We start from the raw sequence: 144,179 nt of genomic DNA on the forward strand, positions 1-144,179 counted from the left end.
GAATTTTGCAATTATTATTTTTCTCTTTTTGTCTCCAATATCAAAAAGCTTGGAGATCATTTAATTGTCAATTGCAGTAACTATATTAATTTAGGTGGTTTATTTCCTTCTTTCTGTTTCTGAATGGCTTTTGATTTTCTATTTCCAATTATCATATGTGTGTTTTCACTTATATACCACCTCAGATTGGGAATAAATTATTGATAAAAATAAATATAAAATATACTGTTTTATCTAGGAATTGTGGTTACCATTTTTCTTTACTTTTTTTATTCCAAAAAACTAAAAACAACAAAAACAGAATGGCTTATCCTTTTTTCATGTTAATTAAATGCAAAAAACCAACATGTCCACTAGATGGAGGCAAAACCCAAGACTAAATTTTTCTTGTAAAAAGTTAAAAATTATATTTAATGTAAAAACATGAAGTCTTTATCAAAGAAATAAAAACTTAGGGGCCAGCCGGGTGGCATAGTGGTTAAGTTCGTGCACTCCACTTCCGCGGCCCAGGGTTCACAGGTTCGGATCTCTGGCATGGACCTTATCAAGCCATGCTGTGGCAGGCATCCCACATATAAAGTAGAGGAAGATGAGCACAGATGTTAGCCCAGGGACAATCTTCCTCAGCAAAAAAGAGGAGGATTGGCAACAGATGTTAGCTCAGGGCTAATCTTCACCAAAAAAATAAAAATAAAAAAATAAAAACATAATATATTACCAGAGTTAATATATTAATTTGTATTACTTAATGGTATATTAGTAAAATCTTGGTAGATTAAGTTTTACATTCTGTGTTTAATTCTATAGATTTCACACACATCTCCAGAAGTCATCTCAGTCTTTCTTCTGCTTAGTAACTGGGCAATTGAATAAGCAATGGATGTTTAATGCTATTGTTTTTTCTTCAGAGAAGTAGATGCTATAATCACTTTGGTATCCTGTTCTAGATTCTAACACTGCCAATCTAATTATTTTAAAAGCTAACAAAATCTTTCATATAGTAACTAAGTCATCTTTTCAAATTTGTTGAATGCTGTCAAATGGACTAATTATTTTAGGACAATAATTTTGTTTCCTACTGTATCATTTAATGGAGAAACTGCACCTTCCAATTACAAAACGCTTTTTGCTTGGGACTTTAAAATTCCAGTGATTGGTGAAATCTATTTGTTTTGGGTAACTCACAGGACTCTGCAGCCTCCAGGAAGATATACCTCTAGAATTTAGTGAAGAGGTCCTCATATGTCCCTGCTGTATGGAAAATAACAAAAGGATGTAATTAGTCATCTCTGGATACCTACTTTTAAAAATCAACTTTATTGAAGTATAACTTATGTACAAAAAACTGCATTCCACTTAAGCATGGAATTTAATGACTTGGGCAGTTGTATATACTCGCAAAACTACCACCACAATCAAGATAACAGAACATTTCCATCACTTCTAAAAGATTCTTCCTGCCCTTTGGCAGTCCAACTTCTGTCCCTGTCTCCAGGCAACCACTGCTCTGCTGTCTGTAAATAAGTTAATTTTTTCCCCAAATGGATATTCAGTTGTTCCAGCACTATTTCTTTAAGAGCATTTCCCATTGAAATCCTTGGCACCTTTGTCAAAAATCAATTGATCATTTATATCTGCATCTGTTTCTAGACTCCATTTTGTTATATTGATCTACATGTCTATCTATCAACGCCACACTGTCTTGATACTACAGTTTCATAGTTAGTTTTGAAATCAGGTTGTATAAATCCCCCAACGTTGTTTTTCTTTTTAAAAATTGCTTTGGCTTTTATGATTTAATGGAATTTTTGCTTACGTTTTATGCCATAAAATGCAATTTGCTCCTAATAATGGTAATTTTTATGTCCTCAAACACTACCATAAATAAAATACATAATAAGTATTAAAGAAAATGGAATTTTTGTTGTTATGATTATTTGATAGACTAACTGGTGTTACATGAACACCACAAGTGAAAAGCTATAATATTCGAACGCGAGCTTTCTGGAAACTTAGTTGATGACAATGAATGATAACCTCCCTAAGCCCAATTTCCTCATTATACATGGCATCTGCCTCACAGGGTTATTGTGAGGCTCACATGAGATAACATATGTGAGCACCTACAGCACAGCTGGCACACAGGAAGCTCAATTGTTAGCTGCTAATATTATCACAGTGGTTGGTGTGTCACATCTTGGATATATAAGAACTGTCATAAACAAAATCAGATGTGACTATTTCATTCTTGCATTACAGAAAGGATAATTGGGGAAGGCTGATAAACAGATGTAGACTGTTCTTTTACATTTTGATTTTGATATATTTCATGTTGGAATTAATTTTTATAGTTAAAGTAATTGCCAAAATAAATTATACCATATTATTTTTATATTTAAATAACAAACTAAAAGAATTCTAGATCTGTAATGACATTAAGAGAATATCTTCTATTTTCCCAGTTGTTTCCACCTGGAACCTGCTAGCTCCCTCCCCATTTCATTCTTCTCTGACAGAGGTTGTTGACTACTCTTATCCCTTTTCTTCCAGAAGTAAAAAGCCTGTTTCAACTTAATGCAGTAGTCCCCCCTTATCCCCGGGGGATATCTTCCAAACCCCTAGTGGATGCCTGAAACTGTGGATATATTATATCCCTGAACCCTATATATCCTATGTTTTTTCCTATACATATATACCTATGATAAAGTTTAATTTATAAATTAGGCACGGTAAGAGATTAACAACAATAACTAATGATAAAATAGAACAACTATAACAATATACTGTAGTAAAAGTTATCATAGATCTTAGCTAACTTGGCATACAATTTTTTTCTTTCCTTATTAAGTCAAGAACTTCTACCTTTTCAATTAAAGGAAGCACTTGAAGGCTTTTCTTTGGCATATCCGAATTGCCAGCATCACTACTCTTTTGCTTTGGGGTCATTATTAAGTAAACTAAGGGTTACTTGAACACAAGTACTGCCATACTGGGACAGTCATCCAAAACCCAGATGGCTACTAAGTGACAAACGGGTGGTTAGTGTAGACAACTTGGACATGCTGGACAAAAGGATGTTTCGCATCCAGGCAGGACTGAGTGGAACTGCCCGAGATTTCATCAAGCTACTCAGAACAGTGTCAATTTAAAATTTATGAATTGCCTATTTCTAAAATTTCCCATTTAATGTTTTCTGACCGGGGTTGACTGCAAGTAAGTGCAACCTCGGAAAGTGAAACTGCAGATACGGGCGGACTACTGTAGCATTTTATTCAGCAATGCAATAAAAAAATTACATTTGTAATGGTGCAACCTATTAAAAATCAGGATTTGATTATCATCTCCATTAATATCAATTATTAAAATAAACTCATCTGACCTAAAGGGTAAATTTCCTAGAGGTCAAACCTTGGAGTAGGAAGTGAATTTTTCTGACAAATGACACTCAGTATTGAAGAGTTGTATTCTAATTGTATGTTTTCTACACACAATTGTTTGTTTCTAATTGTACGTTTTAGCCCAATTTTTTAATACATTTAAATGATCCCATTAATAAAATACTAAAATTTAAAATAGAATCAATGATTATTCAATTTTCGAATGTACGCTGATGAATATTTGGAATCTAAGGAAAGCATGCACTTTCAATAAAATTTAATTGTATGCTAATTAACCAACTTTGAGGCTAGCCAAATTATGAAATTTCCTGTCTTAGAGATTTTTGATGATAGATAGCAGGAAACATTTGACAATGTCTAGAGACATTTTCAGTTGTCGCAACTTGGGAAGGGGAGGTGGAGGTGCCCGCGGGCATCTAGTAAGTAAAGGCCAAAAGCACTGCTCAGGATTGTACACTGCACAGGATGCCCCCACAACAAAGAACTAGTTGGCTCCAATATCAATAGTGTGAGAAACCCTGACATACAATTACCTTTCTAGATGGACTCCAAAACCTCCTCTTTTTCTAAGGGTGAAGACTAAAATCAGAAGAATGGATGAAAGGACCCTAATCTCTTTCTTCCTTTTGAGTCTTTTTATAAGCTTTGTGTATCTTCAAATAAGAAATATACAAAAACACATGAAAGAGAATGTGAACTCGAGTGCTTTTTTCTGCTATGTATCCTGAAGGACCTGATTCTGTATCAGGTCTTAACGTGATTCTCACAGCAGAGCTATGTCTTGGTTCTAGAGTTGGTCCGTTCAATCAGGACATGTTTTCTTCATGAGTTATTAAATTGCAGTTTGGAAAAACCTGATAGGCACCTGATTTGTTTTATTGATGGCCGGCTCACTTTCTCATCTTTTTGGTTGCTAAAAATCGCCTCTGTTTGTGGCAGCTGTTATCTGAAAACGGAACTCTAATGACTGCTCAGGAGACAGTGCTCCTTATGAACTCATATTAATTCTCCAATGATGTTTTTCTAATTTTCAAGTACTGTACATCTAGTAGAGGGGAAATGCTGAATATACTATAATAGCTAAGGAAGAAAACAAACTAGGTAGCAGTTTGCTTTTAGATTTATATAAGCTATTTATTTCATAGAGCAGATTTTCTGGCCTATAAATCCTGCTACTCTGAGATCCTCTGGTGGACGTGGCAATGTCATTAAATCTGTAGTCAGAACTATTAGATGTACCTGAGTTTCGATCAGATAATTAAAGTGATAAACCAAAAATGAATGTTTTGTGTTTTTATTCCACTTGCTCAGTGCTAACAAGACCCATCCTGAAAAGGAAAAAATTAGGTATGAATTTAAAGAACTCATTTGATAGGCATCAGGAAGCTGCATGTAGAATGAGTGATAAGGTATTCTTATTTTCAAGGCCCTGGATCCACTCTGGAAAACACATTTTCTTTCAGAATCTCATTTCCTTCAAGTCCTTGTAATTATTTGCTGAAATTCTTTTGCTTTATTTCGCTTATTCCATGAGTTTTTTCTTCTGTTAGAGACCTTTGACACCTGACAGGGAACTTGGAAGATGGGATAGCCATTTTTTCTAAGGGTGGAGGTGTTCGGATTCTTGAAAGAAGCTCTATGCTGCATATTTTACTGGAAAGTCATGACAGAGAACTATAGGAATATAAAGGGAGAGCTTTGGGATCTTCAAGGATACAAAACCTAAAACAAGAAGAGCATTTCTGAACTTAGTAAACATAGATCTTAAATTCCCTTTAGAGAAAGCACTTCATATTGCACAAGTTGAATTGTCATCTGGTAATCCTATAGAGGGACTAGAACATCCCATGATAAACTAATTAGAGTAAGGGCATAATCAATGATTTTGTGATCATATTTTGCAACTTCCTGACCCAAAGCAGTTCTATAAATTCCTAGAGCCATTTCAGGTAGGGTGAAGATGGTATATGTGTTGATTAGGCATCAAGAATTGATCCAGAGGTTTCATTTTGGCACAGGGCATATGTCTCAGAGCAAGTGTCACTTCTCCGGGCCTCTTCTGATCATGATCTTCTAGCACAGTGGTGGATGCAACAATAGATGCCAAAGAAAAGAAAGAAATGGATGCTTTCACATCCATAGTATAAAGACTCTAAATCCCATCACTGTGGTAGGTTATGGGCCAGAAAGCTCCTTGGAGAAGTATTTAAGATTTCTAAAAGCAAAGCCAACCAATTTCACTGTAGGCCTATGACATATGATGTGTCCTTTGGATAATGACAAAAAGTTAGTTCTTCTCAAGCATATAAGTTAATTACAATTAAGCCTTTACTTATGAAAAACATAGATTTTAAAATAAATCTTTGGATAAACTCTATAACATTAGAGAAAATTTTGCTTGCAAACTGAGGTATTTAGCCTTTTAAAGCAAACTGGGAAGTACAGGTAAGTAATATAGTCAAAAGCACAATTAGTGAGTGCCTTCTGTGCACAGAGGCTAGTAAATACTAAGGAAAGTATAAAGGAAGCAAACAATACAAATTCTGCCCTCAGGGATGAGAGATTTTTCTTATATGTAAAGTTTGCTCCCTAGCACTGGTTGAGTGTTGAGGCCTGAAAACAAGGGAGTAGTCCCATCTCAGCGCCTTATCAGAAATAAGTTTTGGCCCCATACTTACGTGGGAAGCTTCTTAAAATCACGGATGCAACTCATTCCCAAGTAAGACAGGAGCCACAGGCTCTGTGACTTTCAGATAACTAGTAGTCTACTGGGATAGATGGGGTCCTATCCTACCCCCACTGTCTATCAGCTGTACCTGTCATTTCGTATCACTAAACTGTGCCAGATTAAACAGAAAGCAATCCCTCACTTTCTGCCAAAACCCTTGTGTCAGATATTGATACTCTGAAACTGAGATATCTTCTAGCCAGAGATCACAAAATAATTGAAGCTCTCCTAACTCTTGAGAGCTTGTTTGTCACAATGATTCAGTTCATATATTATCTTTCAACTTTTCTGAGATGATCCAATTTTGTTCTAACCTAAAAACCACCACACATTTGATTAAATAACATTATTACTTAGTCTAGGGTGATTGGGTCACATAGGCTGGATCAAGAGATAAAGCTTGGTGGACATTTAAAAAATAAAACTGAAGAAAAGGGCCATTGGTTTAGTTCCCTTTCTCTAGTGTGTTAGCTCTGGTGATGAGAAGAGAAAACCCTTGGGGAGTAGTCATAGGGGCTAGGTAGTCTATAGGAAAGTGCTGCTGGAGAGACTGGAAGAGAGATACTAAATAAATATATGTTGGATGAATAAACATATTAGGGATCCAAGGAAGATATACACAGGTAAAAAAAGAATTCATGCTTTTTTTTGTTGTTCAAAACTTTTATTTTTTTTGAATATTTATATTTATGCTTTTGTCACTACCCACACTGTGGCTTTTTAAAAAAGCCTGAGCCACTTTGTGAATCTAACCCCAATATAATAATCATCCCCTCACTCTTAGAATTCTGTTTCTCTTGTCATTTTGCCTTTGTATGGTTTGTATAAAATGAAGACCCTGGGAAACCAACATTTCCTGTGAACTTGAGAGACTACATGAAAAGTGCCCAAATCAGCAGGATTAGGCAGGTAAAACTAGCTGGATAGCAGACATATTATGATCTCTTGGATCAAGGAATAGTTGTGCACATGTCTAAAAGGTCATGTTGACTCCTCAGTAGAATAAGGACTGTGTAGGTTGACCAGGGTGAGGTAGGACGGTCCACAGGATTGTGTGAATTGTGGCAGGGGAGGTATATAACATTCATGGCTTGAACACCTAGCTAACTACCTTCCGAAAATGGTCTAGGTTCTAAACGACAAAGATCTAGGTTTCTTGATGTTTCTTTAATTTATGAAGATTCAAGTCACTAACGTGTTAGTTATTATGGTTTAAAATGAAAGCAAATGGCTATGGTAATACAGAGAAGACAGCTGAATTGCACCAGTATAAATAAGACTTTTCAATTAAATTCTGAGTTACCTTACCTTACAAAAATACATATCAATATACTCAATACTCAACAAAGATCCAAGATGGGGGATATTTAAAAATACATTTCTCTTGGATCAGCACCAAAAATACCGTTAGTTTTCTGTACAACCCGTGATAAGTTTTTAAGTATAGGTAAGTTAAAATTATTTCTGATAAAAATCACAAACTCTACAGAAATCATTAAAGATATATCGAAATAATTTGCAAATATATTTTGACATCAAGGTCAAGCAATTCACTTGGAAGGATATTATAATGAATTTCCACTGATTTTCTGTAGTAAGACGTTTGATGTCAGCTTTGTATTATGGGGATTATTTCACATCTCACACAAAGGAGGCACTGGTAATCAGAAACTTAAGAAAATTATTAGAAGCATTAAGACTGAGGTGAAGAATTTGTGCAGCCTTCTACAATTTCAAAGAGGTAGTGATAGATACTCGTCCTCCTGGCGATATCAAATGCAGTTTCTTCCAAGTTGTTTTTCAGACCTGGTTTGATGTAGCGGTTCATGAGGAGGAGTTCTAGGGTATCTTTGCTGTCTCTGTTCCCAGCAGCAAGATGTAAGGGGGTCAAGAGGCCTTTTGTCTGGGCATTGATATCTGCATCATGCTGAAGTAAGAAAGAAGCCACTCTGGTATTATTCCACTTACAAGCACTATGCAGGGGTGTCCAGCCATCCACGGTCACCGCATGAACGTCTGCCCCTTGTGCAACCAGCTCGCGGACAACATCTAAGTGTCCACCATAGGCTGCTCGATGAAGAGGGGTATACTCATCTTCATCTCTAGTGTTCACATGAGTGGCCTTTTCAGAAAGTAGTCTCTGCACTGTAGCAAGCTGAAAGAAAAAAAAGCCAACTCAAAATTAAACAGTAAACAAAGAAAATTAAACTGTCTAGTGGTGTTAGATTTAATTAAGTTAAATAAAAACTTGTTAGCAGATGACTTTAAAATGAAAATTATTTAAGATTTCTTTTTGTGGGGGCAGAGGGCAACTGATTTAAAAATGAAGAAGTTAGTGTTAACCATAAACTGTTGATTCTAAGAATGTGATTCTCTGAATATCAAACCATACATTTACTCCTAGTCCAAGTAAGGCTTATTGCACAAAAGCTGTAGCCCTAGATGAATAATACACGCTGTAATTGTATTTAATATATTTCATCTGTGAAGAAAACATAATAGATTGATTTTTCTGTAGTAGGATTATCACACCAATATAGTGTATAAAACTGTAAAAAATAAACTTCTTTATCAGAAGAATACAATGGTAACAAGGAAATCTGGAGATTAAAGAACTCAATTCCTCTAACTAAAACAACCTCAGACACACATTTTCAGGAAGTGATTTTCAGTTTGGTCTATGGACCTCTGGTAGGATGAAGTATGCTTTTGTGTTAAAAAGTTATCCAAAACTGTAAGACCTTTTTAGTTATTAGTTTACCAACACAGAGATGGGGGAACTTAGTTAAATGATATTAAGTAGGACCATCCTACTTGGATGATCCTGGAAAAAATAAATATTCCTGAACCTCAATTTCTTAATCTGTAAAAGGGAAGAATATTACCTATTTCACAGGCATATACAAGGATTAAATCAAATAATGTAGAAAGGCACACAGTATAGTTGGTATTCAATAAACGTTAATTCCCATCCTCCCTTCCCTAAATGATACTTGTCTCTAGGACGATCCTAATGACTTAATACAAACGCTTTAAAAATATAGATGATTGCTTGCTATCTTTATAGTTAATTATCCTTAAAGCCCCCCCCAAAATACCTAATATGACACTTTGTAGCTTACTATATACGTTCATGTACATTGCCTCATTTGATCTCCAAAACCCTGTATAAAATAGGCAGGTATTATGGTGGCCATTTTTACAGATAAGAAAATAGAGGTTCAGACATGGTAGGATTTGCCCAAAGTTATAGACCAAATAGAGGTTCAGGGACGGGTCTTTTGGCTCCGAATCTAATACTCTTCCTATTATACGATGGTTTCCTCTTTAATTTTTTTTTTTTTTTACCCGATTCTTTTCAGCAGCCCAAAGAAGCAATTTGCTTGGATCTTTTCCCATTTTTTTTTCTTGCAATTGATACCACTCTTCAGTTTTTTCATCTTGTTCATCTTCATCAGAATTCTCTTCCCAGAGACTTTGGGTACCAGTGGGAATAAGGTGTCTATGTGTTTCCAACAATTCAAGTTGGTTAAAGTGTTCAGAAAAGTCCAAGGAATCCTCTGGGTCTGGTTTCGCATCATCATTTACTTTCTCTTTTTCCATTTTTACTACTATTCTAAATACAAAGCATTTCAAATGCCAGCATATAAATAATCTTTCAAGAGATGAATTATGTCTGCTTTATTTTATTCATCAAGATCTGAAAACACAAAGACAAATTATTAGCAAAACAGTAATTGAGGCTCTATCAACAGCATAGATAAGTTTGGCAAACATACACAAACTCTGTCTAACCTCTTTGGTGTTTATTGACACCTTTTACATTCACTAAATATTGGAGCTGATAGATTTCAGTTACCTATATCTTTAATGGTCTAATACGCCTTACTTTTTTGTTTTTTCTTCTACTAAGTCAATAGTTCAAACTGTATTTATTTTGAATCTACTGGTTCAGATACTATTGTATTATGCTAATTGTGATAAGTGCTTGAAGCTTTTAAATTACAACTAATACAATAAAGACAGGCACATTCATGATTTTTATAAACTAGACACACAGATGCTATAGAGCAGAAACAAAAATTTCTAGTTCCTAAAAAACTACTTGAAAGAATCAGGGATTCTTAGAGATGGAATAGCCCCCAAAGGACATCTGTCCCAATCTCTCATCAATGCAGATATCTTTATCATGACATCTGTAATAATTATCCTATTTCTACTTTAATAACTTCAGGCTTAGGAAAATTCACTGCTTTAAAAAGTAGTCCTATTCATCGATAGACAACTATAGTTCTTAGTTGGCCTCTTGTTTTGAAACTGAATTTTTTGGCTGTCATTCACTCCTTCATTCAACAAATATCAATAGAATGCCTCGTATGTGCAGTCTCTGGGTACTGGGATTCAATAATGAACAAGATCCCTGTCTTAACCTCAGTAAGCTTACTGTCTAGTTGGGGTGACTGGCAAAGACAGCCTGGTAAGTGCTATGATAGGTATGTTCAGATACAATGAGTGTACGGGAGGGTCATAATTAACTCAGTCCTAAGGGATGAGAGAAGGCTTCCTGAAGGAAGTGATGTTTATTCTGCTAGACTGCCATATTAATTTATTAACCATTATCAGCTTAAAGAGTTACACAGCATATTAAACTTTAAACCATTAAAGAAAATGAGAATAATAGATATTTAAAAAATACCATTTCTCAGCGTTCCAACTATATTTGTTAAAATCTTATTATTCTTTCAAGGCTCTTCTCAGATGTTACCTCTTTCATTAAGTCTTTCTTGATCCTCCAAATTAGATCTCTCTCTAGTTTCTACTGTTTTTGTGCTACATATTATCTTACTTCACTACTAATTTTGTTCTTGTTTTAGCCTCTTAAGAGATTATAAGCTTAAAGATAGAGACTATATTTAACTTACACTATGTCCTACTTACATACAGTAGATATTAAGATGTATTTGTAGAATTAAATTTAATTAAAGTCCTATCACTTGATTTTGCCTGGTATGCATTCTGAAAAGTTCAAGAGTTAGTCATACCCCTAAGATACTGATTTCATGAGTTTAATAGTATACAATCCTAAGGCAGCTATTAGTTGGCTATTAGTACCAAGAGCATTAAACTCAAGTTTAAATCTATCACTCATGACTATTACCTTCTCTGGGCCTGTTACTTCATGGTAAAATGTAAGTTTTGTACAAAAGGATTTCCGAGGCCTGTCCAGCTTTTCAGAGTCTATCGAGAGACCCTATCAGGATTGCTTTATCTCACGTTTTTCTTTATTCTCAAACTATTCCCTGAACCTTTCAACACAAAAGTGATCATACATCAATTCATTAAACACTTAATATTGGTAAATAACGTTAAGTTCACTTGTTAATTATACCAAATACAGTAACATTACAGCACAGATCTTATGCCCCCCCTTTTTATAAATTTTGAATTTACTGCACCAGATACAATAAATAACATATAAAATTTTCATGGTGGATTTAATTTAAAAAGTCAAACCCACGGCCAGCCCCGTGGCTTAGGGGTTAAGTGCGTGTGCTCCGCTACTGGCGGCCCGGGGGTTCCGATCCCAGACGCGCACCGAGCACTGCTTCTCCGGCCATGCTGAGACTGCGTCCCACATACAGCAACTAGAAGGACATGCAACTATGACATACAACTATCTGCTGGGGCTTTGGGGGGAAAAAAGGAGGAGGACTGGCAATAGATGTTAGCGCAGAGCTGGTCTTCCTCAGCAAAAAAAAGAGGAGGATTAGCAGGGATGTTAGCTCAGGGCTGATCTTCCTCACAAAAAAAAAAAGGAAAAAAATAAATAAAAAGTCAAACCCAGGCTCATGGCCCTCATTGAGGATTTAAAAAGTCTATCAACATTCTTACTTGATGATATTTCACTAGGAATAAATAGGGTATGTTTCTTAACTTAAAGGACACATTCCATTTTGAGAGGTATCTTAACTATGTCAACTCCTCACAAACAACTCAGTGACAGGTGAGGCCATAAACCCCATTTTACAGGTGAAGGCCCTGAGCTTCCAATAGACTAAAACAACTTACTCTAGATCTAGGACCCTTCAATGCAACTGAAAGCCCAGATTGCTAATTCAAAAGTTTCACATTATTTTTTTACTGCACTATATTTTACTGCTATCAGCACAAAGCAATACAGATGTGCTGAACCTGGGAGCCAGGGCGACAATAAGGGAAAGCAGGAAAAGGCTTGTAAACTAGAGGATGAGAATGCTCCATCACAGGGGAACGGGAATGAGAAAGAAGGTCCCCCGTCCCGGCCCTCCGGCACCCGCCGGTCACTGCACAGGCCCCGGAGTCACGCCTCCGGCCTTCCAAACAGCCAAGAGCTGAGAAGCCGCTCCAGCCCTACCTAGGACCCACGACGTGGCCCGACCTGCAGGGTTCGGCCAGGGCCGACAGATGACCCGTTCCTATGGGCCCAGGAGTTCTTAAGTGACACGAGGAGACCAGAAAGCATGCTCCGGGACAAGGTAGAGCCACCCACCTATAGAGAGGAAAATCGCCGCCGCGACCCTCGCTCCCGGGGTTCGTCCTCTCGGCGGCTCAGGAGTGGCTCCGGTATGAGGGCGGGGCCTCACCACTACTTTCCCAGCGCCCTCACTGCATTCGGCAGCCAATGAGAGCCAAAGTGGACTTGAGGCGCCTACGTCCGCAATGAGGTATCGCGAGAGGAAGAGCTGCTTTTTCTCTCCCGGCTAATTCATGTTTACGGTCAAGCGGTTTCTGCCAGGCAATCTCAGGCCGTGCTGTTGCTGTTCTTCTCACGAGTGTCGCTCCTCCATCCTGGGTAAAAGACAGACTCAGGTCCCCAGGGTGGGCTTTGGAGAGTCCAGGTGGGGGGTAATTTATGAATCGCACCGGCCTCCTTTATCTGCAGGATCCCGGGCGGGAAGCCCAGAGTGGAATTGACCCTTTGGGAAAAATGGGCCGAGTGGGCCGGGGAGGAGTCCTGGAGGGTCCAGCGTTCCGGCTGCAAAGAGTCGGGTGGTGAGGGCTTGTTGAGGCTTGGGATCTCCACGAAACCAGGAATCTGGACGTGGGAGGGGTCATTTCGCGGTGCCTGCCGTTTCTCCCCAAATATTCTGACCATTATCGCTGGTTCTGCTGGCGCCTGAAGGTTTCTCCGCAGACCACGTGTTTCTGTTTTTTTCATTAGCTTTAACGTGGGACCCTTCCTTTTCCAAAACAAGCCCTCCCATTCCTTAAAGACATCTTGTGTTGGAGCAGGAAGTACGGGGTCGCCTCCACGCTCTAGAGTAGCCTATGCGTGCAATTTAAACATTTCTGCATATCCAGACTTGTTCGTATGCTAAACCAGAACTACTGTATGTGACCCTTTTTGCCCATTCATTTTACAAACATTAGTTTCCCATAGGACATGGAAAACGGAAATAGGAGATGAACTTAATTATAGTGGTGAAACTGGAAGGCACTAGAGATATGCTATTTTCTATTCTTAGTTCCTAAAAAATAAAAGTATAGTAGGTGCTTAGATGAAATGAGACTCTTTTCCAAAATTGTCAGTCTGCTTTTTAAAAATGTGTTTTATAATAATGTAATTTTGTTTCTAGAATTTGGAATTGAGTGAGTTTTCTGACACATTTGAGCACAGGACCCAGGGGTACTTGGAGAGAAAACTGGTACTGGAGGAGCTGGACAGACCGTAGAAATGAGTACTGCAGATGCCCTGTAAGCACCTGTCTTCTGGAATCTTCTTTGTTGCTTTGAGTTACTACAGCCCATTAACTATGATCACCATAAAAAAACTTATTTAATAAATTCGCAGTAAATTAAGAGCTTGCCTATGAACAGAAGTGTTAGTCATCAAAAAGAATATTAGGAATGTTTAAAAATTCATACGGTATGTTTATTAACTAAAAGATAATATGCAGCTATAGATTGGGGTCTTGCGGTGATTTGGTATATTGCTATAGTACATAAGTTTATGTTCTTAGGTTTTGTCTTAAAATGTTGAAGCTATAAAGATTCTTGAACTTTCATGACTAAGTCTTACAAACTAACGCGTCTGTTTAAGCAGATTTTTAGAGGAGTATATTGCTTTAGTATTCGAATAAATTGGAAATCAATTTCACTGACATGAAAATAAATAAAAGGACTAGAAAAAGTTATGTGGAAAAAGGTTTAAACTTGGAGTCCTTCGCCCTGGTTTCAATTCCTTGATTAATACTCTGTGGCTTGGGCAAGTTAGCAATTCTCTGAAACTTGCCTCAATTTCTTCATTTGTAATTGAATTAAAAATTACTTTCTCAGGTTAGTTTTCATGTTTAAATGAGCGAATTCATGTGAAAATACTTTACAAATTGCTATGGAAGCATAGAGTAGTAATGTGATCTGAAAGTATTCTGACCTACCTATGTGTTTTTAGCAATCAGAACTGTGTGCATATCATTTTTGAAGTTTCTGAAGAGAAATCTTTGCTGGAAAATTCTCTTGTGTATAAAGTGGTATATATACACAACGGAATACTACTCAGCCATAAGAAACGATGAAATACAGCCATTTGTGACAACATGGATGGACACTGAGGGTATTATGCAAAGTGAAATAAGTCAGAGGGAGAAGGTCAAATACCGTATGATTTCCTTCATTAAGTGGTAGATAATAACAACAATAAACAAACACATAGAGACAGAGATTGGATTGGTGGTTACCAGAGGGGAAGGGGGGAGGGAGGAGGGTGAAAGGGATAATTCGGCACATGTGTGTGGTGATGGGTTGTAATTAGTATTTGGATGGTGAACATGATGTAATCTATGCAGAAATAGAAGTATAATGATGTACACCTAAAATTTATACAATGTTATAAACCAATATTACTGCAATAAACAAAAAATTAAAAAAAAAATTTGAATTTTGGAGATACATATAAAAGTTTTTTTGTGTAAGTTGATTATGGGTTAGTGAAAACAGCCTGAGTTTTAATCCTGGGTTTTAGTCCTGTTTCTACTACTTTGTTGTGTGATAAATCAGTTCTCTGTGTTGAGCCTTCTCATTTTCCAGAGGTAATGATACTTACCTGTTCACATATGGGAGTTGAGATGAAATCAGATACCAAAATATTTTAAAGAAAGTTAAAAGTTACATTAAGTTTAAGAGAGTATTAATAACTATTACATTGCTGCTTTACATGAAATTGCTTTTGAATACTACCAAATTTAAATGGAGTTGTAAATCTGTTTTGGTACTTGCCCAAATTTGTTAATGAAAAACTAACTTTGTATGGAGAGTAAAGTCAAGCAAGAGTCTTCATTAGGCCTGAAGGTAAGTTACTAGTGTATTAGGATAAAATCTACTTATAAAGTAAGAAGAAGGGCTTTTAAAATTAGCCAGTTAACTCTGATTTTTCTGGAAAAGTATAAAATAGATAAATAGCAAGTTTAGGTATTGGGGTTAAATCCTCTTGGATTTTTGCTGTGGAGCAGAATAGGAAAACAACCAAGCTTTCAGATCTAGGTTACATATAAGTGTATAAAACTGGTTGTAATAAGGTTATAAATTTTTTAAGCAGTTACAGAAACTTTTAAAAATGTATGTACATTTTTTTCTGTGTTGAATTAGTGGTAGGAAAACTGGGATGTTAATGATCTGTTGAATACTTCAAATTTTCGGACCTAGTTTAAGGCTAGAAAAATGATTTTACTCCATAACTGCTATTATTTATTTTATAGATTTAGGTTTTGCTTGAAAATCCTTTGAATGAATTATATTGAAATGTTTCTTCTTTTTTAATACAGTGATGATGAAAATACGTTTAAAATCTTAGTTGCAACAGATATTCATCTGGGATTTATGGAGAAAGATGCAGTCAGAGGAAATGATACATTTGTAACACTTGATGAAATTTTAAGACTTGCCCAGGAACATGAAGTGAGTTTGGTTTACGTTTTTGCAGTTTCTACTATGTTCCCTTACTCAACAGGCTCTTTTCCCTTTTTAAAGTTAGAGATTTGTTTTATAGACCCATGTACTCATATTGCCTTTTATTAATATTAGATATTAATATAATAAAAGCCCAAAGCAGATTTTGTGTGCTTTATACCCTTAAGTTAAATAGGAGCTGCTTTTGTAAATATTCTGTAAAGATTTACAAATATTTATGGAGTGTTTACTGAATGCAGGATCCTGTGGCAATTTCTATTTGAAATGTAAAATGACCGTCACAGTTTCTACTTTCAAAGAACATGCAGCAAACCAGTATGTGAGATAAGACTAATGTCCAAAATGCTCAGGTGCAAGGTCATATGTGATAAGAGCCATAAGAAAGTTATAAACTGCATTTCCTGGGAGTTGAGAGGTAGAAGAGATCACATTTAGATGAGGATAGCAAGATAGTTTAATGAGGGAGATGGGCTTTAACTTGACTTTGAAGGGTGGGTCGGCTTTTGAGGAGTGAAGAGCACAGAGAATGTACATCTCACATGAAGCAGGACAAAGGGCATGGAGGTGAGACAATATGAAGTATGTTAGGGGTACAGCAGGTCACTTTGGCTCCACTGGTAGGTCATATGTTAGTATGCTGAAAGACTAGAAATGTAGTTTGAGCTGCACTGAGAACTTCAAATGCCATTGACGAGTTTGTACCGAATTTAATAGAAAGCCATCTGGCAACAGAGTATAGCATGAATTAGAGATCAGTTTGAGTTTTTAAAGTGGTAGCATGGAATGGAAAAGATGAAGTGACTCCAAGACATTACAAAGATAGGATCTGTGTATTTTGGGTAGTTGTAGGGGATGAGGATGAGGGAAAAGGGGATGACCATGACTCTGAAGTGTGTGCAAGTTTGGGTGAATGGTGGTACCAATAATAGAAATAGGTTTTGAATAAGGAATATTTCTTCCTTATTTCATACTTATAACGTACTTCTTTGTGTGGGAAGGTGATAAATTCTGATTTAGACCATTTGAGTTGGAGATTCCAATAGGATGTTCAGGGGAACATTCCAGCAGGCAGTTGAAATGTCGGTCTAGAGCCCAAGAGAGAGCTGGGGAATAAACATAAATGCTGGTGACTTGCAAATTAATATCTTCAACCTTGATATTTCCTCAGAGTTTACCTATAAAGCATACTAATTTTAACACTTTTTTTGTGGATTAGGTGGATTTTATTTTGTTAGGTGGTGATCTTTTTCATGAAAATAAACCTTCAAGAAAAACATTACATAGCTGCCTCGAGTTATTCAGAAAATATTGCATGGGTGATCGTCCTGTACAGTTTGAAATTATCAGCGATCAGTCAGTCAACTTTGGATTTAGTAAGTAAGTATATTTAAATGCTTACGTGAATGTTTCCTTGTGTATAATATTTTCTGTATAAGACAAACACATTAACAATTAGCCATTTCACCTTCACTAAGGTGATTTTCATAGTAAATGTAGTTCTTTGAATTTTCTGTACATCATTGTATTAATTTGTGTTTCCCTAATTAATAGTGGGACTGAGTATCTTCTTGATTTTTATTGTACATTTTGGTATCCTCTTGTTCATATCCTTTGCCCATTTTAAAAATTGGGATTTTTGTCTTTTCCTACTGAATTTGCAGAAGTTATTCATATATTCTAGATACTAAGCCTTTGTTAGGCATATATTTTTTTCCCCAATCAGTGGATTGTCTTTTGACTTTGTTTATGAGGCCTCTTATTGACAGAAATATTTCATTTTGTTGTAGTCAAATATATCATTCTTTTTCTTTAAGATTTGTACTTTTGGGACTTATTTACAATATCCACCTAGAACCCCATGTCATAAAGATACTTGCATGTTTTTTCTTAAACATTGTACAGGATGCCGCATTGCATTTAGTTGAAATGTTCTTTTAGTCTCCTTCAGCCTATGCCAGTTTCTCTGTCTTTCATGACCCTGCTACTTCTGAAGTATGCTGGTCAGATATTTTGTAGAATGTCCTTCAGTTTTGGTTTTTCTCATGATTAGACTAGGATTATGGTTTTCCCGGAAGAATATTCCACAGAGGTGAAGTGCCTTTCTCATAGCATATTGGAAGTATGTGTTATCCACATGGCTTATCACTGGTGAAGTTAACCTTGATCTCTTGGTTAAGGTGGTGTCTGCCAGATTTCTTCAGTCAAGTTACTATTTTTCCCTTTCCGTACACTGTTAGAAGTGAGTCGCTATGTCCAGCCCACACCCAAGAAAGGAAATTAAGTTTCACTTCCTGGAGAGAGGAAGGAGTATCAGAGAATTTGTGGTTAGGTTAAAACCACAAAAGTAATTAGTAAATATTTTGGGGGAGCTATTTTGAGGCTATGCAACTATTCTGTTTCTCCAGGTTTGTCCACTAATTTTAGCATGCATCCGTGGCTCTTGCCTACATCAATTATAACTGTGATGTTCTAATGGTAATTTTCTATTTCCCACTTTCTTTCTACTTTTATAATTGGAATACTTCTGTAAGGAAGATTTGTTCCTTGTCCCCCATTTATTTATTTATTCAATTGTCTCTATCAGTAGGAACTTATTCAATTGTTTATGTCAGTATGAATTCATTTTTTTTCCTCTGGGTTATAATCAGATACTATCATAATCTATTTTATTGCTCAAATAAATTGTTCTAGCTTTAGCCATTGGGTGCTCTTTCAGATTGGCTCCTGTGTCCTTTTGATATATCCCCATCTATTTTCTCACTCTTTGTTACTTTTTGGCATTGTAAGATGCTCTAGGCTAGGTTTGTATTTTTACTTCCCTGGCTTTAGACTCATCCATTTCTTCAAGGAGCCCTGGTTCCTTTTGGAGAATGGTATTTGAAAGCCAAAATCTGGACGCTAGGCATGCACATTACTGTTGTCTTATCCCTGCTTCTAGGCTCTCTCAGTGCACAGAGCTAAGAAATACATGTATGTATAACAACCTATGAAAACACATATTCATATTTTTTTAATCTATTTGTGTGTGTATATATATATAAAATATATATTTTAAAAATGAGTTTATATTGGGAGGTGAAATTTTGAGATTTTTGTATGTAAGAATGTAAGAAAATGGCCGTTTTTAACTTGACTCTGGATTGGTAGTTTGGCTGAATATAGAATTGAATTTTAAAAGATTCCTGTAATTTTTAATATATGTCCTTGTTTTTAGGAATTCTGATCAGTGTCTTTATCCATCTTCTGCTCAAATCTAGAACGTCAGTGTTTTCTTTTTTTTAATCTTATTTTTAAACTGCAAACTATTTTTAAACTGCTCCACCCACTCCTTATAGACATGTTGACCTATTTCTTTGCTCACTGTTGCTGCTTCTTGTATTTCATTCCTTTTGTCTAGATTCAGTTTCCTTCTTTTCTGAAGTACAGTTTTTAGTAGCTTTTTCATTGAGTGCCAGTGAGTGGTAAACTCTGATTTTTTGTTGCTGTTGAGGAGTCTGTTGTTGTTTTAGTTGTTGGAAAAGCAGTATAACATAGCGATCAAAAGCACAGATTCTGATACAAGACTGAGTTCAAATCCCAGGCCCGCTGTGTCTCAGTTTCATCATTATAAAATGGGAAAAGAATAGTGCTAATCCTACAGAGTTGTTGTGAGGAGTAGTTGAGTTAATAAGAAAATTGATTAGAGTAGTAACTGGCATAAAGAAAACACTCAGGTAACTATTAAGTTTTTTTCGTTGTCCTTAGCATTTCACAGGCCTGCTATAACATATTTAGCTGTGGATTTAGTTCTGTTTATCCTATTTATCCTGTTTAGTTCTGTTTGGGCTTCATCATGCATTTCAATCTGAGAATTATTTTTTTCAGCAATTTTGGGAAATTCTTATATATTACATTTTCAAACATTGTTTCATATCCTTTCTCTATCTGAATATTATTCATATCTCTTACCCTCTTTTTTATATTGCTCATAACTTTATCTCTTTGTGCTGCATTCTAGATAATTTCCCCTGCCAGTTTAGTAATTTGTACAGAAAAGTCTAGACAAAAAAAAAATAAGGAAAGTGAAAAAGAAGACTACTAAATAGTAACTAGCCCAACTAGATATTAAAGTATGCTATACCACATTAACAAAGTGAAGGGTAAAAATCACATGATCATCTTAATAGATGCCGAAAAAGCATTTGACAAAATTTAACATCCTTTCATGATAAAAACTTTCAAAAAACAGGGTATAGAGGAAATGTACCTCAACATAATAAAGGCCATATGAGACAAGCCCACAGCTAACATCATTGTCAGTGGTGAAAAGCTGAAACCTTTTCTTCTAAGATCAGAAACAAGACAAGGAACAAGTGGCCCACTTCAGCCACTTTTATTCAACATACTACTGGAAGTTCTAGCCAGAGCAATTAGTCAAGAAAAAGAAATAAAAGTTATCCAAATCAGAAAGGAAGAAGAAAAATTGGCTCTATTTGCAGATGACGTGATATTATATAGAGAAAACTCTAAAGACCCCACCAAAAAACTGTTATAACTAATAAACAAATTCAGTAAAGTTGCAGGATACAAAATCAACATACAAAAATCAGTTGCGTTTCTATACACTAACAACAAACTATCAGAAAGAGAAATTAAGAAAACAATCCCATTTACAAATAGCATTGGAAAGAATAAAATCCGTAGGAATGAATTTAACCAAGGAGGTGAAACATCTGTACACTGAAAACTAATAAGACATTGATGAAAGAAATTGAAGGAGACACAAATAAATGAAAAGATGTTCTGTGCTCGTGGATTGGAAGAATTAGTATTGTTAAGAGGTCCATACTACCCAAAGCAATCTACAGGTTCAATGCAATGGCTATCAAAATTCCAATGATATTTTTCACAGAAATAGAACAAACAGTCCTAAAATTTGTATAGAACAACAAAAGACCCCAAATAGCCAAAGCAATCTTAAAGAAGAAAGACAAAGCTAGAGGCTGATTCCAAACTATATCACAAAGGTATAATATTCAAAACAGTATAGTATTAGCATAAAAATAGACACAGATCAATGGAACAGAATAGAGAGCCCAGAAATAAACCCATGCATATTTGATCAATTAATTTATGACAGAGGAATCAAGAATATACAATGAGGGAAGAATAGTCTCTGGGAAAACTGAACAGCCATATGAAAAGAATGAAGCTGGACTCAGCTTCTACCATTACAAAAATCATCTCAAAATGGATTAAAAACTTGAATGTAAGACCTGAAACCATAGAACTCCTAGAAGAAAACATAGGGAGTGAACTCCTTGACATTAGTTTTGGCAATGATTTTTTTCAGTTTGAGACGAAAAGCAAAAATATAAAGTGGGACTACATCAAATCCAGTTAAAAAGCTTCTGCACAGCAAAGGAAACCATCAGCGAAATGAAGGGGCAACCTACAGAATGGGAGAAAATATTTGCAAATTATGTATCTGATAAGAGTTTAATATCCAAAACATAAAGGACTCATACAACTCAATAGCAAAAAAAAAAAAAAAAAAAAATCCAGTTAAAAATGGGCAAAGGAACTGAATAGACATTTTTCCAGAAAGACATACAGATGGCCAACAGGTACATGAAAAGGTGCTCAACGTCACTAATCAGCAGGGAAATGCAAATCAAAACCACAGTGGGATATCACCTCACACCTGTTAGAATGGCTATCATCAAAAAGATAAGAGAGAACAAGTGTTGGGGAGGATGTGGAGAAAAAGGAACTCTTTGCGCTGTTGGTGGGAATGTAAATTGATTCAGCCACTATAGAAAACAGTATAGAGGTTCCACAAAAAATTAAACAGAACTACCATATGATCCAGCAGTCCTACTTTTGAGTATATATCCAGAGGAAATGAAAACAGAATCTCAAAGAGATAATCTGCACTCCCCTGTTCATTGCAGCATTATTCACAGTAGCCAAGATACAGAAACAGCTGAAGTGAGAATGGATAAAGATGATGTGGGGTGTGTATGTGTGTATGTATATGTATACATAATGGAATATTATTCAGCCGTGAGAAAGGACGACATCCTGCCATTTGTGACCACATGGATGGACCCTGAAGGCATTGTGTTAAGTGAAATATGTCAGACAAAGAGAGACATATACTGTATGATATTACTTATATATGGAGTCTAAAAAAGCTGAACTCATAGAAGTGCAGACCTGAATGTTGGTAACCAGGGGCAGGAGGTTGGGGGAAAAGGGGAGATGTTGGTCAGAGTATAAACTTTCACTTATAAAATGAGTAAGTTCTGAGGTTCTAATGTATAGCATAGTGATTATAGTTAATATTTTATTTATACTTGGAAGTTGCTAGGAGAGTAGATCTTAAATGTTCTCACTACAAAAAAGAAATGGTAATTATATGACATGATGCAGATGTTAGCTAAGTTATAGTGGTTATTATTTTGAAATACAAAAGTATATCAGATCAACACATTGTACACCTTAAAGTTATACAGGACTATATGTCAGTCGTATCACAATAAAGCTGGAAAAAATAAAGTATGTTATAATACTGCTATAATTAAAAATGTGGTATGACTCTATGAATTGATAGGCAAAGTGAAAGAGTATAGAAGTTCCAGAAATAGCCTTAATACATGTAGGAATTTAGTATTAGATGAAGGTGGTGTCTCATAACTCCAGGAAAAATATGGATTATTCAATAAAAGTACGAGAAGAAACTGTTAGACATTTAAAAAAAAATCTAGATATGGAAAAGGCTTTTCTAAGTGTGACACAAACCCAGAAGCTATAAAAAAAAAAGAGGGATATGTTTGTGTTTGTAAAAGTAATTTTCTGCATGGCAGAAACTGCCCAAAGCAAAGTCAAAAGTCCGAGTTCAACCAGGATGAATATCCGCAGGTCATTGCAAATTAAGGTCTGATTTTCTCAAGAGAAAAAAAGTTCTTTCAAGTCAATAAAAAAATCCATCAGTTAATAAAAAGATAGATAAAGAATATGGACAGTTCACAGAAAAGGAAATAAAGTGGCATTTAAACGTATTAAAAGAATATGAAAGATACAAAATGAAGCTCATTCGTAAGAAAGATACAAAATGAAGCTCATTCGTAAGAAAGAAGCAAAATGAAGTATTCTGAGATATTTTTCTCATATCAAATTGGCATAGGTCAATGATTCTCGGTCCTTGGTGCACATAATGGTTACCTAGGAATTTTAATAAGTACTGATACCCAATCTCTAGGCCAGTGAATCTCTCTGAGTGTGTCATGGACATTGGTATATCTTAAAAGACTCCTAAATAATTCTAACATGCAGCTAGGATTTAGAACTACTGGCATAGATTTAAAAGCATGATAACATATTATGTTGGTGGAGTAAGCGGAAATGGTCTATTTCTTGCATTGCCATTGTATTATGTGTGAATTTGTACAACCTCTGTGGAGGGAAATTGGCAGTAGTTATCAAATTTACAAATGCGTGCATACCCTTTGACCCAATAATTCCCTTCTAGATGTCTTCCTTTACTTTCACCAAGGGCAACTTGGTGCAAGATTACTCACTGTAGCATTGTTTGTAAAACAAGACTGGAAATAGTCTAAATGTCCATTGGTTAGGTAACTACTTAAACACATTATAATAATCCATACAATGGAGTACTGTCCAGCCAAAAAAAAAGCACAAGAAAGCTCTTTGTGTACTGATGTGGAATGATTTCTAAAATATGTTAGGTGATAAAAGCAGGGTGCAGAAATCTATATTGTGATACCATTTGTGTGAGAAGGAAGAAGATGTATTTATTTGCTTGTACAGGTATATTTTTGCAAAGATACGCTAGAAATTGCTAACATCATTTGCGTCTGAGAAGAGGAGCTGAATGACTAGGGGCAGAAGTGGGTGGGAGACTAAGTTGCACAAGTAGTAAGTGATAGAGCTGGAATTTTTTTTTTTTTTTTTTTGTGAGGAGGACCAGCCCTGAGCTAACATCCAATGCCAATCCTCCTCTTTTTTTGCTGAGGAAGACTGGCCCTGGGCTAACATCTATGCCCATCTTCCTCCACTTTATATGGGACGCCGCCACAGCATGGCTTAACAAGCGGTGCGTCGGTGCACACCCGGGATCCGAACCGGCAAACCCCGGGCCGCCACAGCGGAACGTGTGCACTTAACCGCTTGCGCCACCGGGCCGGCCCCAGAGCTGGAATTTTTAATCTAGGTCTTTTGGATTCCAAATTGGGTGTGCTTCTTCCCCTCCCCCTCCTACAAATAAAAAAAACCTTATACAAGGGCTTTTAAAATGTTGAAAGCTTAGTAACTTTCCATCAATCAGATACAACACTCTTTCTTATAATTCAGAAGCATCATTTATTGTAGAGTTTTCTTTAAAGTGTAGTACTTTGAGATATTTTCAGACTTGAATTGAAATGAATTGTTGCCTATGATTTTTTTTTTTAATTTTTAAATTTTTTTCCCTGAGGAAAATTCGCCCTGAGCTAACATCTGTTGCGAATCTTCCTCTATTTTGTATGTGGGCTGCCACTGCAGCATGGCCACTGACCAACGGTGTATGTCTGTGCCCGGGAACCGAACCGGGGCTGCCGAAGCGGAGCATGCCGAACTTAACCACTGAGCCACCGGGGCTGGCCCTGATTTTATTTTTTCAAAGCTCCAGACTAGTGGTCATTTGCCAACTTAGTTCATCCAGTTTGCCTATAATTGCATTAATTTTAGTGGGGAGGATATTGGGGGGAACAGCTTTTATCTCTTATAGAAACTTTGACTTTTTTTTTTTTTTTAAGGTTTCCGTGGGTGAACTTCCAGGATGGCAATCTCAACATTTCGGTTCCAGTGTTTAGTATTCATGGCAATCATGATGATCCCACGGGGGTAATTATTGGGTTCTTACAGTTGGTGGAAATTTTAGAAGTGATCACTTGAGTTTTTCTGTGGAAAGCATTCTTCCCCTTATTCCCAGTGGTTTTTAGTCAAGTTGAGTCAGAAAGTCAAATTGACTTTTTGTCATTCATATAAGCTTTATATTGCTTTTGTGATGATTTTTTAAAATCTGAAATAATAATTGTTATGTGAGGTATGCTTGTATTTCATTAGCACTGGGGAACAGTAAGTACCTAGGAGTAGGAATAAACACTCAACATTTGTATAATGCTTTACAATTTACCAAGTGCTTCTGTATCTTTTATCTCATAAAATCTTACCTGTAGGAAATGATTGTTTCATGAAAAGTTTTAAATCTAAATTAGGTCATCTTATTACCTGTTTGGTGTGGAAGTAGTAATAGAGGTCCTAAACTCAAAATATCTTTTTGTCTTATCTGGTCATTAATATTATAAATCACTAGTTATCTAGTTTTTTTCCCCCATGTCTTAAGAGGTCTGCTTAATATCACAAAGCACTTACTTCATGGCTAGTTTTTATTTAGCAGTGGCCAAGACATCATGATAAGTTTTGATGAAATATTAACTTTCCATATAGCATGTGATTCCAGGTGCACTAGGTCATTTGTAATAGAAAAAAGGTAGCAAATAGTTTTACTATTGTAATTTTGTTTTCAGAAGACATTATCCTAATCTGTGTTTTTGTAACTAGTATATAGAGTATACTTTTAATAGGTAATAATATGATGTACAGATTACTTATTTTTAGATATACATTAATATTCTTTGAAAATATTTCACATAGGCAGACGCACTCTGTGCCCTGGATATTTTAAATTGTGCTGGATTCGTAAATCACTTTGGACGTTCAATGTCTGTGGAGAAGATAGACATTAGTCCAGTTTTGCTTCAAAAAGGAACCACAAAAATTGCTCTATATGGCTTAGGTAAGGTTTTATTTTATTATTTGTGTAAATAAATATTTAATTGTTTAAGGAACTGGGAAATCAAATTCTGGAGTTAACCATGTGGTTGTTTGGAAAAAAGTGAGGCAAATCTCATTATTCCTTATAGGTGACTAAAAAAATGATAGGAGGTTTTGGTAGAAATTTTTTAGTATTTAATAAGGACCAATTGCCCTTGATACTTGTTTTTAATAACAGTTTTGGGGAAAAAATATTTTCCTTTTAGTATATAGTTGTTTATTTTTTCTTTCTTTTAGACTCAGATATAGAATCCTGAACTCTATAATTCTATAGAATTAGGAAAACTGCATTTTGATATCTTAGAAGTCTTTGAAAGGGCTAAAGCTTCACTGTCCAATATGGTAACCACTAGCCTCATGTAGATATTGAGCACTTGAAATGTGGCTAGTCTGAGTTGAGATATACCATAAGTATAAGATACATATCAGATTTCAAAGAATTAGAAAAAAATGTAAAATACCTTATTAATGTATTAGGTTAAATAAAATATATTAAAATTAATTTCACCTGTTTCTTTTTACTTGTTTTAATGTGGGGCTACTAGAAAATTTAAAATTATGTATTTGGCCTGCAGTAGTGGCTCACATTATATTGTTATTAGACAGTGTTTGTCTAGAGCTGTCATCCATAGTGCTCAGAAAATTTACTTTATCAACTTACTCTCTTCAATTTATTTAGTGTCTACTAGGTAAAAGCTTATTTGCTAGGCTTTATTCCATATGAATGAAAGCTCAAAGACAGTTTTAGAGTCCATTCAAAGTCTGTTTATTGTGTCTTCCTTGGATTAAGTTCAGCTTGATATTTTGTTTTATGAATGTAATAGCTTTGTTGTTTTTTTTCGTATGTAGAATGTTATGAAAATTATATATCGTGTTAAATCAACCTTAAAGTACTCTGAGAGAAATTGGGAAAAAATTTCACACTGTAGCCTCAACATAGTTTTTATTATTTTTTGAGTGATTTCAGTATAATGGAAGCCTTAGAAGATCTTATTTACTTCAGTTCTCTTTGTGTATGTTTTTAAAAGAATAATTATGATGGATGGTACTTATAGTCTTTGTCCTGTTTTCATAATTTCTCTAACAAATAGAAAAGCATCATGGTTATCTACATTATAGAGATATGAAAAATGAGATCAAGGTGTTATGTCTGATTTTGCAAGTGAGAGATCAGGAAGTGAAAATCACTTTTTAAAAAAGCCAATAACAGGTATTTTAATCACTACAATGTTAGGAACCGATCATATCTGCAGAAAATGGTTGATCCCACTTTCAGACTAAGGACAAATCCCATTACCCGTGAGTCACTGCCAGAAGCACACCTCTTCAGTCATCCATTTTCTCCCAACCTCTGATCTCATCCTGTTCTGTTTTCCTTAACTGGACTCAGTCTCCACCCTCCACCCCCTACTCTCGCCCCAAGCCTCCTCTATACACTCTAGAGCTCTTTTTATAGTTAGCAGATTCCCTCATATCATCAGTCTCTTCTCTGAATGTTGCCTCTACTCTCCGACCTTTGGTGAAACTGTCTGGCCTCTGAGGTTACCATGTTCCACAGTTTTCTCATGGCCTCTGATGGGCGTTAGGGCAGAAGGGAGGTGTGGATCACTGTTCTTGCTCCCTGCTGCCACTTCCTTTCCTGCCTGCAAACACGCTGCTCCCTTGAAGCTAATTGCCAACTGGCTAATCTACCCTTTCCTTTCCCTCAAATTTTTTACCTACATACCTTCAGATTTTGTCAGTGTTCTCAGTGCTTCAGCACCTAAGTGTGTCAACCTTCTAATGCCCTGGGCTGTGTATGCCCTGACTTTTTTGTCTCCAGTTATATATTCTACATTCCACCATCTATTCCATTGGCCACGCCTTAGGAATTCTCTTCAGAAGCTAGACCTCTTCTAGCTCTTACACTTCTGGGTTGTTGGCTTTTCTTCCAAGGCCTTCCCTAATCACTACATAAAATAGCAACCTTGTCCCACCACTGATATCCCCCATCTTAGCATCCTGACTCTTTCCCCTTTTATAATATTCAAAATTGTAATTTGTTTTCATTTACTTGTTTTTGTTGGCCTCCTCTACTAGAATAAGGTGATCCTTTGGGGCACAGGAAGAATTATTTAAAAGTTGTTAAATTATTAAAAAGCACAGTATTTTTATTTAAAAACACAGTATATATAAGACTATTATTTTTAAATACATTTTTTATCTCATCCCTTTTAATATCTGTGTCTTTTATAATATGTATGGTAGATCAGAAGTTCATATATACTTATAATCAATAAAGGAATAGTGAACAACAATATTATTAGAAATTTTCATAAAAATTTAAGCATAGAGAACTCAAATTTTTATTTCACATTTTCCAGACTTTGAAGGTATATGTGCTTGACATGGAAAACATTCTTTGACTGCAACTAACTGCTTAGCAGCTGTCATGCAAGAACCTGGAACATATTCATTTGTAAATGATGATTCCAGATTTCAATATATCTCTAATAGGAAGATGAAATACTTAGAGAAGCATGTACTTTAGAAGCAAAGCTAGTTTTAAAAATAATGTAATGTCCATTTCAGGATCCATTCCAGATGAAAGGCTCTACAGGATGTTCGTCAATAAAAAAGTAATAATGTTCAGACCAAAAGAAGATGAGAACTCTTGGTTTAACTTATTTGTGATTCATCAGAACAGGTAAAAGTATTCTCTGAAAACTTTGAGTCAAGTATTTGAGGTTCCCCAAATCTGTTTCCAGGCTTACCTATTTCAGTAAAATGCTTCTTATTCTTTGGAATTCAATGCAGGATCAGGCAGAACTTAGTTATGCTTTGTGTGACTGCATTTTGAAATTGTTTTCAATATATATTTATACCTATAAAAGATTATTTATAGCATATAGATAAAGTATAAGAATAACCATAAAATGAATGCTCCTAAATTCAGCAAAGAAATGGAACATTACTAGTATGTTGTCCCATGTCCTTCCTTTCTCAACCCCATCTCTTTCCACATATCCCAGAAGGAAACACTGTCTTCAATTTTTGTTAATCAGTCCATTGCTTTTCTTTATTGTTTAATAACATATGTACCCATAATGAGTGTTTTATTTAGTTTTGGGATAACTGAAACCATGTTACCATGCTATATATTTTGCAGCTGGCTTATTATGTTCAGCATTACTAAGAGTCATCCATTTTGATGCTGCAAAGTGTAATTCATTTTCACTGATGTGAACAGTTATACTTTTTCTTCTGTTAGTGAATGTTTTATGTTCCCAGATTTTTGCTTTTTTAAGACCTTTTTGTTATGAACATTCTGATACACATCTCCTGGTGCATATATGCAGGTGTTTTTCTAGAATATAAGTATAGCTAGATCAGCTTTCATTTGTTGGGTAATTTTAAGTTTAGTCTATTGGTAGGGTGTGGGATTGATTGAAAAGAATAGAGACTTGAAGAAGCAAAATTTATTATGCGATCATTACAGTAAAAAAAAAGTCTGAAATGGTAACAGTGAGGGCAGTGAGAATGATATGTAGGGGACAAAGCTGAGAAGTTATTAAGGAAGAATCCAAAGGGATTTGGGCCTAATTGTATAATTTATTATCTATTGAACAGATATTTGTTGACTGCAGAGGACTCTGGTACTTACCATTACTTACTCTGGCACTAAGTACTCAGTGAAAGATAGGCTTTAGGGAATAGCCTTGTGTTGCCCTATATACATTCTTTTTTTTTTTTTTTTTCTTTTTTCTCCCCAAAGCCCCAGTACATAGTTGTATATCCTAGTTGTAGGTCCTTCTAGTTCTTTATGGGATGCCGCCTCAGCATGGCTTGATGAGCGGTGAGTAGGTCCGCGCCCAGGATCCGAACCAGCGAACCCCAGGCCGCCAAAGTGGAACTCGAGAACTTAACTGCTATACCACCAGGCTGGTCCCTATATACATTCTTGAATAAACGTTGTGAGTTTCAAAGGAGGAGCAGGCCAGAGTTTTGATGTGTGTGGTCGCCATATAACTTTACACTACTGGGAGTTTGTTCCTTTCTTGCTTAGGGCTTCCCAGTTCTGCTACACTTTTTACTTTCCCAAAGTAGGGGTAAGTTGGAAGGAAAGGTCATAAGTGATTCCAAGAACTTAAACCAGAATGAAAGGTGGAATGGCAGCATTGGTAAGGAGAATGGGTAGTATGATGTTGGTATAGCTTGTTATTGGTGACGTTATCCTTGATCATTTGATTTTATTAAGGTGGTGTATACTAGGTTTCTCCACTGTAAAGTTTCCATTTTCCACTTTGTATTAATAAATATTTTAGCAAAAATACTTTGAGACTATGCAGCTATCCTGTTTCACTTTAAGCTTTTGCCCACTAATTTTAGCATCTGTTGGTTGATCTTGTTTCCAGCAATTAATATTGTGGTGGTATAATTGTGATTTTTAAAAAAAATTTTTCTCATTCTATCTCCATCTATTGAATTTTTTCTGTAAGGAAAATTTGTCCCTTCTCTCATTTATTTATTTATTCAGTTATTTATTTGTGTTGTAATGGACTCAAAGGATATTTATTTTATCCTCTGAGTTATAATCCAATACTATCAGTTTTGTTGTTGTTGCTCAAATTGTTCCAGCTTTGACCATTGGGATCTCTTTTTCTGTGTCATTTCAACATACCCTCTTCCTTTTTTTTTTTTTTGAGCACGTCCTGAACTTTCTAATACCACAAGATGCTCCAAGCTCATCTTTCTTTTCTGCCCTAGCCCTGGAATCAATCACTTCTCCGAGGATCCCTGATTGCTTCTACTGGAGAGTAGTATTTAGAAACCCAGATATGGCCATTAGGTGTGCTTATTGCTGCCGGGGCTCTCTCAGCCCTCCCAGTGAACAGAGTTTAGGGAAATATATATATGAATACTACCCCATACATACACATCTGCATTTCTCTATCTATATATATGTTAAAGAAAACCAAGCATGAGTTCATACTGATTCTAATCCAGCCCTACGGGGTTCATTTTTGTCTTTTCCTTTTCCTTATCTGTGACTTCTTTCTCTAGCAGTTAGAAACCTGGATCGTGTTGCCTACAATGTATTTACTTATTTGTTCAATCGTGATTTACACAAAAAGTAATTTTAAAATTGCTGACCTATAAGGATAACCCTGTGGGAAACAAATTTGCCTACTGGGGTTCAGGATTTGCGTAAATTTTTTTAGTCTTTATTCTAAAATTTGTCTAGAAGTTTATTTCCAGTCAAAACACCACTTTGCAAAGTTACTTAGGTCAGCTCTTTTTTTTTTCCCCATCCCCTTCATTGTGGTTATGATTCTTTTGTAATACTGTTTGGTTTATTTGTCACCCTCTGTGTTCTTAGATACTTCTTTTGTTATTGCTTTCGTGGACTTATTAAAAAACAGGTTTTCTCGTATTAAATGAGAATTATTGAGCCTTTTACATTTTACTTTATTGTCCATTTGTTTCTATATATGGACTGTTTTCTGAAATTTCTCTTCCTGCAAAAGAAGGTAGACTCTGAAGTAGAGGAGGACTTACTTTGTCATGCAAAATATTTCCACAAGGATGTTTTGATCAATTTCTAAGTCACAAACCGAGTCAACCTACCTGCATAATCTTCACTCTTCCGTGAAAGAGTCAGTGATCCGTGAAGGCACACTTGCAGCGTGTTGTATTGGAGTTACTCTGCTTTTCTTCAGTGATTGTGATGATACCGTACCCTAGATAGATGTTTTCTAGATGAAAACATTCCTAGATGCCTGAGCCTGCTGCTTCTCTGATTTTACTTCTTGCTCTTCCCTGTATTCATTCTGCTCAGCCACATGGATTTTGCTGTTCTTGAACTCACTGAACACATTCCCACCTCTCCACCTTTGCCATCTGCTCGTCCCTCTGCCTAGGACTTTCTTCCCTTGTATTCTGATCCCTCATCACAGTTCTATTCTTATTTGTCACCTGTCAGAGGGGCCTTTCCTGACCACCCTATGTATAGTAGCATCTCCCTTCCATGTTACTTTCCCTTTTGTTTTTCTTTAGAGCATTTATCACTACCTGACAAATTATATATACGCACGTGTACATATACATTTTGTGTTATTGCTGGTTTCCACCACCAGAGCAAGGACTTTGTTCACTGCTGTGTCTTCAGTATCTAGAAGAGGCCTGGGATACCTGGCACGGAGATTTGACCAGATACCTGGTCGAATGAATGAATATCAGTTTGCGTTAAGTGAATGTTGAGTTGAAGTATTTGAACAGTTTTACTTAAATTCCCAATGGTATAAATCAATGTTAGGGAAAACTTTTCCTTCTTGTCTTTCCTCACCTTGGGTTTTCACATACCTTTTAGTAATAACTAATCTAGGTAGAAAACCAGAGTTTGCAAATCACATATTCGTATGGTATTTTATTTAATATGGAAAACTCTTATCTCTTATGTAAGATTGACATTCTTACTCCTATTATTTTTGTAATCAGTAAAAGACACAGATAGTGTTAAAAAATGACTGGACATGTTTAGAGATTTATTTTTATTCTAGAGTCTAGACTTAACTCACTTTCATTTTCTGTGTTCTTTTTTTTTGGTGTATAATCAGACCAATTTATAGACTTTTACTGTTGATAGAGTACGTGCTTTTCTGACTAGCCCAAAGCGGGAGTTATTCCTCTGTAAAGCCTTTTGTGATCTGCCTCTAAATGTAGAATTGACTGCTTTCTCTTTTAGGCTCCTGCTTGTCTGTGTCCTGCAAGTTTGTTACCCCTTTGAGGGCAAGAATTAGATATTATCTCTGTATTCCCAGTCCTTTGCACAGTTTTGGCACGTAGAAGGGATGTAATAAATCTTTAATAAGAGGAGAAAGAAAGCTATGTATAAATTTACTTAATATGAAAATTTTCAATATCTCTGGACATTTATATTATTTATTTTTTAAAATCTTGGTATAGGAGTAAACACGGACGTACTAACTTCATTCCAGAACAGTTTTTGGATGACTTCATTGATCTTGTTATCTGGGGCCATGAACATGAGTGTAAAATAGCTCCAACCAGAAATGAACAACAACTCTTTTATATATCACAGCCTGGAAGTTCAGTGGTTACTTCTCTTTCCCCAGGAGAAGCTGCAAAGAAGTGAGTAATTGTATTTTCTATATCAAGTTTTAAGAAAATACTTGCTTTAATTGTCTGAACGTCTCATAGGTTCAAGGTACTGATGATATTGTTATTTATATGATAGATTTATTTATGAAGGTTGATCATTTGAGGTAGTCTTGCTATTTTCCCAAATTTTAAGCCATTATCAACATGACAGCATCCCAGTGGCATTAGTGATTTTGCTGCTCATTAGGCATATTCAAGACTAACATTTTTGTTTATTAAATTTTCAATGAGTACTATAAATGATCATTACTAATTTCACAAAGTCCATTTATAAACAAATTCACCTGAAACCATTTATGAGAAATTTCTGGTTATAAATTCAATATTATAGTATATCTCATTTCTTTTAATTCTTTGGGGGAATTATGTGGTAAAGTCGTTAATAGTGATTTTATTTTTTAATTTTTTTATTGTTTTTGATGAGGAAGATTAGCCCTGAGATAACCTCCGTTGCCAATCCTCCCCTTCCCTGAGGAAGATTGCCCTGGGCTAACATCCGTGCTATTCTTCCTCTATTTTATATGTGGGATGCCTGCCGCAGCATGGCTTGATAAGTGGTGTGTAGGGCTGTGCCTAGGATCCAAACCCACAAACCCCAGGCTGCTGAAGCAAAGTGCATGAACTTAACCACTAGGCCACTGGGCCAGCCCCAGTAGTGATATGTTTTTAGAATGGTTACTCAATTTTTAGAATGGATTTTACTCTTTGAATCCACTTAAGTTCTGCTTGTTATGATGGTAATAATAGGTTTAAAGAATATGGTAGTAGGGTGCAAGTTTGCTGGTTTTTTCTTCATAGTTCTGCTGCTAATTTAATTTAAGTATGTGTGTGTACGTATATACATATACACACACAAAATACATGTGTGTAATATTACATACTATATATACTACTGTCAGAGTCCTGATAACATTTTATTATACATATTTTTACGTCTGTCTTTCCTCACTAAACTGTGTTATTTGTTCAGACAGGCAAAATGATGGATGAGTGCATTTTATTCTGAGGAAGAAGAATGTTTAATATTTTTTCCTGTGATATAACATTAAGATTAAATTCCAACAAGCATTTTTTAAGGATATGATTTTATAAAGAAATATTTTGTAAAAACTTAGAGATATGATAGTTTTGACGTGTACATTTTCCTGAGGAGATTTACCATGTGACTAGGCCTTCACTTCCCTCCTCTTTTCAGACACGTTGGTTTGCTGCGTGTTAAAGGAAGGAAGATGAATATGCAGAAAATTCCTCTTCGCACAGTGCGGCAGTTTTTTATGGAGGATATTGTCCTGGCTGATCATCCAGACATTTTTAACCCAGATAATCCTAAAGTAACCCAAGCCATACAAAGCTTCTGTTTGGAGAAGGTAATTTTTCTAGATAAAGATCAATGAGATGTACTTTAGTAGAGAGATTATTTAGATTGACTTAATTACTTCATTAGAGTAGAGGGAAGTCATTATATTTGTTACATTCTCATGAAGCCTGTAAGGAACCACTGTTGTTCGATAAATGAGTTTAGTTGTATTGAAGATCTTTTTTTTTAAGTCTTCTAGATGGAGGAGTGTTATATATAAAAGAAACTTTAATTAAGCCCCCCCTCCTAGTTCCTTTCCTTCATCTTAAAAACATGTACATAATCTTTTCTTTTTGTCCTGATTTGATAATTTGTTCATTTTATTTATGGAAGCAGGTAGTGGCTTTAACTGGGGAATAGGAGGATATTATGGTAGGTGAGGAGGGCCTTAGCCTCTCTAATAATCTCCATTAGGCATCCTTTTCACCCTGAAAGCTAACCCAAATAAAATCTTAAAATATGTTTGCTATGCATCTTGTAGCTTCAGCATAAGTCCCATACCTCCCTTCCCATGCAGATTGCCACCCCTAAACGTTTAGCTCTGCAGAAATTCTAGAGCCACTACTGAAGCTGGGTGAATGCATTTAGTAGTATGTAAGTTGACAGCTTAATAACATTAATTGGTGACACTTACTCAGTTTGTACTCTGTGCTAGCTCTTCTGCTTTGCATTTTCTCAAAAAATCATATGAGGCAGTAATAATGATGATAATAATAATTACCACTGATATTCATTGACTGCTTATATATTCTGGGCACCATTGACAGCACTTTGCATTTAATCCACTCAGCAATGTTATAGGTAGGTAGATTCTACCATCCACATTTTATAGGAAGAGGAACTGAACCTTAGATAAAGTAGCTTGCCCAGTGTCACAGTTTTACTAACAACATGTAGCTCACATAACTAAAAAGTTTTAGAGTATGCTGGTTTCAAGATGACTAGATCCAGAAACTGAAATTAAGATTTTGAATTTCTCTGTCTCTGTTTTTTGTGTCTAGCCCCTGCCACCTGCTGTGATGGTTTCTCTATCAAGCTTTACTATAAGGAAGGCATTTTCACATGGTGGCTCACAGACTTAAATTATCGTTACAGCTGAAGGAATCATTTTTCCCAGTAATCCAAATAAACCCCTAGCATTGAGTTTCATTGGACTGAGATCATGTACTTGTCCCTAAACCCAATCTCTGAAGCCAGGGAGATGGAAAATGAATTGATTGGCCAGGCCTGTGTCAGGAAGCCCAGGGTCTCTCAACCTTGGTGCATTGACATGTTAGACTGGATAATTCTCTGTTGTGGGAGGTTGTCCTGTGCATTGTAGGACTTGAACGATATCTCTCTGACCTCTACCCAGTAGATGCCAGTAGTACCCCTTCCTCAATCATGAAAATATTTTTATTTTGAGATTAATGAAATGCTTGACAATGCTGAACGGGAGCGTCTGGGAAATCCTGGACAGCCAGAGAAGCCTCTTATACGACTGCGAGTAAGTTCTATTTAGATACGTTAAACTTTATTGATTTTCAGAAGATGGTATTGTATAGTTTACATGAATTTTTTTGCAAAGTAGTAAGGAGAGTACATTTAGTAATAAGAGCAGTCACCATTGGGTGGCAAAGATAATAAAGCTGTCAAAATTTGACTTGATAGTTTAAATCTGATAGGTTTGATATTTTTTTCTTATTTTTCTCATTTTCTGGATAGTTGTTGTATTTAATAAGTTGGCCGAGATCTCTGACTTCATCTTTTACTACTCCCCCTCCTCTCACTCCATTTCAGGCACCTTGGTCTTCTTGAAGTTCCTCAAACATAGCAGACACATTCTCACCTCTTTCAGCTCTGCCTGAATGTCACCTCAGTGAGGCCCAACCCTGATTAAGATTGCGACCCCATACCTTCTCTCCAACACTCCTGATTTCACTTACCTTCCTCTACTTTTTCTTTTCCTTATTTCCACAACACATCCTCCTGACCTACTATATATAGCTTATTTATTTTAGTTATTGTTCATCCTCAACTACAAAACTATAAGCTCCATGAAAGCATGGAACTTTGTGAATTTCGTTAACTGTTGTATCCAAAGATCCCAGAACAGTTCCTGGCATATAACAAGTGCTTGACAAGTATGTTGAAAGGATTAATAAGTATTTAAGAGCGTTAACAAATTTTAAGAAATTGAAGTGTTTCCTATGCCTATAAGCCTGCTTGTCTTTTCCACCGTGGTATAAACAAGCAGACAACAACAGACCTCTTCTTTTGCCCCGTGCCGTTCCTGTCTCCTCGCTCCTACCCTGTCTTTCTTATTTTCTTCCAAATCCCTCAAAATACATAGCCTATACTGCTCATCTAATATTCTGTTCCTCAATCCACTGTAATCAAGGCTCTGACCCCATCAGCTCAGGTGGAAAAGGTGACCTTCAGTTGTCAAATCCAGTGGGCCTTTTTCATCTTACTGAATCACTCTTTGGCATTCTCTTCTTTGAGTAATATTTGTCCCTGTCTATCTCTTAGTTAGCCCTCTTCAGTCTAGGCATCTGGCTTTCATGACCACCTATAGAGTGATGACTCCTAGAACTTTACCTCCAGCTTAGACCTCCGGGTTGAGGTCTAGGAGTCCCCCTAAAGCCTGGTGTTCAAAGAGTATGGTCTTCACACCAGCAGTATTGTCATTACCTGGGAAATTCTTAAAATTGCAGACTCTCAGGCCCCACATCAGACCCACTGAAGTGCGTTTTAGCAAGATCCCTGAGAGATTTGTGTGCACATTAAGATTTGAGAAGCCCTGGGGTATAGAGTGTGAATGTAAAGGCTCTAGTGGTAGAGCCAGACTGCCTGGGCTTGATTCTGGCTCTACCACTAGTGATATGACCTTGAGCAACTGGATCTCTTGTCCCTTGGTTTGTACTTCATAGATTTACAAGAACTACATGAAGTAAGTAGTGCCCAGTGCAGAGTAGGTAATCTGGTCCCTTCTCTGTATCCCATTGTCACTGCTGTAGTTGAGCCCTGGTCATTTCTTACCTGGCCTGTAGCTGCAGCTTCCTACTTGACTTTGCCTCCACTTTCCCCTCTCCCCACCTCTAGCCTCTCCACAGTGATGCCAAAATAATCTTTGTAAAACATGATCTTGTATGCCTTTCCTGCTGAAAGTGACTTCATGATCCCCTAGCACCAACAGGAACAAGTCTAAATTTTTAGATGGCATTCAAGGGTCTACATGACCTGGTGTAAACTGACCTCTTTGGCTTCTGCCTCCTTTTCCTGCCATCAATCCTAAGCTCCAGTTATATTGGACTAAAAGTTACTGTTCCCTGAGCCCAGTTGAGTTTATTTCACTCTTTCGCACCGTTGCTCATGCTGATTGTGCTGCATGGAATGTGCTTCTCTCCTTCTTCCATAGTGTCTCCTTCAACAGCCACTAAAGCCTCCGCTCTTCAAAGAAGCCTTTCTTGACCTCCCTTCAGAGTCGATGCTTCTTCCTTTGTGTCCTCATTCTACTTGGTGCATACTTCTTAACAGCACCGTTCACATTCTACTTCCAATTATTGATTTACATGTTTGTCTTCCCAGTCAACTTGTGAATTTCTTCACAGCCAAGACTGTGTTTATTTATAGTTGTATTCCTGGCCCTTAGCAGAGTGCCTAGTACATTGTGGACACTAATAAAGTTTGCTTAATGAACAAGTTTTGTGACTCTTAGGAGCAGAAAATTACAAATAAAGCTAGGTTGGAGTATAATTATAGAATGTCTAAAGAATTTTGGGGAGACCCAGTAGCTTGAGCATTTAGCGTTTTCTGTTTTATAACATGGCAGCTGTAGAGATGGTTTGGGTAACACAGACATAGTTGCTTTGGAGGAAACACATAGTCCTCTTTATGAGGGCAGAAGATCGCATGTTTCTCATCTATGTCTGCCTGACACCATTAGAACCCACCAGACTTAAATAGAAAATTGGCATTCCTTTTCCTCAACACAGTAAATTATTCATTCATTCATGAAACAAAAGAACAGATATTTTCATGCAAGTAGTATTGCAAAAGTACTTTGTATCAACTAGAGGACCCTCATTAATTCATTAATTCAGTGAACGAATATTTATTGAGTACCTTCTGTTCTGCATGCTGGGGGACACAGCGATGATATAACAGACCAGGTTTTAAACTTGTGGAGTTTATGGGAGATGGAGATGTGAGGAGAGACATAATAAACAGCAAATAAATGAAGAAAATGTCAGCCGGGTCTAAGTGTGATGAAGAGTGTAAGTGTGGTGGAGGTTAAGGAGTAGCCTGGATAGGCTGTGCTGTGGTACAATGCTGACTCCCAGAGCATACTTTGAGAACAGCTGGTTTAGGAAAATAATTACATCTCTTAGAAAGAAATGTAGTATTTTTCTTTGTAAAGGTCTATGTACCACTATAGACTTCTTTAGAAAGAGCCTGCCTTGAGAGCAATTGTTAGTTCTAAATAGATACTGTGTTTGAAGGTAATCATTTCTCAGAGCGCACAGATTTGATTCTTTTCCTCCATGAGTTTTTCCTAGCACATATCCTCGTCTAGGATGAGAGCATATCCCTAAGATGATAGACCAATTAACTAATGTATATAGGGCAGGCATTTTATTTGGGTGGAGAATTTTCTTTCTGTTTTGAAAGTTTAAAAGTTTGTTTATAAATTCCACCTCCTTGTCAGATGGTACTGCTGGTGCCTAGACTATTAGTGTTGTCATGGGGAGATGTAGTCATTCCGACATTGTGGGAATCCTCGCTGTAGCTTGATGCCACTGAACAAAGTGTTTTGCGTAAGCTTATAAACCTTCAAAGCTGTACTTCCTCTCCTCAGTAGAATAAGTGGTGTTAACACCATCGTGATCTTTAAAATGAATCATAGAAAATTAATTTATTAACTTAAAAGTATTGAGCATAAACATAGATACTGAAATTGACAAATTGTTTCCTAGCCTTCATAGCTTATTCTGTATTTCCAGGTGGACTACAGCGGAGGTTTTGAACCTTTCAGTGTTCTTCGCTTTAGCCAGAAATTTGTGGATCGGGTAGCTAATCCAAAAGATGTTATCCATTTTTTCAGGCATAGAGAACAAAAGGAAAAAACAGGTAAGCTAGTTATTTTTAAACATTAAAAAATGCTCTTACAAGGTTTATGTAAATCAATCTTTAGTAAAAGAAGTATAAAAGAGTCATGGAAAATGTTTTAGTATGATTCTTTTTAATATCTTAGACAAATAAACTGATAGTTGGAATAATTAAATCTCTTGTTTTCTGAAAATTAGATAGCAATCATTTTTAAGCCTGTGGATATCGATAAGAAATGGAAGACTTTCTCTGCAAATGTAGTTTTTCTAAACAGTGCTGCTGAGTAACAATACACAGACTTAGAGATTTATTGCTCAAAATAAATATCTGTTATTTGCTATACATTATTAATATTCAGAGAATATACTCTCAAATTTCGCATTATTAAGTATTTCAACTTTTGAGTGTACAGTGGTGGAGGAAGACTCCAGTCTTTTGAAATAAGAGATGTCCCATAGTTTGATGTTTCTGATGATCAGGTAATTAGTAATTAATTTCCGATTAAATTTCATAAAAACGAATTGCCTTTATTTTAGCACTTATAAAAACAGATCATCTGACTGAAATAGTGCTTCTGCATAAGAAGTAGTGATCATGTTCAGTAGGGAGGCTCCTCCCCTTGGAGCTATTGAGTCAGAGAATTTTCATAGGACACTATGGCCCTTGTTTACAAGTAAGCTACTGAGGTTTTTATTAACCCGAATTTAATGGGCTTCTATTTTCAGTGTCAAATTGTGATCAAAATTGTGTATGCTGTTAATTCAACCTGAAACAGTTGTTCAGATATTTAAATGGAGCTCATAGAATGCTGTTTTAGGGGGGAAAAAATCCATATCAGAGAATAATATTTTTATGCTGTGAATTTTAATTAGTTGCTTATTGATAGTGGTTTACTTTAATTGTCCATCCTTATCAATTCCTTGAAATTTATGGGTAGCATTCATAAGAATACAGAATATAGAACTAGTATTGAGTTTCATCCATAGTTTAATTTCTTTTTTGTTTAAACATAAATTGCTCAATGGAAACAGTGACTCTTTCATATGTTTTATTGAAAGCATTTTCTGTTGTTTTGCCCAGCTCTGCTACTTAACTGCATATGTGATGTTGTGCAAATTACTTAACCTCTCTGATGTCTATAAAATCAGGATCATAACCATGCCTGCCTCATAGGATTGTTGTGAGGTTTAGATGACACACTGTATGTAAGTGATCTTAACATAGTGTCTGGTATGATAAAATGTAGCAGTCATTTTTGAAGTAATATTAATTCTCCTGTCTTGAAATTTAAAGAAGATTTCTGTTCAGTTGTCTTTAGCACTTTACAAGAGGCACACTGAACTTTGTGCCTCTGTACCTTCTGGGACTTTGCATATACTTTTTCCTCTGCCTCAATTTTCTTTTTTCTTTTTTGCATAGTGAATCATATCCATTCTGCAAGACTTGGTTCAAATGACAGGTGCATTTGATATCTGCATATTATTTTCAACCTTCTTTGAGAAGAATTAATTTCTTTCTTCTCTGTGTGTCATATTCTCTATTCTTACCTCTGTTGTAGCACTTACCACCTGGGATTGTATCATTTGTTCTTATGGGCGGATATCCTATCTTTTATCATTGTATTCAACACCGGGTCCAATACCTGCCAGGCACTTAATGTTCGTTTCCCTGACAAAGGTTATCAGCAGAGCAGATACTGGACCTGATGCTTCTTGACTTCGTGCCCACTATTCTTTTTATTTTTCACCTACTGTTTTTTGAGACAACCATCCTGCTTAGGAATGCAGCAAAAGTGCTTTGAGCCTATGTCCCATTTGTCTCACAGAATATTAAAAAGATATGTACGTAAGGGCTGAGATATAATTAAGATAAGAATTTTTACTGTTTCATCAAGGACATTCTTAAGTGAAACTGGTTTGTTTTGTTTGGTTTTGAACTGTGAGTACGAGGTGGTGACTATTAGAGTTCCCAGCTACTGCCTTGACTCATCCCAAGGCACCGGCAGTTTGTTTATGATTGCTTTTGTATCATCAGGGCAAATATCAACACAGTGGAAAAGGTAAATAATGTCTTAGTATTGTTGTGAAAGTAGTTTTGACCTTGAGTGCCTCCTGAAAGGGTCTTGGGGACCCTCAGAGGTCTGTGGACCACGCTGTGAGAAGAGCTGCAAGCGATGTACTACTTGGAGATATGGAAAGGAAATACAGACTTTGGAGACAAGACTGTAGCTATTAGCAAAAATGCCATGTTTTTGCCTCAAAATTTACCATGTTGAGCAAGCTGACAGTTGATAAAGTTTGGCTGTTCCTCCTTGACTAACAGCAACCTGTGATGAGTTTGGGCACTTTCAGAGTATAATAGAAGCTGCTATTATTTCATGGACTTCTTTTTTCTAGGAGAAGAGATCAATTTTGGGAAGCTCATCACAAGACCTTCAGAAGGAACAACTCTAAGGGTAGAAGACCTTGTAAAACAGTATTTCCAAACCGCAGAGAAGGTAATTTCTTAATTACAGTTCACATTTTGAGTAATGGCTATCTTATAATAATACATTTTAATTTAGGGTATGTATAATTGATTAAACAAAATGAATCCTCAAAATATTCCCATGAAGTAAGTAGGGTGACAATTAATTACATTCATTTATAGTTATTACAAAGAAAAATAAGTGCTTAATTAATGTTAATTATTAATATTATTATTGTGGCTATTATCAGTATTATTTTCTTTCTTTTTATTTCTACTCCATAAGTCTGAATCCAGGATTTAATTTTCTTGCATCTGGATATAATTTCAGAATTATTTTATTAATTTAGCCACAGAATGGTGAAGCTATTCTTATTGTCATGAGTGTATGCCACTTTAAGATCCTCTGGTTGTATTATTAGTTTCCTATTGCTACTGAAACAAATTTCCACAAACTTACTAGTTTACAACAAGACAAATTTGTTACCTTATAGTTCCATAGGTCAGAAATCTGACACTGGTCTCACTGGACTAAAATTGATATGTCAGCAGGGCTGTGTTCATTTCTGGAGGCTCTAGGGGAGAACCCATTTCCTTATCTTTTCCAGCTTCTAGAGGTGGCCACGTTTCTTGGCTCATGGCCCCATTCTTTTATCTTCAAAGCCAGCAATGTTGTATCTCTCTGGCCCTCTTTCCCCAGTTATGTCTCTCTCTGACTCCCTTCTTCTGCCTCTCTCTTCCACTTTTAAGGATGCTAGTGATTATACCTGGATAGTCCCTGATAATCTCCCAATTTTACAGCCAGCTGATTATCAACCTTAATTCTCCTTTGCCATGTAACGTATTCACAGGTCCCAGAGATCAGGATGTGGACATCTGTAGGGGGCCGTTATTCTGCCTACCACACTGGTTAACCTAATCTCTCTCAATCATCAGCTGCCATTTCTGGACTTTCTATCCCAGCCACTCAGGCCTCTGCATTTTCACCTGTCCTATACTTCCTCCCTGTTCTTGTTTTTACTTTGTTTTTTCTGGCCCTTAATATTTATCACTGGGCTTAATAACTGTCCATTGTTTTGTTTTTCCCTTCAATAACTAGGTAACTTGTCTTTTTCACTGGTAACATTGTGCTGTAAATTTTCCTTGCTCATTTACCATTATTTTGAAAAGGATACTATTTTCTGCATCCAGTGATTTGAATCTCTCTTATAGAAGGTGCAGCTCTCACTTCTGACAGAAAGGGGAATGGGTGAAGCAGTACAAGAATTTGTGGACAAGGAAGAGAAAGATGCCATAGAGGAATTAGTGAAATACCAGTTGGAAAAAACACAACGCTTTCTTAAAGAACGTCATATTGATGCTGTAGAAGATAAAATTGATGAAGAGGTGAGTAACTGATTTGGGGTGGATAAGTCTATTTAGACAGTCTCTCCTTAAGAGTAGCTCTGACTTTCTTTCTATAAACCACTATTTAACCTCTCTAATTTGTTTAGTTTTCTCATCTTTAAAATTGAGATAATAAAATGAGGATTAAATTAGAAAATGTCTAGTAAGTGTCTAGAACCGAGTTTTACATATTATTAGTAGCCAATAAATGTTAGTTTTCTTCCCCATAGACAGTATCGTCTCTTGAAGATCATGAAAGTGCTTTTAAATGAACCTTGTAGGATGAAAATTTTTGCTCACTTCGATTTTTTAGTAAGTTTTGATTGAGATTTTTGAATTTCTTCTAGAAGATACATCCTCTCTAAACATAAAAGCAATGGAAGAATCACAGAGGAAAAGCTCTTTAGATTTGACTACATAAAAACTTTGAATGTTTGCATGTCAAATTGTCAAAAAAACAAAATTAGAATGTATTGACATGGAGAAAATACTTGTGAACAGAAAAAAGGTTATGTTCTTAATATAATAGAGCGCTTTTATAAATCTTGAGAAAAATACTTAACGTTTCAATATAATAATGAATAAAAGACGTAAATAGATGGTTCACAAAAGAAATAGAAATGGCTAATAAGCATATGAAAATGGTGTGTAGCCTAGGATAATAAAAGAACCTCAAATTAAATGCATTTTTTATTTGTCAAAGTGGCAACAATTTGAGAAGAATATTTAGTATGCTGCTGGTAGGACTATTAAGTTTGAACAGCTGCACTGAGGCAGTTTAGCTGTGTAGATCAGGAAGCTTAAGAGCATTGCCCTTAACTCAGCCCTGGGAAATTTTCCTAAGACAGTAGTGAGATAGAGGTTTGTGTATGGAGTAAATCATCTTAGTGTTACCCACATTGGGGAAAAATTGGAAATGTTTTGGTAAAATAAATGTTGGCACATACACACTGTAGAATACTATACAATCATTAACAATTACACTTTTGAAGCATATGGAAAAATAGGACATGGAAAAATATTTCCAATATTAAGTGAGAAAAGAATTCCAAAGATGTAAGACTATATACAATATGACCCCAATTATATTTATTTTATATGTGAGTGTGTGTGCATGCCAAGAATGGAAGAAAATATTTCAAACATTGTCAGTGGTTATGTTCAGATAGTGGGATTATAGGAGATCAGTTTCTGTATTTTCCAGATTCCCTCTAAGAATCTCTAAGCAGAAGAACAGAACAACATTGTTTTAAAAACTTACTCCCTTTGACTTTGGTTTTACTTCTTTTAGTTAGTTAACATAGTTCTTGTAAAGCCTTATGATGTCACTGTACAAGTAGTGATATTCAATGCCAAGTACTTTCACAGTTAGGGCAGATAATCCACACTCTGAAACCACTCACTCTGTGACTCTGAATGTATTGGGTTCATAAATTTTTAGCAGGGATGGATTTCTCTGAAATAAAACATGAGCATCCCACCTAAGTATAAAATGCAAAACTATATAACTCCTAGGAGATAACATAGGCGAAAACCTTAGATGACCTTGGGTATGGCAATGACTTTTTAGATATAACACCAAAGGCATGATCCATGAAACAAATAATTGATAAGGTGGACTTTATTAAAAATGGAAAACTGCTTAGCAAAAGACAATGTCAAGAAAATGAGAGGACAAGCCATGGACTAGGAGAAAATATTTGCCAAAGCCACATCTGGTAAGGGACTGTTATCCAAAATATACAAAGAACTCTTAAATCTCAGCAATAAGAGAACAAACAACCTGATTTAAAAATGTGCCACAAGATGGTAACAGACCTCACCAAAGAGGATGTACAGATGGCAAATAAGCATATGAAAAGATGTTCCATATCATATGTCAATAGAAATGCAAATTAGAACGAGATATACTGCTACACACCTGTTAGAATGGCCAAAATTCGGAACATTGACAACACCAAATGCTAGTGAGGATGTGGACAACAGGAACTCTCATTTATTGCTGGTAAGAATGCAAAATGGTACAGCCACAGTGGAAGACAGTTTGACAGTTTCTCATAAAACTAAACATACTCTTACCATACGATCCAGCAGTCATGTTCCTTGGTATCTACCCAAAGGGGTTGAAAATTTATGTCCACCCAGAAACCTGCACATGATGTTTATAGCAGCTTTATTCAAAATCGCCAAACTTGGAAGCAAACAAGATGTCCTTCAGTAGGTAAATGAATAAGTAAACTTTAAACATCCAGACAAAGGAATATTATTCAGTACTAAAAAGAAGTGTGCTATCAAGCCATGAAAAGACATGGAGGAACCTTAAATGCATATTACTAAGTAAAAGAGGCCAATCTAAAACAGCAACGTAATGTGCGGTTCCAACTATATCACAGTCTGGAAAAGGCAAAACTCTGGGGACAGTAAAAAGATCACTGGTTGTCAGGGGTTTGTCGTGGCTGAGGTAGGGGGAAGAATAGATGGAGCACAGAGGATTTTTATGGCAGTGAAACTATTCTGTATGATACTATAATGGTGGATACATGTCATTATACATTTGTCCAAACCCATAGAATGTACAACACCAAGAGTGACCCCTAAGGTAAACTATGCGTTTTGGATGATAATGATGTATCAGTGTAGGTTCATCAATTGTAAAAAATATACCAATTCTGGTGGGAGATGTTGATAATAGCGGAGGCTATGCTTGTGTGGGGCAAGGGATATAGGGAAAATCTCTGTACTTTCCTCTCAAATTTGCTGTGAACCAAAAACTGCCCTAAAAAAAATTAAAACTCTACAAGACATAACCATCCCCCCTGGGAGCGACATCATGACTCCTAAGAGGCTGTGTGTGTGTGTGTGTGTGTGTGTGTGCATGTGTGCGAGTAGCATGGTGTCTAAGAACATGGATGCTGGACCAGACTACTTGTGTTCAAAATCGAAACCCTTACTAGCTGTATAACCATCAGTGAGTTATTTAACCTTTCTGCACCTCAGTTTCCTCATCTGAAATGGAGTAATAATGGTAATAATAAAGGTCGTTGTAAGGATTAAAAGAATTAATACATGTAGAGTCCTCAGAACGCTGTTGGCATGTAGTGCCTGCTCAGTACTTTGCCGCACATCTCTTCTTCTGTGAATGACTCAGCACTTTCGGTATGTCACATACCACCTATAGCACTATTATATACTGTGTCATCTTTTAAAACAACTATTCCTGTATTTTCCCCCATCTGCTGTTATGCTGCGTCATATCAAACATGCTGTTATTTCTTTCAACAAACAAAACTCTGGATCCTATTTCCCTTTAGCTCTACTACTCTGTTTCTTTGTTCCTCTTTTATAGCAGAATTGCTTCAAAGAGTTTTGTATATTTGCTGCCCTGATTCTTCTCCTTCCTTTTTTCCTTAAACCCATCCATAACCCCATCATTCCAGTGAAACTGCTCTTGTCAAGTCACCAGTGACCTCCATTGGTAAATCCATTGTTAGTTCTCCATCTTAAATTTCGTTTGACCTCTTCTTGAAACATTTTTTTCATTGGCTTCCAATACTGCACACTCTTCTGGTTTTCTTCCTATCTTATTGTGTGTATTCTCAGTCTCTGTTGTTGATTCCTCTCATCTCTCCAGCCTCTTAAGTTGGAGTCCCCAGAACTCAGTCCTTGGACCCCTTCTTCATCTACGCATTCCCTTTGTAGTCTCCTAGCTTCCTGGCTTTAAATACCGTGTGTTTGGTGGTGACTTTCAAAAGTCTAGACCAAACTTCTCCTCTCAACTCCAGACTTCTATAGCCTACAGCCTGCTAGACATTTTGACTTGTATGTTTAGTAGACATCTCAAACTTTTAACATTCCCCATCTGAATTGCTAATTCTCAGTCCCTGTTCTACCTGTAGTGTTCTAGTGGAAGCGCCATTCTTTCATTTGCTCAGGCCAAAAACCTTGAAATCATCTTTCACTCCTCTCTTTCTGTCACCTATATATCCTGGCTGTCTATAAATCCTTTTGGCTCTGCCTTCAGAGCCAAAATGTACAGAATGTGGCTACTACTCACCACCTTTGTCACTACCAATGGTCCAAGGCATCGCTGTTTCTCACCTAGATTATTCCAATAGCCTCCAAACTGGTCTCTGTTTCTACCCGTGCCCTCCCTTCTCCCACTATTCTGTTCTCAGTTCAGCTATCAGTGATCCTAACGTATTTCAGATGAAGTCACTCCTGCCTAAAAAAAAAAGTCCTTACAGTTACTTACAAGGCCTTATTCAATCTGGCTTTCTGTTACTTCTTTGCCTTCATATCTGCTCCAGATGCAGAGACCTCTGTGCTATTTCTTAGACGTACTGGGCAGGCTTCTGCCCCAATGCCTTTGCACATATTCTTTCCTTTGATTGGAATGATTTTTGCCAGTTGTTTGCAAGATTCATTCTCTTCCTTTTAAATCTTTGCTTTTATATTACGTTCTCAGTGAGGCTCTTCATGATCTTTCTGTTCAGATGGAACCTCTCTGCAGCATTCCCGTCCCTCTTCCTACTTTATTTTTCTCTGAGCACTTACCACCTTTTGCAAAGATTTCACAGGTCCAGATATTTAAAAGGACTCACAAAACTCCATTGAGATACTCACTTAAGATTTTTATTTAAAGACAAAGAATAAAGTGCAGAAGAAAAAGGGGATAGGCAGGCATTAGGGATCTGAGAGACTCCAGGCATAAGCTTCTCACGTCCTTATTTGTACACAGTGTACCCTGGATTGAACACTAAGGTCTGTGCAGGAGTTCTCAGGGAGTCTTTTATGCCCCTCTGGTCACATAATCAAGCCATGCTGTCTAACTGGTTATGCAGGTTGAAAACCGTCAGTAAATAAACTGGCCCTGGGAATGCCAGAGGCTTCTCAGAGATGATGGAGCTTTCCTATCTGAAATTAACTATCTGTAAATTAGCTTTCCCAACTGTGAATTTCCTAGCTGTGAATTAAGTTGATCCTATATGCCTTGTAAAACACAATATAACTTCTTATTTTGTTTATTCACTACCCTCCCTTACACACACACACACACACACACACACACACACAGATGTAAGCTCCATAAGGGCAGAATTGTTGACTATTTTGTTCATTGTTGTGTTTGCAATTCTTACAGTAGTGCTTGGCGCATAGTAGGTGCTCAGTAAATATGTAGGGGGTAAATTATTAAGTAAATGGAGCTTATCTCTAACTACATAACTTCATTATAAGAGCCTTGTGAGCAGGAACCAGTAATAAAAGAATCTCTAGTATTCTTTATCAACCATCAGGACCATGGTCGGCAAACAGCAAACATTCAAGTAGTTGACTGTTGATAAAATGGATCTTCCGGGGGGGTCCACCCACTCAGATACCATTTCAGAGAGCCTGTTGGACGTCCTGCAGCGAGGTGCATAGAATGATGTGAGCAATGTAATAAATAATTCAAACCTCTTCAAAGAGAGATTTTTGTTTTTAACTATTTTACTGAAGTGTAACACCCATGGGATGTTAGAATTTTTTCCTCTGTAGTCTGACAGACTATTTTTCAGTGACATGGAACATTTTGGCAGCAGGTAATGTAATTTTGCTTAGGGCCATTTTTTTTTTTTTTGAGTACATTTTTGAAATTTTAATGTAAGTCACTGGGAAAATGTGGTTTCTTTAATCGGTCTTCTGTGAGAAAACTACACTTAAATTTCCAAGTTTTATGTTATGGAAAGCATCTGTTAATCAATTGTAGCCTGTTGTTTTATATTTACGTAATAGGAATAAGCAGCATGTTTGTGATTTACTCTGTTATAATCCAGGTACGTCGTTTCAGAGAAAGCAGACAAAAAAATACTAATGAAGAAGATGATGAAGTTCGAGAGGTAATTTTTCTGCTGTAAATTTCTATGCTTATATGTCAGTGTGTTAAATTAGAATAACTGGTAAGTTTATTTAGAATAGTCAGTCCACAGGACCTAGGTTTGGTGGATAGGGCTGAGTAGGAGTTGGCTAAGGATGGCTGCCTTTGACTTATTCCAGCTCAGCCTACAAATATTCTACTTTCTGATATTCTCTTTTTCCCTTTTGCTCTTGTCTAAAACTTATTTAATTGTGTGTGTGTTGCAGGAGGCGGGGCGGGGGGCCTAGCATATACAACAAGAGCCCTTATTAATCAAAATAATACCTAATTGCTATCAGAGCATCTTACCAGTATAAGATAAAATCTTATCCTACTAAGTTGATATTATTTTGGGCAAAAAAGAAGAAACTTAGTCTTTTGTTTAGCAATGTTATCATAGGTAAAATGTACAGTGTCCACTGGCCTTTCTAAAATGTTGAAGTCAGCTTGATCACCATCATCACTGTCTTCTTAGTCTCTTTGCAGTTTAGGAACTTGACGTTAGCAACCAGTTACTTAAATTTTGGGCCTCTCTGGTACTTGCTGAATTCATGATTGAAATATATATTCCTATTTTCTAATTGTCCTTAATGTTTTATGATTGCTATCTAGTACTTAAAAGTTATTTTATAAATTATTTACTATAAGGATTTTGTCTTGATTGCTTTCATTCAGCATTTTGTATAGTACCTGTTATGGGTAGCCATTCTGCTTTATTAGGAATACAAATATGAAAAAGGTATAGTTTGTGTCCACCAGAGATTCTGAATTTAGTAGGTGAGACAGACATATGTAGAAAGAAAATATTGAAGAGTATGACCTGAAGTTTCATCCTCATTGAATTGGTACAACTGTCCTACTAGTCTATTTTCATTTCCTAAATATTTTGTAGCTGACAGGTGGTGAATTGGAAAGAGTCGAAGCACTCGACACGTCTCTCAAGTTAGCTTTTACAAGTCCCACTATTTTCTCTGCAACAATAAAAAAGGAATTAATAGGAGCCCACTCCTCCCCTTTTAAATAATATTTTTTGCCTTATTTTAAGCATACTCCTTAGTAAAAGTCAATACTTGAGACACTAAGAAGGAAAAGGAGAAGGACCCTGCTTAAGGAGATGGAGACTCTCAGTTTAATTCCTTTCACCTGCTGAACCCTTGCAAAGGAATCCCTGTTTAGTACTTGATCTACCGATGACTACTAGGTAACACCACAGCCTTTAATTGGCATAGGAAAAATCAATATCAAATAATTCTTCTTTACCATCTCTGGAGGCCATGAGACAGACGCTATGGCTTTTTTTTTTTCTTTCTTTCTTTTTTAAATAAAACTTCCAAGTCTAAATCTGATTTACTTGATCATCTGACATTCCATACTTGGTGTTTAAGATTTTAGACTGATCCAATAATACCACTTACCTGGAATTTTAAGGAATAGGAACATGACATGTTTGGTATTTATTTTCTTACCTCTGTCTTACTACAAAAGTTTGATGTTCTTTGACTCCCTCCCTGCCTCCAAATTGTGTCCCAGTTCATTAGAATATGTAGAAATATGATTAGTATAGTAACTCAGTTAATAACCTTTTTCTAAAAAGAATATGCTAGGAAATCTAAATGTCTAGTTGTAAGTTTCACAGATATGTTTTCCTTGCACTACTTACACTATCTCCATGGAGTAAGATAGGAAATTTTGCAATGTAAACTAACATTAATAGCAATAGCCAGTATTGACTACAGTTTTTTCCCCACACTGTGCCTTTCATTAGTAGCTTTTAGTAATTGATTATAGAACTAAAAGCTACCACCATCCACTAAATTTCTAACACAACATTCCCAATATCAAAGTCATTCTCCTAAATAAATGTATTGGAAAAAACAGAACTGATTACCTACTTAGCTTTATTCATTACTATTTTCAAGGGGAAAGGGGAAATGGTATTTATTGAACTTTTGCTATGTGCATTACTTACACTATCTCAGTTTCCATTTTATGAATGAGGAGACTGAGACCAGACTGAAGGTCACATAGCAGGCTGGAATTTGAACCTGACTGTTTCTGCCTCCAAGTTCAGACTTTTCCACTGCACTGTGTCCTATCAGAACTTTATATTACAATAACATTAATACAATGCATGGCCAATGAATGGCTAAAAATCTAAAACTTCTAAAACTATCGTGCAGCACATCAAAATCACTGTTCATAGTAAGCATAGATGCAACTGCTATACCATTTACACGATGATTTTTTGGAAGCCAAGAGGAGGAAACTATAGATTAGGGATCCCTTACCACATTTATTGTATTTGTATTCACCTTACAGAGTGCCCTTAAAGTAGAAAAGCGAGTTTGCCAAATGGCAAGAATGAATGCTAGAAAGAAATGATTCCTGGTTCTTGGATTATTTGGCTTAAATTTGATTAACACTTTCAATTTAACAGATTATACTGAAATATTTTTTACAATGGTTCCTTTGTGTTTGAAACCACTAACCTCAGTTTTTCATTACTCCTTTTTTTGTGTGTGAGAAAGATTAGCCCTGAGCTAACATGCGTTGCCAATCCACCTCTTTTTGCTGAGGGAGACTGGCCCTGGGCTAACATCTGTGGCCATTTTCCTTTATATGGGATGCTGCCACAGCATGGCTTGACAAGCAGTGCATCAGTCCGCGCCTGGGATCCGAACCTGTGAACCCCTGGCCGCCGAAGTGGAGCATGCGTACTTAACCACTATGCCACCAGACCACCCCCCATTACTCTTTTAAAGAGTGAAAATTTTTTTCAAGGATGGTAGGAGAGGACACGAGGAATTTCATGTGGGAGTTTTTCAGAGGAAGGAACTTTTGGGTTTAGATTTTCAGCTATATTTTAAAACTGTAGCAGGTAATCAGGGCTTCTCAGGTAATTTTTCAATGTGCTGTAGGGTGTTATAAATTTTTTCATTCTCAGCATACTGTTTAGAACTGGACTAATGGAGTTTGAGACTTTCCCAAGCTGTAATTCTCAGCTTTGCAGAAGCATTTAGCTCAGAATATGAATCCCAGTACCCTATTTGTTATGTAAACAAACAAAAGCAGTAGCCCTTCCATTTAGAGAAAAAATACGCTTTAATGTTTCTTGTTCGTATAGAAACTCCCAAATATTTTCTTTAATTATAAGTTCACATTTAAATAAAAGGCCAAACAGTAAATATTTTAGACTTTACAGGCCGTGTATGGTCTCTGTCACGTATTGTTTTTTTTTTTTTTTTACAATCCTTTAAAGTTTTTTTTGTTTTTTTTGTTTTTTTATTTATTTCTTTTTCCCCCCAAAGCCCCAGTAGATAGTTGTATGTTATAGCTGCACATCCTTCTAGTTGCTGTATGTGGGACGCGGCCTCAGCACGGCCAGAGAAGCGGCGCGTCGGTGCGCACCCGGGATCCGAACCCGGGCCGCCAGCAGCGGAGCGCGCGCACTTAACCGCTAAGCCACGGGGCCGGCCCCTACAATCCTTTAAAAGTGTAAAAACTATTCTTAGTCTGTTCTCACAGTTTGTAGTTTATCTGACTTCTGATTTGTTACGTTCTATCTGAATTTGAGGCAGGGTTGATATCCTATTTCAAACTGTAATACCAAGTACTTTGAACAGAGTGGAAGAAGCACAGGATGGGAAAAAAATATTTGCAAATCATATATGTGATAAAGGATTAACATCCACAATATATAAAGGGCTCCTGAAATTCAACAACAATAAAACAATCCAATTTAAAAAGGGACAAAGGACCAGAATAGACATTTCTCCAAAGAAGATATACAGGTGACCAATGAGCACATGAAAAGATGCTCAACATCACTAATTGTTAGGGAAATGCTAATCAAAACCATGAGATACTACTTCACGCCCCTTAGGATGAGTGTTATCCAAAGACTAGAAAATAACAAGCGTTGGCAAGAATATGGAGAGATTGGAACCCTTGTGCATTGCTGGTGGGAATATAAAAGCTGCTATGGAAAACAGTGTGATGGTTCCTCAAAAAATTAATCATAGAATTACCATATGATCTAGCAATTCCACTTCTATGTATTTACCCAAAAGAAGTGAAAGCAGGGACTCAAACAGATATTCGTACAACAATGTTCATAGCGTTGTTCACAATAGCCAATAGGAGTAACAGTCCAAATGTCCATCAGAAGATGAATGGATAAATAAAATGTGGTATATCCTGGGGAATACTATTTAGCCTTAAAAGGAATGAAATTCTGATACATGCTACAGCATGGATGAACCTTGAAAATATTATACTAAGTGATGTAAGTCAGACAAAAAAGGACAAATATTGTATGATTCCGCTTATGTAAGATACCTAGAGTAGTCAAATTCAGACAGAAAGAAGAATAGTGATTACCAGGAGGTTGGGGGGATTAGGGAATGGGTGTTATTGTTTAATGGGCATGGAGTTTCAGTTTGGGATGATGAAAAGCTTGTCGAGATGGATGATAGCAATGGTTGTACAACAATGTGAATGTACTTAATGCCACTGAACTGCACACTTAAAAATGGTTAAAATGGTAAATTTTATGTTGTGTATATTTTACCACAATTAAAAAGAGTGTAATGCTAGAATAGTATGTTTTCAAATCTCACCAAAAATATAAGGAGTGGGCTGGCCTGGTGGCGTAGTGATTAAGTTCGCGTGCTCCGCTTCAGCGGCCTGGGGTTTGTGGGTTCAGATCCTGGGTACAGACCTACGCACCGCTCATCAAGCCATGCTGTGGCAGCATCCCACATACAAAATAGAGGAAGACTGGCAACAGATGTTAGCCCAGGGCCAATCTTCCTCACCAGAAAAAAAAAGTATATGGAAACATCATCTTGCCATTGGCTGTAGACCTATACTCCTGATGGCTCTAGGTTTATACTCATGAGGTAAAACTTAGAACTAGTGTACTTCAAAGATATCGGTAAACTCCAAAGTCTGTATCTCCAAAGAAAAGGTGGAGTTAAAATAATAATTGAATGTAATATTTGAGATGAAAAAATGAAGATATAATATTTAGACAAAGGAAAAGTATAAAACTTGGAAATCATGGTAATTCATTCCAAGAAATAATAATCATAAAAACACATATGCATTTTAAATTTTGCTGGATGCTCTCAGATCGTTCCAAAGGTGTTAGACCAGTTTACAATCCAACCAATAGTATTTGGGAGTGAGTATTTCCCTACGTCCTTATCATCAGGGTATATTATTACATCTTTTGATCTTTACAAATCTAAGGAGTGAGAAATTATTTCTTACTGTTGTTTTTAATTCATACTACTGTTATTACTAGTGCGTCTGAGCAAAACACCTGGTCATGGTCTTTGCCTAGAATTTATTATTATTATTATTTTTGGCTAGGGCGTTGGTCTTTCTCTAATTGATCTGTAAGAGCACTCACGTGAAAGTGCATGCACAGTCGTGTGTGTGTGTGTGTGTGTGTGTGTGTGTGTGTGTGTGTGTGTAGCGTGTTTAGGGTGTTTATCATGTAAAAGAAGTATCCACCTGTTCATGAGGGGTTTTTATTTAAATCCAGAATGGGTTATGAATTAAGTGCCTTTTTGTCATCTATGAAGATAAGCACGCAAGGTTTTTCCTCCTTTGTTCTATGAATATGGTGAATTATATTAATACGTATCCTATTACTGACCCATCCTTGGTGTCGTTTTGTGAACCCCCTGGTAATGGGTATACTGGTCTTTCCATATTCTCCTAGATTTTCTTTGTCTGCTTTAATATTCATAAGTAGGATACTGTAATTTTCTTTTTTGTGCATGCAGTCTTTGCCAGTTTTCAGTACTGTGTTATGCTGGTTTTATAAAGAGAGTTTGGAAGGTTTCTTTTTTATGCTCTGGTACTGTTAGAATAGCAGTGGAATTATCTGTTCTTTGAAGATTTGATAGAATTTACCTGTGAAACTTTCTGATTGTGGTCCTTTTCAGGAGTGTAGTTCTTTTAATAATTTTCTCAAAATTTTCTTTGATAATTAGTCTATTGAGACTGTCTATCTTTTGTTGGCCCGGTTTAGGTCATTTTCTTCCCAAATTACTTAGAATTGAGCCATTTTGTGATGATTCTTTTAATTTTCCTTGGATCTTTTATTCTCTCCATTCTCATTTCTTTGCTTTAATAATTTAATTCATTGCTTTGTTTCATATATTTTGATATGCAGTATTTTTGTTATTATTTTCTAGATATTCTGTAATTTTAGTTTTGTTTGCAATTTAGAGTTAGGGTTTTTATTTCATTGTTATTAATTTCTAATTTTATTGCATGCTGATTAGATAGTATGGTGATACTGTTTTTACTATTAAGAATTTATTGATATTTTTCTTAGCATCCCGTTATGTATGAGTTAAAACATTTCATGGGGTCTTGAAAAGAAGTATATTATTTATTTTCAGAGTATAGAGTTCAACATTGTATCAATTAGATCTATCTTATTAATTATGTAATGTAAGCCTCCTTTTTTCTTTTAAATCTACTTTTTAAAAAAACAAAAAGTAAGGCTAGTTCTTGTTATTCATGGTAGTTATGTTCTATAAAGTCACTGCAAACACTAAATTAGTGAATACTGAACCATCACTCCTAGGGGAAATACAGGATTAGGTTCTTGCCAGACACTGGTTACAACATTTTTGTCAACTGATCAATACGTAACCTTTTTCATGTGTGTTTTGTTTAAAGACACCTTATGTAACATACATTGTTGATTCATTAACCTTGAACTCATGGCCACCAGCCCTGTAACTCATGCCTGAATAAAGCTTATCTAACACGGGTATTTCCTCTAAAAGGCACGGCACAGCCGTCTTGCACTTCAGCAGTACACTGGGGGGCCATTTTAAAAGTAAAATCATCAACCAAAAGCACAAAATTGTGAAAAACGTGACACTAACTATACTATGAAAAGGACACTTGTTTAAAGTATAAGAGCTGAAACAAGAAGGCTGAGTGTTGCTCCGTTCAGCCTCATCTGGGAACGTGTGTGTCAGGCAACTCAGTTTTCACCACTCTGCACATGTCCATGAATGACCGCGAAAGTATCAGGGGTATTGTTTTGGGGGTTACACATAAATTTTGCCAAGTCAGTGAATCTGCAAATACGGAATTGGAGAGTAATGAGGATTGACCTTACTTTATCTGGGACAAGAAAGAGGAATTGAAATCTTTTTCTACTATTTTTTCTTTATATTTTTTGTTGTATTCCCTAGAGTTTTTTCTTTTTGTGTTGTAATGCCATGTTGAGCCCTTCGTGTAGTGATTTAGCTGTTACTTCATTTCAGCTAAGATCGTCAGCGTGAGGCTGGATTACCCCCCACCTCCCATCACCCATTTCACTCCTACTTCTACTCTGTCTGCTTTGTTCTCATCTCCTCATTTAGCCCTGTCTCTCCTTATTTCATGGCATCACAGAGAGCTTAGAAATGTTCTAGCTGCCTATTCGTATACCCGGAACTTGTCATTACAAGCAAGAGAGACTGTTGTCATGCCCTCTTGGGATCTATAGATCACTTCTGGAGAGCTCTCCACTGTCTGACGCTCTTCTCAACCTTCTTCCTTAGCCAGGTCAAATATTCACTCTATCCATTAACTCTTCTTCATAGATTTTGTGTTTTGGGGTTAGAGCTATTTTCTAATTTTATTGAAAATGTATTGAGTTTTATTTTTGTTTTCCTCGTTACATTTTGATTGGTTTAAGGGAAGAGACTAGGGCAGCATTGCTTTTGTTCTAATTTTAATTAGAAAATCTATATTTATTTCAGAGTTAGAACATTTCACTAAGTTTCAAAATTGTCTTTTCTAGACAGTTTCTTATCAAATTAAAATTTGTGGCATATTCTTGGTCCTAAGGTTTTTATTGTTTTCCAGGCCTTCAATTGATATATTCTTGTTAATTCTTTTTATCATGTATTTGTAAGAGATTATTGCTCATGTTTTTATGATTATAGAAGTGATGTTTTAGAAAAATTGTATTGTAGAATAAAGAAGAAAACAAAAGCACTTGAAAATTTTGTCACCCAGAGACAACAGCTATTTTTGTAAGTTTTTTCTTGTGATTTATTAAGAGCTCAGTGTACAAAGTAGCTCAAATGATCACAGTCTCTTACAAATGGTGGTGTTGAATTAGGGGTACTTGCCAATATTCCTGCCATTTCTGAAAGTTTTGATTCTGTGAAATTTTATCTTTTCTTGGTAAACCTTTTCAAAAGGTCTCATTTTACAGGTAGTATTTTAAATTGATCTGACAAATCATAGGTATTGAATTTGATTGCTGGGGAAGGAGGGTTTTCCTGTTTTACATTTTTATAACATGATTAGTGAAAAATAATAGTATAGACAATTTGATGGCATTAAATGTTCATCTGAATGACCGGATTAATAACTTTTAGGATGCTGCATTATCTACTAATGTGTACTTTCTCCTTGTTTTCCCCGTCAGGCCATGACTAGGGCCAGAGCCCTCAGATCTCAGGGAGAGGACCTTGCTTCTGCCTTTAGTTCTGATGACCTTATGAGTATAGATTTGGCAGAACAGATGGCTGTTGACTCCGATGATAGCATCGCAGCAGCAGCCAACAAAGGAAGAGGCCGAGGAAGAGGCCAAAGAGGAGGAAGAGGGCAGAATTCAGCATCGAGAAGAGGGTCTCAGAGAGGAAGAGGTTAGCACTGAGTACAGTCTTGTGCACACATTCAGATGTGGTAGTTGAGTGGGAAATATAGAATTGTATTGCTGTTGTTGGAATCAAATTACACAGTTCTTTACATTTTTATGTTTATAATGCAGAAATTCAGTCTTTAATGTAGTTCTGACATGTACATTTTACTGAAATAAATTTTGAATGGCCACTTGCACATAGGGTTTTAGTTGCTTTTAACACGTATTTTTTTAAGAACTTCCTATGTTTCTCATACAGTATCTTTTGGGTACATTTAATGTTGTATTTGCTCTCACATGTACACACACAGTAACAGTGAGGCGAATATGAGCTATTAGGGAAGATGGCTAGCTAATGGCCATTGGCAGTAGGAAGGAAACTAGATTATTGTTAATAATAATAATTAATAAAAAATTATTATTTTTGTTGCTTTCATAAGATACAAATGCTCTTATAAAGTGGCTTCATAAAATTTGTTTGAAAAGAAAAATTACCCCAAAACAGTTTGATTTCTTAAAAAAATCGTTAATAGTAATTGCCTTCATTGTATTTAATGTGATACTATTTTCATTGAATAGTTCAAACAACAGAAAATGGTCACCCAGTGACTTCCTGGTGCATTATATAAACGCATTCATAGGAATATTTTTAAATTGTTTTTATTAAAGATTTATCCATAGGAATTTTAAGCTGGTAAAATCTCCAGGGAGAGAAATTCTCATCTTCTAGTGGTAATTATTTTCATTATCCTTACATTTACAAAATTTTTCCTTAAATTTTAATTGGAAAATGTGAACCAAATATGGCCTAAGTATAGTCCCTGAAAATTGGTTGATTAAACTCTAGATGTTTCTTCTTATGTATCTTTTTGGCTTTTTATAGGTAAACTGTGTTTTGACATAACTTTATTTAAATTTCATTTTGGTATTGTTTTTAAAAAAAAACACCTTAGCTACTGATGAGATTGTATATTGACTGCTGCTTATTCTAATATCAGGTACCAGTCTAGAGACTTCTACTGGAAACAGAAGTTCAAAGGCCTCTATGTCAACATCTAGAAACATGTCTATTATAGATGGTGAGTATAGACTGCACATGATTACCTAGTAGTTATTTATAAATTGCAACATAGGAAGACCTAGGAAAACCCGTTAGTAAACCTCACTGGTTTGTGTTGCCATTATTGGGGAGTTAAAAGGGTTATTAGGACCAAAGGATAAATTATTCTTTAAAAAATCTTTGCCATTCATTGGAGCTACTGAAGAGGGTGAGCCTTAAAAATTATTTTTTATAATTCCTTACTTTTAGACAAATTTGATTATTTCTCTTTTGTAAAGGGATCACTAAGACATAGAAAAGTGAGACAGTTGGTGAGTATAATCACCAATGATCAAGAGAGAAGGAACTACTTCTTAATGTACTGTTTACTTTCTTTCCTCATGCTGCTGTTGTCTGCCTCTGCTGTTAGTACAGAGAAGTCACGTGAGCCGTATCTAAGAGAAATTATGTTTAGGATTCTTTGAATTAATTTTGTGTATGTGTTGTAGTATAAAAATTGGCCTTAAACTAAGGGGACCTATTTTTATAAACTATTTTTAATAATAATTTAATATAAAAGTTTAGTAAAATATTTTAAAATATTAAAAGTTTGTGAGATCAGGCCAAGTTGTGAGTCAGATTTTTGAGAATATATGTTAAAATAGGTGGATATTTTTTCTACCCAACATTCAAAGTATATCCGTATGTATTTTATTTACATTATTTTGTTATTTGAGCTTAATTATTGACTCACTTTTATAGCTAGGATTAATTTTTGACAGATTCAAGAGTTAGACTAGATCTTACAAGATGAAATTTATCAAGAGTAAATATAAACTGCATTTATGTCTAAAAGGACAGCTGCACAAAAAGAGCTGTGAGAGGTATGTGACATTAGCAGCAACCCAAGTAAAACAGACGTAGGTCACTAAGAGTTGTGCAGGTTGACGTAGCTGTCCAAATCTAATGGTGTCTTAAGCAATATTAATAGCAGTGATGCCAGGAATTGCTCCCTCTCAACTGAATTAGATGCATGACACCAGGAATACCGTGCTCATCTTTGGAACTGTATTTCAAAAAGGATATCTACTATGTATGATCATTCAGAAGAGAAACCACATAATATAAAAAATAGTAGAAAGAACTTGAAATGTCTAACTTGAGAAAAATTCAAGTCTTTACATAAGTTTTATCATGTGAAAGGTTGAATAGATTTGATCTGTATAGTCCCAAAGGCAGTGGTTTTAAATCTGTTTAGAGTTATGGATTCTTAAGAATTTGATGAAAGCTATGTCTCCTCTCTTTAAATAAGTTCTCATATGCAATTGTGCTCAATTTCAGAGTTAGGGACCTCTATGAAGCCCATCCATGGGCTTCTGATTAAAAACTACTAGTCCAGTGAGGATAGATGAGAAAAGCTAGCAGCATAAGATTTAAGTTTATTATCTGATAGAATGGACCTGAAAGACTTAAGAACAACTTTGCCTACTCCTTCATTTTTCAGATGAGGAACTGAGCTAAGCAATTTGCCCTAGGTGGAGAAAACCACTAATAGTACTAATAATAGCTAATATTTATGAGACAGTTACTGCATGCCTCTCAACAGCTCTGTAGCATAGATACTTAAATTATCCTTGTTTTACAGAAAAGGAAACTGAGGCTTTGAAAACACAGGCAACTTATCTAAGGTCTCACAACGAGTAAATTCTAGAGCTTGGGTCAATCCCACATTCTCTGGATTCCAGAACCAGTAGTTAATTAGTGTGCTAGTTTCCAGAGCAAGGTAAGATTGGAGACCTAGCTACTGGTTCTCAGTAGAGGGGTCTTTGCATTATACAGAATAACCTATCTAAGTAGTATAAAGATGGAGTAAGCTGCCTTAAAAGGAAGTGAGTTGTGACTCTATCAAAGGAAGTTTTCAACATTTATTGGATGACAACTGACATTGGAGAAAGGATAAAAAAATGTCAGATCCATTAAATGACTCTTTTTTTTTTGCGGGGGGGGGGGGGGGGGGAAGATCAGCCCTGAGCTAACATCCATGCCAATCCTCCTGTTTTTGCTGAGGAAGACCGGCCCTGAGCTAACATCTATTGCCAATCCTCCTTCTTTTTTTCCCTTTTTCTCCCCAAAGCCCCAGTAGATAGTTGTATGTCATAGTTGCACATCCTGCTAGTTGCTCTATGTGGGATGCCACCTCAGCATGGCCGGACAAGCGGTGCATTGGTGTGCGACCGGGATTCGAACCTGGACCACCAGTAGTGGAGCACGTGCACCTAACCGCTAAGCCATGGGGCCAGCCCCCCCCCCCCCCCCCCCCCCCGTTAAATGACTCTTAAGGAGTCTTCTTATCAAAAATTCTGTTGCTATATTTTCACTCAAGGATTATTCAGTACTTGAGGAGAGCCAGCTGAGATCCTTATCTTTTAACTTCAGAAGCATGTTGTCTTTGTTGCCATTTAGGAAATGGCATGCAGAAAGATGCTATTCCATTCTTGGCAGGTCTAAGATAAAAGCAGAGAAGGAGAGAGAAAGAGAGAAAAGGCAGTATGGTAAAGGATCTAGGCTGAGGTCAACACGTAAAAGCTTTGTGACTTTGGACAAGTCACTCTCCTAGTTTGTTTACATGTACATTGGGAATAATAATTCCTGCCATATTGGGTTATTCTGAAGATTAAAAGCAAAAAGCCTGGCACATAGTAGGCATTTAGGAGTATTGCTATTATTAAAAAAAGGAGAGAAAACAGGGAGTTAGAAAAGGAGAGCGAATAAAATATGAACACTTCCATGTTAAACCACCAAAAGTTGGTTAGCGTGCAACACAGAGGCACAGATGTTATAAATTACCCACCTTTGCCTTAGCTCAAACTGCCTTTTTTCATCATGGCTTAATTGTTTTATGTGAAGCTTTCCTTGACACCAGTGGGCAGAATTAATTACCTAAAGTGAGTCTTCAGATTTCCATTGTTGTTAAGAAATAAGTTATTAGCTAAGCTTGTTACTTTTTTTTTCTAAGTAGTCTGTTTTTCCTCGAGCTGTCTGTTTTTGGTGTTCTGCAGTTTCACTATGATGAATGTAGATATGGGATTCTTTTTTGTCCTGGTTAGGATTTATTGGGCTTCATAAAACTATAAATTGCTGTCTTTCATCATTTCTAGAAAATCCTTAGCTGTTATCCCTTCAGACATTACCTCTACATTATTGTTTTTCTCCTCCTTTCTGGGTCTTCAATTAAATAAATGTATGACCTTTTCAATCTGTCCTTCCATAACTCTTCACCTCTCTTGTATTGTCTGTTGTTTTATCTTACTGTGCCCCATTCTGAATAATTATTTTTGATCAGTCTTCCAATTCACTCATCTGTTCTTAAAACTGTAGATTGAATTTTTTTTTTTTTTTTTGGAGGAAGATCAGCCCTGAGCTAACATCCATGCCAATCCTCCTCTTTTTGCTGAGGAAGACTGGCCCTGAGTCCAATCTTCCTCCTTTTTTTTTTTTTTTTCCCCTTTTCTCCCCAAAGCCCCAGTAGATAGTTGATGTTATAGTTGCACATCCTGCTAGTTGCTGTATGTGGGATGCCGCCTCAGCGTGGCCCGACAAGCGGTATGTTGGTGCGCGCCCGGCATCCGAACCCGGGCCGCCAGTAGCAGAGTGCACGCACCAAACTGCTAAGCCATGGGGCCGGCCCCTGTCTTCTGTGTCTTAATAACCCAGTGTCTGAATGTCTGTGACCTCTTTCTGTTATCTGTTTCTGATGGTTCTCATTTATGGCGACTTGTTTCCTTGCATGTTTTGTTATCTGTTGTCTCCCCAAAATTATCAGTAGGAATAATTTGAGATCTTGGATGAAGATGTCTTCCTCCAGAGAAGATTTGTATTTATTTCTCCAGGGTTCTCGGGCACCACAAGTCTTCGACTACTTTAGATTAAATTTAAATTTATGACTTGAGGACCAGCCAGGTGACGTGTAATTGTAAAATGTTTATGCCTGCTTCTCTCCTTCACCATTGGGGTCCCAGCTTAAGGCAGGGAGGAAATGCTTTAGGGTCTCTGCCTTGGGCAGGACTTGAGCTATAGCAGCTCTCTCCCTCCCTCTACAGAACTGTCACAACCAGGGTTAACATTTGCCCAGATCAGCAGGTGTCCTCAGGGAAAAAGACTGCTATACTAGCCTCTCTGAGTTCTAGCTTTTCTTCAGTTTTGGCCTGCTAATTCCTTACTATATGATCAGCTCTTCGGTTCCCTTAAGATTTTTTTTTTTCAATTTTTGATATAGCAATTTGGGTTGTTTTCAGCAGAAGTGTTTTTCTGAATAATCTAGCCTACAATGAACAGATACAGAGTTTTGATCCTCATTTTCTTTATTTAAAACTCATATGTGACTGCCTGCTTTGCAGCTAGAACTCTGTCTCATAGAAGCCTTGTGAGCATTTTTTCACTTTCTAATGTCAGTTCATTTCAGAACCACTGTGCCAATGAGACTTTCAAAGACATTCTTTGATGACTCCTGCTCTATTGCTTATTGATATTGTGGAATAAAGCTTCTAATTGTGTAGAGAAGACGAGAGATCAGTTATAGTGCTTTAAAATGTTCACAAATTGGCATGACTAACCTTTTTTTTTTTAAGTAATAGTATTCATTTGTAAGAAGAAGCTATGTAAGTAAACCAAATTAATATGAAACTCAAGATTTCCTAAATTATTTTCTAGGCAAAAATCTTATTGTGCCTTTTGCTGCAATGGTTGTGACTAAGAGCTCAGGCTCTAGAGTCAGACCTGTATGGTCAGCCAGCTCTTCACCTGCCAGCTTGGTGCCCTTGCACTAAAAGCACCAGGGAGCAGGAGTTGCATTGTTTTGTTCATCATTGTATCCGCAGTGCCTGGCATATAGCAGGTGCTCATTAAATACTTGAGAATGATTGAACAAAAATTACTTAGAGATTCTATGGCATAAAGATTAACAGCATGGTTCTAAAGTCAGAAAGACCTTGATTTGAATTCTAACTCCTTCATTTACTAGCTGTGTGTCCTCCAGCAGATTAGTTGAGCTTTCTATCTCTAAGCTGCAGTGTCCTCACCTGTAAGATGGGGTGATGATTGCATCCACCTCATTGGGTTATTTTGAGGATTAGTGAGAAACTGCATGTGAAATACCTGACACAGTATCTATATGTATGAAGCCCCCAGTAAGTGTAGACTGTTATTATTTTCTAAGCTTCAGATCCCTGAAATTGGCAGTGTAGTACTGACTTCACAGAGCAATTATAAGTATTAAATGAATTTATACATGTACATTACTGAGTACAGCATTTAGGAAGAATCTAATAAATGATTGCTGCTGTTAGTATTTGTGGCAATATTTACAATAAACTTATGAAAATGGATGTTTTATAAATTAGTCTAAATTTATCTTTTATAGAATTGATCTGGTTTAATGGTTTTACAATTTAACTGATTACCTCCAACACTGAGCCTTTTTCTAAAAAATGAAATTGACTTTTTAATGCATATGAGTAAAATATTTTTGTCAGGTTAGATTTGGTGTTTTTTACATCTCTGACAAAATAACCATGGGGTATTAACTATAGCTACCATAACTTTGGGACAAAAGCAACTTAGGAATAACTTCTAGATTCCTATGATAAATGAAAGAATGAAGAGATAAATAAAGGTCAAATTCTATTATAACAAGCTCCATGGAGTACAGAGATTTGGTGTCATACCGGAATTTTATTGAGAAAGGTAGATATTACACTTAAAGCCAGCAGCGGTTGTAAATAAGAGTTGACAGCATAGATTTCTCCGTTGAAGTTTGTCTGTAGAGGATGGTGATAAAGTGCATAAAAGACACCTCTGAAGCCACTGCCTTGCATTTAATTTACCACCGTGGCTACCACTGCCGCTACTACGTTTATTACTGCTACTGGCTACATTATCTGAATACCTGCTGCTTCTAGGCACTTGCCAAAGCAATTTAGAGTACCTCTTTTTATCCTTTCAATGAATTTCTGCGAGAAATATTATTAACACTATATTACAGGTGAGGAAACTGAGACTTAAGCCAAGGAACTTGGCCATAGTCACCCAGCTAGTAAGTCAAAATGAGTCGAAAACTAGAGCTCTTAACCACCGTACTGTACTGCCTTCCTAACAAAACCCAGTCCTTGTTTTTCTGATAACATTATCTCACAAACATTTACTCCTCTTTTGTTATCCACTGGGGATAAAAAGAAAGGAAGGCTCTTGTTTTCAAGGATCTGAGAGTTTGAGGAGTCAATTAGTGAATGACTATTGAACAGAAATATTCTTTGAAAGAGTCATGATCACTGGTTTTTTATTCACTTGCCCTGTCTAGCCTTTTGAGTAGAGTAGGATGTGAGGCCAATAATTGAGTAGGGCGGATAAGAACTCTGCCTCTGCCCTTTATCTCTCCTCTCAGGTAGACATCACAAGATTGGGGATAGGAAAATGAGCAAATCATAAATTTAGGCTAGGTAGAAAGATGCCTGAGTTTTCTGACCAGGAGAATTTTGGACTTTGTGGGATTCTTTGAGCATTTGACTTTTTCAAGTCCTGTCTTTTTTTCTCCTCTTGCCCTGTGGTTCGGTTTGGGGATTGTCTTGAGGGAGACATTTTTTATATTAGGAAACTGGTAAGGCTTAGGAGAAAATAAACCTCTAATTGACTGTTTGAAATTTATTCTAGGTTTTTAACATTCTGCATCCAATTCCAATGTGTGTGTGTGCCGGGTGGTTTCCCCACACCACCAGAATTCTGACTGTATCTACTCAGAGGTAGTGTCAGATTGCACAGGTAAAGGGCTCGGTTCCACAAGACTGGCCTCTCCACTTCAGATGTCAGTAGCAAACCCAGGTTGTTACCTGTGCTTCTGACCTACTGGCCGTAAATCAGAGGTTCCTACAACCCCCTCCTTGGGTTAGATTAATCTGCTAGGGCAGCTCATGAAACTCAGGAAACTGGTTTACTTACTAGATTACTGGTTTATTACAAAGGATATTAAAGGATATGAATCAACAGCTAGATAAAGAGATACATAGGGTGAAGAGGTCTTGAACAAAGGAGTTTCTGTCCTCATGGAATTTGGAGCCCAACACGGTGGCACGTGGAAGCGTTCTGGTTCACCACCTGGAAGCTCTCCAAACCCCTGCCTCCTTTTGGGTTTTTATGAAAGCTTCATTACATAGGCATGATAGATTAAATCATTGACCGTTGGTAACTGATTCAACCTCCAGTTCCTCCCCGCTCCCCAGAAATCAGGGGATGGGACTGAAAGTTTCAACCCCCTATTCATGGTTGGTTCTCCTGGCAACCAGCCCCCTGACTTTGGATGCAGTCCAAAGTCACCTCATTAACATAACAAAAGACACCTTTATGGCTCTCATCACTTAGGAAATTTTTAGGAGCTCTGTGGCACTAATGGGAACAAAGACCAAATATATACTTCTTCTTATAAAATCATAATAATGTAGTTTCAGTCTTGGGAAAAATAAAGAGTTAACTAAACTTCATGTTTCTAACCAAGTTTATAAAGCTAAAAAAGTAAGAATTCAAAGGAAAGTTTTATAGAATAAAAGATAAGCTGTTTTCTAGAATTTCCCTCTGGACTATTTCTTAGGTACTGAATGTGGTTAACAAAGTAGAGGAGAATAAGAAAGCTCTTACTGGAGCCCTATGGCTCCTAAGATAGCAACAGGGAAGGTATTGCCAACTATAAGAGAAGGGGGACATTAGGAGGGTTACCTTCAATCTATTTGGAGTTCAGTCCATTAGGTGATCAAATTTTATCCTTCAGGTATTTTTCTATAAAATATTTTCAGAGTAGGTATATTTATGAACACTGCTTGTTACTATATTTGAATAAGCCAGGAAATCATATGAGACTGGCAGGTAGGCCTTGATTTATTTGAACATATAATTCCACCTCCATTCAGATTTTAAAAAATATATAAATGGTTTTATAATTAGTCATCATGGGTTTTTACATATAGACTTAGAAAATCTTTAGCTAAAGAAATGTGCAAATTTTTCTAAGTTATTTTAAGAATAACATAATGGATGTTTCATCTTTTTCATTATAGCATTTAAGTCTACAAGACAGCAGCCCTCCCAAAATGTTGCTACTAAGAATTATTCAGAGGTAAGAAAAAAGATTTATAGTTGTGTTTAATAATTTATATTTTTTGGATTATGAATTGTCAGTTCTTTGATCTACAAAGTAAATAGAAGAAAAAGTGTGGAACATTAAAGCTGGAGAGAACTTATTATCTAGACTAAGGGCTTTTAGGATTTATTTTTCTTTTTTTGACTGTGGATCACATGATTAGAAATCCTTAAATGTACGTATCCAGTAATCTTTTTAAGGATAACGGTGTTAAACCAAAGGGTCCATGCATGGAAGACTAATATGGAAGATGGGAGGTTGGTGCATATAGAGGTTTTATTTATCCCTGGCTTCCTTTTGTTTCTTACACTCTCATAACACTCTGGCTTGTGCCTTAATGGCTGAAGCTAGACTCAGGACAAACTGAGAGGTTGGAGTCTAAGGATCTCTGTGTTCAGCTCTAGATATAACATAGCTCTAGATATAACAAAGGAAGAGCCTTCTGCTCATCCTTTGGATTCCAAGAAGAGTCTTCCTTTGACTCTCCTATTACCTCACTTTCAAAACCCATGTGTCTTAACTCCCAAGCCAGTACTCTTCCCTCTATATCAGGGTTTCTCAGTGGCAGGTCCAACATGTTGGACCAGATAAGTCTTTGTTGTGAGGGGCTGTCCTGTGCAATATAATGGCCTCTACCCACTAGATGCCAGTAATATGCCCCTACTTATGACAATCAAAAATGTCTTCAGACATTTCCAAATGTTTCCAGGATGGGAGTGAGGGTTAAAAATCACCCCCAGTTGAGAACTGTTGCTCTATATCTTTTCTCAAATTTTATTCTTCTTGATCTCTCGAGTACGTGACACAATTGACCCACCCCCTTTCCAGAAAACTTCTCTTCTTCTCTGTCCTGATTCTAATCTTGTTCTTTTATCACTCTTAACTTCATCTTTCCTTTTTTTTCTCTCTCTTCTTATTATCAATTTATATGTGGGTATACCAGTGCTAACTTTTATACTGAGCTCCGTTTCATTATTTCTAATCAACTGTTGTTTGCTAATGCTTCAAGATCATCATATCTGAAAACAAAGTTATCATCATGTCTGCAAGTAGCTTCCCTTCTAGATTTTTCTATCGTCGGGTAAGAACATGAGTTCAAAAAGAATAAGTCATGCCAAACTAACTTTTTTTTGTTTTTGGATTGAGTTTACACTGTGGTAGATTAGGGGAATATTGAATGTGTTTGATTCCTTCAAGGCACATAAGACACCTCCTGATAGTTTTATGGACAAAATGCAGGAATATTAGCTAGATTCATAGCTGCTTGGACAACTGCAGTTAATGACTTCTGATTAATGAATAGTTCATTGTTAGCCTGGAGGGGGAGGTCTCAGATGCTGTTTTTTCAGTATTTTGTCCTTGGCTTTATCAGTTAGAGGAAGACATAGCAAATGTGTGTATTTAGTGTCAAGATAATACAAAATGTAGAGAAATAGGCAGCATTTTGGATGATAGAATCAAGAATCACAAATATTTTTACTGTGGCTTGAAACCAGCAAATGGTATTTAACAGGGATAAATGTAACAGAAAGATAAATATCCAGTACTTCCCACACGGTCTTAGACCTCATTTAAAACTGGAGATGGAACACTGATGATCTAACTTCTCATTAGAACCCAAGAAAACCAGAGGGCACTGCCTGCACATGACACTCTGTGAGGCATTCTCCAATCTAACTGCATGTTGCTTGAGCTTCCCAGGCGGCCACGGTGGCCAGGAGAGAAGTAAACTCACACATGTTGCGTGGGAACCCACTTGTGAGTGAAGAGTGACATTGGAGGGAGGTCAGGCTGAGCTTTAGTTTTGACAGCTGCTGCTTACATAGTTTCTGCCTCCTTTTTTGCGACTTCGTTTTGTATAGTTAAGAAAAACACAACAACTTTGAGTTTCAGTTTTTTAATTCATTGTTATTTCAAATGTTCCATTCCCACAAAAAGCTCTTTGCTGTTTTGTTTTTTACCCCCTTAGGTGACTGAGGTGGATGAGTCAGATGTGGAAGAAGACGTTTTTCCTACCACTTCAAAAACAGATCCAAGGTAAGTACAGTGACTTCCTGCAAAAAGAAACATCTGAAAAGATTCAAAGTTATCCAGAATTCTACTTATACATTTTTCTATGCCATAGAAGTTTAATAGAGTTATTTTCAGCTAGTCAAGTATGTAGAGAAGTGAAAAATCGACCAAGGACTAGTTCATAGAGTCGATGCAGCATTATCACAAATATTTTCATTGAAAATTTAAGTAACCTGTAATTCATTTCCTTTTATCTTTATTACCCAGTGATTTTCTTCATAGAGTACTGTGTTCTCTCCAATTAACAGAAAATAGTTTTGTGTTTTGTTAATACTTGATTTCAGCTTCTCTTCATCATCATATTTTTATGTACTAAATTACATAGGATGCTGTGCTAAACACTAAAAAGAGGGTCATGTAGACTTTCTCTGCCTTCAGAACACTTTTATGCCTTTCCTGCCCTTTTTGGTTTTGGTCTGTTACTGTAAGGTTTGACTTGATTCACTATTACCATTTTCTTCTATGTGCTAACATTTTAGGTGAACACTGCTTAACTAAAGCTCAGTTAATGAAAATTTCTACTTAAGGAAATAAATAATCAACAGCTTTTTTATATACTTATTTTCTGTATGAGCATTATATTAGGTCTGATGGGGGACATAATGAATGTTTTAATATGGTTACTGCCTTCAGGTAGCATAAAATGTAGTGGAAGAGAGAGAGGAACACATTTGAATCTGTTAAGGGATGATTGAATCAGTACATAATTATGTGTGAAATTTTATGGTACAGACTAGGTATGAGTGCTTATAGGCCCTCAGAAAAAGGAGCAAGAAGTGTGGGCTATCAGAAGAAAGAGCTTTATAGAGGGAGTACAATTTACCTGCAGTTTTAAAGATAGGCATTATTTGGATCAGTGGGGTGGAGAATGAGAGGCGAGAGTAATGAGATGAACAGGAGTTATAAAATAGGGAGGAGATTGAGGAAAAGGCTCTACCTCAATGTTTCTCAAAGTTTTTTCATGATCTCAACCTTTTTTTCATTACCTAAGGCTAAAAATTAAACTTGATTTAGTTTAATTAAAATAACTTAAATTTAATTTCTCCCTAACAAGAGAGGTTAAATACTAAAGAATGAAGTTTTGTTGGGTAGGATTGAGCTTGGGAGGGCCAAAAACCTTTATAATATCTAAAAGTTTTCACCCACCCCATCCCCTGGAACCAATTTTCATTCCTTGGGTATAGTACTGACCCCATTCAGAATATGTACTCTATGTGAATTAAGGGTCTGTGTTGGAAAATTTGGCAAGTATAGTTCCACATCCACTTATTTATTCGGTTAAACATTATGCTAGGAGCTGGGGATAGAAATATGAAAGAAATGTCTCCTTCCTTCCAGGAATTTACTCTTTGTGGTAGGCTAATGACAGGGCACTAATAATCCACCAAGATAAGTGTTTTATTCAAGTGTAATGAAATCTAAGGGAAGTTGCAGTATCTTCCCAGGATAGATCATTGGTTTTACAAAGAAGGTAGATAACGTTTGAGCTGATGATCAACAGATATGTAAGAAGACTTGAAGGAAATCATCAGGATGCAGCAAAACAGAGGAGTGTCACAGGCCACAGATATCTGCTTAAAAGGGTGATCAGGGAAGGCCTCTGGGGAGGTTACCTTTAAGCTGAAATTTTACTGAGAGAGACTTGGCTTTGCAGAAAGCAGAGGGAAAAGCATATGCCAAGTCTCTCGAAGAAGAAACAAGCTTACTAAGAAACAAGCTCCTTATTTAGGAGTCAGTGACTAAAGCATGGTGGAAAGGAAGTGGTTTGAGATGAGAATAGAAAAGACAGGCAGGAGTACATCATGAAGCAGGAACAGGTGAGTGGGGTGAGGAATTTGGACTTTATTATAAATTCAGGGAAGGATTTTGAGAGAGTAGTGGCACCATCTGATTTACATTTATAAAGGATCACTGTGGTGCAGGAGGACAGGAGTGCAAACAGGCTGTTGTGAAAAGAGGGTGCTGTAGGAAGTCCAGGGAAGAGGTGATGGAGGCCTGCACCAGAGTGGCTGCAGGGGAAATGGAAAGAATAGACGGTTTCAGGATATATTTTGAGGTAGACATGACGGAAGATGAGGATGAAGTGAATATTTGGAGTGAGGGAGAATGAGGAATCATGGCTGATTTCTAGGTTTCCTGCATGAGCACTTAGATAGTGCTGTACTCTGAGAAAGGCGTAAAAGAAGAGAAATAGATTTCTGTGGATGATGATAGGCAGATAACCAAAAGTTCTGCTTTAGACATGGAAAGTTTGAGATGCCTGTGAAATTTACATGAAAAGAGGTTATAGGTGATTGGCTATATGAGTCCAGAGCTCAGATAAGAGATTGAGAATGATACCTAAATTTACTCCTCAGCAGCATATAACTGATACTTAAAGCCATTGGAATGGACCCATCACCTTGAAAGAGAAGGTAGAGAGAAAAGAGGGCTTGTGTTCCAGTCCTGCGATTTCAGTCTTTAGAGCTTAGGTAAAGTAGAAAAAGCAACAAGAAAGACATGAGAAAAGGCCAGGGGAGGACAGAGTTGCCAAAGCCAGTGCTAGCCTTTGTAGAAGGAGTGAAAAATACCAGGATGGGCTCAGATGCAGGTCAACTTGTATATCTGTGGTGGGTAGTTGAGGATAACTGAGGTAGTTAGCTTATATGAAGATATCCTTGAATTATCAAGCTTGAGTTACATGTATTAAACCGGACTCTTTTGGTTCCAGCTGATAGAAACCTAACTCAAATTTGCTTAGGGAAAAGGAGATTTATTGGGGTAATATCAGGATCTCTCAGTCCATCGAAGGAAGAGAGTCCCTTTCTAAGTACTTGTTTGGTGTTCTTGTCTTTGTAAATTAAAATGCACTCAAACAAAAACAAGTCTAGCTTTCTGGGTTTTTTTTTTTCAGTAGTGAATCAATAGTTGAGAGGAATATAGAAGTTTAGCTTGCATGAGGTCCTTATTTTTCATTATTGGAACTAATGAAAACACTATTTTAGTATGTTTGACATATATTTAGGGGTATTAAAGAAAAATTGTCTTGATTTTGTTACCATTTTGGGTTGTCTTTTTTTCAGTGGAATAAATGTCTGTTGACTTCTTATTTACTCATGAGGTAATGATGATAATAACTGAATTGTTAGCACTTCCTGTGTGTCAGGCGCTGTTCTGAGGCTTTATATATGAATTAGCTTGTTTGGCGCTCACAGCCACCCCAGGGGGTAGATGCAGTTATAACTATATTATCCCTATAGTGAGGCACGGTAGGCTAAGTAACTTACCTAAGGTCACCCAACTAGTCACATAGCCGGGCATTCTGCTCCAGAACTTGCTTCTTAACATAATAGATTAAGCTCTCAGACCATTGTGCAAGCAATAAGGATCATTTAAATGATGAGAAGCAATTTAGAAATTAACATTTTGGCAATAAATCTGAAATCAGCCTTGGCGTATTTATGTTTCTGATGACAGCAACTGAATGACACAATTTAGGCTGTTTTTGAAGAATTTTTTAGTAATGGCATGGTTTGTCTGGTTATTTCACTTGTAATTTAAAGTATTTAAGCTCTGGCACTTACTAGGTGTGGACCATGTGCAAGCTTTTTGACTTCTCTGTGCTTCAGTGTCCTCATTTATAAAATGAAGATAATATTTACTTCAGAGGGTTGAGTGATGAGGCTTAAGTGAGTTAATGTTTGTAAAGTGCTAAGTACAGTACTGGGCACATAGTGCCTGTATAAATGCTTATTAAATAAACTAAATAACAGGCTAGGGAAATAGAGCAAGAATAATAAGAAGAATGGTAAGCAATAAAAGCACTCATATTCCTGGCAGTTAAGTTTAAGAAGGAAATAACTTGCAGCTGTAGAACTCCCTTCTGCCAGATGAGCAATGGAAAGCCTATATTTCCCTGGAAAAATTGTTCCAAACTCTACCCTCATTGTACTGAGAATAAGAGGACCCTTCCAGATTTGATAGAGCTGGCAGGTAATAACCACCATCACCTTAAAGCAGCAAGCAAGAGAAGACCCGGCTCCATCGGGCCAGGTGGAGGAGGAGAGGTTGAGGGGATTCTATTAAGCCTTGCAGTGCAGGGAACTAATATTTTGGGGGCACCTTTTATGTGCCGGGCACGGCACAGGCCGATTTAACATGTTATCTTATGCTTATAACACTGCTACAACTGACATATTCGCTGAACATCTCTAGATGGGAATTCTAATTTATGGCCCCAAATTATATCTGAACAAAAACGAAGAAAACTTACAACTCCTGGAGCTCAATTTGATACATTCTCTCCCCTTATTTTTGAGCCATGTACATGAAGCTAATCAAATGTAACACTTTTTGACATCCAGGATGAAAGCCCATTTATTTGACCCAGCAGTCAAAACAGTATAACCATTTCTTTCCTTTCCTACCATTGATGTCTAAGGATAGGGCACCTCTCACAGATGAGATCTCTAGGTCCGTGGGGTCCTCTGATGCAGAATTAGAGCTCTTGCTGTGATCAAATGGGCCAACATCCGTCACAGATGGCTGGCTTGTTTCTGGGCCCCACTGGACAAATCACTTTGTCTAGGGAGACATGAGAAAGCCGAGTCAGATCTCAAAGGGTGTTTCGTTGCATAACCCCCCAGCCCGCTTCCCCCGGCTCCCCAACAACAACGCATTAACCTAACTGTCACCTTGGCACTGTGGCTTTATGCTCCTGATGATCTGCTTCTTCCTGTCACAGATGGAAACAAGTCAACACTTGGCCAGTTCCTGCCTAGGTCAAGTACAGAGACGAGGACTCCCCAGACGGATCAGTTGATAAACTCTTTGATCCTCTACCTCTAAACTTGTTGCCTTTCAAGTTTGCTCGATAAATCCTCCTGTCCTTTACTTTTGTGGATAAGAATCTGTGGATTTTTCTGTTTCCTTCTGACACAAGACCTCTTGATGCTCAATTTGTTTGTTCAGACAAGACCTTCAGATATATTTCTCTTGCTATAATAGCATCCCAAATCATGGTAATAAATTGTTGGCTAAAAATTCACAAACACTGCTTTCATTCACAGCATGAGTCAGCAAACTTCTTAAAGGGCCAGATAGTAAATATTTTGGGCTTTGCAGACCAAGAGGCAAAACTGAGGATATTATGTAGGTACTTATATAACCATTTAAATGTACCCATTTCAAAATGTGAAAACCATTCTTAGCTGATAGGCCGTTAGAAACAGGCAGGCTGAATATGGCCCACTGGCCCTGGTTTGCTGGCCCTGATCTAAGATGACTTAAAATTCTTATTCATAAAAAGACATAGGAATATGAGTTCCATTACCACAAGTTAAGCTTCATGAGGGTAGGAATCATGCTTTTCTTGTTCACTGATGTTTCCCAGGGCCTATCATAGTACCTGGCAAAGAGCAGGCATTCAGTAAATATTTGCTATTTGATTTGGATTGAACACAGATAACACAAATGATGAGGCAACCCTAGAAAGCAGTGAGCCTTTCCTAAGATCCTTTTGTCCTATTGCGGAAACATAACTGAGATTTGAATAAAAAATATTTCGGTGTTGCCACAATTTTCAAGAGTGGGGGATGGTAGTAGATACATGTTAATATATACTAAGAGCTATAATAATAATGTAAGTAATCATCGGTGTAGTGCTTAATATGTCAGCCATTGATCTAAGTGTTTAAATATATTAACACAACAAATCTTTAAAAAATTATTATCCTCGTTTTACAGATGAAGAAATTGAGGCACAGAGAGGTTAGGTAACTTGCCTAAAGCCACATAGCTAGTAAATGACAAAACTGGAATTCAAACGCTGGCCCCAGAGCCCTTTTCCTCATCAGGTTTTTACTGCTGCTAATGTAGATTGAAGGGAATGTATTAGTGATTTTTATTCATGGCCACTACTAGAATGAACAACTTAGCTGGAAAGGCACTTTTGATGAATTCTTTCATTCATTTTCTGTGTTTTCTCCATGTTTTTGCCTCAGGTGGTCAGGCGCATCGTCATCGAACAAACGTATGTCCCAGAGCCAAACAGCTAAGGGGGTCGATTTTGAATCAGACGAGGTAATAAAGTAATATTGTTAAATCTTAATTTTTAGCTGTTTATAAAATTTAAATAAGGACTGCTAAGCTAGTTGCTGGAAGTCATTTTTTTAAAAATTTCATTGATAACCTTCCTTTGAACCATAGTTAATGTTAAGAGTCAATAGGTAACATAAGTTGAGTGCCCATCAATGTAAATACCTCAGATATAAAAGGCTTGCAGATTTTTAAAATATGATATTCACTCAGCTCTTAATTTGCCCAGTTAACAGTAGGATCATAATAGTTTTTTCACCTCCTGTCATATATATTTGGAGAAATGATGGATGATGACATCCTAAAAGCTTTTAATGTTACTTTAATAGAATATTTATGAAGTATCCACTATATGCTCCACACCTTTCATATATAAGATGTGTGGCAGTATGTATGAAAGCAATTCCAATTCAGGACGGTTATCTGGACCAGAAAACTATAAAATCTCTTCTAACTTGAACGAGAAGGAATGGGAAGAGGTAGAATCAGGCCTTGCCTCTTATCTTTCTTCATTTGTTGTTTCAGCTAAATTGGATGAAAGCCTGGCCTTTCTCTTTCCTCTGTGGTGGCCATTTGAGGGGCCTTTGCTAGCTTTGGTTGAATCGCTTTAAGGTGTTTCTCTTAAGCCTATCACCCTTTTCATTTATGTATTTTTATTTTTTCAAATTTTTAATCGTGGTAAAAACACATGACATAAAACATACCCTCTTAACCACTTTAAGTGTACAGTTCACTAGTGTTAAGTGTATTCACCTTGTAATGCAACAGATGCCCAGAACTTTTTCATCTTCCAAAACTGAAAATCTACACTCATTGAGCAACAACTCCCCATTTCCCCTTCCCCCCAGCCCCTGGTAACCACCATTCTACTTTCTGTTTCTATGAATTTGACTACTTTAGATGTCTGCTGTAAGTGGAATCATACAGTATTTGTCTTTTTGTGACTGGCTTATTTCACTTAGCATAATGTCCTCCAGGTTCATCCCTGTTGTAGCATGTGACTCATACCTTTCATTTTGAGCTTCAACTGCTGCTGTCATATTCCCTGTATCCCAGCTGTGGCTTTGAAACAGCTTGAGGAGAGGACTCATCAGAATTCAGGCTGCAGAGAAAAATGGCGGCATGAACTCAATCTACCCGTTAAATAATATGTTGCCTCTGGGAGGGAAGCGAGCAGTTGTTGACTCGTTGGTTAATTCCAAAGCATATAGATTTACGTGTAGGTATACATTAAAGTTAAAAATTTTATATAGTTCATGTTAACTGCAAAGAAGAACTGTTAGCAGATTCTCTATTAGACTTCAGTTTGGATTTATCTCTGGTTTATTAACAAGTTCTGCCTTTGATAGTAGCAGAAAATGAATTAATAAATGAAAGTGAATTTGTATTTCTCAAGGCATCCATTTCTCACCAGAGATAGCTAACTTAGCTAACATTTGAATATAAGACCACCAACAGAGCCTAGCACCAAATAATTATTCCTTTTTATTAATGTCTTAAACATAAATCAAAAATTTGCAAATTTGCTTTATCTTCTGAATATTTAAAGAATACATAAGAATCAATTTTATGTTATCTTCATCAAATTATGTAACTTGGGCTTATCTGAAATTTGTTAGTTTTTATTCTCTTTAATTCTCAGTTAATAGCTGATGTTCCTCTCTGTTCTAACTATACATATAATCTACAGCCCAGCAGCATGAGAACTCTTTGAAATTGAAATATTCCATCTACTTCTTTTTCTCCTGAAATTTGAAAGATTGCTTCGGTAGGTTGTTGCTTCCATCAGTCTGAGAGTAGCTGCCTATTCCTGACATTAAATGGGTAATGGGAAGTAAAAATTACAGCTATTTCTGAGTTTGGTCATGTGGCTTCATTATGTTTTTGACTGTGAGTTTCCAGAACATCATATACACCAGTAGTAAGATATAAATGAAAAAAATCTATTCAAAAACCAAATAGAAATAGCTTGAATAGTATTAATTTTTCTGGCTTACCCATACCTTATTTGCCTTTATTAATGTTAATAATTGAGAGAAATGTATATGGTAACTATATATACATACATATATATATCAGAATAAATTATTTTTAATGCTTGCTAAGAATTTAATTGGACTTCTTTATTCAGCAGTCAAATAGCTACTAAGGAAGGGAGGAAGAGAAAAGATAATTGACAAACTATACATATTTATAAAGGAAATAGAAAAATGAAAGTCTGCGTCATGTGAAAGGAGAAAATGACTCTTACTGGTATTGTTTTGTCCGTAAGAACTTCTGTCTTGTCTCAGTGACGTGTGATACAATCACTAACATGACATTTGTATGTCATTTCAGGACGATGATGATCCTTTTATGAACATTAGTTCTGTGAGAAGAAACAGGAGATAATATGTTTAATGGCACTTGGAAGTTTTCAAGATTCAGGAAAAATCAAAACATTGCAAGCTAAGAGTTAACAGTTGAAGATTTTTAAAGTATTGCTGTTAACTGAAGAATTTGAAAGAGACTTAAAGAAACTAATGCATAAGAATTTATATTTTTGAATATATTTCCAAGACATGACTCCTTTCCTTGAGAAACTTCCCAGCTCAAGGACATGTAGAATAGCTTTGGTTCGCCTTATTTTTTAATCTGGTTGTTAACATTACCTGGGGATGCTCTATAAAATTTAGAATGTTATTTTTCTGACGTGCATTAGTGTATGTCTTCCTGAATGAGGGCTTTGTTTAAATATCGTTCTTGAGTAAGGATTAAAAGAAATCTATCATTATATATTTCTGCTTCATGATCAAAGACCATGTAGGTCTTCATGTAATGTGGTTACATTTAGCTGAAGTTGAGGAGAGGACATTGTAAAATTTGACCTCTTTATAGTTTTAATAACTTGTAGAGATTCTGGATTTCCTGAAGGTAAAACAATCCACCATGTGAAACTGTGCCTAAGCTCGCTGTTTGTTACTATGTTCATTTTTTAATGCTTGTGACAAGACAGTCTCAGCCACTGAGACTTTGAATGATTAGATGTACTTTATGCTTTGAATAACTAGATATGTTTGTATTAAAAAACAGATAGCCTGTCAGAATTGTTGAGGTTTTTTTTTGTGTATGAGGAAGATCAGCCCTGAGCTAACATCCATGCCAATCCTCCTCTTTTTGCTGAGGAAGACTGGCCCTGAGCTAATATCTATTGCATTGTTTTTTCCCTTTTTCTCCCCAAAGCCCCAGTAGATAGTTGTATGTCATAGTTGCACATCCTTCTAGTTGCTGTATGTGGGACGCTGCCTCAGCATGACTGGACAAGCGGTGCGTCGGTGCGTGCCCGGCATCCGAACCCAGGCCACCAGTATCGGAGCGGGCGCACTTAACCGCTAAGCCACAGGGCTGGCCCCCAGAATTGTTGAGTTTTTGATTCTAGTTGTAGCAAAGGTTTTAAAGATTATATTCCCATTCACTGGTAATAACTTTCTCCGTTGTTCTCCATTATTCATAGTTCTCTCTCTCTTTCTGTCTCTGTCTCATCTATTTCTAGGAGGAAAAGAGTTAAAAAACTTTTTTTTAACTATATCTTTCTTAGAAAATGTTGAAGAACTTTTTTAGATAGAGTGGTTAAGTCTGACTTTATGGTTATGTTAGATTAAAATATTCAAATATATCTTCTGTGTAATATCAATGCCAAGATTTCTCATTAGTAGAATTTTATCTTAACGTTAGGCATGGCCAATCCAGAAATCTTAGTGAAGCAGCTCATGTTAAGTTTCTATTTTCTTACTTGTGTTCAGGGGGACATAAGAATTGGACCTCTTCAGATTTAAGTTCAATAATTCCATTCTCCATTTTAAGACTCTGTTAAAAGACCCCTGAGAGTATTCCTTCTTTCTGTCTATTCCTTCTTTCTATCTATCTATATTTAAAGATTCCTTAAGGAAATTATAGATCTTGGTGGTACAACAGCCTGACATTTCTTCATATGTAAAAACAAACACTTGGCTGAGCAACATCCATGATTCTTGGCATAGTCATATCTGGCATCTGTCAGATGCCGGCATACTGGCTGCCTCTCTATTACAGCCATTTGAAATGGCCTAAGTCAAGAATTGCTACATAACATTCTAATGAGTTTCCTTAAAAATATTTTCTCTGCCTAACTTAAGCATAAGGATTATTTTAGCAGGTAGCATTAACTCAACGGAAGGCATTGTGCTGTGAAATATTCTCAGGCACATATGCCCACATCTGTACTAGTCCCAGTATTTGAATGAAGCAGAGATGAAATCAGGAGTGAGAGTGGCCTTCCCTGGTGGAATGGACGCTAGTTTGGGTGGCAGTCTGGGCGATGCAGTGCTACCCTTGCACAGGGCAGCATCAGCTAATGGCTCTTCTCATCTGCCGCTGGGATGTGCTTGAGTGAGGGTCATGGTGAAGGAGATGGTCACTAAAGCATCCTGACAGATTCCTGAGGAAAAAAAGGCTTTCTGCCTTTATAAAAATTGCTTTACGGTATGAAAGAGGTACTAAATGCGATGCAGTTAGCCCTAGGAAAAGGGATTCCACAGCAGTTGGAGAGGTGAAATTTTCTTAACGGATTCAAGTCATTTTGTGAATAGTTCGTGGGTGCCACTTCCTGGAAATACAGTAAATAAAACGTGAAAGAAAAACCTTTTTGATTGAATATTGTGCGTAGTTAAATATGCCATGTGTCCTTGATATTCTGTACTGATGCAGTTAAATCTAGGGTTTGGGGGCAGATTTCAGACATGTTGGTACAGGTGTGTAGAGGTGATTCCAGATGATGGCAGAGCACCTGCAGTTGCTCTTGGGGGCTGAGAGAGAGCAGCGATGAAAACATTCTGAGGAAGCAATCCTTCCATCATTTACCAAAGAATATATCTCTTTCTGGTGTTTCGTTTCCTATCATAAAAATACAATAGTGCATTTACAAGGTTAAGAATGCATTGTAATTCTAGGAAGTATAACTGGTGCCTGGAAAATTCAAGCATTTAGGCATATGACTTTTAATTCAGGTACATTTTTTTCCTAAACTTTATTATTGCAAAATACAGTAACAGAAAAGTCGTGTGGTTTAACAAATAATTATGAAGTGAGCACTCATGGCATCTCTATACAGGTCAGAAAATAGAACATCACTAGTGCCCCAGAAGCCCACCGAGTTCTCTCGTCTCTGAGTTAACGGTCTGAGCTCTGGAATTCAGAAGCTCTTATTTTTGCCACAAGGTGGTGCTTCCACCATTAGATAGCAGAGAGGAGGATACAACTGCAAATCTAAAATTAAGACCGTAGTGTAGTTTGGCAGTAAATTTGGAACCTATGCAATAATACTAAACCTATGCAGTAATACCAGAATTAGCCTTCTAATCTTATACGTAAATTACTTTACATATTTCACCTGGCTCAGCCTGTTACTAAGGAAATTGCCAGTTTGATAAATTTTACATATAAAGGTTCAAGAAGAAAATGTTTTATGTTTTAATAAACAAAGAGAAAAACCCTTTATTAGAAAAAGTGAATTAAAAAATCTCTCACTGTAAAATTTTTCTCTTGAAAAATGTACTATATTTAAAAACAACTTTCCCCCAATGTAATCTGATGTCCTTTTTTGTGTCTGTCATACATTTAATTCATAGTATTTTGTGGCTTTTTAAAGCTAACTACGGTTAAGATTATTATAAAAGTTTTATAGAATAAAGATTTGGTTTTTTGAGTCCAAAGAGCTTCCATATTCTGGAATGAAAAATGTCCACATCATTTGCTTATTTCATTCCCTTTTAGTATTTCTGAACTTAATGTTTATTAGCTAGGTCTGAAAATACTAGAAATTTAGGTTGATCTCTGTAAAGCCAGTTCACATAGCTTGGTATTGCCATGTGTATTTGTATATCTTTACTGTGACTGATCACTAGATCTGATTTTAGTAGTTTTTAAATTGTAAAGGCAATGCGTATTTATTCTTAAAAATTCAGACATTGAAATATGTATCAAAATGTGTATATTTCCCTGTAATCCTCTCCCCAGGCATAACCTCTGAACAATTAGGTACGTATTTCTCCAATTACTTTAACAAAAATTGTTGAATTAGAACCCCAAATTGTATAGTCAAATATTTTAGTCCCCCATCAAGATGTATGTTCACCTTGGTACTTACCTTGTTATCTTGGTTTTTCCACATGTGCTTTGTCAGCCTCTTTTAATTAAGCCATCATTGTCTGTTTTGAGGGATAATTGCACTGCTTTCCAATGTGTAATTTAAATGTTATCTCTCAATTTGGGTCAAATAAAAGAATCTTTAATCAGTGTGCCTTGACATCAAAAGTGGTAAAGTGATTTTCAAAGGGCTCTTGGCCAGTGATTGCACATAGTACATAATAGTTGATTAGCTGAGAGAAGCTGCAGCGGACTTCAGGCTGGTTGGCCCAGGCCACGCTCTTCTGCCTCTTAGAGCCACTGTGAGCCCTGACGACTCATGTGCGGATACCCAGCACTAGCGTGTAAGTACCCTTGGTCACACTGCACTGCCTGTTTAATTTCAAGGGTTTCGTGTTTATTATATTTAAAAATCAGTATTTTCTCCACTATAAACTTATGAATGTAATTCCAGTCTACCTATTAGTGGATTTGAACTGATTATGGGGTGTATCTGGACTTTGAGCAAATTTTGCTAGAGGCGGAACTGCATTTCTGTTATTCTTTGATAGTCTGGAAATAGGACTCGTCAAATAAAGGCATCCATTTTACATTCATTTAAATGTCTTACCGTAAACACTGAAATTAATCCATCCATCATAGGCATGCCTAAAAGCCCCCAAAGGTTTATCATCCCAGTCTTGATTTCCGAATTTTTAGTAGTGCTTTAAAACCAGGTCGTGTTTTGTAAGTTTTAATTTTGAAATAATATTGAATTTATGGAAAATTTGCAAGAAGAATAGAACTTTTTACCTTTTACTCAAGTTCACCAATTTTTAACATTTTGTCATTTAAAAAATTTTTCTCTCTATAAATGTTTATGTTACATACTTAAATATTCATATACAAACATGAATATGCACACATTTATATAATTTTTTTTCAGTCTTCTGAGAGCAGATTGCAAGGGGTAATGTGCCTTTACCCCTTAACACTTTAGTGTATATTCCCAAGGTAAAAGGATATTTTCTTACATAACCACAGTATAGTTACCAATTTCAGAAAATATAACATTGATTTAATACTTTAACCAACAATCCATATTTCAATTTTGTCAGTTGTCCCAAGAATTTCCTGACTCAGCATGTTTTTTCCCCTCTAGTCCAGGATTTAATTTAACTTTTCAAATATATGGAACATTAACATGCTTCCAAAAGTCTAAACTATTCAAAATGTGTACTCAAGTCTTACTCCCTTCCCTAGGAGTATCCATTTCACTCCTTTCTGTTCCACTCATTGTAGGTAAACAATTCCATTCTTATTTCCTTTCTGCATTTCTTTTCGATAAAAAAAGTGGATTTGTGTATTTTTTAATTTGCCCCTTTTTCTTATACAAGAAGTTGTATGCTATGTATGTACTTTTTTCCCCTCTGAATAATATGTCCTGGAAATTATTCCATATAATTTTATAAAGATCTTCATCTTTTTCATAGCTATAGAGTATTACATTGAGTTTAAATACCATAGTTTAATTCTATCACTCCCCTATATTTGGGTATTTAAGTAGTTCCAGTATTTACAATTATACAAATAATGCAGTATTAACCTCGTGTGTTAGTATTTTCATATGTTTGGAAGTCTGTCTTCAGAGTAAGTTCCTAGAAGTTGGGATTGCTGGGTAAAATGTTAAGTGCATATGCAGTTTTGTTAAGTATTGCCAAATTCCCTTCCGTAGAGGTTGCACTGTTTTGTATTTCTGCCAACAATGTGTGAGGCTGCCTATTTCTCTATAACCTCACCATCAGAATTTATTGTCAAGCTTTTGATTTTTTGCCAGTCTAATGGATGAGTATTCCAATGTAGGGTTTTTTTTGTGTGTGTGTGAGGAAAATCAGCCCTGAGCTAACATCCATGCTAATCCTTCTCTTTTTGCTGAGGAAGACCGGCTCTGAGCTAACATCTATTGCCAATCCTCCTTTTTTTTTTCCCCCCAAAGCCCCAATAGATAGGTGTATGTCATAGTTGCACATCCTTCTAGTTGCTGTATGTGGGACGCGGCCTCAGCATGGCCGGAGAAGCCGTGCGTCAGTGCGCGCCCGGGATCTGAACCCGGGCCGCCAGTATCGGACCACGCGCGCTTAACCTCTAAGCCACAGGGCCGGCCCTAATGTAGTCAAATTTATCCCTTTTTTTTTGGCATTTGGACTTAAAGTAATAGTTAGAAAGCCTTCCTCTATACCCGGGTTAGAGAGAATTTTGCCCGTGCTTTCGTTTTGTACTCGTACAGTTCATTTCTTTTACATTTAGGTTTCTGATCCATTTAGAGTTTACTCTTGTGTAAGATTCTGAGAAATGGATTTAATTTTATCTTTTACAAATGGCTATCCAGTTGTCTGTACATCATTTATTAAAAGGGTCTCTTTGCCCCAGTGATTTGAGATATGCTAGATTTTCATATGTAGTGGGGTCTATTTCTGGACTTTCTATTCTCTTCCATTGGGCTGTCTGTCTCCTCATACACTGGTAGCACAAGGTCTAAATACAGAGGCTGCGTAGTGTGTTTTAATGTCTGATATGGCTGATCACCCCTCATAGCTTTTCATTTTCAGTGTTTTCCTAGCTATTCTTATATGTTTGTTTTTTTAAATGAACTTAAGTATCAATTTCCTAGCTCCAGCAACAAAAAAGCTTTGTGGCATTTTTATTGGAATTGCATTAAATTTATAAATGCGGAAGAAGTGACATTGTGTAAAGATGTCCTATCCAAGAACAAAAGATGTCTTGACATTTGTTCGTCTGTTTTTTGTTTAAGAAATGTTTTAATGTGTTCTTCATAGAGGTTTTGAACTTTTAAAGTTTAATCTTTAAGTATTTTGTCTTTTGTGTTGCTATTGTGATTAGAGTTTTTCTCTTCCATTATCTCTTTTAACTGGTTATTTTTATGTATGAAAGCTATTTATTTTTGCATATTAATTTTATATCCTGCTAACTTGCTGAATTCTATCGTTTAAATTCATTTTATCTTTGATGCTCTAGGATTTTCCAGATGTAATTCATGTGATCCACCAGTAGAGATATTTTTATTTCTTTTCAATTCTTATGCCTTTAATTTTTTCTCTTATCTAAATGCATTGGCCTCCACTACCATGTTAATATATTAAAAACTGGTGAAAACAGGCAGAGAACATAAAATTTTTTCTATACACTTTGGTGTAATGTTATGAAAGTTAAAAAACTATTACTAAAAATAGCTCTGAAAATTCTGCTTCTCTAGGCAGGCTTTATAAATTAACCAAATAGTAACTTCATTTAAATGGAATCATACAGTGTGTACCTTTTTGTGTGTGGCTTCTTTCAGACAACATTATGTCTGAGATATATCCATGCTGCATCATCTCTCTGTGGTTTGTACTTTTTCATTGCTGATAGCAATTTACACTCCCACCAGCAATATGGGAGTCCGAGGTGCTGCATATACTCGCAATACTTGGTATTGTTAGTCTTTTTTTTTTTTTTTGAGGAAGATTAGCCCTGAGCTAACATCTGTTGCCAATCCTCCTCTTTTTTGCTGAGGAAGATTGGCCCTGGGCTAACATCCATGCCCATCTTCCTCTGCTTTACATGGGATGCCGCCACAGCATGGCTTGATAAGCAGTGCGTAGGTCCGTGCCTGGGATCCAAACTTGTGAACCCTGGGCCGCCCAAGTGGAGCGTGCAAACTTAACCGCTACGCCACCGGGCCAACCGTGGTATTGTCAGTCTTTTTAATTTTAGTCATACTGGTGGGTATATTATAGTATCTCATTGTGGCTTTAATTTTCATTTCTCTGATGATAAATGATATTGAGGAACATTTAAAATGTTTTTTGGCAATTTTGGTATCCTCTTTTGTGATATATGTTCAACTCTTTTGCCCATTTTTGAATGGGTTGTCTGCCTTTTTCTTATTGATTTCTAGGAAATATATATTTTAAAAATGTGTATTTTGGGATACAGTTCCTTTGTTGGATATATGTATTATAAAATCTCCAGTCTGGCTTGCCGTTTCATTCTGTAAATGGTGTCTTGTTGAAAAGAAGTTCTTAATTTTAATGAAGTCCAGTTTATCAATGATGATTAATGTTTTTGTGTCCTATTTGAGAAAACCATTCCCTGTTCTAAGATTGTAAAGATTCTTCTCTGCTATCTTTCAGAAGCTTATCTAATTTTCCTTTCACATTTAACTCTACAGTCCAGTTGGGAATTGATTTTTATGTGTGGTGTGAGAACCTTGTGTCCTTCTGGTCCATAGGGAGATGCACTAAGAGACCATCTATACACAGATCTGTTACTGAACTCTTTATTCTGTTCCCTTGCTTTATTTGGAATTAGTTACTGTAGTTTTACAATGAGCCCTCTATCCACTAGAACAAGTCTTCCTTCTGTGTTTTTCTTTTTCAACAGAAAAAGTAATGCTTTGCTCTACAAATTTTCAGGTAAATTTTATAATTATATATACTGCTTGTGACCTAACACAAGGGTTTAACAAAAATGACTGTCTAGTTTCAGTTTGGTTATAATTCTTAACTATTGTCAATTATACTTGATTTAATTTAAACTTTGATCTTATTCCCAGGCTTCACTAGACATTTCCCTTGCTAGTCAAAGAAACTGATTTTGATTACAAGAGTAAAGCTTAGATTAGGAAGTGTGTGAGATTAGGAAGATATCCTATCAATGCTAGAATCTTTCTGTTTACCAGCTGAAATGTTACCCACCTTATTTACCTGGCTTAATGTTCCTTTGCCCATTTGTGACAAAGCACAATTGAGAGAGTAGTAATGTTTTGTGGGAGATCAAGATTTGGCTACTCTGAAATATATCTTTTTACCTTGATTGTTTTCTCTGAGGGACATTTGACCTCCCCCAGTAACTGCCTAAAGAATTTGACATGGTGGCTCTTTCCTGGAACAGATCTTCTATCATGATGGCTGTAAAGATAATATAGGATAGAGGTTACAATAGGAAAGGCACCAAGCCCCTTTTATCAAAAACTCTGTCTCTCCCTGACCACATTATCTATAGATGACCCTGAAAAGAATTGTCCTCCTGCCCTCTGAAGTCCCAGGCCACTACCCACCCCCAACACACTCCTCGCCTTTAGCTGCAATACTTAAGCAAGCAGCTTAGACAGAGGGACGAGTTGCTCATTTCTGAGTTTCCCCCATGTATACATGTTATTAAACTTGGTATTATTTTCTCCTGCTAACCTGTCTTGTTGATTATTTGGCCAGCCATAAGAACCTTAAGGAAAAGGGCAGAGGGAGATTCTCCCTCTTCCCCCGACAGTTTCTTATGCCTCCACCTCACACCCACCTTCCCTTCCTCCAACCTGTTTAAAGCATGTGCTGGCTTTTCCTTCTCTCTTGAGACCCTGCCTACATTTACAAGACTGCCAATCCAGGCTTTCTTCCAGGTCTAATTCCCACTGCCCAACACCCTCTGTCTCTCCATCTCCTAGTTTCCTTCCATCTTCACTTCTAGCTCCCTAACAGAGGCACCTCCTTATATTCTGCCGCGGTCCTTTCTCATCGAATGCAGCAGATACTAGGAAAGGAATGAGGAAAGGAGGAAAATGAAGGTGATAACTTTCTTGAGTTGCCATTCCATGCTAGGCCAAGGTGTGTGTGTGTGTGTGTGTGTGTGTGTGTGTGTGTGTGTGTATGTATAATCATTATTTAATTCTATGACAACTCTATAAAGTAGGCATTATTGCCTTTTTTGTTTTTGTAGGTAACGCTTAAGCATAAGGTCACACAGCTAGTAAATGCTGGAGCTGAGATTTAAATCTAATTCTATCTGAATCCAAATCTCATTCTTTTTTCATGACCACACTGTCTCCCATTAACTGAGGTATGTCCTGACTTAACAACTAAAAATATTAGCCTCAAATCCTGATGTGTCTTTGAACAGGGACTATACAGAAAAGAAGGGCAAAACCCAAGGAAGAACGTGAGTTGGGTCTCAAGTTGGTGACTGGCCCTGGGGAGTGAACTCCAGGAGGAGAGCTTTCCCTTGGGGAGAGACAATTCAGGCGGCTGCAGGGATTCATATTAAACAACAAGTAGTAAATATGGGTGATCCTTGGACCAAGTTCTTGTGAATATTGAAAATGTAAATGTTTTCCAATTGATTTAGATGAAATCTATAAAAGATGATAAACTGAGAATGGGCTTTTGCTGGGATTCTCAGGATTGATTTAGTATGTTTAATGTGTCCCTCAACTAAAAACCTATTTAATAGTGATTTCCCACAGGAAGTGTTTCTCCCCCCTAAATCATATTTATTGGGTTTTTTCCTGATTATAAAAAAATATTCTAGGAAACCCAAAAAGTACAAAACAGCATAAAGAATATATATATATTTGTTAATATAGCTATTTTGTTCCTTTAAATAAATTCTTAGATGTGAACTTTTGGGACATAGAGTGTGGTTATATTTAAAGACTTGGTGAAAACTGACAAATTACGTTGTCGAATAGCCAAAGGACATGAATTAAAAAATGACAGACTGGAAATGCAAATAGCTAATAAGACTAGGACTTTATTAGTAATTAAATTAAACTTTAAATGACATATTTTTAACTATCAAAATAGAATTTTTTCACTCATTCGAGTGCCTAAGCAAATGGCAGAAAAACAAAGAAACAAACATCATAGACATGACTTCATGGAACTTTTAATCTGAAAGAAATATACCACTTGTTGAACTCTTTTTGTGTGCCGGGAATGTGCCAAGCACATACAAACGTGATTGCATCTAATCATCACAAAACTGTGGGGTAGGTGTTTTTACCTGTTGAATGGGGAAGCAGACGTTCAGAGAGGGACTTGTATGTCACATGGCTATACGAGCTGAGGAGTGAAGCCCAAAGATCTCACCATTAGCTTCTGGGTGAAGATTTTTAAAGCTTAAAATCAATGGAAGAAACCTTTTACAGTGTATTTCAAAAAAAAGTCAAATGATGCAGTGTTGGTTAGAGTGCAGTGAAAGAGGTGCTCACATGTTGCTAGTGGGAGTTTCTAGCAAAATTATCATAAACCTGAAAACATTTTCGTCTCCTTTACCTGGAATTCTATTTTTTAGACTCTACCCTAAGTACAATTGACTAAAAATTTGATTAAAAATAGAGTTTATATGTATGTGTGTGTGTGTATATATATAACAGTCATATATATATATATTATATAGAGTCAAATGTTGTGTATATATATAATTTTCATATTAAATGATACAATGATATAGTGTCTGGAATTTGCTTCAAAATAATCTGTACCAGGGAAGGGAAATGGATTGAAGCAGAATTGTGGATATATGTAAGCTTACTATGCTATATTTCCATTTAAAAAGTCTAAAAATATTTATGTAAGGTGATTCCATGGAGCATTATTTATTATAGTGAAAAATATGTTATGCTATGGTGTACCATGAGACAAAATATGCAGCTGTTAAAAGATGTTTTTGAGAAAAATTTAGTAACATGGAAAATGCTCAGAATAATGTAAGCAGAACACAAAACTGATAACATTTCATTTCAATTACATAAAAAGATTTAAAGGAAATACCCCAAAATATTAATAGCAGGATTATAGTGATTTTTATTTTCTTATTTATATTCTTTTGTATTATTTTACAAATACCATTTATACTCAGAAAAAAAAAGTAGTTTATCGAGGAGAACAGTCAATCTTTACCTGTAATAGGTTCCTTATTGTTGTTGCTGTCACAGATGCGTCACTGGCCTGATCAGCCAGCTGAGCTACGTGACCCAGCGGGCAGTTTTTGGCTATATGTAAGGGGATCATTGGCAGAGAGGAACTCAAACTGCTGGCTTTGTCATTTATGCCCTATCCTTCTGCTGCAGGACACAGCCAGTTGAGTTCATGAAAGATATTTCCATGGTCAAGGAGTGATGGTGAAATTAACAGCTCTACTTGAGTTCTATGAGTGCTTTGGAATTTTTTGTCTTTAAAAAAAAACTCCTGCCAGCCTGGTGGTGTAGCGGTTAAGTTTGCGCTCTGCTTTGGAGGCCAGGGGTTCGCAGGTTCAGTTCCCGGGTGCGGACCTATGCACCACTTATCAAGCCATGCTGTGGCAGCATCCCATATAAAGTAGAGGAAGATGGGCACGGGTGTTAGCCCAGGGCCAATCTTCCTCAGCAAAAAGAGGAGGATTGGCATCGGATGTTAGCTCAGGGCTAATCTTCCTCTCACACACACACACACAACTCAATTTATGCTTCCACGTATTCCTTCATTAAATATTTAGTAAGAGCCTGCTCTGTACCAGGCACCATGCTAGGCTTGGTTTAAATGATGAAAAGAATAGAATGCCTGCATCTAAGGCAGCTCAGTCTAATGGGGGAGGCTGTTGTAGATAGTTGTTCCATAGTGTGAAAAGCCTGTGGTATAGGTAAGCTCAGAATGAACCATCTGACCCAGGCTGGGGGTCCACAGGCTTTCCAGAAGTCACTTGCTGCTAAGATCTTTTATTTAGCAGTTAAACTTCTAGGTAAAGTATAAATGGTACAGTCTTTTCCTCACAAAATTTAAATTGGATTTTATTACTCTGCCCTTAATTTCAGGCTTTTATGATATCCTTAATGTGATTTTTTTGAATAGTCTAACTGGTTGGTTAATATCTCACTTTGACATTCAGATCCTACTTGTTTACTTCACTGTGTACAGTTTTTTCCTCAGAGAGGTATGATCATCTTATTTCAAACACCACAACCTTCCTTGGTTCCACTGCCTGCAAGCTGAATTTTCAGCTATAATTGCTAGAATTTGTCTTTCTCATAGCATGAACTTTATAAAATTGAACTCAGTATGAAATTAATATGAGAAAAGACAACTTTTCTTTTTTCTGGCATTCAAAACTAATGGCCTCAAGTGGTAATTCAGAAAAAAAAAATCTTATTAAAGCATTTTTCAAGAGAGTGTAAGATCAATGATAGCTATTGCTTACATCCTGTGAAAATGAGTTGCAGATCCAGTGATGCTTTCTAGAAATATCTTTAACAAAAAATTTAACTTGCTATGCTAAAAAAAAAAAAAAAACCACTAATCATCATTCCTCCCTCTATAAGATGCAGTATTAGTCAAATGGTTAAATATCATGCTTAATTATCCTCTTTCACTTTCTGAGGATCTGATTTGAAACAAAACACACAGCAGAAATAAAAGAGAAGTAGAAAAGATAGCTCAGTAGCAATTATGAACATAGAAGAGCTGGTGCTAAGAAATATGACTCAACCTGTAGGATTACAGAAAATCTCCTTGAAACATCAATTCCAAGGCTCTACCTACTAGAGGAACTGTATCTTCTTCTCTTTGCCCCCTCAGAGATCTAATGAAGAAATCCTCATTTTAAGTGGTTAACCAGCAATGGAACCAGAAAGTACAGTTATTTTCACAGAAGGTAGGTTTTACAATTGAGTTTAGGTGATGGTTTATATGATTTTAAATGATTAAAACTTAGATTTGTCCCAGGATCCTACTAGATAGAAAAAGGAGTTATTGGGAAAATTAAGATTTTCATCCTGGTTTGTCTGAATCCAGGTCCAACGTCTCTACCACAGTAGTGCTCGTCTCCACTGTCTGGGTACTGTGCTAGACTCGAGGAGGTAACATTAGGAATAAGGTCATTCCTGGCCTAGAAGAACTGACAGTTTAGTGGGAAAGACAGATAAGTCACAAATAGTAAGAGTACAGCAAGGGAAGTGCAACATCAGAGAAGGTGTCACATGTTATGGGAGCCCTTTTAAATGAGTAGATTTGGGGACACTGACTCTGCTTGTTCTGGGATTGTGGCAGTCAAGGGAGTCAGCAAGTCTTCACAGAAGAGACAACACTTGAGCTGGGTCTTGACGAAGGAAGAGGAGTTTTTCTGGCCATGGGATGGGAAAGAGGATGACGCTAGACAGGGAAATAGCATCTTCAAATACATAGCATTGGGCTGTGAGATGACACCAAGATTCTAACCACGGAGAACAAGACAAGAAAAGGAGCAAGCATAGGAAAGTGAGAAAAGAGCAGGATATAATGAGTTTAGTTTGGAGCTTGCTGAATTTTAAATGCTTGTGGGTTTTCCAGGTGGAAATGTCTAATCAACAGTTAAATATATAATATACAGCTGGAGCTTCCAACAGAGGTGATAAGCGGAGATACAGATCTTGGAATCATTGGTGAATGATGGTTAAACCAGTGGAGGTGGCTGAGATCCCCCAGGGGGACATTTAATTCAAGAGGAGCAGATAATGGAGGATCACACCCTGCAGCACCAACACCAACTAGAAGTCCTGTGGTACAACTAATGCTACCATTTATCTACATTATGGGGTAAATGGGCAGTTATGAGTTGGCCCAAGACCCAAGCACCATTTATAAAACTTTCTATGTAAAAATGCAGAGTAAGTTCAAGCAACTTACAAAGTAATTTGGGGTCACAAATTGTAAGTTGGAGCTTGGATGTACTTTCTTTTACTGATCCTAAATATACCTTTTACCCTGTGGCTCCTAGTGAAAACCTGCCCACACACTTTGTGTTTTTATTGCATTTGAGAATATCTTCAGCTATACTTGGTATTTCAGGCCTACTTGGTTCATTTGTAACTCAAATATAATGACATCCAACTTTTGCCATTAAAACAGACAAACTTTGAGTGACTGTGGCATGTCTGTCATGGTGCTAAGTGCTCACTCTTCCCCCCTGCCAATGTGATAGGCCTTTCGTGAAACAATATTGGTGTTAAAGGAGCAATTGCTGATGGTGCCAGGAATATTGATGTGGTGAGACTCTCAGAAATGTCTCTTTCTAAGACCTCTGTGAGATACTACTATTCTATAATTCTTTGTCTAGTTTTTGTTAAAATACATGTGAAGTGATTTTCTGTTTTCCTCTTTTGTTTCAACTCCATTTGAAAGAGTTAAACACTGAACTCTTTCCCCTCTGGTATGTTTAATATGTGTGACTATTATCTGAGACAGAAAAATAATTACTATTTGGCACATAATGACTACACCGTGTCCTTGGTTTTATTCAGAAGGCGCAAAAGAAGGAGCTGCTTCATTCTGTAAGAGCAGCTTTTCACGTTACCTCATCTTCCAGAGAGAAAGTTTAGGGCACCTGGCACAAATGCCCTCATACCTATAAGGTGGGCATGATGAGCAAGAAATCAAAGCAAAGGAGTAGTGTGGGAGATCAGAATTGGCCACCCTGAAATATATCTCTTTACCTTGATTATTTTCTCTGATGGACATTTGACCTCCCCCACTAATTGCCTAAAGGAATTGAACTCCAGTTATGGACAGACTGGCAGGGTCCTCGCTGAGCCCATTCTTATCAAAGTTCTGTTTACCAAGTATTTACATTTGTAAAGGTCTCTCCCTCTGTGTACTGGGAAGAGGGGAAGATGATCTTATCTCTGGAAACTCTTTTTCAATACAGAAGGAGAGGACTTAAATCTGCATGCTCTTGTTTACTGTGCTTTTCTGGTGATCTCCCATAACTGACTCCCCCCACCCCCAACATCCTCCTTTGTCTTTAGCTGAAGATAGTATTTAAGATGAGAACCTCTGCCATTTTTGTTGAGAAACTCAGTTTCCCTGGTTTCTCCCATGTATACATGTTATTAAACTTGGTATTATTTTCTCCTGCTAACCTGTCTTTTAATTATTAGGCCAGCCATAAGAACCTTAAGGGAAAGGGCGGAGGGGGATTCTCCCTCTTCCCCAACAGTAGTTAAGTGGTCCAGATTAAGAGTGTTCCTGTCATAGAGCACCAAGCAGGGTTCCTGGAAGACAGTGCTTGGAAGGGCATTGCATACCTACCTTTGACTTCCTTCTCTGTGCTTGATGCTAACTAGCCTTCTTCTGCCCCTACGTTCTTTCTCAACACTAGGCACAATGCGATGGACCAGAACTCTGTTTTCTAAATTACCATCACATTTGAGCCTTGCCTCCCTGAGATGGCACCAAGTCATCTTGATGGAGCATCAAGTCCACCCAAGCTCTTGAGTTACATGTTTACAGGCAGTCTCTTGGTTACTTTCCTGTAGTTAAATACCTATGATTTCATCTGCCTGGCACCCCTGTCCCTTCTCCTAGGATCAGTCACATAATCCTCTATTCCAACCACATAATTCTGTGGACCTGCCAGGCCCATCAGCAGAACTGAAGGACATAAGCTTGCCATCCTCTCTCTCAGAAATAATTGCTTGAAGAGTGAATGCGAGGTGAAAAATTGGAGACAAGAGTCGACTTCTTTGAACTTGTGGATAAAATAATGGAGAAAAGTAGGCTAAAAGCTCTAGGACGGGTTGAGGTCAAAGGAGGATCTTTTGTGTTTTTGTGTTTGACTTCAAACAAACTGAAAACTTGGTAATCATCCCTGAGTCCTCCCTCCAATCTTTGTCAGACTTGCTCCTCCCCTTGCCAGCACCTTGATTCAGGTCTCACTTCTGCTCCTGAATCACTTGAACAGCCTTCAAACCTCCTGCCTCAAACCACAGCCCCTCTATTCTCCAGTTGCTAGAGTGTTCTTTCTAAAATGCAAATCTGATCTTGTCAGTCTCTACTTACAGCCCTCTGTGAATTCCTGTTATTCTCTGTCTACCTTTCCAGGCCTCTCTCTCCACTCATCTCCTTGCATAAGACACACTAGCTCTTTACACTCCTGAGTTTGTTGAATGTGCTGTACTCACACCCACCTCTATGGCTTTGCATGTACCATGATTCCTTCCTTATGGAATACTCCTATCAGGGAAGAGGGAGGATCCCCCTCTGCCCTTTCCCTGAAGGTTCTTCTGGCTGGCCAAATAATTAAAAGACAGGTTAGCAGGAGAAAATAGTACCAAGTTTAATAACGTGTATACATGGGAGAAACCAGGGAAACTGCATTTTCTCAACACAATGGCAGAGATTCTCATCTTAAATACCATCTTCAGCTAAAGACAAAGGAGGATGTTGGGGGTGAGGAGGGAGATGGAAATCACAGTAATCAAGGGTATGTAGATTTAAGGCCTTATCCTCCACACTGATAAGTTTCTAGAGAGGCCAACCCCCCTTCCCCCCAGAGAGGGAGATACCTTTACAAATGGAGATTTCCCTTATAAATGTAAATGTTTGTCTGGCAACTCTTTGCAGGGCCACCTAGAGAATGTGGCCTGGGAGAGACAGAATTTTTGATAAGATGGGCTTGCTTGTGCCTTTCCTATTGTAAGATCTATTTTGCATTATATTACAGACATCATATGATAGTAACTCCTTCCTGGAACAGGTCTTCTATATTAAATTCTTTAGGCGGTTTGGAGGAGGTCAAATGTCCATCAGAGAAAATAATCAAAGTAAAGAGATATATTTCAGGGTGGCCAATTTTGATCTCCCACACTCCATCTTCTTCCCTCTGCCTCTTCCTCCATGACCTAACTGTCTCTTGCTGGTCCTTGAAGACTGAGCTGAAGTGTCACTTCCTCTGGGAACACTTCCCTGACTCCCTTCCACTTGAATAAATGCACCTTGTATTTTACTATGGTGACACTTATCAAACCATTTTCGAATTCCTTATTAATAGGAAAGCTTGACCTGTGTCCCTGGAGCTCAAGGAGGTATAGAAGCTGATGTCTAACTCTCCTAGAAAAGTTCTAGAGTGAGAGGTGGCTGGGCTTTGCCTCCTGGCCCAGGGAGAAAAGAGGACTTTGGTGGGAGGGGCCTATTCTCCTGGGTTTGGATGGAACAAAGGTGCAGGCTTTCCCTCAGGCTGAGTAGACACTTCAGAAGGTACCTGGGTTTGAGTCATTTGACAGAACCCCAGCCCAAGGGCACTGCTCACCAGGATGAGATGACAATAGAAAGAGTCTACATGGAGTTTGCCATTAGAACGGGGTGATGAGGCCTTTACAAGTAGTCAGCCAATTATTGAATCTCTAGCGTCAGAGAGCAATGTAGTGGGAGATCCATACAGGGGTCCCTGAACACCCTGTATATAGGAAAAGGAAAGCTTTTCACCAAGGCCAGAAAAGTTAAATAACTTGCCCAGGATTTCACAGCTAGGAAGTGACAAAGCTGGGATCTGACCCTGATTCAACAGGATCAGGTCAGTGGGCGGCTGGGCAGGGGCGAGTGGGAGAGACTTCACAGTGGGAGTGAAAACAGGTGAGCAAGATATCAAGATTTCCCGGAAGAGCAGGCGAGGAAGAAAAAAACGACATGGGTGCTAACATGTTTTGAAGCTGTAGTAAATATCCCTTACTACAGCTTCAAAAACTTCCATGGCAGAAAACTCCACTACCCAAGAAGTGGGCACATGGCTACTTATCTCCTTTGATTCTTTAATCCTATCAGAAGAGTTTCTTGCTTTGAAGAGTTTCCTTGCAAAACAAAGCCTCCCACATTCTTAATAAATGGCAGGAAACGCAACCTAGGAAGCCCTTAGGCAGGTCTGAAGTCTGGTCACTAAAGAGGCTTGGAGAAACTAGCATCTAGTGCATTGTTCACCTTGTTCCTGGAACCATCAGGACTCGGTGATCCACCTCAGTAATGCAACTGTGGCAGGGCTGAAGCTCACACGGAAACAAGTGGAATTTATCTCTGTGGCTGACCAGGGAGCCGCCCTGGAGCAGGCAGACCCAGTCTTTGCAGTATGCCCCCACACATTCCAACTCACCCCCGAGGGCGCCTGCCTGCCTGCTCCCTTTGCAATAATGAGGCTTAAGCAGAAATCAAGTGCTTTAGAGAAACAGCCCTTGACGCCCCCCAGAGTTTTATTTCTGAAGTGGGAGCGGGCTGGGGGTGGGGGAGCAGCCGCGAAGCTTGCAGAGCGGGAGCGCGTCACTGTCGCCGCCACACGCTGCGCTGCCCAATAGGCAGAGGCGGTCGCTCGCAGCCCGGGGGGAGCAGAGACATAAAAGTGCGGACACCAGCCCGGAGCGCGCCGATCGAGGGCTGCAGGCAGGCGGCGAGCGGGCGCCGGGCCAGGGGCTGGGAGGCCCAGGGCTCCCTCCCCGGACAGCCCCGCGCGCTCCTCTCCTCGCGCCCGACTGCGCGCGGCCCGGCGGGGACGTCCGGACTGCACAGTCCCGGGCGCAGTGGCTCTGCAAAATGGTCCTTCACTTCGTGCTGCTCTTCCTCCTCCCGTTGGTGCGAGCCACCGAGCGCCCCGAGGGCAGGGCGGATGAGCAGGTCCTGGAGGCGGCTGTGGCCGTGCCCAACACCTCGCACTTCTTCTCCTGGAACAACTACACCTTCTCCGACTGGCAGAACTTTGTGGGCCGGAGGCGCTACGGGGCCGAGTCCCAGAACCCCACGGTGAAAGCCCTGCTCATCGTGGCTTACTCCTTCATCATCATCTTCTCGCTCTTTGGCAACGTCCTGGTCTGTCATGTCATCTTCAAGAACCAGCGAATGCACTCGGCCACCAGCCTCTTCATCGTCAACCTGGCGGTGGCCGACATAATGATCACTCTCCTCAACACCCCCTTCACTTTGGTAAGGCCGGAGGGAGGGCTGGCTCCCGCCTCTGCCTCTCTCAGCCTCGCTCACAGCTTCTTCTCATCTCAGTTCTCTCCCCTCTCTCAGTCATCTCTCTCTGCACTCGGATTTCTCTTCCTCCTTATTTCTGTCTGTCTCTGTCTCCCTCTTCTGCCTGTCTTCATCTTTCTTAGTCTTTTTTCTCTCTTGCCCTCTCAGCTCTAGTTTCTCATCTCTCAACTCTCTTCTCTGTTTTTCTGTCTCAGACTTTTTCTGTTAGTCTCTGTCTTTCTGTCATTCTGTTTGTCTTTCTGTCTACCTGTCTGTCTGTCGTCTGTCTCTCTCTCGGAAGTCTTTCTCTCTCTCCTCTGTCGCTATCTCTCTGTGTCTTCATCTTTTTTCCTTTCTGTGACTCTGTGTCTCTCTCTCCCTCTCTCTCTCCCTCCCTCCCTCCCTCAGTCCCTCTCTCTCTCTCTCTCTCTGAAGTCTTTCTCTCCTCTGTTGCTCTCTTTCTGTGTCTTCATCTTTTTTCCTCTGTGACTCTGTCTGTCTGTGTCTCTGTCTGCCTCGTCTCTCTCCTCCTCTGTCCCTCTGACTCTTTCTTGTCCATCTCTCTGTGGTTTTGTTTGTTCTCTCACTCTCTCTCATCACCTTCTAAGCCGGAGCTTCTGTAGCTGGTGGCGTTGGGATCAGTGATTGTGTCTGCAACCAGCTGTGAACAAGTGACCATTTTCTGTTTAATGTACTGAGCATGGGCCTGTCTGATAATCAAGCATTAAATTGAAGTCTCTTGAAATGTTGCAGAGATTATTAGGTCACACCCCCCCCCCCCCCCCCCCCCGTCCCCTGAAGTACAGCCTATTAAATGCCACCCCCCCCTGCCATGGGAGGCTGTTTTGTGCCGCAGCTGAAATACCAAACAATTGCTAATTGTTAATGGAAGCTTAAGTGCATTTTCCTAGACCACTTATTTAAATTGCATTTCTCTTCTGTGGTTTGACAATGAGGCTGTGTATGAGGTCTGTGCTGGGGAAGAGATGAGGGTGAGGTGGGCTTGGGCCCCAGGGGCAGGCGATGAGCCTCCTCCCCAAGCCCTGGCTGCCCAGCATTAGTGGTGTCATTTCTGTCCCTCTGTGACTTGGGAGTGTGGTGCTCATAGATGATTTGGGACTGTGAGGGCTATGACTGAGCCATCATAATGACAGTTATACCTTATGTTTCTGTAGCGTGAGTTACATTTTTTCAATGTATGGAATAGCCTTATTGTTATTTCAGTTATTACCAAAGCAGCGTCTGTTTGTCTCTCTCTCTCTGTGTCTCTCTCTTTCTCTGTCTCTCTTTCGCACACACACTCAGCCAGAAATAAGAGACAAGCAAAAAAGAACAGGGCAAACCCCCACAAGTCCATTCACTTGTGTGAACGTCCTTCCAAACCTTCTGTTTTAAAAATACATTCTCTCTCTTGTCCTCACTTATGAGAACATTACTCACATTTTGCAGATGAGGAAACTAAGGCACAGAGGTTCAATCCCTTGTCCAAGGTCACTTGGCTAGTAATTGGCAGAGCCAGGATGAGAATTACTTCCCCAGACTGAAGTCCAGAGGTATGTCCACTAAGCCGTCCAAGCGAGAGGGAGTGGGGGCACTCTTGGACCATGCTAAGCTTCCATTACTCCAAACTGGACTTTTCCTGCTCTCTCTCTAGCCTATGTTTAACTGATTCTTGGCCACTCGGGATCCTCTGGGTACTAGCCAAGGACACAGGGACTTCCAAATACCCCCTGTATTCCCTATACCCCTGCCTATACCCCTGCCTCCTGCTGCCTTGAAGTGCAAGAGAGTGCATCTTTGGCTCTCCTTGGCTTCCCCCTTGGTTTCTGACCTGACAGTCTGCAATGTTGGGGTTGGGCTGGGCCACCCACGATGGGTCCTGGAGGGCCCCAGGGCATGGCCCTTGTGCTGCTGCCCAGAGCAGGATGCACAATTAGATCTGCAGCAGACACAAGGGGTGTGTGGAGATAGGCCATGGACCCCTTGCCAGGCTGCAGTGAGAGCTGACAACTCCTGCCCCAGAGAATCTCCTGTGAGAGAGGGGATGTCAAGGTCCTGAGAACCTAGCACCCCTTCCAAGATGATCCAAAGCAGCTTGGCCTTGAACCTGACCCACGTAACTGCCCCAATCCAAACTCCTGTCAGAGCTTACAAGGTGCTGGCGACCAGGGAGAGTGAAAGGGTTGCGGAGGGTGGGGGCTGTCTTCCAAGCCTTCAGCCAAGCTTCCCGACTGGGAAAGGAGTCCTGCATCCGGGCTGGCTGGTGACAGTATCCTTCTTCCCTGGTCTCCCTTCCTGTCTGCTTTACACACAACAATCAGCCCAAAGTCCAGCTCTGGTCATTGAGAGAAAAGCGATTACTTACAATTCCCATAGCAGAGACATACACAGAGTGTGGTGGAGGAGGAGTCATTCATTCTGACCTGCCAGAGTTCCACGAGAGGGTCAAAGGAGACTGCACAAAAAACATGACATTTCAAAGGGGCCTGGATGAGTAGGAATTTCCCAGGTCAAGATGAACACTCGATGCAGACAGAAGGACCTGGGAAAACAAAGGCAGGGTGTCAAAATTCAGGACGTATTGGGAGAACGTTGGGTGGCAAAATTTAGCTGGAGCAGCAGAGGCAGGAAGCACAGTTAGGGAGCGGGCAGGGGAGGGAGAAGCCGAGGTGGGCCAGAAAGGAAGGCTGGGGCCAGGTTGTGAACGGGCCTGGATACTCCTAAGGCACTTGGCTCTGTCCTGAGGGTCATGATGATTCTAAGCAGAAAGGTGACAACAACCTGATTTGGCGTTAAGAAAAATACTGTCAGCACTGTGAAGGCTGAATTACAAATGGACAAGACTGGAGGACGAGGAAAACTTTTAGGAGGCTGTAGTGGTCCAGGTGTGAGATGGTGGAAGACTCCACTAGGGCCATGGCCTTGGGACTGAAGAGGAGGAAATGGATTTGAAAACCATTTAGAGATAGCGCTGGTTGGCTTTGGTAATTCATTGAATGTGGGAGATGAGAAGTAGGAATAGCTGAAGATTTCTAGCTCTATAATGTTACCAGACATTACTCTATAATGTTAACTGGACTGCGCAAAAGCCTCGTATGGCTCCTGCCTGCCTACCCCATAGAGAGTCAAGTCCATTGTCTGCTGTCCTAGTTTCATGGTCTGGCAGACTTGTCCCTCATGATTCTCTTCCACACACTCCAGCCAAACCATTCCACTCCTTATTCCCCAAACAGGTCCTGGGATTTCTGACCGAGTGCCAAGCTTTTTGTTATCTCCACCTGTACAAATCCTACCTGTTCTCTAAAGCTCATCTCAAATGTTTCATGTGTTATAATAATGGCAGTTAGTAGTGTTAAGTACTTGCTTTGTAATAGGCATTGTTGTACCTACTGCACATATGTTATCTCTCATTCGATTTTCATAACAACCACGTGAACAGGGTTGGCTCCATTTTACAGATGAGGAAAGTGAGGCTTATAGAGCCTAAGTGCCTTACCCAAGGTGACAGCTGTAAGTGGCAAATACTCTGATGTGAACCACTACATGATACTCTTTCTGTAGGGCTGCCTGCTGTTTCTTTTTCTGTCATCTCTCTCTCTGCCTAAGCTCACACCCACCCCACTTGGTGGCCTCAGTGCCCTTCATTTGGGCCTTCTGTAGGGCATCGAATACTTCCTGTCTTGCATACCTGAGTCCTCCTCTGCCTGGACTGGAAGCTCCTTGATCAGAATCGATGTTCAATCTCTCTCCGACTTGGGACATTACTCACAGGAGCTGCTCAAGCACTGAGTGAGCAAATAGCCACGGATGATGTGGGATGAGGCCTAGGCCTGCTTCTAGGGTCCCACACTGTCCTGGGAGATTGTCTTCTCTCCCTACCCTGCCACCCTGCCCCACCCACACCTTTCCAGGCCCCTGGGTCTCCTTCCCAAATGATGTGTTGCAAGGCCTGCTCAGCCAGCATTCAAGAGCACAGCCCACATGTTATGTTGTGAATTTTCAGATGTGTCTCCCCCATTAGTCTGAACTCATATGGGACAAGAATGAATTTTATTATTACCATAAAAATAGCTACTATTTATTTCAAATAATATCTTTCTGGCAATCTGCCAGACATTGTGCTCCTCCCTTAGAGACTTGTAGAAAACTTAATCCTTACAATAAGCCTAAAAGGTAGAGATTTTTAAGCCTTTTTTTGCAAATGAGGAAACTGAGGTTCAGAGAGGTTACGTACCTTGTCCAATGTCACACAGCTAGAAACTATTAGAGCTGGGAAGTCCAACTGCAAAGCCCACATCCTTCCCACACCCTCCTGGCACCTAACAGAGCCTGGCCCCAGCATCATGATTAGGATTTGTTGAACTGAATGACCGAGAATGAGTCCTGCTGGAGAAAATCAGGTGTGACCACAATTCAGCAGTGTAGAGTGGAAGAAGGGAGGAGCTGGAAGAGGCCTCTTGAGGGACGCTAGTGGGAGGCCACAGTGGGTAGGTGTCGGAGTCAAAGCCCGTCTGTCTCCTGACCTCTGTGGGCTCGTCTCCAGGTCCGCTTTGTGAACAGCACGTGGGTCTTCGGGAAAGGCATGTGCCACATCAGCCGCTTCGCCCAGTACTGCTCGCTGCACGTCTCAGCGCTGACGCTGACGGCCATTGCCGTGGACCGCCACCAGGTGAGGCCACCTACCCCCAACACCCTGTCTTTTCCTCTCTGGCTTTGCTTTCCAGGGGGCTGCAGAAGCTCTCAAGACAATGTTTTAGCCCATTTTCCAATGAGGTTGTTTGTCTTCTCATTGGCCAATATGACCACTTAGATGAGGCATATTATACCCTTTGTGCTAGGTGCTGCAAAAAATTATTCGCAGTTTGTTGTTCTGACAAAGACTCACTGCCAGCATTTTGTGTCTCAAAAAGTAATGAGCTTGTTTTGGGAGCAGAAAAAGCAAACCTGGAAAATCACAGATGAAAAGAGAGTGGCAAATAATTGCAGGTCAGAGACAAGGCTCCAGACTGGGTGATGGATATTTCGTGGCCCAAGCTGTTGAGGAGGAAGACAAGCGAGGGTGTCCAGGCGGCAGGAGCAGGCAGCATGGAGGGGCAGGAAGGCCCCGCTCACTGTCCTGCTCCATTGGACGCACATGGGTGGCTATGGGGAAGGGAACCAAAGGGGACCTGAGGGAGCCCTTCCTGGAGGAGGACCGTTGCATGGCAGGCACCTTGTGCGTGCTAGCTCAATGAACCCGTGTTGTATATATACTTCTATGCTGAGTCAAGGGATGGAAGGTCAGAAAAGTACATACGTAGCTTTCCCAAGATCACATGCCTGGTGAGTGATGAAGCTAGCATTAGGACCGAGGTCTGTCTGGCTCCAAGCCCATGCTCTGATCACTATACCACCTGCTCTGAGAAGACTCGAGGGCGCCTACAAGGCAAATGTCATAAGGACACCAGGACAAAGAGAGAGAGAATTTATTCTGAGTAGCTCCAAAAGGTGCAACAAAGACCAGGGATAGGAGGCTTCAAAGATGCAGATTCACAGATGCAGCTCAATGTGAAGAAGGATTTCCTAATAGACAGTCGGAAGGGGGACAAGGCTGCCTGGAGAGGTAATGAGTTACATGTCACCAGCCATATTTAAGCAAGGTCTGGATGATCACTTGATAGGGATGTTCTAGAGAAGATTGATGCATCTGGTAGGGAATTGACTTGGCAAACTTTGAGATCACTTTATCCCTGAAATGCCATCATTTTAGCATTTATATTACAGATGCTTTGGTGCAAAGTGTGAAAAGTTTGCATACAAATGATTCTTGCCTTTTCTTAACCTTCTCCCCTAATTCAACAAGAGGGACTCTGGATTACCTTTTCCTGGCCTATGCTTACCTCCGTTTAAGACAGCTAACTGAGAGTTGACCCTTGGGCCAAGGGTGGGTCTGAGGAAGAGGGGCTAAGTCTTGCCCACATATGTCACAGCGTTACTGTGACATATACCCAAATGTGGGGCCCTGTCCCAAAGCTGGCAGAGTCTTTGAGTGGTGTTTGGGGCCTCTGACCCAGGCTTCCACTTCCTTCACCAACCTGAACAATGAAGGAGTATTAGGGGCAAAGATGGCCAAGTCCAGAATGGAGATGTGCTGGGCAGCTTCTAAAGCTTAGTCACTTCTTCCTGTAAAACCATGAAAAAATGGGGAGAAAAATTTAGGAGGAAAAAAACCAGTCCTTAGGACACAGCCAACATGTCCAATGTGTCCTGGGATGGCATCCTGAGGCAGTGGCAGCTCTTTATGACCTCTCTCCCTGACCCTGGACTCACCTGTCCCAAAATGCCTTTTCCAAGAAATAGCGATTCTAATCTTAAAATGAGGATGCTGTTAAATTTCCAAGTCTTTATTTAAACTTTTTTGGAGAATTGATTGGCATACACATACAGTAGCAATTCCAAGATGCTTTTCAGCCAGAAGCCTATAACACTGGCTTTATTACAGGCGTGGGAAAGCTGGGCCCCATTGCAATTTTAGAAGCGGCTTTCATAAACAGTGTTGTGAACCCCCATGACAGCTTCCCATGGTAAGTGGTGAGTCTCCTCTCCATGTTTGTCTCACCCTCTCGGAGCCCTTCATAACTTAAGGAGTCTAGAATCTTGGGGAGATGAGATTAGATCCTGCCCGAGGTGGAGGCTGACCATGGCTTGTTCCTCTGCCAGCCTTGCTGTGGGTGTCATGCAAGCAGACCCCCTCCTACTCCTCTCCTCCCGGCTTCTTACTGCACCGTGGTTCTGCCATGAATGACCTGCAAGAGGCATTTGAACTGCCTGGAGCTCTGAGTCCAGACGACACCCTCTTTCTGCTCCTGGAGGTGGGCTGTGGGGTGGGGCATGGCTGGAACCCCCCACCTGCCTGGTGCAGCTCAGGGCTCAATAATGAGTGTAAGGGGTGCTCAACTTTATAAATAGGACCTACCTGCTTAATTGTGACAAGTGAGCTGTGTCGTCTGGATTTCTCATTTGTTTCAAACTTCTTCAGCCAATGATACACAGTTTGCTTGTTTTCCAGGTCATTATGCATCCGTTAAAACCCCGGATCTCCATCACAAAAGGTGTCATCTATATCGCAATCATCTGGACCATGGCTACGTTCTTTTCACTCCCACATGCCATCTGCCAGAAATTATTTACCTTCAAGTACAGGTGAGATTAACTAGGAGGGAGCAGCCTGGGGACTGGGAGGACCTTGACAGAGGGAAATCTGAGCCTCTCTGAATCTCAGAGTTACAGTACCTGCCATACAAAGCCGTTCTCTCTGCCTCTCTCCCAACCTGTTGTTTCCAGGCCTGTGCCTGTCCTCTGCATTTTTTCTGCTTTTTCTTGTCTTTTCTTCTCAACAGCTTTAGCTCCCTCCTTATTCTCTGTCCAGTTTGTCTGCAAGGTCAAGGCAATAGCGATCAGCTATTGTCACTGTCACTGGGGGCATGTAGTCACACAGACTGAGGCTCAAAATCACCCAGGCCTTATTTAACATGGCGATGTTTAAATTCTCTTGCACAACCTACAGACCAAACGTGTGTATCTGTGTGTCTGCAGCAGGATGCTCTGTCTCCTCCTCCTGCCCATTCAGGTTTCTTTGTCTTGTGCTCTCAGAATGAGAATTTCTTTCAAAGCACTCAGTTGTTTTTAAACACTTGTGTGTGCTACCAGTTCATTAAAGGTGCTCTCCCCGGCTAGACTGTAAGTTTGGGGAGAGCTGGGCGGTTTCTGATTTTGCTACCTTGGTGTCCCCAGCACCTAACTTACTGTCTCCACATACCAAGCCCTCAGCATGTATTTACTGAATGAATGAATGAGCTTAGAGTGATTTTTGTCAGTTCATAGTTGTTTTAGGTGAGGTTCCTTAGAAACAGACCTGAGATAAAAGAAAGTACCCGTACCCCTATTAAGGAAGTGCTCCCAGGATACTGGGTAAGGGAGTGAGGAGGCAGACAGAGAAACCAAGGCAGGAACGGTGAGGTTTCCGGGAAGCTGCAGCCTGCTCCACAGGGGGCTCTGGAGCAAACTGATTTTGTCTGTCTCTGGCAAGGGAGCTGGGCTTACATATTCCAGGCCTCCCTGGGAAAACGGATCTCTGGGCCACTTCTGGCTCTTGGTGGATCTGTGGGAAGTGTCTTCCGCAGCCCGAGGGTAGTCCTAGGCACCTAGAAGACCACAGTGCCAGCTGTCTCTTGCAGGGCGGCAAGAGTTGGGGGACTGGTGTCCAGACCAGTAAAAGGTGTCTGAGGGGATCTAGGGGGTGCTAACATGTCCTACAGTAGCCATGCGCTGCCCCACCTGAAACATCCACTTACCCACACTCCTGTGACTTCAGCGGGGTCCAGAGAGCAAGCTCTGAAGGCCGACGTCAACTCACTTACAAAGGCTCCCTCCCTGAGTTCTAGGATATTGGAAGGAAGCACATACCCGAACACCCCAGCATTCAGACTCCCCATCTGCCTTCAGACGTGGAGGGCTATTTTTTTTTCTGATAACAAAAGCAAAGAGAGTTCTCTTTCTTTCACTAGTGATGGCCACTAGCACATATAACAAGAGCCACAAGCCACATGGTGTGATGAGAAAACAGCCATTTGAGTTGCTGCCTAGGCATGTGACAGCATGACAAGCCTGCTCACACCCAGAGGAAGCAGCTGAGCTTAGGATTCCCGCCTTGCTTTTCCTGGGGCACCTTTTAAAATGACCACTCAGAGTTAAGCCCGTGAAAAGTTAGTGACTGCCGCCCCAACTACCTTATAAGTAATAGGTGCTTGTTACCCTGCTCTCTATCTCCTGCTCCCTCGTGACCTGGGACGGAGGACTGACCTTCCCTGGCTCATTGTGCCCCTATTCTGAGATCTGTAAGGAATAAATCTTGTGACTTTACCTCCTTTGTGTGAGTGTGTTGAAACTGCACCTTCAGTCGAAATGGCCCTGGGGTTTTTACTTCCCCAAAGTGGGAATTCTGACACTGAGGAAGCTACCTGCCCACCCCGTGTGGGTGGCTTATGCCTCCTCATTCAGCAGGTCATAATCTGCACATTCTTAACACACCAGCTCCAAGTTTTCAAACACACAAAGATATCCCTAAAAAGCTTGACGAGGACTGGGTACATTCCAAAGAAAATGAATACTTGTTATATGAGTGGCTGAAGTATGTTAGTTCAAGTGTAGCCGCTCACGTTGTCAAGACCCATCAATCCTCAGTTCTCCTATGGAATGAGAGTGAGTAGTACAATGGGGAATTCCAAGATTTCCTGAACGCACTGTGCTCCCAAAATGAGTTAATTCTAAGACCTGTGTTTCATTCATTCATTGAACAAATGTTGATTGGATCTCTATTATGGGCTAGGAACAATACAAGGTTAAGAAGACACGGAGAGATCTAGGTGTATTCCTTATCTCTATGGAACTCCCAGCCTAGGGGGGAAGCCAGAAATGTAATCGGATAATTAGGCTACAGCATGAAAAGTGCTCTGACAGACGGACGTACCAGGAGCCCAATGGAGAGAGAGGCCAGTGCTTCTTGGGATGAGGCCTTTTCACACTAATTGCACACCCTCCTTCTGTCTATCTGTCTGTCTGTCTCTCTTTCTTTATCTCTCTGTCTCTCTGTCTCTCCTGCCCCCAGTGAGGACATTGTCCGCTCTCTATGTCTGCCAGACTTCCCTGAGCCAGCCGACCTCTTCTGGAAGTACCTGGACTTGGCCACCTTCATCCTGCTTTACATCCTACCCCTCCTCATCATCTCTGTGGCCTACGCCCGTGTGGCCAAGAAGCTGTGGTTGTGCAACACAATCGGCGACGTGACTACGGAGCAGTACCTGGCCCTACGGCGCAAGAAGAAGAAGACCATCAAGATGCTCATGCTGGTGGTGGTCCTCTTTGCCCTCTGCTGGTTCCCCCTCAACTGCTACGTCCTCCTGCTGTCCAGCAAGGTCATCCGCACCAACAATGCCCTCTACTTCGCTTTCCACTGGTTTGCCATGAGCAGCACCTGCTACAACCCCTTCATCTACTGCTGGCTCAACGAAAACTTCAGGATCGAGCTGAAGGCATTACTGAGCATGTGCCAAAGGCCATCCAAGCCTCAGGAGGAACGGCCACCCTCCCCAGTCCCTTCCTTCAGGGTGGCTTGGACAGAGAAGAGCAATGGCCGGAGGGCTCCACTAGCCAACAACCTCCTGCCCTCCTCCCAACTCCAGTCCAGGAAGACAGACCTCTCATCCATGGAGCCCATCATGGCAACGAGTTAGAGGAGAGTAGGAAGAGGCAGGAGGAGGGCTGTGTCTCCAGCTGAGGTTAGGAAAGGGCCTAAGGCCAGAGCCTGTCCTCTCACACATGACCTTCACAGTGCTGGAAGTAAGTTTCTGCAGAAGCCATAGGACTCTTGAGTTTCTAGGAAACTCTTCCCAGTCTCCTAGCCCCATTGATGTGAAAACTAAAAGGCAACTAGCAATTCGACACATGTTCGTGAATTCCTGTCTAAGAAACACTTCAAGGCATATCATCGCGTGTTTCTGAGCCAGAGAACCCCCGACAACTTCAGCCCAGATCGGGGCTGAGTCAGTCAACTGTCTCTAGCTGTCAGGCAGCCACCTTACAACCCTTCCTGCCACTGAGCATCCATAAAGGACACCTGAGTCATGCTTTGGGCGTGGCTGACCCAGATGCACGGAGCTCTGCTTGATAAAGGTTCACTGGCCAGTGAAAGGTTAGCAAGCCAGAGCTGGCAGGGAGGTTCCCGTGCCTCGATTTCTGAAGTCATTGGACCACGATGAATCACAATACATGATACATGACAAGAAAGGACCAATTTGGATTCTTTAAAACAAAGAGGAATTACTAGGTTTCCTTAAAACAAAGAAAAATTATCATCAAAACCTTGGAAAATTCAGAAAAGCACAAAGAAGAAAATAAAAACCACCACTTTATCTCACCAATTTGTGATAAGTTCTGTTCACATGCTGTGAATTTATTTGCAACTTTTTCCTTTGTGTGTGTGTGCGTGTGTGTGTGCACATGTGTGTGAATGTGCTTTTCATTTCATTATGAATTGCACTTCTCCATTTAGAGATAAGCAAAAAACAGGGACATAGTGGAGAACTTCTGAGCCCCTCTCCAGAATAGTTGGAAGAGATAGGAGAGGAACCCAAGGAGAAGACAGTCACGGAGCCAACAGACTGCCTTCATCTTGTAGCCTGTGGTGGGAAGAGCCTGGCTGAAGCACTTCTCCTCAGATGGCACCCATCGTGATGAGCCGGGGATCAAAACTCATGCAGGAGGCATAATTCCTTCTCTCCTGCAATCTCACAGAACAAGAGGTAGTAAAACATTGCCCTGCTTTCACAGGAGATGAGGGAGCAGGCTTTCCAACATGCTGGAAATAATTGTGCTTGGACACCTCATCCTCCCAAGCTGTCTAGACAGGCCAGTCCTCTGTGTTGTCTGAATAATAAGGCTTCTTCACGCCAGTTCCCTAAAGATGATTCTGTCAACATCACTGTCAACTCTGGTGGCTCACATGTCATCTACAGAAACCTATGGCATTGTGATATTCCTTAAGTACTCCACTTGCCAGAGAAATCTCATTCCCAGAGACTGAGTGTTTTCATCACCTTCCATCTGGTCCTGAGTGACTCACTGTATCACCCAGAAGAGAGATGCATCAGGCAGAATGGAGCTTAATTCACCAGCCCTAAACAATTTTCACCATCACACTGCTTTTAGGTTCTTTCTAGCACCAGATAGATCCTGAAAGCAAAGCACAGATATGGAGCTGAGTGGAAAACTGAGGTGCGGGGAGAAGGGGCTTGTCCAAGGTTCACTTTGATCTCTTGGCTATTAACTGAACTTGTTCACAACATCTTCTTCCCTATAATGAACCATAGAGGTTCATTATACTATTCTATGTATGAGGGTGTTTGAAAATTTTCAGGATGCAAAGTTTAAAAAAATCATCTTCTGAACAGCAGGTGAAAAAGTGACTTTCGTGAGGCAGAGAGAGCATTCTAAGTCCATACGGATCCCCAGGTTGATTTTTCAGGCCAAATGGCTCCCATGTCTGTGCCTGTTGTCTCTGTGGTGTCGAGAAGTAGCTAATGGTTTCGTCTTATTGCTGTCATGGAAATTGTATGAACCAGAAAGAAAACAGGCAGCAGGAACACAGTAAGTTTGTCCTGTTCTAGAATCATGGGGAAAGCTTCACTTTGCTCCTCTCTGAGGGCATCTAGAAATACTGCCAAATCACAGAGAAGGCCTGGGGGAGGACCCACTGATGGCCATTAAGTCTAGGTCTCCTGTCAGGACCTTGTCTGCCCCCTTCCCGTTGTTCCCTGTGAGACTCAGAGCAAAAAGTGATTTGTATTTGTGAATGTGAAATTTGTGAAACTTGAGTCTTTGCAATGTGCTGTAATCAGTACCTTATTGTAAATTGCTCCAGTCTCAATAAAATATATTTTGGGTGTGTGGACTGTGCTTCTGAACTTGTGATTAGGCCACAGTTGGTAACCTTTAAAATGGGGATCTACACGGACTAGAGAGAGAGCATGGAGATCATGTGCTCACACCCCTGCACTTGACAGGTGAGGAAGTGCCAACACTGAGAGGGTGGACAGCTGGTTGAAAACCTCAGACTCTTGGTCTAGTGCTTCCTCTTGTGAGCTGGCTGTCAAGTCCCCTCTTTTGTGATTATGAGTCTGTGCTGAGCGTTTTAACCTGGGGCTCCATCTGTTCGTGGTGATTCAGGAGGAGGCGAAGCTGCCGCTCAAGCCTAGAGAGCAGCTCTCCCACTCGCAGTGTGTGTGGGGGTGCGCCTCTGCCAAGTCAGAGGGAGAAGGTCAAATACCGTATGATTTCCTTCATTAAGTAGTAGATAATAACAACAATAAACAAACACATAGGGACAGAGATTGGATTGGTGGTTACCAGAGGGGAAGGGGGGAGGGAGGAGGGTGAAAGGCATAATTCGGTACGTGTGTGTGGTGATGGGTTGTAATTAGTATTTTGGTGGTGAACTTGTATTCTATGCAGAAATAGAAGTACAATGATGTACACCTGAAATTTTTACAATGTTATAAACCAATGTTACTGCAATAAAAAAATTTTTTAAAAAAAAGGATAGACATATAAATAAATGGAACAAAATAAAAAATCCAGAAATAGACCCATGTAAAAAAAAAAAGAAAGAAAAAATGAAAGGCGTAGGTGAAGGAGAGGGTAACTAAGACTTGCTGATGCCTCTTTTGTGAGCCGCTATGCTAAATGCTTCTGAGCTCCTGAGCTCATTCACCCTCACAACAATTCTCTGAGGTGGGCATTGTTATTTCTCCTTTGCAGGGGAGGAAACTGAGGCTCAGCTAAAGATCAAAATTGGGAAAATGGTACCTTTTTGGAGATTATGTTTGAGAGGCATATAGAAAAGAATCTTGGGCCGGCCCCGTGGCTTAGCGGTTAAGTGCGCGCGCTCCGCTGCTGGCGGCCCGGGTTTGGATCCCGGGCGCGCACCAACGCACCGCTTCTCCCGCCACGCTGAGGCCGCGTCCCACATACAGCAACTAGAAGGATGTGCAACTATGACGTACAACTATCTACTGGGGCTTTGGGGGGGAAAATAAATAACTACAAAAAAAAAAAAGAAAGGAATCTTAATTTGCTTTTAATCCAACGTTCTACAAATTTCCTTGACTGTGAGACACTTTTTTGGGTAGAAAACTATTAACTGTCTTAAAAACCAGTTCTTGAGTGACATGCTTTGGGAAATGCTTGACTAGGTGGGCCTCAAGGCCCCCTGCAGCTCCGTGGTCAATGAATCCATGGTTCTAGTACAGGCAGGATCTCACGCTGACTTGTGAGCTGAGTTCTGGTTAGAAGCATCTTCCAAACAAGCTCTAAGTGACTCCCAGATTGCTGGTGCCCTGCTTGACTGACCATGGCAGGCTGCCAAGGCAAGCTGCTGTCTTATAGCCAGCTCGGGCCTGAGGGGCCGCAGATAGCACAGGCAGACCTCAGCTAAACTCGCACGGCTCCAAGCTGGTTGCTACCTGCCTCCAGGGCCTCTGTGCTGCTGTGCAAGCTACAGGCTATGGGGGAACAAGAGCCGTGCCAGACTGTCTGGGCCAGGGGCAAACCTGGGAAGACTGGGGGGTTTGGGAGCATCCACTGGGGAAACATGCTTGTCTTAGTGTGTCGCCTGAAGATGCTAGATGGTGCTGCTAATGCTGTAGGATCAGGTCTTCAGCATAAATTGCTTTGGCATCTCCCCCTACCATACACATACCCTTCTCTCTCATTTCAAGGAGTAGTTAGGGAAGGAACAAATAAGATACATGCAATGCTGGATGCATTTTGAAAAAAACCCCAGAAGTATTTCATGTGAGAAAGCCCTGGGGTTTAGCTTCCTTTCTGAGAATAAGCTTTTTGCAACGTCTCTTGCTGAGAACAAGCTACTTGCTGCTTCATGAGGATGAAGTGCTTGATGTTAACATCCCCTCCTCTCCTCCTATTCCTAGTCTAGCAGGGACCCTGTCCTCAGACTGCTCATGAATTTCAAGGGCTCAGCTTAAATACAAAGAAAGCAAAGGAATCATAAATACAAGAGTCAGGATATTGGTTACCCAAATGGAGGAGAATGGGTATGGGATGGCATTTAGGGGGGGTGGGGACCATGTGGTTATAAATAATCATCAAGGTTCTAGTTTTGTTTTGGGCAGTGAGTTCACAGGTGCTTATTACGTGATTAAAAATAATCAGGCCGGCCCCGTGGCTTAGCGGTTAAGTGCGTGTGCTCCACCGCTGGCGGCCAGGGTTCGGATCCTGGGCGCGCACCGATGCACCACTTGTCCGGCTGTGCTGAGGCCGCGTCCCACTTACAGCAGCTAGAAGGATGTGCAGCTATGACATACAACTATCTACTAGGGCTTTGGGGGGAAAAATAAATAAATAAATAAAATTATAAAAAAAAAAAACTAATCAAATAACTAACCAAATAGCTAAAAGCAGGTGATACCTGGACCAACGTTAAGAGTGTGCCATAAACCAAGGATTATGATTAATCCCATTCTGTGTCTCTGCAGTCTATAAACAAAAATTGACCAATAGAAATGGAGAGCTGGATGTCCAAGCCTTCACTTTTCTTCCCTGCACCCTTTCAATCAAGTTACATCTATGTCTGTGTTATTAAAACAGGCCAGTAGAGTTCACTGCCGAGACAAGTAGGATATGACAATTATATTTCCTTTTTAAAAAAAAAAGCTTTGTTTTTCTGGAAAAACTTGCCTCTTTGTGTCTTTGTTTAATTTTCTACATCACTATCGCTAATTCTTTCCTGATTTTTCAAAATAGTTAAAACCCCTTGTGGATGTGACCACGTACATCAAATGTTCTGCCTGCACTCCTCCTGCACACCTCCTGACGCCTCCACCCTGGACTAGCTGATCTCTTTGTCTGCAGAACACTTGCTCTCCCCAGACTCTCCTTCTCCTCTCCCCAGTGATTAGATCTTCCAGTTTCCTAGATCCCTACCTTCCTCTTTTTTTGTTTACACCCTTATTTTGGAAGACCACATCTACCAGCAGTTGCCCAAGAAAAGGTGCATAAGAGCTAATTTCTTTTGAGACTTTGTCTGTCTGGAAATGCCTTTAATTTAATCCCCACGTGTAATTAGTATTATGTCTGAATATAGGATAATAGGTTAAAAATCATTTTCTCTTAGAATTTTGAAGGCATTTGTATTCATTTTCTATTACTACCATAGCAAATTACTGTAGTCTTAGTAGCTTAAACCACACAAATTTATTATCTTACACTTCTGTAGGTAGGTCAGAAGTCTGACACAGGTCTCATGGGGCTAAAATTAAGGTGTCAACAGAGCTAGGTTCCTTTCTGTCGGCTCTGGGTTGGATTTATTTCCTTCCCTTTTCCAGCTTCTAGAGGCCACCCACATTCCTTGGCTCACGGCCCCTTCCTCCAGCTTCAAAGCCAGCAACATGGCATCTTGTGACCTTCTATAGTTACATTTTCCTCTGACTCTCTTCTTCTGCCCCTCCCCCTCCACTTTTCAGGACCTGTGTGATTACATTGGGTAATCCAGGATAATTTCCCTATCTTAAAGTCAGCCATTAGCAACACTAATTCCATCTGCAACCTGAATTCTCCTTTGCCTGAACATATTCACAGGTTCTGGGGATTATGATGCAGACATCTTTGGGAGGCCTTTATTTTGCCTACCAGCATAGCTATTCTACTCCCTAGCACTTCTGCTGACAAATTGGATGCTTTTCTGATTCCCAGTCCTATGTGTGTGACTTAAGTCCCATCTCGCTTAGGTAGAAGCCAAAAATGTGAGCTGAATGGCTGCAAGAAGCATCACTACCTCTGCACCTGTCAAGTATTTAATATTGGCACCAGCCTCTGTGATTCCCCCAGGCATATGATATTGCTTTTGGTTTATATTTTCCCTGAGAGGAGGAGCTTTAGGGGCTTCCACTTGACACTACTGTTACTGTCCTCATGTGTAGATTCTGCCAGTTCTTAAATATTTCAACTCTATACTTAGGAACTCAGCAGTTAGCTACAGAATAGACTCATGGACCCACTGTGAGTGGGACACAAGCCAAAATTCCATTTATCAGTTGACCTCTACAAATCCTCACTCTCACCTGTGGACCACAGCATCTTTTTTTTCTCTCTAAGAATTGGTTGAACCAAAAGCCAATGTCCAACTTTCCCAAATGTGTACATTGGTCATTCCACAAGCCCCTTTCGAGAAGCTAATTGGGAGAATTATTGACCCTAGTAGTGATATTGTCATAGTCTTTTCTTCATTCAAGGGATCCACGATCTGTAAACTGACTCAGGTGTGAAAATTAAATGAAGGGGGGCCGGCCCGGTGGCGCAAGTGGTTAAGTGCACGCTCTTGGCTGCTGCAGCCCAGGGTTCACAGGTTCGGATCCCGGGCGCGCACGGACGCATTGCTTGTTAAGCCATGCTGTGGCAGCGTCCCATTTAAAGTAGAGGAAGATGGCCACGGTTGTTAGCTCAGGGCCCATCTTCCTCAAGGAAAAAAGGGGAGGATCGGCATCAGATGTTAGCTCAGGGCTGGTCCTCCTCACAAAAAACAAAACAAAGCAAAACAAACAAACAAACAAAAAAGCCAAAAAAAAAAGAAAATTAAATGAAGGGCTCTAACTCTCAAATGTGGTGGCTCAAGTCTGGTCTCCATTTGCCAGAACTAGAGCTGTTTTTTATTTCATTTTGTTATACAAATCAAGTAAGCAGTTAGTAGGATGTCCTTCTGTTTATTCAAGGTCCCTTTGATAATTAAGTCACCACAAAGATCCTGTGGGCCAAATCATTCTGATTAATGTGTTGACCCTGCTAATTGTGATAGTAACCACACCCTCTGCATTACTACGTTTGTGTGCTACAACTTGGCTTCTGCCACCACAGAATCCCATTAGCCTCACTGGAATTAGGAAGCCCAATTCAAAGGTAGCATCCTCACCTTCATTTCTGATGCATGGAAGAGATCTACTCCAGCACTTTTACATATGCCTGCATTTCCCTCACTACTGTGTTTCTCTATGCTGTGGAAAGGTTTGGACCTTCTCAGAGGACCTATTTAAGGATGAATGCATAGGTCACATCTGATAAATCCTCTCCAATATCCTGTCTCTCAAAGTTCTTCCGTTACTTCTTTTAACTCATGCAAACAATTTATAACGTCTCAAGTTCATCTAGACCACTATTGAGCCCTGAGACAATAAATACTTATCTAACAATTAAAACCATTCTCAGGCCCCTAAATAGCTAAAACAATCTTGAGAAAGAAGAACAAAGTTGGAGGTCTCACACTTCCTATTTTCAAAACTTATTACAAAGCCACAATAATCAAAACGGTGTGATACTGGCATAAAGACAGACATATAGGCCAATGGAATAGAATAGAAAGCCTAGAAATAAACCCTCACATATATGGTCAAATGATTTTTGACAAGGGTGTCAAGACTATTTATTGGGGGGAAGGGTAGTCTTTTCAACAAATAATGTTAGGAAAACTGAATATCCACATGGAAAAGAATGAAGTTGGACCTTTACCTCATAATTTATACAAAAATCAACTCAAAATGGATCAAAGACCTAAACAGAAGAGCTAAAACTATAAAACTCTTAGAGAGAAATCTTCATGACACTGGATTTGGCAGTGATTTCTTGGATATGACACCAAAAGCACAGGCAACAAAAGTAAAAATAGATAAATTGGACTACATCAAAATTTAAAACTTTTGTGCATCAAAGATAACAATCAAGAAAGTAAAAAGGTGCTCTATGCAACGGGATAAAATATTTGCAAATCATATATCTAGTAAGGAGTTAATATCTAGAATATATAAAGAACTCCTACAACTCAACAACAACAAAAAATGCAATTAAAAAATGGGCAAAGGACTTGAATAGATATTTCTCCAAAGAAGATATACAAATGGACAACAAGCATATGAAAAGATGCTCAACATCATTAATCATTAGGGAAATGCAAATCAAAATCACAATGAGATACTACCTCACAGACATTAGGATGGCTACTATCCAAAAATCCCCAGAAAATAACCAAGAATGTGGGGAAATTGGAACCCTTATACATGGTTGGTGAGAATGTAAAATGGTACATCTGCTATGAAAAATAGTATGACAATTCCTCAAAAAATTAGAAATAGAATTGCCATATGATCTAGCAATTCTACTTATGGTTATGTACCTGAAGGAATTGAAAGCAGGGTCTCAAAGAGATATTTGTATACCCATGTTCATGGCAGTGTTATTCACAAGAGCCAAAACGTGGAAGCAACACAAGTGTCCATGACTTGGTGAATGGACAAGCAAAATGTGGTATACACATACAATGGAATATTATTCAGCCTTAGAAAGAAAGGAAATTCTGACACATGCTACAACATGGATGAACCTTGAGGACATTATGCTTAGTGAAATAAGCCAGTCACAAAAAAGACAAATACTGTGTGATTCCTCTTCTCTGAGGTACCCAGAGTAGTCAAATTCATGCAGACAGAAAGTAGAATGGTTGTTGCCAGGGGCTGGGGAAAGGAAAGAATGTGGAGTTCTTGTTTAATGGATATAGAGTTTAGGTTTTGCAAGATGAAAAGAGTTCTGGAGATTGGTTGCACAACAATATGAATGTATGTAACACTACTGAACTGTACACTTAAAAATGGTTAAGATGGTAAATATTATGATATATGTATTTTAAATGCAATTAAAAAAAAAGAATGTAAAACAAAAAAAAACATTTTCAGCGGCCCAAGCTTAATCCATTGGCTCCAGAATCTCTGGTGTGTGTTGTCATGTTGATAAATTCAGTCTAATCTACATTTTTATTCCTCCCTCCCTGTTCTAGCACTCTGATGCTAGCACTCCCAGATATGTTATTTCATGTAGATTTCAATTCAATGTAGATTTCAATTATTTAAGTCATACAATTTGTTTGGTGTGTCATATCTCCTCTGGGTTTGATGTTGTAAATGGCCCCTTATAGCACCCTGGGTTCTAGAGACAAATAGGAGGTAGTGGGAATGGGAGTTGAAGAGGCTTGACATTCCATGTCAAGATAACTGCCTATGATGAGGTTACTACAGGTCTGTAAGCGGGGTGGGCCAGCCTCACCAGATGGAGAGGAGGAACTGCTTCTTCATGCAAGAAAGGCTCAGTGAAGTCTGGGGTTATTGGAGTCATCTGCATCCCCACAAATATTCCCATTCCGATTTTCAGAGTGCTACACTTCCCCTATAAATGCTGTAACTTGAGGCATTTGAATGTGTTGTAATTTGGCAGCCCACTATGTCTGACTAACCACCATATTAGCTACATTAGATCTGCAGTTTTGAGATACAGGAAATTCTTTTAGGGCAATCATAGAATATCTCTCTCATTCTCTGATGTAAAATCTTCAGCCTGTCATTGTCTTTTTAAAACTACTATAGCTTAGTTAGAAGCACCCATCCCACCTCACAACTCTTATATATCTTATGCTCATTATAATAGTCAATCACTATGGCCACCAAAGCTTTGCCTTCAATAGGCATTTCATTTCAAGTGACCATGGTGGATCATTTAAGTGACTACTTAGCCAAAGCATGCTATGGAACACCTGTGCCTCATCCTATAATGCTAACCCAATCCTCCTTGTCCTCAAACCCTATGAAATAAGATAACTAATTCCAGATTCCCATTTCCTTGAAAGTCTGTAGCCTGCCACCATTTCTGGAACAAATTCTTTATTAATCATTGTTCTTTGTCCAGAAAGCAGAACTCACTCTAGCTAGTTTAAATCTAAAAGCAATTTATTTTCGGATGTCAGAGAGATCACAAGATTTTCAGGAACACCAGGGAACCAAGTTAGGATGTTTTACAAGCAGAAGCACTGCAGCCCAGAGAAATGTCCGATTACTCCATGGGACTGTGCTAGAATAAAACCCACTGCTGCAGTTGACCATCATTTGACACTTAGCATAGTAGAATCTCTGCTACAGCTGCCACTAGTGAACCTAATGCCTCAAACTCAGTGTCCACTAAAAGAGCTCTTCTATCTTTGCACAGCTTCTACCTCACACAGCTCACTTCTGCTTTCCAAGTATCTGTGAGTATCTGCTTGCCAGAACCTGGGTCACGAATATTGCTAACTGCAAAAGTTATGGAATATGTAATTTTTTAAGCATTCCAGGCTCTGTAGTATAAGAGGGCAGTTGGAATGGATGTCAAAGAATCAGCCTTACGTAGCTGCCATAGCAAAGCTCCATAGGAAGTAATCTCTTTCAGTCTTTGAAAGTCTAAAAGTTTACTTTATTATGCCTTCACTCTGGAATGATAGTTTAGCTGTATAGAGAATAGCAAGTTGAGTGAGATTTTCCCTCAACATTTTGAGAATATTATTCTGTTGTTTCTGGCATCTATTGTTAGTGATGATGCGTCTGCTGTTTGAATGTCTTTCCTTTGTAGGTAGCTTTAAAGATTTTATCTTTGACACTTTGAACTTTTACCACTAAGTATCTGGGTGTATATTTGCTTTTATTTATTCTATTTAGAAATTTGATCTTTCACTATAAGGATTTATATCTTTTTTCAGTTCTGAAAAATTACCTGACAATGTCATATTAAATATACTTATTCCCATTTTCTCTTTTCCTAACTCTGTAACTCTTACTTGTCATTCATTAGAGCTTCTTATTAGATCATCTTTGACTCTTAATTTCCCTTTCATATTTTTCATCTCCTTATCTCTCTGTGTTGCATCCTGATTGATTTCTGGAGATCTTTTAATTCATTATTTCTCTCTTTAGCTGAATCTAGTCAAATATTTATTGTATTTTTTAAAATTTAAATAACTTTTCTTTTATTCATAGTATAACTATATTATACGTTTCTTTTTGAGATATGTCTGCTCTTTTCTCTTAATGTCTTTTCATTGTATTATGGACACCATTCTTCCCTTTATCTTTTTGAACAATTTAGTCATTCTTATGTCAGTCCCTCAGAGATTGAGCTATATCTGTAGTTCCTTGGCTGAACATTTTCCAGTTTGTTTTATCTCCTAACTCCCTTTCATGAGGGTGGCTTTCCTTGCGTGTTGAATAATTTTTGTTTATGAGCTCATGTTTGGCAGGAGATGTTTTCTGTAGAAGTACTGTGGAAGTGCCACACGTGTGCAGGTATCCTGATGAATGGATTAGCATTTGTCTCTGTTGCGACCCCTGAATTTTGGATGAATTGTCTTGTGGTTTAATCAAACTTTATTTTTTGACTCCATCATAGTTTTAAAATTTATTCATTGGTGTAATCTTCCCCATCCCTATAAGAAAGTTTGGACAAACTCTGTAACTTTCTGAAATAAGCTTTTATCTTTTAAAATAGTTGTAGATTTACAAAAAAATTGTGAAGATAGTACAGAGATTCCCCTTATACTCCACACCTAATTTCCTCTATTATAAACGTTTTATATTAGTTCGGTATATGTGTCACAATTAATGAACAAATTGGTATATTGTTAATAACTAAAGTCCATACTTAATTCAGATTTCCTTAGTTTTTACCTAATGCCCTTTTTCTGTTCCAAGATCGCATCCAGGATACCACATTACATTTAGTCATCACGTCCTCTAGACTGTGCCAGCTTCTTAGTCTCTCATTGTTTTTGATGACCTCTATGGTTTTGAGGAGCGCTGGTCAGATATTTTGAAAAATGTTCCTCAACTGGGATTTGTGTGATGTTTTTCTCATGATTAAACTGGGGTTTGTGGGAGGAGGTAAAGTGCTATTTTCATCACATCATAGCAAAGGTACATATTGTGAACATGAATTATCACTATTGATATTAAACTTGATCACCAGGCTGAAGTACTGTTTCTCATGTTTTTTTCACCAGGAAGTTAGTCTTTTCCCCCCCTTTTCATACTTACTCTTTGGTAGGAAGTCACTATGCGCAGCCCACACTTAAGTAGTGGAATTATATTTTACCTCCTTGAAGGTGAAGTAGCTACATAAATTATTTGGAATTCTGCTGCACAGATTTGTCTCTTCTCTCCCATTTATTTATTTATTTGTTCAATAATTTATTTTTATCTGTATGAACTCGTGGATATTTATTTTCTACTTTGGGTTATAATCTATTACTACTTTATTTTGCTGCTCAAATTGTTCCAGCTTTGGCATTGAGAGCTTTCAGTTAGCTCCTGTGCCCCTTTGACATACCTCCACCAATGTGGGGTTTTTTGTTGTTGTCTGTTTGTTTTCAGTGCTTCCTTACTTTCTGGTACTATAAGATACTCCGGGCTCATCTTGTATATTTCCTGCCCCAGTCATAGAATAAGCTATTTCTCCAAGGATCCTAGCTCCTTTTGTTAGAGAATGGTATTAGAAATCAAGATCTGGGTGTTAAGTGTGCCCATTGTGACTAGGATGTCATCTAGGACATTCTAGAATCTTCCAGGACCTCTCAGCTGGAAGAATGAGGAAATATTTGCATGTATACTAACCTTGTGTTTGTAAATATTTCTATATGTAACCCTCTATACCTGTATTAAGGTAAACAAAAGTTCATACTGATATCTCCAACTCTAATCCATTGCCAGATAGATCATTAACCCTAGCATATCTCCCCTTGCATTGTAAACTCTCCCTTTAACTGTGAGAAACCTGGCTCCCACCATCTGCCATCCATTTATTTAATTGTTCACTTTCAATATACATGTATAGCAGTGTCAGAATTGTTAACCCATACCTGTATGCAAAACAACTTTATCAACCAGAGTACAGTGCTTATGTGCAGTTCCTTTTGCATTTAGTCTTATAGACTCTATTCATTCCCAAAGTGACTTTTGGAAAGTTATAATTTCCAAATTCAGCACTCTTATCCCTCATCCCTTTCAGTGAGGTTGTTTTATACATTTGTAATGCAATTAGATTCTTTTGTCGCATTCTGCATTCCATCCTGGGATCCCTTGACCTCCTAAAATGATTGATTTTAATTGGCATACATTAAGGTTTATTCTTTGCCCTATAAAATTCTATGAGTTTTGACAAATGCATAATGTCATATATTCACCATTACAGTGTCATACAAAATAGTTTCACCACCCTAAAAATGATCCCTGTTCTTCACCTATTCAACACTCACCTCACACCTCTCCTACCCACAACCCCTGGCAACGACTGATCTGTTTACCATCTCTATAGTTTCGCCTTCTCCAGAATGTCACATAGTTGGAATGGCACAGTATGTAGACTGGCTTCCTTCACTTAGCAATATGCATTTGAGATTCATCCATGTCTTTGTGTGGCTTGACGGCTCATTCTCTCTCTTTTTTTAAAATATTTATTTATTTATTTAGTGTGTGTGTGTTTGTGTGTGTGTGTGTGTGTGTGTGTGTGTGTTAGGAAGATCAGCCCTGAGCTAACATCCATGCCAATCCTCCTCTTTTTTTTTGCTAAGAAAGACTGGTCCTTAGCTAACATCTGTGTCCATCTTCCTCCACTTTATATGGGATGCCACCACACCATGGCCTGACAAGCGGTGTGTTGGTGCGCGCCCAGGATCCTAACCCAGGCAGCCAGCAGTGGAGCCAGCGCACTTAACCACTACACCATGGGGCCAGCCCCTCATTCTCTTTTTTTTACTGAATAGTATTCTAATGCATAGACGTACCACAGTTTGTTTATCCATTCACCTATTCAAGGACATCTTGGTTGTTTCTAGTTTTTGACATTTATGAATAAAACTGCTATAAACATTTACATGCTGGTTCTTGTGTGGACATAATTTTCAAATTAGTTAGGTAAATACCTAGAAGTACAATTGCTGGATCATATGGTAAGACTATGTTTGGCCTTCTTAGAAATTGCCAAACTGTCTTCCAAAGTGGTTCTGCCATTTTGCATACTCACCAGCAATGAATGAGTGTTCCTGTTGCTCCACATCTTCACCAGAAATTGGTTGTCAGTTTTTTGGATTTTAGCCATTCTAATAGGTATGCAGTGTATCTCATTTTTATTTTAATTTACATTTCTCTAATGACAAATGGTGCTGAGCATCTTTTCATATGCTTATTTGCTATTTATATATTTTCTTTGATTAGGTGTCTGTTTTCTTATTTTTGAGTTGTAAGAGTTCTTTGTATATTTTAGATAGAAGTCCTTTATTAGATATGTGTTTTGTAAATATTTTCTTCTAATTTGTGCCTTGTCTTTTTATTCTCATAGTAGTGTCTTTTGCAGTGCAGCTTATTAATTCTTTCATGGATCATGCTTTTAGTATTTTAAGCTCTATGACTTTTTTTTTTTTTTTGCATACTCTTTGATAAATAAACCTGTAAGTCAAAAATTCAGTTTCCATTTTTAATTTCTGAAATTGAAATGTTGGGTACAAGAATCAACACTTCAATCTTCATCCAAAGTTAAGTCTTCCCGCTCTACCCTAGCTAATGCCTTTAGTGGCGATCTCCTTCTCTTGGGATCAGAGATGTGATTGGCTTCCACTTTGATATTCTTGCTCATGTCCCTCCCTGTTTAGCTTCTGTTTGGATCCCCAATTAGCATGAGTTAAAAAGAGGGAGGAGAGATAAGAGTTCTTACTTGATGGGGTGACTGCATCCTCTCTGGTATGGGCAGATGGTTTAAAGCCAGCTTTGCCTTGGGGGTGCTTTCAAGGGCTCTGCAGAGGCTCCCTAAAGGTCCTTTTTAACCACAATCCTCAAAACAAAGGGGATGCATTTGATTCCCTGGAATACTCTGCCCTCAGCCTCTGGTTCACTACTGGTCCATTCCATCATGGTTCACGTGCTGTCACCCATTCCCTCCTCCAGTAGCTCCAGCTCCACTCTCTCCCTCCCATGTGATTAATATTTTGTTTACCAAAAACACTCAGGCATTCTTTTTCTAGACACATTAGAGCAATACAGGCTATTCCAGCATGGCAGCCTTCTCTTGGCTGTACCACCAAAGCAGTGAGTCAGCCCTTATCCTACCTTCTATGATCCTCTGGACCAGAATTAGGCACCTGTACACAGTGTCCCAGACTCCAGGGGAGACATATCAGGCTCTCAAGGAAGCTCCTATTAGGTTTGAGATGAAGAAGATAAAACCTCACACTTCTCATCTGAAGTGGGGATGGGGGGAGGGGGGAGGGGACTAATAGGCAACAGCTCTCTCCAAAGCATCTTTTCCATAAATTTCTCTTCCTCTCCAAATCCAAGCCCTTTTTATACCCTTGATTTAGCTGAGGGATTCAAGAAAATAAGACATGGTTTGAGGTCTGTCTCGAATTCACATTGGCATCCATCTGGTAGCCATATTATTGGGCCCTCAGTGAAAATGAAACCAGAAGAATCCAACTTGAACATCCTCTTATGTAACATTTCTAGATTCTGGGGATCAGAAGCTTCTATCCTTGACAGAGTACAAGTAGTCAACCCAGACACAATCACTTCAAAGGAAGAGCTATCTAGCTCTGCCCCTCAGAAATGCTGTATGCATTTTTAGATCTTACACACAGAGCAATTTCATCAGCCAGAGGATTGATTTTCCATCTAGGGGGAGCTGGAATCTCGTCTCTCTCTTGTTATACAAAGTTTTGCTGAAGTTCTTTTTGTCACCTAAATTTATGTTTTATTAAAATTTCTTACCTCTGTCAGACCCTGAGGACATTTGTTAGACCATCACTTCTGGGACTTCTCATTCCTTCTTGAAGATCCAAGATACAGAAAACAATTTTTTTAAAAAATATTGAACTCTTTTCCTGCAACCTTGCTAAACCAGTAATTCGTTCTAGTAGATTTTTTTTTGTCGATTCTTTAGGATTGTCTTTGTAACATGATCATGTCATCTGCAAATAAACACAGTTTTACTTCTTCCTATCTTTTCCTTGTCTTATTGTCTAACTAGGTTTTCCTGTACAATAGTGAATAGAAGTGGTAAGCATGGATTTCAGATGTTGCATTTTTCAGTTTTAAATTTTTCAACTGGTTCGGGATTTTGGCCATTCTAATAGGTGTATAATGGTAACTCGTTGTTTGAATTTGCATTTCCCCAATGACAAATGATGTGGAGCATCTTTTCATATGTTTATTAGCCATCTGTATATCTTCTTTGGTGAGATATCTGTTAAGGTCTTTGGCCCATTTTTCAATTGGGTTATTTGTCTTCTTATTGTTGAGTTTTAAGAGTTCTTTGTAACAGCCCTTTATCAGATGTGTGTTTTTCAAATATTTTCTCCCAGTCTGTGGCTTCTCTTTTCATTCTTTTGACATTGTCTTTCACAGAGCAGAAGTTTTTTAAAATAATTTTGACCCATTTTTATAATTTTTGTCTTCAGGAGCAATTGCCTGACCTTTTTATGGCACCATTGCGGAAGTCCCATCCTTCCCCTATTTGATTATTTTTTATAATTCCTATTTCTTTGCTGAGATTATAAATCTGTTCATTCATTATGAGTATATTTTCCTTTAAAATATTTGAATAGTTGTAATAATGGCTGCTTTAAAGTTCCTTGTCTGCTAATTGCAAGATCTAGGTAACCTCACAATTGATTTCTCTTGCCTGATTTTTCTCTAGAGTATGGGTCACATTTTTCTGTTTCTTTGTGTGTCTACTGATTTTTGATTGATTGCATACTGGACATTATGATGGTATGTTAAGAGACTCTGCATTTTATGTTTCCATGAAGGTTTTGTTTTTCTTATTTTTGTCTAGCAGGCAGTTAACCTTGATATCCCTCTGGTGGGCAGCATCTGGAATCTCTCCTCGATTCCCTCAGCTTCCAGCTACTGCTTATCAGCTAGGCTCTCTGGGGCCTCGCCAACACATGCATAGTTTAGTGGTCTTCCAAGGATTTGGGCTCAGTTTATATTAAGATTTTGTGGTTCATCCCTTCTGCAGCTCCTTATTCTCCACAATTTCTCCCCTAACTTTCCAGTTACAAGCCCTGAACTTTGTCCTGTGATACCTCATAGAGAAAGGCCAAAAAACATAAGCTAGTCTGCTGGTGCTATCCCTTCTCTCCTACTTGTTGTTCCTGTCTGGAATGAGGACTTAATGGTTGGAACTGCAGCATCCAACTTGTGACCATGAAGAAAAGGCCAAGAGAATTGCAGTGATGTTGGTCCTGACAATGGGTGTTTCTGAACAAATGCCAGCAGCTGCTTACCCTTGCACTGCTTGTTTTTGGGGGGTGAGAGTGAGGGAACAGGGAATAATTATATTTCTTCAATCCACAACAGTCAGGTTTTCTATTAATTGAAGCTAAAGCATTCTTAAGTGACTCACCTCTCTAAGTTTAAATAATGTATTTAAAATTGCCCTTTCTTGATTTATCAATTCTTTCCAATATCTATTGATTACCTGCCATAAAATATGAGTAATTAGCTCACTTATTATCTCCCATTTCCTCACTTCTCCCAGACTCTTTCCCAGATCCTCACTGCTTCCTGCTTTTGTTGGTTAAATAATTATTCTAAGTCCATCTAGTGATATTTTTTTAGTATACTAGGGCTGCCATAACAAAATACTACAGACTGGGTGGCTTAAACAACAGAAGTTCATTTTCTGACAGTTCTGGAGCCTGGAAGTCTAAGATCAAGGTGCCAGCAGGGTTGGTTTCTAGTGAGGCTTCTCTTCCTGGCTTGCAGATGGCCCCCTTCCCAGTGTGTCCTCACATGGCCCTTCCTCTGTGTGCATGAGGTGGAGGTGGGGGGGGGTGGGAGCAGAAAGTGAGAGAGCTCTCTGGTGTCTCTTCCTTTTCTTATAAGGACACCAGTCCTATTGGATTAGGGCCACACCCTTATGAACTCATTTAACCTTAATTACCTCCCTAAAGGCTCCATCTCCAAATATAGTAACATTGAGGGTTGGGGCTTCAACATATGAATTTGGGGGGAGGCAATTTAGTCCATAACAAGTATCATTATAAATAATGTGCTTAAACTTCTCTTTCTTGTTCTCTTACATTTATACCACTTGTTTTGATTTCTCACCATGAAAAATGACCAAAGTAGCTTCCTACGCTTACTTGTAAGAGGAATTAATTGTAATTGGCCAGACATTAAAAGTTCAGGTTATTTTAAAGTGGCATGTATTAGGAAGGACTCAAGTCTTTAATGTGAACAGGACCTATCTTGAAAAGATAAAAGGGGATTTTATGGCACTTTCAGTGAGTGTCCAGTCAGCCCTAATTTGTTTATTAATTAGAAGATAAAACTTGAGTGAAAAATGAAAACTTCGTTAACTTAGATTGTGAGGTTATACATAGGAAACACGTGACTTTTGACTAAAATGTAATTTGAAGGGCAATTAGATGCCAGTATAAACATTTTCACAAAAGTCATTCTGAGGGATTTGTCAAAGTCTTGGGACTACCCCTTGAAAATGTCAAGGATCTGCTGTCTTGGGTGAGTGAGACCTGAGCAGCTTGTTTTTTATTCTTTTGAAGGTAAAATTATGAAAGTTCAGTATATGTTGTTTGATGAATATTTGTCATTGGAACCATATGGTGCTAGAAACAGATATATCTGTGGATGTGTAGGATGCAAGGTCGCCCTCAAACGTCAGCATGAGAAACAAAGTACAATAGTTTGCAAAAAGTACAAAGAAGAGGGAACCAATAGCTAGGAAAGCATGCTAGATCTTTTTTTTTTTTTTCATGTATTCTATTCAAGGAAAAATGATTTTTGAGCCTCAGTCCCTTGGCAATGAATAATTTTTATTTTGTTACCCCCCAAAAAAACCCACATTTTATTTTTACCAGCTGGAGCAAGATCTTGAAAGTAAGAAATGAATCACTACTGCCATTGAGTCCAAAGATAGTTGGAGCTGTTTTTGATGAAGGATGACCATGTAACTATTTTGAAATAACACCTTAATTTCATTTTATTCTAAGTCTTTCTGATTTTAAATAAGAAGCAGAGTTGAAATTACAGCAAGAAGCAATAAGGTTTTGACAGAAGAGAGAGGTTCTCAGAGCAGTCCCAGTGTGAGGCTTTAAGAACTGATTCCTCAGGAAGGCTGAGAAATCTCTCACCTCAGAGGTGCTTGTCTGGGAAGTAGGGCTCAGTGAAGAGTCCTTTGCTGGGTATTTGTCTCATCCTGTGAGGCTGAAGCCAGGAGGGGCAGGAGGGTACAGTGGTTAATGTAGTGGCTCTGCTAGGGTTAGACAAGTTGAGGCTTAAATCCATCTCAGCCATGTGTGCTCTTGGACAACTAAATTAACTTCTGTGAGACTCAATTTCATTACCTACAGAACGGGGCAGTTGTAAGGATTAAATAATGCATGTAAAGTGCTTACTCTTTTGTGATTATTCAATAAATGGCAGCTCTTGTTATTATCTATAAGATTTCCTACATAGCTCAGAAAGGATGAAATGAATTAACATTGATGGAGCAAAGACTGTGGCTGGTAGTGTGCTCCCAGGACTTTTCATTCACTCTCTCACTTAATTTTACAACTGCCTTGTGAGGCTATCTTCTTCCCATTCTTCACCCCCGTTTGTTCCCATTCTTGAGGCTTTTGGTTTGGTTTGTGATCGGTTTGTTTAGGGGGCATCTGACTAAATGTGTTTGAAGGCCATTGCCTGGGAGTACACTGTGGGTGCCAAGGGGCTTAGACTCCGTTCTGAGGCTGCCTTAGGCATGTATGGACACTGCCCTCCTCAGCATTGCCTTGGCTCTTAAAACTAAGCTACCCCCACACCAAGGAGCCACTATCGCTTTTCCTTTCTTTTTTTTTTTTTTTAATTGATGCTTTAATAGTATATAACATTGTGAAATTTTGGGTTGTACATTTTTGTTTGTCCATCACCATATACATGTCTCCCTTCACCCCTTGTGCCCATCCCCCACCCCCATGGCCCCTGGTAACCACAATACAGTTTTCTCTGTCCATGTGTTGGTTTATATTCCACATATGAGTGAGATCATACAGTGTTTGTCTTTCTCTTTCTGGCTTACTTCACTTAACATAATACCCTCCAGGTCCATCCATGTTGTTGCAAATGGGATGATTTTGTCCTTTTTTATGGCTGAGTAGTATTCCATTACATATATACCACATCTTCTTGATCCAATAATCAGTCGAGGGACACTTAGGTTGCTTCCACTTCTTGGCTATAGTGAATAATGCTGCAATGAACATAGGGGTGCATAAGCCTCTTTGGATTGTTGATTTCAGGTTCGTTGGATAGATTCCCAGTAGTGGAATAGGTGGATCACAGGTCATCTCTATTTTTAATTCTTTGAGGAATCTCCATACCATTTTCCATAGAGGCTGCACCAGTTTGCATTCCCACCAGCTGTGTATGAGGGTTCCTGTTTCTCCACATTCTCTCCAACATTTGTTCTTTTTTGCCTTGGTGATTATAGCCATTCTAATGGGCGTGAGGTGATATCTTAGTGTTGTTTTGATTTGCATTTCCCTGATGATTAGTGACGTTGAACATCTTTTCATATGCCTATTGGCCATCTGTATATCTTCTTTGGAGAAGTGTCTGTTCATTTCCTCTGCCCATTTTTTGATCCGGTTGTTTGTTTTTCTGTTGCTCAGTTGTGTGAGTTCTTTATATATTATGGAGATCAACCCCTTGTCAATTATATGTTTTGAAAATATTCTCTCCCAGCTGGTGGGTTGTCTGTTCATCTTGATTCCGGTTTCATTTGTCTTGTAGAAGCTCTTTAATCTGATAAAGTCCCACTTGCTTATTTTTCCTTTAGTTTCCCTAGTCTGAGTAGGCATGTCATGTGAAAAGATTCCTTTATGACCAATGTCAAATAGTGTGTTGCCTATATTTTCTTCTCTGAGTTTTATAGTTTCAGGTCTCACCTTCAGGTCTTTGATCCATTTTGAGTTAATTTTTGTGAATGGCGATAGCAGATGGTCCACTTTCATTCTTTTGCATGTGGCTGTCCGGTTTTCCCAACACCATTTATTGAAGAGACTTTCCTTTCTCCATTGCATGTTCTTAGCTCCTTTGTCGAAAATTAGCTGTCCGTATATGTGTGGTTTTATTTCTGGGCTTTCAATTCTGTTCCATTGATCTGTGTGTCTGTTTTTGTACCAGTACCATGCTGCTTTGATTACTATTGCTTTGTAGTATGTTTTGAAGTCAGGGATTGTGATGCCTCCAGCTTTGTTCTTTTTTCTAAGGATTCCTTTAGCTATTTGGAGTCTTTTGTTGCCCCATATAAATTTTAGTATTCTTTTTTCTATTTCCATGAAGAATGTCATTGGGATTCTGATTGGGATTGCATTGAATCTGTAGATTGCTTTAGGTAATATAGACATTTTAACTCTGTTTATTCTCCCAATCTGTGTGCATGGGATGTCTTTCCATTTCTTTACGTCACCATCGATTTCTTTCAATAATGTCTTGTAGTTTTCATTGTATAGATCTTTCACCTCCTTGGTAAGATTTATTCCTAGATATTTTATTCTTTTTGATGCAATTGTAAATGGTATTATCTTTTTGAGCTCTCTTTCTGTTAGTTCGTTATTAGCATACAGAAATGCAACTGATTTTTGTAGATTGATTTTGTACCCTGCAGCTTTGCTGTAGTTGTTGATTATTTCTAATAGTTTTCCAATGGATTCTTTAGGGTTTTCTATATATAAAATCATGTCATCTGAAAATATTGAGAGTTTCACTTCTTTGTTGCCTATTTGGATTCCTTTTATTCCTTTTTCTTGCCTAATTGCTCTGGCCAAAACCTCCAGTACTATGTGGTGAGAGTGGGCAGCCCTGCCTCGTTCCTGTTCTCAGAGGACTAGCTTTCAGTCTTTCCCCATTGAGTATGATGTTGGCTGTGGGTTTGTCGTAAACAGTCTTTATTATGTTGAGGTACTTTCCTTCTATACCCATTTTGTTGAGAGTTTTTATTATAAATGGATGTTGTATGTTGTCAAAAGCCTTCTCTGCATCTATTGAGATGACCATGTGGTTTTTATTCTTTGTTTTGTTGATGTGGTGTATCACGTTGATTGATTTGTGGATGTTGAACCATCCTTGCATCCCTGGTATAAATCCCACTTGATCATGGTGTATGATCTTTTTAATATATTGCTGTATTCGGTTTGCCCATATTTTGTTGAGGATTTTTGCATCTACGTTCATCAGCGATATTGGCCTATAATTTTCCTTCTTTGTATTGTCTTTGTCTGGCTTTGGTATCAGGGTGATGTTGACCTCATAGAATGATTTAGGAAGAGTTCCATCTTCCTCTATTTTTTGAAATAGTTTTAGAAGGAAGGATATTAAATCTTCTTTGAATGTTTGGTAAAATTTACTGGAGGAGCCATCTGGTCCTGGACTTGTATTTTTCGAGAGGTTTTTGACAACTATTTCAATCTCTTTACTTGTGATTGGTCTATTCAGGTTCTCCATTTCTTCTTGGTTCAGTTTTGGGAGGTTGTATGAGTCTAAGAACTTATCCATTTCTTCTAGATTGTCCAATTTGTTGGCATATAATTTCTCATAGTATTCTCTTATAATCCTTTGTATTTCCACGGCATCCATTGTAATTTCTCCTCTTTCATTTCTAATTTTATTTACTTGAGCCTTTTCTCTTTTTTTCTTAGTAAGTCAGGCTAAAGATTTGTCAATTTTGTTTATCTTCTCAAAGAACCAGCTCTTTGTTTCATTAATCCTTTCTACTGTTTTTTTGGTCTCAATTTCATTTATTTCTGCTCTGATTTTTATTATTTCTCTCCTTCTGCTGACTTTGGGCTTTGTTTGTTCTTCTTTTTCTAGTTCTGTTAGGTGTAATTTAAAGTTGCTTATTTGGGCTTTTTCTTGTTGGTTAAGGTGGTCTTGTATTGCTGTGAGCTTCCCTCTCACGACTGCTTTTGCTGCATCCCATATGGTTTGGTATGGCATATTTTCGTTTTCGTTTGTTTCCAGATAGTTTTTGATTTCTCCTTTAATTTCATCAATGATCCATTGGTTGTTCAGTAGCATGTTGTTTAATCTCCACATTTTTGTCACTGTCCCAGTTTTTTTTTTCATGGTTGATTTCCAGTTTCATAGCATTATGGTCTGAAAAGATGGTTGTTATGATTTCGATCTTCTTAAATTTATTGAGGCTTGCTTTGGTCTATCCTTGAGAATGTTCCATGCATGCTTGAGAAGAATGTGTAGTCAGCTGTTTTTGGATGGAGTGCTCTGTATATGTCTACTAGGTCCATCTCGTCCAGTTTTTCATTTAAGTCCACTATTTCCTTATTGACTTTTTGTCTGGATGATCTATCCATTGATGTCAGTGGGGTATTAAGATCCCCTACTATTATTGTGTTGTTGTTAATGTATCCTTTTAGGTTTGTTACTAGTTGCTTTATGTACATTGGTGCTCGTATGTTGGGTGCATATATATTTATAAGTGATATGTCTTCTTGGTGGAGTGTCCCTTTTCTCATTATATATTTCCCTTCTTTGTCTCTATTAACCTGTTTTATCTTGAAGTCTACTTTGTCTGATATGAGTATGGCAACACCTGCTTTCTTTTGTTTGCCATTAGCTTGGAGTATTGTCTTCCATCCTTTCACTCTGAGCCTGTGCTTGTCTTTAGAGCTGAGACATGTTTCCTGGAGGCAGCATATTGTTGGGTCTTGCTTCACTATCTCTTTTTTTGATAAACTTGCTACCACATTAGAGGAAAAAACATCTTTCTCTCCTTCATTGTTATGACCCTCTCCTGAGAGCCTCATTCTGAGCAGTCAAACCCACTTGGTTGACCGCAGGAGAAAGGAATGGAGCTGTTTTTGTCACACTCATGGGCACATTTGTGTGTGCTGTTGTGTCCTGGGTACATTAGAATTTCACAGGGTCTCATTTTTAGTAATTACCCCTCTAGCTTGAGAGTTCTTTTTATAAAAGCATATACCTAAGTGAACATGTAAATGATCATTTATCAATCCATGAGTTCATATTCTCAGCCAGAGCTTGGACTAGGGTGAGGCAAGTGAGGCACCAAGGTCACAAAGTTTAAGAAGCTACTTGCACAACCCTGAGAGTGAATGCCTTCTTAAATTTTACACCCTTGACATCTTGTTTGCCTCACCCTGGATACCCCAATGGTCTCCAAACTGGCCTCCGTGTACCAGTCTTGCCACCTCCAATTAATTCTTCATGCCATAGGTTAATGTGACTCAAAGCCAGGCCCATCATCTCCCGATTAAAATTCTTTAATGGCCCCCATTGCCTACAATATCTTACCTACCCACGTAGCCTCATCTTTCTCTCTCTTCCTGCCTTAGCCCCTGGTAAGCTGAACTACTGACTTGAAGTTCCTTAAATGTTCTGCCTTTGCACAGGCAGATCCTCCTACCTGGGGGGTCCTTCTACCCCTTCTTTACCAGAGGTTTCTTCTTTAACTCCTATCTGTCTTTGAAGTGTCAGCTCAGGATCACATCCCCCACATCCTGACCCCAAAAGCTGGGTGAGGAGCCCCTCTTTTGTGAAAGCACAGAATCCTGATCTTCCTTCAGCTCTTTGTGTCATAATTAATTCTTTTCTTGTCTATCTCTCTTGTTAACTTGGTTGATGCCTGCAGGAGGAAGTTATGTCTTACCTTTCAGTTAAACTTCTCTTGAGTGCCTAACACAGATAATATTTTACAAATACTTCTGTGTTTCTCCTCTGAGAGATCTTTCCCCCATTGCTAACAACTCTTAAGACATTAAGATGAGGCCATGAGACTTACTGCCTCAGAGAAGGGAGTTATAAACACCACCTAGAAGAAATCCACAGAGCAAGGAAGAAGGAAAATATGACATAAAAGGGAGCTCCTTCTACACAGGGAAAGGACGGAGAACTTCCCTATGGTGCTGGGAAGATGGAGGGGAGAGAGAGAGAGAAGAGCAAGTGTGCTTCCAACCCATGCTTCTCTTCCCAAATCTTGAAGGGGCTGAAGGTAGAAACATCCACACAGGGTTTGGAAGGGATTGAGGAATACCTAGGCTGGTGCCCTGCCTTCTCAGATATGGATTGAGGAGACTCCAAGCTCCAGAGAGAAGCACGTGCCAAATCAAACATAGCAAGGGAGAGGAGCAGCAAAGATGGAGTGAGGGGTCTCTGCGTGGTTAGGAAATTATTATTTAATTATTTCTTATCGTGTCTTAGATGTTTCAGTGGTAGCATTTACTTCTTATGGTACTTGATTTCATTATAAACAATGTCATTCCACTTTTGGGGGTGGGGGCGGAGATAGGAGAAATTGAGCAGGGAACGGTACCTGAGAGATGCTCGGAATCTGTGAACTCCTTCAGCTGTTCAGCTAGCTATGTCCTACTAGTCATTTCTCATTAAGGTACGGAGCTCAGAGACACAAACAAATTAAACTCTTGTACAGTAGACAGCCTCTGTTCTTCAGCAGAAAACGCAGAGCAGCTATGGTGGAGTGGTGCTTGTGTAGAGCAATTACCCTGGTGTTTGCAAGAAACAATGAAGTAGAAGGAAGCCATGAAGTGGAAACCAAGGACAGACAAATGGGAGTGCTGAATAGAGGGGGTCACACACTCACCTATTTATCCATTAGTTCATTAATTATGGACTGAGCATCTATATTTGTCAAGCACTGTGATAGGAAACACATGTAAAACTGATAAGGTAGAATCTTTTACTTCTAGGACCTAATAATATAGTTAGAGGAGATTTTAAAATTTATAAATATATCACTATACAGTATATTTTGAGGTAGCACAGAAAAGAGGATTTATTCTATCTGGAGAGGGAAAGGCATCTAAGAGGGGGTGAATCTGAGTTGGTGTTCTATTTCCACCTCAACTTGTCTAACATCAACTGGGTATACTGCAATTCAGTTCTGACACTAACTACCTGGAGTTACGCAGGCCCCACAGTTTCAGGGCAAACTCCTCCACAAGACTTCCCTCACTTCAGATGTTAGCCACAAGTTCCAGAGGCCCCCATATCACCTGTACTTCTGACTGCCTGGCTACAAGTACAAGGGTTCCCACAACAATTTTATTATAAAGGATACACATAGGATGAGGTATGGGAGGGATGCAGGGCTTCTGTACTCTCTGCCTATGGAAACAAGGCATATCACCCTTCTGGCACATCAATGTATTCACCAACCGTGAAGCTCCACTGAGCTTCAGTGTCCAGAGTTTTTATTGAAGTTTCTTTATATAAGCCTGGTTGATTAAATCATTGGACATGTGATTGAACTCGATCTCCGGCCCCTTTCCCCTCCTGGGAGGTAGGGCTGGCCCAAAGTTCCAACCATCTTGTCACATAGTTGGACTTTCTGGTAACCAGCCGCATCCTGAAACTATCTAGTTTCAAGTCACCTCATTAGCATAACAAAGACACTCCTATCACTCAGGAAATTCTGAGGTCTTTAGGAGCTCCATGCCAGGAATCCTAGACAAAAACAAGACAAATTCTTTTTATTTATTTATTTATTTATTTATTTATTTATTTATTTATTGTGTTTGTGTGTGTGTGTGAGGAAGGTCAGCCCTGAGCTAACATCCATGCCAATCCTCCTCTTTTTGCTGAGGAAGACTGGCCTTGAGTTAACATCTGTGCCCATCCTCCTCCACTTTATATGGAACGCTGCAACAGCATGGCCTGACAAGCAGTGTGTCGGTGCGCACCCGGGATCCGAACCCCGGGCTGCCAGCAGCGGAGCACGAGCACTTAACTGCTACGCCATGGGGCAGGCCCTGACAAATTCTTTATTATAGCACAGTTGGGTTTAGAAGGTTGACTAGTAATTCAGTAGATGAATGTCCAAAGTGAGTCACCAACTTTCTATGTAACTGAGGAGGCACTGCTAACTCTGCCCTCCAAAATGTTAAAAAACAAAACTCAACTGAGTAAATTTGAAGATCTAATTGGCTTTATTATTCATGAATTAGGCAGCATCCCATCTAGCAAGTAAAAAGGATCTCCAAGGAGTTGTACAAAATGGAAGGTTTTTATAGGCAGAAAGAGTTTGGGACAAGGAAGTTAAAAGAGTAGATTATTGGGCCGGCCCGGTGGTGCAAGTGGTTAAGTGCGTGCACTCCGCTGCCGTGGCCCGGGGTTCGCCGGTTCGGATCCCGGGCGCGCACCAACGCACCACTTGTCAAGCCATGCTGTGGCGGCATCCCATATAAAGTGGAGGCAGATGGGCATGGATGTTAGCCCAGGGCCAGTCTTCCTCAGCAAAAAGAGGAGGATTGGCAGATGTTCGCTCAGGGCCGATCTTCCTCACCAAAAAAAAAAAAGAGTAGATTATTTAAGGCAAGGTTACCTTCCTTTAGGAGAAGGCAGGGGTCTTATTAAGCAGATCACCTCTTTAGTGCTGACCAGGAAATTCCAGACTGATTCATTTAAAATTCCACTCCTGGGAGAGGCTGAAACTGAAATTAAGTTAGGTATTAAGTCTTGGTGGAGCTTAGTGACAGTGATTCCATTTTGGACTTGTTGTTTTTCTCAACAGAGCCATCTCTTCTTACTCTGCATGATGCAAGAACTGTAATTTCCATCATTATGACCACTGCTTGGGAGTAAGTCATTGAAAGCTCAGGTTAGGATATAAATAAATCTATTAGCTTGGTCAGGAGGTGGATGTTCAAAGACGGATTTAAAATCCATTTTCAGGTTAGTTTTAGTAGAGTGCAGGGTCCCAGGAAGATGAATTTTTAGAATCAGAGGCGGCCATGTTTAAAGAGTTTGGGTTTAAACCTAGACTTGGCCACTTTGCTGTGAAATTTTGGGCAAGTCACTTAACTCTCTGGGCTTCATCTCTTATCTATAGAATGAAGGTTTGGGACCAGATTCCCTCTAAAGGCCTGTGGATGACACTGCATGTTGGCTAACCCAACACCCATTCTGAAAAGCCAAGAGAATCCCAAAGATGCCAGCCTAACCTGCTGAACCTAAGCCAGCTACCTACCTCTATGGGAGCAAAACATTGTCATGTGAGCAAAACAAGCCACTATCTATCTGAGCCACCGTTAGATTTTCTTTTATATGCATTTGAACTCAGGCCTAACTGACACGAGGTTTCTGTAGGTCTAGAATTCTAAATAGTTATTGAAGACTGATAATATGTAAAGCACTGTGTGAGGTGCACAAATAATTGCTAAATATAGTTATGCCTTCCAGGAGTGCACAGCTTTTGGGGGAGAAGAGCTCAAGGTGCACGGGCTTGTTGCATCCTCTTTGAAGTTAGGCTCTGCCGTGTATGGGCTCTTGTAACCCTGAATGAACTCCCAGACTTGGTAATCTCATTCACAAAATGGGGACAATAATACATTTGTTAATGTGTACTAATATTGTGGAGGCTGAGAGTTAATCTTTACAGAAGCCTATTTCCCAACACAGTAGGTCTTCACTGGCCAAAGAAAAAAGGATTTAGAATATGTTTACTCTCCACTTCCGTTCTGTATTCTAACAAGTGATTTTGCAGACAGAATGAGTCATATTTTCCCCAAGGCCAAACAGCTCTTAACATTGTTTATGTAATTACCTTCCTTTGTTACATTCTGTATTTCCTCTTATCTGCAGTGTTTTATGGCCCTCCTGATAGGAAATTGTTTCCCTTGTTGGATAGGTTGAATTTAAAACACAGTCATGCATCACTTAATGACGGGAATATATTCTGAGAAATGCATCATTAGGCGATTTTGTTGTTTTATGAACATCATAGAGTGTACCTACACAAACCTAGATGGTATAGCCTACTACATACCTAGGCTATATGGTACTAATCTTATGGGACCACCGTCATATATGTGATCCATCATTGACTGAAACATCATTATGCAGCTCAGACTATGCTATGGTAGGTGCCACTAAGTTGGAAATGATTGGAGAAGCAAAGAAGTTATTTGAATGTCAAAGAATTCTAGAATGCCATGGAAAAAAATCTCCCTGCTGGCCCCTTGGGTTTGCTATGGGACGGGTGGGAGCTGTATTTGTGGTGGGATCAGAGAGGGGTGGCCTTGGTAGAATGTTGCAGAAGATCCTGTCAAATTGAGAAAGGCCTGATAAGTACAATTTTTTTGAAAGTTCCTTTTTCCATTATTTACATTTAACTATATATAATTTATATATATTATATAATTAATTTATAATTAATAGTAATGCTATGAAACTGTCACTAGTGTATGCCTATGCCCTAACTGTGAAGGAAGTTTCAAAAGTGCTTAACACTTCCTCAAGGTTGTTTTTCAAAGCTATTTTAGGAGATACCGTCATCAACCAACCTGAACCAAACCAAGCCCCACTGCAAGAGCAGCACCTGCGCAGATGGCTGGGGAGATGACCTGAAGTTGCCCTTTACTTCATTTTAATACTAAAATCTCCGCCCCAGGAGGAGCCTAAGCCTTATCAGCATAACATGTGATGTACGTGAGAGCATGTTTTCAAACTGCGCCTGTGTGAGCTAAGACCCACCTCTACATGTGATGATAAAACTTCCCTTTTAAATATTCAGTCCCCACCTGAAATGAAAGACACCTGCTTTCCCCTGCTCAGAGATCCACTGCTTTGGAAAGGATTCCATGTGGTCTCCTTATTTGCTGCAAATAAATTTTACTTTGTGTGACAACTACTTCTAGTGAAGGCTCTGATTTCAACTCACCAAGAAGTGGAAGCACTTTGGTCCAGTAACAAAACTTGTGAATAGCAAGTGGATACTGAGTAGGGAGGGGCAACTTGAGTTCATGGCCAAGGGTAGTGGGGGTGGGGCAGTGGGGCAGTGGGGGGTGGGGGATGGGATGGTGTGGAACCAGAAGTGTCTAAAGAGGAACTTTATGAGATAACATGAAAAAAGCATTTAGGACACTCCTGACACCTACAAGTGCTCAACAAATGTTTTCTGTTCTTATTTTTCCTTTCCTTTCCCCTCTTCCTCCTTATCCTACCAGAGGCAGCCCAAATTGAGTGAAGAACTAGGGTGCAGAGGCAAAGCAAGAGTGATTAGCCTCTGTGGAAGCAGCTCCATGCTGGAAGCAAGAGGGATGGGAGAGGAAGTGATGATGTTGAATTTGACCTGAGCCCTGTGATCCCGGAAAACAGGGAAGGTTAAGAAATCTCCTTACCCTTTGTGTTCTGGGCAATGGCTTACTGCAAAGAACCACCCTTCCTCATATGACTTACATAAGGCTCATGAGTACCCCCTTTGTTATCCTGTGACAAGGCCAGACAGAGGCACTCCAAATTCCCATTCTTGGCCTCATAAATGATTAGATGAATTGTTTTGTCCCCACTGATCAATAGGAACAAAATGTTGTTAACCAAACTTTGGTTAAAATTCCTTTGTTCCCTCAGGCCCTTACAATTTGGCCCACCCTCAGTTTGAGACAGCATATAGCCTCTCCTTAAGAGTCCCTTTGGAAAAGAGGTTAGCCTCAAGGTAAAACATTCTCTGGACTACAACCCAATCATGTGACCCTTTCATCCCATTTCCCCACACGGGTTCTTTCTGGCCTTGTATACTCTGCTCTACAAAAGAAAACTCCTTTCCCCCAAACTCTTGAGATTCTTGCTGATCTTTTGGTCCATGTTCTCCTTATTGCAATAGACCCTCTCTCCCTGTGCAATAATCCCTTCTAATACAGTCCCAATCTGATTTTTATTTGACAGAGTTTTGTGATATACAGCTTCCACGATGGCCCACAATGATCCCCACTCCATTGTATAATCCCCTCCCCTTGAGTGTGAGCTGGACCTAATACTTTGCTTCTAATGAATAGAATATATGGCAAAAGCTACTGGATGTCACTTCTGAGATTAGATTGCAAAGACTCTGAGTTCTGTCTGGCTTGCATTCTCTTTCTCTGATTCTGATGAAAGAAGCTGCCACATTGTGGGCTATGGAGACCTATGGAGAGACACAAAGGGCAAGGAACAGAAAGCGGCCTCTGGCTAATAGCCAAAGAGGATCTGAGGCCCTCAGTCAAGTAGGCCTCAAAAAACTGCATCCTGCCAACAACCATGTGACAGGATAGTTGTGAGTGAGCTTGGAAGTGGGTCTTTCTCCAGTTGAGCCTTAAGATGGCTACAGAACTGAGTTGCTATAGACTAAATGTTTACATCGCCCCAAATTCATATGTTGAAATCCTAACCTCCAAGGTGATGGTATTAGGAGGTGGGGCTCTTGGGAGGTGATTAGGTCACGAGAGTGGAGCCCTCATAAATGAGATTAGTGCCCTTATAAAAGAGACTCCAGAGAGATCCCTTGCCCCTTCTGCCATATGAAGTTACAGCAAAAAGACTGAAGTCTATGAACTAGAAAGAGGGTTCTTACCAGACATCAAATGTGCTGGCACCTTGATCTTGGACTTCCCAGCCTCCAGAACTGTGAAAAATAAATTTCTGTTGTTTATAAGCTACCCAGTCTGTGGTATGTTGTTATAGCAGCAGAAATGGACTAAGACATGGATGATACTTTGATTGCATCCTTGTAAGAGACTCTAAACCAGAGGATCAGCTAAGCCACACCCGGATTCCTGACCCACAGAAACTGTGTGATAATAAATGTTGTTTTAAGCCATTAACTTTGTTGTTACACAGCAATAGATAACTAATACAAAGTTGATGGAAGTCCTTCATGGAGGTCTAGGACCTGGGGACACAGGGTCTGCCTCTTGTGGGTAGCCCCTGAGTAGCTGCAGGAAGGGCAGACCAAGCATGGTGGTTAAACATGGAGAGACTGAATACACAGACAGACATGGCCAGACCATATATTGCAGTAGAACTCTGCAGCAACCAGTCCAGGAAGCTAAACCACAACCTCTGCAACAATTGTCCCAGAATGGTGAGGACTTGGGCAATGACTGCCAGCTTTCTTATTTTTTGTCCCTACTTTCAACTCAGGACCAAGCATAACAAGTCAAATATGTTCACCAAATCAATTACATAGATGTTCCACTTCAATGATCCAGCCTCAAGCTTCCCCGTGCCAACAAACTCCAATCAGAGCATATACCCCATGCCTTTTTTTTTTTCTTTCAAATTCTAAAGCTTTCCCACTCCCTGCTTGGCTCTAAATCTCTGCCAAAGGGCAAGTGATGTTAGCTGACTTCCTTGTAATAACAAGCTCTCAACAAATAGCCTCTGTTAGTTCTCATGTGGGTGGTCTTTGTTTATTTCCATAGCCCTCTTCTTCCATTCACATGTGTTCTGCTGCCTGCTACTGGGCACCTGTAAGGCCAAGCTGTTCTAGATGTACTTGCAGAAACAGTAAAAGCAGCAACCCAGGTGGCGAATAACCAGTCATTTTCTCCCTCTTCTCCACTCTATTTGTTACCATTCACTGGGGGGTTATCTTGTGATTAACTGCTTGTTGACTAGAGCCTTTAATTTATCCAAAGTGAATGAGGGGAGTGTTGGTGGAATGAACTAAATCTCCCCTTTCTTCCTCACTCCAGTGCTCAAAAGAGAAATATGGGTTCAGAATGAAGTTATGGAGCCCTCATTGCCAGACAGTGAGAGAAAACTGGATTGTAACTAGGGTGGAAAGGGAGGTCTCTACATGTAGCCTAGGTTATTGTTTTCTAAGAAATAGACCAAAAGAAGGAATTTGAACTTCTCCAATTTCCCATAGTCTGAAGAAGGAAATGACTCCTCATCATGGTGAAATATGTTTTATTTCAGATACCTTTGGGGAGAAAAAAGTAGTTGCAGCTCAGAGTGGGAAACTTACCCTTCCCCCACTGTTCTTCTCTCTCCACAGCATTCTCTGTCCCAAAGCTCCCTTTCCCCACTCCCTTCCTTCCTAGCAGAGCCAGAAGATAAGACCAGAGTTTACCTGACTTCTGTTAAGCCAGATAAAGCCATTGGCATCATCAAATGCCTGTAACTGTGGAATTCTAATGTTCACAAAGGTACTAGTGATTGATTATTCTGAAGGGAGGGTCAGGCAGGGGTATTTGAGGCGTGAAAGAGAGAGGACTATGAGAAGAAAAGAGAAGGAAAAGTTAGGAAATGGCATATCTTTTGAAGCTCCGGACAATAAGGTATTACTCTCTTGTTCAAAGAACCCAAAGCTGGCTCAGGGAAAGACAATTGATTTTTTCATCACTCCTCCCCAACCCCATGTGGCTTTTGGCAGTAAAGGTTGGTGTAACTTCATATCAGAATCCAACGAAGAGAAGGTGGGAAAACAGGAATACAGTATCACCAGAGCTCATCCACTAGGCTGAGGATATAACTTCATTATAGACCACAGAGTGATGAGGATATGCTCTTAGAACAATGGCCTAGTTGGAGTCATGGTAAGATGGATTCCGCCTCTATCTGCTTCTCCCTTCCTGGAAGGTGATTAGAGACATAATTTGTGGGAGAGAAAAAGGAGAGGCCTGCCACATGGGTTACATCAATGGGTGAATCTGACCTGAATCTTCTCATGGTTTCTTTGCCTTCCTTTATCTCATCTCTTGCCTTTCCTGGCTAGTGAAAAAAACTTGGAACCCAGGCAGGGGTGTACTGTCCTTGATGGTGTTCTTAAAATAGGGGGTGGTTTTAAGGATGGGAAGAAATATCACACGTCGAAATTTCCAGCACAGAACCCAGCATATGGGAGATCCTCAGTAAGTGGTAGTAGACTCTGACGTAGAATGAAATATTGCTATTGGCTACAACCTTTTCTCCAGTAGTGCTCTGGAAATATTAATATAACCTCAATGAAACAGAAAACATTTCTTGCTACTAGGTTGTTGAGACCATCTGGAGAGAGAGTAGCTCTCCTTTACAAGCATCCTCTTCTCTTCTTTGTAGCAGGGGCCTTTGCCTAGGATCTACGCTCACTTCTTTCTCCTTCATCAAAATCAACTTTTCTTGTGTTATTCCTTTCAGAGCTCTGTTATCCCCCAGATAACAATTTATGTTTCATATTATGTGTCATGAAAGGGTACTAATTAAAATTGTACATGATATATTGTTAAATTAAAAATGAATATGTTTGAAAATACTCCTTCTTCAAATTTCTGAAGAGCTTGTACAGAGTAGGTATTATTTCTTCCTTAAATATTTGGTATGATTCATCAGTGAAGCCATTTGGACCTAGAGTTTTCTTTGTGGAAATGTTTTTCAACTACGTATTTAATTTCTTTAATGGATATAGGGCTATTCAGATGATCTATTTTTTCTTGAGTGAGTGTTGATAGTTTGTATCTTTCAAGGAATTTGTCCATTTCATCTAAGTTGTTGAATTTATTGGCATAAAGTTGTTTAGAATATTCCTTTATTATCCTTTTAACATCTGTAGGATCTAGAGTGTTATTACTTCTCTCATTCCTGATAGTGGCAGTTTGTATCTTCTTTCTTTTTTTCCCTGATTAGTCTGGCTAAACAGTTATTAATTTTTTTTTTTTTTTGGTGAGGAAGATCGGCCCTGAGCTAACATGTGCCAGTCCTCCTCTGTTTGCTGAGAAAGACTGGCCCTGGGCTAACATCCATGCCATCTTCCTCCACTTTATATGGGACGCCGACACAGTATGGCCTGATAAGTGGTGCGTCGGGGAGCGCCGGGATCCCAACCGGTGAATCACGGGCCGCCGGCAGCAGAGCGTGCGCACTTAACCACTTGCGCCACCGGGCTGGACCCCTAAAGAGTTATTAATTTTATTGATCATCTAAAAGCACTAGCTTTTAATTTCATTGATTTTTTTCTGTTGTTTTTCAGTTTTCTATTTTATTGATCTCTGCTCTGCTCTTTATTATTTCCTTTCATCTGCTTACTTTGAGTCCAGTTTGATTTTTTTTTTTTTTTGGTGAGGGAGATTGGCTCTGAGCTAACATCTGTGCCAATCTTCCTCTATTTTGTATGTGGGACGCTGCGACAGCATGTCCTGATGAGCCGTGTTTAGGTCCGTGTCTGGGATAAACCCATGAACCCTGGGCTGCCCAAGCACAGCGCATGAACTTAACCACTATGCCACTGGGCTGGCCCCTCAATTTGATTTTTTTAAAATAATTTCTTAAAGTGGAAGCTGAAGTCATTGACTTGAGGCTTTTCTTCTTTCCTAATATAGACATTTGGTGTTATGAATATTCCCCTAGGTATTGCTTTAGCAGCATCTCATCAATTGATATGTTGTGTTTTTATTTTCATTCAGTTTAAAATAATGCCTAATTTTCCTTCGATTTCTTCTTTGATCCATTATTTAAAATGCACTGTTTAGTTTCCAAATATTTGGGATTTAGGGCCAGCCCAGTGGCTTAGCGGTTGTGTGCATGCGCTCCGCTGCTGGCAGCCTGGGTTCGGATCCCAGGCGTGCACCAGCGCACCATGTCTCTGGCCATGCTGGGGCCGCGTCTCACATACAGCAACTGGAAGAATGTGCAGCTATGACATACAACTATCTACTGGGGCTTTGGGGGAAAGAAAAATAAATAAAATTATAAAAAAAAAAAGAAAAAAACAAATATTTGGGATTTTTCCAGAGAACTTATTGTTATTGATTTCCAATTTAATTCTGTTATGGTCTAAGAATAAACCTGGTATGACTTGAATCCTTTTAAATATATTGAGATTTTACTGATATAGACCAGAATATGGTCTATATCAGTAAATATTCCATGTGCACTTGAAAAATATACATTCTTCTGTTCTTGGGTAGAGTGGTCTAGAAATGTAATTAGGTCAAGTTGGTTGATTATGTTGTTGAAGTCTTCTATGTCCCTACTGATTTTATGTCTACATGTTGTACCAATTATTGAGCTAGAGGATTGACATCTCTGACTAAGATTATGAATTTGTCTACTTCTTACAATTCTATTAGTTTTTGCTTAATTTGTTTTATAGCTTTGTTATTTGGTATACGAGCATTTAGAATTGTTATGTCCTAATGAATTAGCCCTTTATCATTATGAAATAAACTCCTTTGTCTTTGGTAATACTCTGCTGTGAAATCTACTTTGTCTGATATTAATATACCCAATACATATTTCTTTTGCTTAGTGTTAACATGATATATCTCTTTCTTTTACTTTTTGTTTATTTGTGCATTTACATTTAAAGTACATTTCATGTAGGCAAGATAGTTGGATCTTTCTCTCTCTCTTTTTTTAATCAAAGCTCACAATCTCTGCCTTTTAACTGGAGTGTTTGATCATGTGTATTTAATGTGATTAGTAATATGGTGAGATTTAAGTCTATCTTGCTGTTTTCTATTTGTTGCATCTGTACTTGGTTCCTTTTTTCCTTTTTGTGTGGCTTCTTTTGGATTATTTTTTATGATTCCATTTTTGTTTACTTTGTAATTAGCTATAACTGCTTTTGTGTTATTTTAGTGGTTCTTTTAGTGTTTATATTATAAATATTTAACTTATCAGAGTCTAACTTCAAGTTTGTGGTATTGTGACTTGTAAGAAGAAATATATATTTGGTCTTCATTCTGGTTTCCGGTACAGAGCTCCTAAAACTCTTGGAATTTCCTAAGTGATGAGAGCAATAAAGGTGTATTTTGTTATGTTAATGATATTATTTTTAGAAAGCCCCCAGGTCATCTAAGGATGGGGCTGGTTGCTAGTGGAGGCAACCATGTGATTAGAGGGTTGGAACTTTAAGTCCCACCTCCCTGACCTCCAGGGAGAGGAGAGGGGCTAGAGATTGA

At 38.8% G+C, this 144,179-nt stretch overlaps 3 protein-coding genes across 7 annotated transcripts; 2 read left to right on the forward strand and 1 right to left on the reverse strand.

The window, feature by feature from the left end:
* Positions 1–7,195: 7,195 nt before the first annotated feature.
* On the reverse strand, positions 7,196–12,860 carry ANKRD49 (ankyrin repeat domain 49). 3 transcript variants are annotated; one of them, XM_058545395.1, is made up of 3 exons: positions 12,656–12,860; positions 9,475–9,826; positions 7,196–8,281 (listed from the first exon to the last, which is right to left on the reverse strand). In XM_058545395.1, exons 2-3 carry the CDS (start codon positions 9,727–9,729, stop codon positions 7,820–7,822), a joined length of 717 nt encoding a protein of 238 aa, XP_058401378.1. In that variant the 5' UTR covers positions 9,730–9,826; positions 12,656–12,860; the 3' UTR covers positions 7,196–7,819. The 3 variants fall into 3 exon arrangements, with proteins under 3 accessions (XP_058401378.1, XP_058401379.1, XP_058401377.1); XM_058545396.1 differs by lacking the exon at positions 12,656–12,860 and adding an exon at positions 12,545–12,636; XM_058545394.1 differs by lacking the exon at positions 12,656–12,860 and adding an exon at positions 12,521–12,635.
* Positions 12,861–12,869: 9 nt separating this feature from the next.
* Positions 12,870–78,433, forward strand: MRE11 (MRE11 homolog, double strand break repair nuclease). Of its 3 annotated transcripts, XM_058545391.1 has the most exons (20): positions 12,871–12,958; positions 13,743–13,860; positions 15,927–16,059; positions 17,288–17,448; positions 24,870–24,957; positions 25,771–25,912; positions 28,522–28,636; positions 32,896–33,081; positions 34,307–34,478; positions 35,874–35,954; positions 39,454–39,580; positions 41,956–42,056; positions 43,238–43,411; positions 49,225–49,287; positions 57,763–57,982; positions 58,977–59,057; positions 67,117–67,175; positions 69,169–69,236; positions 75,254–75,332; positions 77,685–78,433. In XM_058545391.1, exons 2-20 carry the CDS (start codon positions 13,841–13,843, stop codon positions 77,736–77,738), a joined length of 2,124 nt encoding a protein of 707 aa, XP_058401374.1. In that variant the 5' UTR covers positions 12,871–12,958; positions 13,743–13,840; the 3' UTR covers positions 77,739–78,433. The 3 variants fall into 3 exon arrangements, with proteins under 3 accessions (XP_058401375.1, XP_058401374.1, XP_058401376.1); XM_058545392.1 differs by lacking the exons at positions 75,254–75,332; positions 77,685–78,433 and adding an exon at positions 73,996–75,224 and having other exon boundaries at positions 12,870–12,958; XM_058545393.1 differs by lacking the exon at positions 75,254–75,332.
* Positions 78,434–96,513: 18,080 nt separating this feature from the next.
* Positions 96,514–109,584, forward strand: GPR83 (G protein-coupled receptor 83). Its single transcript, XM_058544518.1, has 4 exons — positions 96,514–97,012; positions 101,589–101,714; positions 104,094–104,227; positions 106,692–109,584. Exons 1-4 carry the CDS (start codon positions 96,626–96,628, stop codon positions 107,314–107,316), a joined length of 1,272 nt encoding a protein of 423 aa, XP_058400501.1. The 5' UTR covers positions 96,514–96,625; the 3' UTR covers positions 107,317–109,584.
* Positions 109,585–144,179: the final 34,595 nt, after the last annotated feature.

This window comes from Diceros bicornis, chromosome 7 (genome assembly GCF_020826845.1).
Source record: "Diceros bicornis minor isolate mBicDic1 chromosome 7, mDicBic1.mat.cur, whole genome shotgun sequence".
NCBI classification, from domain to species: Eukaryota; Metazoa; Chordata; class Mammalia; order Perissodactyla; family Rhinocerotidae; genus Diceros; species Diceros bicornis.

Coding starts and splice junctions, on each gene's coding strand:
- MRE11 (XM_058545391.1), top strand. CDS start 13,841: ATGAGTACTGCAGATGCCCT. Junction 16,060..17,287: donor GACTTGCCCAGGAACATGAA/GTGAGTTTGGTT, acceptor TTTGTGGATTAG/GTGGATTTTATTTTGTTAGG. Junction 33,082..34,306: donor CCAGGAGAAGCTGCAAAGAA/GTGAGTAATTGT, acceptor TCCTCTTTTCAG/ACACGTTGGTTTGCTGCGTG.
- ANKRD49 (XM_058545395.1), bottom strand. CDS start 9,729: ATGGAAAAAGAGAAAGTAAATGATGATGCGAAACCAGACCCAGAGGAT. Junction 8,282..9,474: donor GGGCTGCTGAAAAGAATCGG/GTAAAAAAAAAA, acceptor TTTTTCTTTCAG/CTTGCTACAGTGCAGAGACT.
- GPR83 (XM_058544518.1), top strand. CDS start 96,626: ATGGTCCTTCACTTCGTGCTGCTCTTCCTCCTCCCGTTGGTGCGAGCC. Junction 101,715..104,093: donor TTGCCGTGGACCGCCACCAG/GTGAGGCCACCT, acceptor CTTGTTTTCCAG/GTCATTATGCATCCGTTAAA. Junction 104,228..106,691: donor TTATTTACCTTCAAGTACAG/GTGAGATTAACT, acceptor TCCTGCCCCCAG/TGAGGACATTGTCCGCTCTC.